The following is a 133,902-nucleotide window of genomic DNA, read 5'->3' as shown; positions in this document are numbered from 1 at the left end:
GAAAATCGAATCGGCGATGTTTAAAAACAAAGGAATACATCAAAATGTTGTTCGCGGTCGCGCGCATCTTCCTGACAAAGTCACAAAGACGAATGCATTGGAATGGAAGTCGCCAACATGCGCGATCGTTTGGAACATGTTTTAAAGCCAGGGGTTTTGAGGTGTTATTGCTTTAAAATAAACCGAGTGATTTTTATTAGAAAGATAAACGAAAGACGCATCTTCCGAGCAAAGGCGCAAAAGGAAAATAAAATGAAAATATTTCTCATAGATCACAGGTTAATGAACGATCGGCGGGACATCTTTAGAAGTATTTTTAGGTGCTAGCGATTTAGAATTATTGGAATGATCTCTTACGACGCATCATCTTAAAGTCGCAAGTGCAATTAAAATGAAGTAGACGACGCAAGCACGCACGATGATTTGAAATATGTTATTAAAATGTTTTGGGTAGCTAGCGTTTTCAAATCAATTTGAAGTTCACGGCGGGGTCCGCTATCACCACGAGGTTGAAGAGAAGATGTCTATCATCATAAAGGGGGTAAGAGAGTAGCGCAGTGAGCTCCGTCGGTAATACGACCTTTCAAAGTTCACGGCGGCATCCGCTATCACCACGAGGTTGAAAATAAAATGTATATCATCATAAACGATGTAAGAGAGTAACGCAATAAGCTCCGTCAATAGTACAGTCTTTAAAAGTTTATGGCGGGGTCCGCTATCACCACGAGGTTGAAGAGAAGATTTATATCATTATAAGGGAGGTAAGAGAGTAGCGCAGTGAGCTCCGTCGGTAATACGACCTTTCAAAGTTCACGGCGGCATCCGCTATCACCACGAGGTTGAAAATAAAATGTATATCATCATAAACGATGTAAGAGAGTAACGCAGTGAGCTCCGTCGGTAATACGACCTTTCAAAGTTCACGGCGGCATCCGCTATCACCACGAGATTGAAAATAAAATGTATATCATCATAAACGATGTAAGAGAGTGACGCAATAAGCTCCGTCAGTAGCACGATCTTTAAAAGTTCACGGCGGGGTCCGCTATCACCACGAGGTTGAAAATAAAATGTAAATCATCATAAACGATGTAAGAGAGTAACGCAATAAGCTCCGTCAATAGTACAGTCTTTAAAAGTTTATGGCGGGGTCCGCTATCACCACGAGGTTGAAGAGAAGATTTATATCATTATAAGGGAGGTAAGAGAGTAGCGCAGTGAGCTCCGTCGGTAATACGACCTTTCAAAGTTCACGGCGGCATCCGCTATCACCACGAGGTTGAAAATAAAATGTATATCATCATAAACGATGTAAGAGAGTAACGCAGTGAGCTCCGTCGGTAATACGACCTTTCAAAGTTCACGGCGGCATCCGCTATCACCACGAGATTGAAAATAAAATGTATATCATCATAAACGATGTAAGAGAGTGACGCAATAAGCTCCGTCAGTAGCACGATCTTTAAAAGTTCACGGCGGGGTCCGCTATCACCACGAGGTTGAAAATAAAATGTAAATCATCATAAACGATGTAAGAGAGTAACGCAATAAGCTCCGTCAATAGTACAGTCTTTAAAAGTTTCTGGCGGGGTCCGCTATCACCACGAGGTTGAAGAGAAGATTTATATCATTATAAACGATGTAAGAGAGTAGCGCAGTGAGCTCCGTCGGTAATACGACCTTTCAAAGTTCACGGCGGCTTCCGCTATCACCACGAGGTTGAAAATAAAATGAATATCATCATAAACGATGTAAGAGAGCAACGCAATAAGCTCCGTCAGTAGCACGATCTTTAAAAGTTCACGGCGGGGTCCGCTATCACCACGAGGTTGAAAATAAAATGTAAATCATCATAAACGATGTAAGAGAGTAACGCAATGAGCTCCGTCAATAGTACGACCTTTCAAAGTTCACGGCGGCATCCGCTATCACCACGAGGTTGAAAATAAAATGTATATCATCATAAACGATGTAAGAGAGCAACGCAATAAGCTCCGTCAGTAGCACGATCTTTAAAAGTTCACGGCGGGGTCCGCTATCACCACGAGGTTGAAAATAAAATGTAAATCATCATAAACGATGTAAGAGAGTAACGCAATGAGCTCCGTCAATAGTACGACCTTTCAAAGTTCACGGCGGCATCCGCTATCACCACGAGGTTGAAAATAAAATGTATATCATCATAAACGATGTAAGAGAGTAACGCAATAAGCTCCGTCAGTAGCACGATCTTTAAAAGTTCACGGCGGGGTCCGCTATCACCACGAGGTTGAAAATAAAATGTAAATCATCATAAACGATGTAAGAGAGTAACGCAATGAGCTCCGTCAATAGTACGACCTTTCAAAGTTCACGGCGGCATCCGCTATCACCACGAGGTTGAAAATAAAATGTATATCATCATAAACGATGTAAGAGAGTAACGCAATAAGCTCCGTCAGTAGCACGATCTTTAAAAGTTAATGGCGGGGTCCGCTATCACCACGAGGTTGAAGAGAAGATTTATATCATTATAAAGGGGGTAAGAGAGTAGCGCAGTGAGCTCCGTCGGTAATACGACCTTTCAAAGTTCACGGCGGCATCCGCTATCACCACGAGGTTGAAAATAAAATGTATATAATCATAAACGATGTGAGAGAGTAACGCAGTGAGCTCCGTCAGTAATACGACCTTTCAAAGTTCACGGCGGCATCCGCTATCACCATGAGTTGGAAGAGAAGATATCTATCCCCTTAAACCTTGCCATAGATAATACCGCGACTTTCTCCCTGAATAATGCGACCTCTAAATAGCTAGCACCTCAAAAACAATCTTGAAATATGTTCTGAGCGATCACGCACTGTAACCAGATCTACGCCGATTTTTTACTTTCGATTTTTTCCTTCAAGGGGCATGATCGAAGATCGGCAAGTGATTGCCGATTGTGGTGAAATCGAATGGAATCGGTTGCCGATTGCAAAATCGGTTACTACGCGATGCCAACGATGTGTATATTTTCGTAGTACGTGTAGGCCAACACAGTCCGCGATGCTAGCGGTGCGTTGGTGTCCGTAGTACAGGCCAACACTGCCCGCGATGCCAACTATCTATATATATATCTGTGTGCATCTGTAGTATGTAGGCCGACATTGCCCGCGATGCCAACGATGTGTATATTTTCGTAGTACGTGTAGGCCAACACAGTCCGCGATGGTAGCGGTGTGTTGGTGTCTGTAGTCGGTACAGGCCAACACTGCCCTCGATGCCAACGATCTATATCTGTGTTCTGTAGTATGTAGACCAACAGTGTCCGCGATGCCAACGATGTGTATATTTCCGTAGTATGTGTAGACCAACATTGCCCGCGATGCCAACGATGTGTTGGTGTCTGTAGTACAGGCCAACATTGCCCTCGATGCCAACGATGCGATCATATCTGTAGTTGCCTATGTAAACCAACATTGCCCGCCATGGCAACGATGTGTTGGTGTCTGTAGTACATGCCAACAGTGCCCGCGATGCCAACGATGCGATCATATCTGTAGTTTCCTATGTAGACCAACATTGCCCGCGATGCCAACGATGTGTTGGTGTCTGTACTGTAGAGTACAGGCTAACATTGCCCTCGATGCCAACGATGTGAATGTATCTTTAGTAGGTATAGGCCAACAGCGCCCGCGATGCCAACGATGTGTTGGTGCCTGTAGTAGATGCCAACAGTGCCAACGATGCCAACAATGTAAATGTATCTTTAGTACGTATAGGCCAACAGCGCCGGCCAGGATGCCAACGATGTGTTGGTGTCTGTAGTATAGGCCAACCTTGCCCGCGATGCCAACGATGTGAATGTATCTTTTGTATGTATAGGCCAACAGCGCCCGCGATGCCAACGATGTGTTGGTGCCTGTAGTAGATGCCAACAGTGCCAACGATGCCAACAATGTAAATGTATCTTTAGTACGTATAGGCCAACAGCGCCGGCCAGGATGCCAACGATGTGTTGGTGTCTGTAGTACAGGCCAACCTTGCCATCGATGCCAACGATGTGAATGTATCTTTAGTAAGTATAGGCCAACTTTGCCGGCGATGCCAACGATGTGAACGTATGTTTAGTATGTATATACCAACAGCGCCCGCGATGCCAACGATGTGTTGGTGCCTGTAGTAGATGCCAACAGTGCCAACGATGTGAATGTATCTTACATAGGCCAACATTGCCGGCGATGCCAACGATGTGAATATGCCTGTTGTAGAGGCCAACATTGCCGGCGATGCCAACGATGTGAATATAACCCTAACCCTAACCCTAACCCTAACCCTAACCCTAACCCTAACCCTAACCCTAACCCTAACCCTAACCCTAACCCTAACCCTAACCCTAACCCTAACCCTAACCCTAACCCTAACCCTAACCCTAAACCCTAACCCTAACCCTAAACCCTAACCCTAACCCTAACCCTAACCCTAACCCTAACCCTAACCCTAACCCTAAACCCTAACCCTAACCCTAACCCTAACCCTAACCCTAACCCTAACCCTAAACCCTAACCCTAACCCTAAACCCTAACCCTAACCCTAACCCTAACCCTAACCCTAACCCTAACCCTAACCCTAACCCTAAACCCTAACCCTAACCCTAACCCTAACCCTAATTGAATTCAATTCCCATTGAATTCCTTCAATGGGAATTAAAACTTTATTTCATATTTTAATGAAGAAAAAATGAAAATATTTCATGTATAAAAAATACAAAAGAAATAGAGAGTGAATGACATCGATCACCTCACTAACCAGGATATGCATATATTAAACTGTTTTGTGAAACCATACTTTGAAACGCTTGCCAACGATGTTTTGAATGTTGCATTGCACGGTCACATCGTTGGTCGTTGGCTAGCGGCGCACCGAACGATGTATAGCAATAGCTAGTAGTAGTAGGTAATTTAAAAGAGTGTATTAATCTTGTACTATTGCACCTTCACATCGTGGGTCGTTGGTTAGCCAACGATGTTTTAAATGTTACATGGCACCGTCACATCGTTGGTCGTTGGCTAGCGGCGCACCCAACGATGTATATAGCTCTAGTAGGTAATTTAAAAGAGTGTATTAATCTTATTTTATAATATAACAGTTTCACATCGTGGGTCGTTGGTTAGCCAACGATGTTTTGAATATTATATTGCACCGTCCGTACCGTCACAACGTGGGTCGTTGGCTAGCAGCGCACCCAACGATGTTTAATTATAGCTCTAGTAGTAGTCAAAGGGCAAAGGTCATTACGTATGGCCTGGATGCATTGCTCGTACGTACCGTCATACGTACGTACGTACGTAGTATAGTAGTAGTAGTAGTACCAGTAATGCATGTACGTATATAATAGTATGGATATATCTAGGCTATATACCATTGAATTAGTATATAGCTATAGGTCTTGACATCGTTGTGTTGGCTGACCAACGATTGGGTAGTGAGCAGTAAGCCTGAGTCGAATCGATTTTAAAATCGGTGTTCGATCGATGTCATCGAACGCCGATGCAGATTTTGCCAAATCGGTGCATCGAAAAAAAAAATAAAAATACGTCGGCCGGTCGATTCATTTGGTTCGCACAATCAAACATCAAAATAAACAGTAATATCCAACTCGACTACTACTTACTTCATTTATATTGCCCCCAAAATGAAACCGATTGTGTAATTATGATGCCTATTCACCATTAATTTGAAGTTCATTTCGATCATAGTTCGAGTCTTACTCGTCTGCCCGGCTCGTCTGCTCGTGCCGAGATAATTTATGCACGATGAATTTATGAATGGAAGTCGCCATTGATCGTGCATGCGCAGTACTGTGCTTTAATCAAATCAGAAAATGGCCGGAAAATTGACGCGATCTACGTATAAAAGTAAATCTTGCTTTCATGAACAATATTAATATCATGACCATAGAACATGATTTAATCGTAATATTTAACAATAATTTGCATATGATAATCATTAATATGAATTTAGAGCTTGATGTGAAACGTTTGTATTTCGTTTCAATTTTCAATGGCGGACATCACATGACGATCGACTTGAGTGAGTGGAATCTCACTTGTCTAAAAAAATCATTACACGTCAGGATTGATTATCGAACATTGTCAATATGTAGAAACTCTTTTGAATATCGTAATATCACCATATAATAATATTTTACATGACACAACAGAGAAAAATTACATTTGATATTTTTTCCCATCAATTTGAAGCTTGTTTGTGCCCAACTTTGGGCTCTGATTTCATGAATGGAAAATATGTCAGACGTCATCAAACGCGCATGCGCATTGTGCTTCTTTTCTCGGAGACGTCCAGAGATGGAATAAAAAATAAAAATAATGCCAGTATAATACTATTAATTCTTCCATATGAACATAACATACTTTGCTGACATCGTCAATATTTTTAGTATGGCCATAAAATCTTATTAAATCGTAATTATTTAACATCCAATAATAATTCATATGAATTTAGAGCTCGATCCGAGACATTCGTATTTATTTCGATCACAAGCTCTTGTGTCTAAAATAAATGGATTATCATTATCAGGATTAAGTCTCGAACGTTGTCAGAACTCATATTCCACAATCTTTCCTCACAATCGTTATATCAGCATTGAATACCAATTCAAATGACCATCCAGAGGAAATTAATTAATTATTTCCATCAATTTATTTGGAGCTAATTTTGGATCCAACTACCCCGCCAACTACACAATCTTACAGCGCTCTCCCCGCTGTTTGCACTTGTTAGATGGCACTGGCAAGCACGCCTGTCGTTTCGGGAGAGTGAGTGAACGGGGCTGCGGACGGGGCTGGTGTGTGCGAGGTTGGACTGCGAATGCTAGTTGACCAAAAATCATTCGGATTGACTCTGCGTGATTCATGTCTTTCATTGTTTCATTTTAAACTTATATGTTATCATCTGCAAATATCATTGTTGAAGATATTTTGGGAAGAATTCTACATTGCCCCCAGCCTTTTTTGTGTTTTGTGATCATGGAAAATACAAACGAACTTTGCTCTGTCATCTGCTTTTGCAACGCTCACCCGGCGCGGCCAGCGCAGACCGTCAGTGCATGTAGTGCATGCATAGCGCATGCATCGACGGCCGGCCGGAGCAAAAAAAATGACTCGATTTTCCCCGCCTTCAAATTTCGATGCATCGATGTTCGATCGAATTAAAGCTGTCGAACACCGGTTTTCAAAATAATCGATATGACTCAGGCTTAGCAGTGTCGGGGTATTCTGCAGTTAAGCCGAATTTAGAACCATGACCGAGTGTGTGATTTTTTTTTATGCTTTATAATTTATTTATTTGACTTTTGTTTTTGTATGCTTTTTATGAATATGAGACTATTTTATTGCATGCCCATATCGGACACTGATTGATTGGACCTACTCAAGTATTGCGAGGTAGCTATTGTTTAACTTTTAGTACCAGAGATATGCTCCACTGAGACTGAGAGTGAGAAAATTACGACTATACTCTGTAAAATATTTAAAGAGGACTGTACTCAACGGAAGAAGAAGAGACTTCGTGTGGCTCCACGGCGCAGGGCATCCCCTCTGCCGAAGTCAAAGCTCGGATCGGATAATCGGTGACGCATGCCAATACCTAATATTGACTAAAAATATAAGATTTTTAAGTTGTTGTTTATCTCAAAGTCTGAGGATTTTTTTTTTGTCGGGACATGTTTTAAGATTTTTGAAGTGCTAGCGATTTATATATATGTATTATAGGAAAAACTCTTGTTTTTCAAAAGAGAAATATACATGTTTCTGTAGAAGATGTATTTTCCGAAAAAGTCGGAAAGGTAAATAAATCAATGTCCCCAACGTCACATCAATAAACCGTCAAGGGGGACATGTTTCAAAACTACTTTTAGGTACTATCGTCTAAAATCAATTTATAAACTTGCTGTTATGAACCCTAGTCCTCCATAAAAAATATAAATGAAGCATTATTCAGACAACAGCGGAAAGGAAAAAAAAACAGAAAAGAAGAAATCTAAGACTACTAAACGGACCGGACGATCAGGAACATTTAAAAATTGTTTTGAGGTGCTAACAAGTAAAAATATGTTTTATACACCTTCTGTTGTGAACTCCTGTTCTCCAAAAGGAAATATAAATCAGGGCTCGAATTAAGGATTGAGAGGGGCAAGGCCATTTTTTAGCTTGGGGCAAAGTGGATTTATCAGTCAACTATTGTATAGTAATCTCGTACAGCCAACCGTGTTTGGGTGGGTATTTCTGAGAAGTCAGTAAAGATCACTTTATTACAGAACTTTAGAAGTAATGTTTGCAGAAACTTGCTCCATCTACCCACTGGGGCTCTTCCCAGTGAGTAGCTATAGACCTCTACAATTGTATAGATTTTTAAATTAAATTTTACACATTAAAATTCAAGAAAAATTGCTTACCTTGGACTGAAAAGTGGTTTCGCATGTCTCTTCCATGGAAATAAAAGGAAGCTCAATGGTGGTGCAAATAAACCTAAATTCACCTCGTAGGTAGTCTAAATTCATTGTACAAAGTTTAAACACAGTCAATGCAGAAATATAGAAATAAGAGCAAATTGAACAAAAACTTGAAAAAAGGATGGAAGCATTCCAGTTTGTCCTGCTTGTTTACAAATTCATTTAAAATTTAACATTGTTTATTTAATCCCTATTTCATTTATTTTTATTTAATATGTCACTTATTCAATTCGTTGTAAATTGCTCATTTAGCTTCATTTTATGTAATGTAAAAATAAGGTCTAACTTATTATTGTCCATCAAGTTGAAAAGCTTAAGGATGTTAAAGTTCATTAAATTTGAACAGAAGTTTACAGGAATTAGCCCTGAGTAAAAATGTTTAACCGATGTTTAAACTACCTTTAGCTCTAAAATCGTTTACAAATTTCGTTTAACATTTCTACTGCTGGGAAAAATTAACTAAAAATACCTTGATACTGACCAAATATTCCCTTAATCATTATCATACATGTACTGCTTCGAAATTAATTAAAGTGATTGGTTAACATTGGTTTGACTTTTTAAAAATATGAGCTAGAAGGTCACACTTGTCACCTGTGTCTGTGATATGTTACAAAAATGAAGCCCAGAAAAAATTGCGTTCGAAAATAATTATTTAGTGCTTCAAAAATTGAAATATAAAGTGACCGAAAACACCATCTTAATTTCATCCCATACACTTATGTGTACTATTCAGGCGTCTATAAGACGCCTATTTACAAAATCGGGGTTTGCCTTGTAGTTTTAGCTTTTCATTCTCAATAATGGTTGTTTTCAGGGTTTATTAGTTCTAATACATGCACTTGTACACATGTTTCATCTTGATTTGAGAATTTTTAAATCGGCTGTTCACAAAGTTAAACAATACCTTTAAGAATGTACCGGTACTTCACTAATAATTTAAAATAAGGAAACAAAAATTAAATGGGGAAAATTTCACTTGAATTTCATACGTTGAATTTAAATGATAACAGTTCGACATGTAGGCCCTGTATCAAATTAAGGCATATTGTGTCCTCGATCAAAATGTGAATGAACAAGCCAGGATGATTAAAGTACCGTAATACAAGTTTATATGCTTCAGTGATTGTAGGTATGAAAATCACAAGTTGCTTGACGGCCCTTATGATCTATCTACACATATTCTTACATCAATGAAAACAATCCATTTATTTTAATCAAATCAAAGGCTACTATCGTTGCTTGAATTCGTTGATATATACGATACGTATTTCTTTCAAATTTTCATAGAATTTAGAACCAAAACTTCTTGCAAAACCTCAACATCATGATACAACAGGGGTTGAATAACTCTACATGCAACATATAGGTCTCTGCACTCATCAATCTGGTTCCCTTGTAAATCCCAAAGTTTCAAAAACTTTGTGGGGAAAAATTATTCTTTGCTCATGCCCAAATTTGTGGAATACTGTACACATTCTTCCCGAAGACATCAGAAATTGTATCTCTGTTGAATCCTTCAAAAATCTTTTCAAAATACATATATTTTTTTCACTTCTTGATCATCTGTGTGCCTAGAGCACTATAGGGGTGGATTTTGCCCTTAATAAATCATATACTATTATTTTTATTGTTATTATTATGAAACCTGTAGGAAGCTATTTCAAAGATCACACTCTATACTTAAATGCATTTATGTGTGTTTATATTTCCATGTATTATAGGTGTTTCAAAGGTGGTTGACCTTTGTGCTGCCCCTGGGAGCTGGAGCCAGGTGCTTAGCCGTAAACTGAGGTACATGACCATGTAATATGTTCTTATTATTCATTGAGATTTTAGTGAAGAAACATTGCTCATCCCAAAAAATTGTTATTGTGAACACACATGAAGCTAAAAATAAAATACTAAAGGGCAATATGAATACCATCAAATATGTACGTCCGACCCCCTATATGTGAGACCTTCATGAAATTTTCTGTCTCTGATTTTTTCTTGTTTTGACAGTCTGTAATGTTCTCAAAGGATCATGACTTGGCCAGTTTATAAATTGAAGTGAAAAATGGGGGTTGAACGCACAAAAAGGTTGATAATTTTATGGAATTGCCCTTAAATAAAATATAATAAATGGCAGTTACCGCAAGTCTAAGTTATGAAACGGTTGCCAGGTAGGGGGAAGGGGGTCCCATTTCATAAAACTTGTTTAATATAAATATTACCTCAGTCACATTACCCATATGGCGGCCGTACGGCGAGTCAAAAACAGCCATTTTAGCATTTTTTTTTCCGGCTTCATATGTGTGGTTTGAATAAAAATGAATGAAATTGCTGTTTTCGACCGTACGGCCATATAGGAAATGTGACTGAGGTATAACAGTTGAAAATTTAGCTAGATTGGCTGGTACTAGATTTGTTATAGAAATTGTGCATTTGTTGTTATGACTCCTTAAGGTCTGTTGATCTTTAAATTTATGTTTCAGAAATGAAGATGGTTCTTACGACGGTACAAAGATCGTAGCAGTAGATCTGCAGGCTATGGCTCCACTTCCTGGTGTCATACAGATCCAGGGTGACATCACAAAGGTAATTCAAGATTCATGGTAATTTACTGTCATGTAAAACTATTATATATATATATATTTTGTAGGACGAGAGAAGGGTACGATTTCTTAGGTGCTTTTATATCCCCTCAATCATAGAAAACACCTTGAAAGTATTGCATCATTCAGAGCAAATTTATCCAGAATTCTTATATATTAGTGATATATATTTTTTTCAAACAGGTATCTGTGATGTGAGATTGATCACTCTATTTTGAACTATGGTTATATATGTACATTGATGAGTAGAGGTTTATAATCATCTGCATTTTGTTCATCTCCGTTGCCTACTGTCTTTTGTCAAGGCATCAATCCACACTTTGCCACTTTTCACCCAGGAGTTAGACCGGTATCCGATAGGATGCAATTATTAATGCAGTAGGTTTAGCAATTATGGAAACTTTTGTTGGAATGCTTATTAGGGAGTGGAGAATGTGCCCACATTTTTGTGTTCAAGCAAGCTACATGTAGGAACTAATGTCTTGTGTAATCAATTTTAAAGCATTTAGCGACATTGTTCTGATGTGCTAAGCATTATAAATCAGGATATTATCATTATTTCACTTTATGTCAGGAATCCACAGCAAATGAAATTGTGTCTCACTTCGAGGGAGAAAAGGCTGACTTGGTAGTATGTGATGGTGCCCCAGATGGTAAGTCTAAAATGAAATCAGTATAAAATAGGCCCCGTTTACACTGGAAATAAGGCCTGGGTCTGCCTTATTTTCGCTATAAACACCCAAAAGCCCAAAGCTGTTTTAAAATCAGCCAGGCATTTGGACCAGATCTGGAGGTTGTCTTTGCTGGGCTATTTTTAAACTGTAAACGGGCGCAGACCCAAGTGTGGTACCAAATGTGGCACCGCTTGGGGCTGCACTGTGGGTGACGTGGCAATTGCTCCAGACTTTATTTTGTCTAAGATATAGGGTTTAATGTTAGGTTTAGGATAGGGTATAGTGTTAAATCCAAGGTTAAAGTTTGTAATTCCATTAGTGTGTGGAATTCATAGCGGAGCAATTGTCATGGAACCGCACGCACTGTGAACCTGCCATGCCACCAAATCATTTAGTGTTTCCATGAAGAGCGCCACTACAAGAAAATATCAAAGGCTTGGTATTTAGGCTTGCCCTAGTCCACCAATATAAACACACAAGTATAGAGGCTGAGGACCCCAATATATCACGGCCTCGTATTTAATACCAAAATAGGCAAATATTTATTTAAATAATGTATGTCAAAGAGACTTTGGTGATCCTAATATTTTTGAATTAAGTAGGCTCACCTGTACATGAGCATGTCTATAAAGGAAACAGTGTCCCTTTTTATCGCCATCTAATCATTTAATTGTGTAAGAATTATTTTTCCTTTTCATTTCTAGTTACAGGCCTCCATGACATTGATGAATACATACAAGCACAGCTTCTATTAGCAGTGAGTATTCTTGAACATGTACAAATTCTTGTCGTGGCTATCCTGTACAGCTTACGCAGCAAATGCATTATAGTCAGAAGTATACCATAGTTTATCTTAATCTTTTCTTGAGTTCTTTACATTTTTGGGTTGTTGTAGCCTCTCTTATGGTATCTGGGAGTTTATTCCATTGGGGGACTGTTCTCGGATATATAGAGACTGTTGGTAGCATTTCTTATAGCATTCCTTATATTGTCATATAACAAACTTCTTCGACGAGTGCGTTGTGGTTGGTTTACTCTGAGCCACGTTTATGCTCAGGATATGTTTGATGTTACTGGGAATTACACTTTGAATTATACCTTGAGTGTAGAGATGATGGCAGGCTTTTCGGTGTTGAATGAAGAATGATTGAGTGTTAGTTTGATATCTCCGTAACTATTCAAGTGGTATAATTGACTTTGTCCTCGCACACTGACATGTGTGTGTGTGATTGAATCTTGGACTTTAGGATTGATATTGTTTATTTTCTCCTTTACACCATACACCATATTGTTTGTCTACTTTAATTCATTCATGTAAACATAAACCTCTCTTAAGTTTTTAATGGCAAGCTACTTTGACATCTTTCTTTAGCTGATTACAGCAAAAATTTCATACTAGTTACAAAGTAAAGAAAGTATGTGAATTTGTATTTTATAAGACAGAAATTATTATAACATTTAGTACATTGTGTAATTCTGAACATTTTAAGCTAATTTTCTGTTCGTCCCTGTTATGCAAGCTTGTAAACATGTTTTTGGGTGTAAAGTTAATACAATTGGATCCGACATTTTAGAATTGTAAAATTGGTGTAATGAGTAGAAAAGATTTTGATGTTATGCAGTTATTATCATAGAATATAATCTTTGATTTTTTTTTTTCAACCACAGGCTCTAAACATCACCACGCATGTATTAAAACCAGAAGGCACCTTCATTGCTAAGGTAGGGTCACATGTTTAGAAGGGACCTTGACAAAGTGTGAGCCACGTCTTTTGGCAAGATTCCAGTTCAGCTTCTTTTCACTTGTAATCCTCCCTTTTCTGCATACAAAAGCAACATGGGAATGGAGGAATGCTGCTGCAAAAGACACTGAGTGGGATTTGTGATTAAAAGATGCAGTACATGCTTCTGTTAAAGTGCTTAATGCTCAAACTCAGTCAATGTGGCACATTAGATTATTTTTAAATACTTGTAAGGAGATATCTTGTGTCTCCAAATTTGTCTACTGGCTAAAATTATTGAACAAATAATGATTGTTTGTTTTGAATTAACATTTTTTCTAATGGATGTTTCATTTTTGTTGTATTTCAGGGGTTTTACTTGAAAATGCTTAATATGAAGAATAATAATGCATGAGTTTTGGACTTGGGTTTCCTGACCAACCAAACTTTCAGAATAAATTGGCAAAATGTCATACATTTTTCAGGATTAAATGATTACAAATAACGTAAGTAACGGTCTATTAACTGCACCTTTTTCTCGGCGGGATAGAAGCAAAAGTCGGGGGTGCGGTTTATCCACGGTGACTGGTCTGAGCCAGCCCGTCGTAACCCCTCCCGAACACGTAAGACGTCTGCCAGTTCACAACACTTCGAGTGGCCGGGTGTAGCCGCCCAGGGCAATGTCGTTTAGAGGGGTATGAGCCGCGGGTAATGAGAAGCGATTATTACGATCTTAATCAAATATTGTCCATAACAAGCGCACCCACCTTCATGACACTAATTTCGACTTTATTCTCGATTTAAAGCAGCGAAGTTCCCTGGCTAAGAATGAGACGCTAAGCATACTTGGTAATATTTTGTCACAGCTGAGCGAGAGTTGAGTGAGCTGCGCTGAGCTAGCTAGCTTGCGTTGTATTGTGGTTATAGTGCGACTTAAGCTGGCGCTATTCATTTTAACCCCTCCCCTCCAAAGTCCCGTTTCGCGCCAGCGTATTTTTTCTTTCCCGTTTGCTTTTCATAAGATACCATGTACACCACGCACGAGAGAGACGGCACAAAGCCGTAAAAACAACTGGAAGAAATGCCAATTTCTTTGTTTCTTGAACCTTCCTGTAATCCTGTATCCAAAATTCATGCTAAGACATCGAATGCTAGACAAATTTTGAAAGTGTTTGTGAGGTTGTGATGCAAGAAATGTGAATGTTTCTTCCCCCTACGCCGGGAAAGACACATCATAATTTGATAAGATGTACTGGTACCGTATCGTAGTTTGCAATGTACAAGAACGGCAGTGCTGTGTGTGTGCACTGTGACTGTGAGGTGATGAGTGAGTGTGTAAGTGGCCAATATTGTCGGGACATTTCTTTCTTAACATTTGTTGATGAAATGATCAAGAACAGCAGATTTCCGCATACCGGTAATCTGTTTGGATACTTTGATTTTTTTTTTTTTTTAGTCCAAAGTTGGGGGTGCGGTTAATCCACGGGTGCGGTTTATAGTCCGTTACTTACGGTAGCAATTGTTGAATAGTAAATATTTTTCATTTCAAGTGATGAAGAAATAAACATTAATGAAAAAATTCAGATTTTTAACGCGATAATGATTTGATTAAGATAATCTATACTTCTGCATGTGCATATATTTAGGAACCAGTCTAGATTTTGTTATTACTTTTTTTAAATCTTTTTTTATGAAAAACATGATAATGCATTTTTTTTAATTATATAAATTTCATTAATGCCATATTACCTCTAGAGATCTATTTTAATACAGTTTGATGTCAAATAAATTGTATGGTTCTCATCCAATGAATAATAGATTTTCAGAGGAAAGGATGTAACCTTGCTATACTCCCAACTCAAGATCTTCTTTCCCCAAGTCACCATTGCCAAGCCAAGGAGTAGCAGAAACTCAAGTATAGGTAGGTTATAGTAAAAACATTTATAAATTTTTGAATTATATTCAAGTATCTTACGTTTCGTCTCTTTTATGATATATATATATATATATTTTTTTTTTTTTGGGGGGGGGTCATGCTAATTTTGTATTATCTAACTTTATGCATATTGTAACATGTAAACAAAACAAATTTCTAGTTAATAGAAGGGTTTGAGGTATATTGAAAAGGACTGTTTGTAGGACTAATCTTTTATGAGAAGGTGATACATGTAGGTCTTAAAAGAACTGTCGTTGACGTTTCGATTCTAAATTTTCAAGTGTTATAATGGACATTAAATAAGAGAAATATATTCATACATTATCATCAAACATTTCAATCTTAGAAAAGTGTAGTGACAATATTTGTTTTCATCAGATGATTGTGAAAATTAGAATTTCAGTGTTGAGATTATTCAGTGTCCTCTATCGTAATGTGTTCATTGTTTTTTTTTATATGTATACTTGAACACTTATCTTTCTAAAATTTCTAACCCATTCCATGCGTGAGAAATGAAGTTGTATCCAAAAGAAAAAAGTTGTTTTTATTTGGGTTGGGAAGCAGACAAAAATAAATGTTCATGTAAAAAGAATACGTCCACTCAAACATGTTTTAATTTCATATCATCCACACTAAAACAGTTTTAGGTCTTATACATTCAAAGATTGAAGTAATAAAGTAGAATAATGAAAAAACTTTGGGGATATACCAAAACTACAGAGGGGTTTGATTGTACTAATCGGAAAGTAATTAATTAAGGAATAACTTTTTATATGGCTGTTTTTTTGGCAATCTTATTCAATGTTTTTTCTGAAGATTAGGAGGTAGGGCCATAACCCTCTGATGAATGTTGTATTTTTTTTTTAAATGCAGAGGCTTTTGTTGTTTGTCAACGATATGCTCCTCCTGTTGGGTATACACCAAATATGTCCAACCCATTATTGGATCAAAAGTATGGTAAGTTTCCCCATATGGTCAGTATTATCGATCAGTGTTGGATATTTGAAGTCAATTGCAGGAAACCTACAGGTACCTGTTTAAATATGCATGCTTTTTAAATCAAAGGATCTTGACAACCTTAAAACTTAATAATAATTCCTATTATTATTTTTTAGTTTATTCATTTCTAATAGGTCACCAATTTTATTCTTTGAAGAACATATATTGTTTACCAGCTCCCTCCCCTGTGCATAGACCTATACATTCACAGCTTGGATGCCTGTATGCAGTGTTTCCTTATGTTGCGTATCATGAATATTTTCACTCAACGCTTTGGAAAGATGGAGGCTTACTATGGTGCAACCATTGATATCATTAGCATCTGCAGTTCTTGCTCACAAGTGCATTTGACAATTCCTGTTGCGAAGGCCTCTGATAGACGCTCAGTCGCAGGTGGACCACTATGGTGGGAATTCCACCTATGCTTTCATGAAAACTAGCTTGTGATATTATTGCCTATATCTTTTTGATAATATTCATCTCTCAGTTACATGTATATTTTAGCTGTAGGAGTAACCTCTCAAAACCAAAGTGCCATGTCATTGTAGCTTGTGGGGTCATCGTGTTCTAGTGGTTATGACTCTCATCTTTCGATCAGAAGAACGGGGGTTCAAATCCCAGCTATTGCTTGTGTTCCTTCGGAAAGAAATTTACCCACATTGTGCTGCATTCAACCCAGATGAGGCAAATGAGTTTAATTCATTGAATGCATGGAGCCCTAGAAGGCAACTCAAGCTAAAGCCTGGGTTATAATAATAATGATAATAATAACAATGCGCCTCAGAATAGATTTTTTTCTAGATAGATGGCGCTATATAAATGCCTATTATTACTATAATGACCCTGGCACTAGACAACATCTCTGAAGCCATTACGAAAATACCCCGTTTGAGGTTTCACCGCACTTGGGATCGCAAACTGCGGTATTAGACCCCATTTTTCGTTTGAAACTCTCATTTCTCATTTGAACATTTCCAAGCCCCGATAAACCCATCTTGGCCAGGTAATCCCCACCTCCACAGGCCAGTAAAGCCAAGGACGAAATGATAAACAACAGCTGTGCTATTACGTAAGACTTCTCTGCCTGTAGAAGGAACTTCGGAATGAAATTATTGTCTTTGATATTTAGTCACGTTTTCAAAGGCATATTGTATTCAGACATCCAATATTAGTCCTTTTTCAATTTCGAACGAAGAAAATCGACCTCGAAATAAGGAAAATAAGCGAATAAAAATTAGGGTATGGTTTGCATGCAGGGACTGCCCTCAGCGCTGCGATGCATCCCATAGTTTCTGTCCGTCCAGCAAGAAAATATGGGATGCATGCCGTTCACTCGCGCATTGATAAAACAGCCAGACAGAAAGAAAGAAAGAAAGAAAGAAAGAAAGAAAGAAAGAAAGAAAGAAAGAAAGAAAGAAAGGAAGGAAGGAAGGAAGGAAGGAAGGAAGGAAGGAAGGAAGGAAGGAAGGAAGAAAGAAAGGAAGAAAGAAGTTGCACTTCACCGCGTGTATACACGGAACTCCATAGCAGGCTCTTAGACACGTTGCAATCCATCGTGTGTGGCCCCCTGCTCTGTGTGCTGGACTGTCGTGTTATCTTTGGACCGAGGTCAAGAAACAGGTGTTTTGATACTTAGGGCTTATAGTACTTGGAGAAGAGAATTGGTGAAAAAGAAACGGGGGTATAGTCTTCTCAAAGGGAGGTTTTTCGTCATGCAAGGCACTTTATCCTCATTTGTCTATTATCCTTGAAATGAAGATGTATTTGATTATCTTTGCAGATACTGATTTCAACAATCTGGAAGGTCCTAACCGTGTGATCGTTCCATTTCTAGCTTGTGGTGACCTTAGTGCCTATGATTCTGATAGGAATTATCCCTTGGAGGTAAGCATTAACGTTTGCACCTGATGTGTTATGTGGTATTGTCTTTACCACAAAGGCAGCATCTTTTTTAGGAAAATACTGGTTTCTGCAGGCATCGTCAGACCAGTGCCGATTTGCCGTAGATGGGGGCAGCATGATTGTCCGAGAGACGATCCAAACTATCTCCTGTATACTTTCCCATTCTCGTCTGAACAAGCCTGCTGTAACCAGTAGCAGAGCTGCCAACCATTACGTTCTTGCCGCAATCATTACGTTTTTTCATTCAAATTACGGCATGATGGTTTTTCTTTTCAAATTACGTTTTTTGACAATTTTGATAATGTGTGTACATAATTGTATGTCTGAGATGAGCCTGGTACTTGCGCGTGCGTAGTCGCCCGCCGGCCGGTTTTCCAACGCACTTTAATAATTTGATAGCGTGCACGTACATATATATTAGTTGAATATGCGAGCGGCATGCATGGTACGAATCACGATGTATAGCGACTGGTAAATACGTCTGTAAGGATGATGACGTCATCCAAGATGGCATCTTACGATAACCAACGAAAGGATCGAGGATGATTATGTTTTGATCATCATTTGAAAGGAAATAACACTAACTGCGGTCTAAGGTACGATATTTCTGAATTTTATATATCTTATCTTAAATTTGCATGTAATTTCTTTCCTATAAAGTGATGTTTTATGTACAAAAAAATGATCCGAAAATCGGATTTCCGCCGAATGTTAGATCTAACGTTACTGCTCACGTTGTCTTTACGCACGGGCCTACACTCTTCAGGTGAGTGGAGCCAACGTTTGTTCTGCAGCGCAGAGCGAGGAGTACGATGAATTGGTAGGGTAATTCCCCAAATGTAGTAAGAGAAGAGTCCATTTATAATGGAGGGGGATTTGGAGGTTTCAGGGAAATTATTATTCCGTTTGCAAAATTTTACAAAAATACTCATCATATATATTAAAGATTGAATCATCAAAAGATATTTTTCATATACTTTAAAATTAATTGTGGTGATAAAGAAATGAAATTTTGAGGCTATTTTCTTGAATTGATTAATATAAATTCCCTTCGGATAATGGTACTGTCTGGTTAATTTTCATCAACTCGTATCAAACAAATACGATGAATTCGGCTTTGAAAAGACATGGAAAGCTCTTCATTGTCCCCTGAAGTAATAATTCTGGGTGATATTCAACATTTGTTGATAGTTTTCACATGATTTATACTAGAGAGATGTCCTGCTGCTTTTGGAATTCATTAAAAAAGTCGGCACTTTAGCATTCAGTTTAGCAGGAATGGGAAGATTTCTTCCCCGGTTCTGGCGGCCTAGATGTCTGCTCTATAGTGCTGTCACTGCAGGGGATGCTTGAGTGTGCGTGCAGTGTAATTGAGGCTGAGCTGTGCACATCGTGAAGTGATTGACGATGTGACTTTTGTGGAATGATTTCAACTTCTTATCTATAGATCTATTGGAATTTTAGATTAGATTGATTTATGAATAATTTTTTTATATTTGTGGAATGTTACATGTACACTTCCATTTTATGACACTTTAATTTTAAAGGGTACTGTTTGGCAAAACAATGTTACTTGGAAAGAGAAGTTGATGTGAACTTTTTTTTTTCTCTTATTCTACAATTTGGTAGTTTTGTCAGGAAACTCAACATAAAAGATGAATTATTTTAGAAGTGGAAAGGAAGCCCCAGAAAAATAGAGCCCTAAAAATGTTCACCAGAACTGATTTTGGTGCCCCTGAAATAATTTTTTCTCGACAGATCTTCACTTTGATAAGTGCCGGAGTAGGTTGCACTACAAAATGAAAGGCCTACTTGTCATTTTTAGAAAAATTTGCCTTGGTGCCCATTTGACTAGAATAAAAGTGGCCTTCATGCCCTTTAGAATGGCCTTGATACCCCTTGAAATTTTGGGGCATCCAAGGCCACTTTGCCGGTTGCCCCAAGCTGAAAGTGCCCTTTTAAAAATTGCCTTGCCCCTCTCAATTCTTAATTCAAACCCTGCTACTGACTTAATTAAAGTTGGTAGATTATATCAAACGGCCCAAGACTAAGTGTCCAATTTGTAACACTCCGTTACTTAGCCCAGACTAGGCCTAGAGATTAACTTTTTTTTAATAATTATTGTTCACTGCATACATACTTTTTGCATTGGATGTTTGTCGCGTGTGGTTTTAAGGTTCGTTTTAACACATTGTTTTTTTTTGTTGGAAATTCCTTTTTTTGGCCATAATGATTCCTTTTTTTGCTTGCACAAGGTTGGCAGCTCTGCAGTAGTAGAAAACCTGCAGGTAACAAGAAAATTATTGCAAAAAGATGAAAGTCTCTGTTTGTTCGTCCTGTTGAGTAACTTTGCTTTATTTTTATCATGTGCGCAGATCAAGCCTGGAGAAGGTTACACATACCGTCCCCCAACACAGCAACCAATCAACCCACCATATAAGACAGCATGTGATATGAAGAAGAAAGATCAGCTAGCCAAACCTGTCACAACAACGGCAAGATCTAGAGAACAGGTATTCAATTTTATTTTTCAATTTGTCGGTTTTTAGGTCTGTTGTTGGGCCATTTATGGTAGAACTTGTTACAAGAGAAACAGATTGCTTGATGTTTCTATTATTTTATGTTTATTTTTTATAGGTCTTCAGAAAGAGTGGATGAACTATGATAGATATAGGGCTCTACAAAGAAAACAATTCTTGTTTTGCTTGTGGAGCAAGTTTCTTTCAAAATAACTTGTCTGGAACTTGCCTGAAAATGCCTCACCTTTTTTATTTCCATAACTAAGAAATTTATAAAGATTTGAATTCAATTAATCTACATTGGAACATTTATCATTTAACTATTGCACTTTGATGATTTTTTTATATACTGGTATACTGATTGTTTATTATTTGTTCTCATGACAGCAGAACTAAATTCAATTCATTTGTTTGCCCCAAAGAGCCAGGGATTTAAAAATTCACTTGCTGTTAAATAATTTTTGCTTGCCCAGGGCAAATGGAATTATTTAACAGTAAATAAATGTTAAAGTCACTGGCTGTTTCGATCAGGCAAGTGGGCATCTACAATGTAGTACCCTGTAGGATGAACTTCATCACTTTCATTTTGTGCATTATTTCACTCTCTCAGTTACAAGTATTGGAGGTAATTTGACATATATGAACTCACTCAATCCATTCTGTTGCATACTTTGCTTTTTTTGCTGCCGAGAAGAATGTATGTAAAAGTATAAGAAAATATTATGTAATGATAATTTTTTGTGAACACTCACTCTTCTTGTTTTCCCTTGCATGGAATCGTCCAGTTACAGGGAGATGAAGCAGATGGCCAGGCAGAAGGGAGAGAAGACAGGCAGGGTGGTGGTGGAGGGAAGCAGTTCGAGAGGGGAGATGGATCTGGAGTCACAGAGCAACAGGGAATGGATCTCTTAGGTGCCTGCAGCTCCAGCCATGGAGCATCAGCACAAGGAGGGGACACGGCCCATGGAGGGAGGGCTCCTGATGTGCTGGATATCCGGAGAGGCGTTCCAACCAGGAATGTTGAGAGTGGAGAGGAGGAAGGGCAACATAGGGTCCTGGAGGTGAGGGGGATGTTTCCTCCTGATCTTATAGGTGGAGCAGCCCAGGATAGTGGGCTTGAAGATGTTGAGGGAGATGCCGATGGCTCCAGGAGAATGGATCCTGCAGGAGCACCACATGGAGGTGGAGATGAAGCTCCAGGTCTAAGAGCAGAAGGACCTGCTCCTGGGCTCTTAGAAGGAGCAGTTGGAGGATATGATATCGGAGCCGGAGGTGTATCATTAGGTGGTGCAATAGGAGCAGAAGGTGGGGCAACAGGGACAATACCTAGTTCTATAGAAGGAGCTATTGGTGGTGCAGAAATTGAACCACTCAACAGAACTTTACCAGGACCTTCTGGAAGGGCTCCAAGTACATCCGATGCTCCCACTCCTAATCAAATATTAGATGGATCTTTGATAGGTGCAGTCGGTGGACTGGACATCAGTCCACCCATCGACGTTGTTCAGCAGCGTTCACAACCCAGTAGGGGTGATGCTTATCCCTTGGACGTCATTGGGGATATCAGCACCCAAAACAGGATATCCAGCTCAGAAGTTGTGAGACCACGTGTTCCTAGGCACTCGAGCAGTGACCAAGGGCCATCCAGGAGACCTCATCAAGGTATTGGTCTAGACATTGTGGACTTTGCCAGCGGTCAGATTTCACCACATAGCCGAGCGCCTCCTGGAAACCCTGGGGATGTGCCTTCCAGCGGGAACATAGACCAAGATCAAAGGACTCTGCAAGCTGGTTGCCAGAGAGGACCTCCACCCGATGTGACAGGTGTGGAGCAGGGTATTCTTGGTAGGATAAATGATCTTCATGTTGATGATAATAGACAAGCTAGGAATGATTCTGATGACTGGGTATAGGGGACAAGGATAATCTAAAACAACCAACTTCTGCATTATGAGAGTGAAACTGTCGACATATTACTTTGAGGCAATTTGGAATGGTGGATTGTCTAAGATATATTATGGTATATATCATATATACAGTGATTGTACTTGTACATTAGGTTCTTCTGAATTCAGTTCTAACTATCACCAACTTTGCAATAGTTCTCCAGGGAGATGTTTCACAAAGATTTCAAAGTGTGACTTAGTGTTGCACTAAAATTTACAGTTGTGTGCGGTATAAAAGGCATCACCCAATTTGTCAAATCATGCTAAGAGGACGCGCACTTCTGCATATTAATCAGTAAGCTTGCACGTTTCATGTCATGTGCACATCGGTATTTAAGCATGACTGGAAGCCATACTTAACTGTTTGTGAAACAACTCCCAGATCATGTTAATTGTGGTAATGTCAGATATCATTTTGGTATTTAAATGATCGTTCATACTGAATAATCATTTTTTTCCAGATTATTTTACCTGTTTGCAATATATATATGTATATATCCTTCTTAATATTTGAAGTAGATGAAGGGCATTTTTATAGTGTTTACAAAGAGAAAAAAACTAATGCACAAACTCAAGTATTTATGTATTTTTGCAGTTTCCTTATATTTAATTGGATCTGTCATGCAATTCTAGAAACATGTTAATTGCCACATCATCTACGTGAAACATGTACAGTCCAACCTCTCTTATTCGGACATGTTGGGACCAATCCGGATAAGGGATTTATCTGGATCTTGGAGACCCAATATCAAATACATGTACATGCAGCTGCCTCCCCAATACTAGCTACAGTGTATCAAACAATTATTTGTACACCTTCATATTTTATACTTTTAAGCAAATTAAATAAAAACTACTGAAAATTAGTCACTCTAAAGTGACTGCATTGTAGGATATGCATGTGCCCTTTGAACCATAAAGGATTTTCCCCCAAGAAATTGCATAATTTTATTTTTTTTCATTATTTTGTTAATTTTTCACCCTCAAACAATCATTCGTACACTTTCCATTTTGATTTAATTTTCACTGTTTAGTGATCTCAAATACTCTTTTTTTGAAGGAGAATTTGTCTTTAAGTTTCTGTCATAATAAAAGATCCAAAACACCATTATTTCACTATTCAACCCTGGCTTAACCTTGTTGATACAGAAACATGCCGGAATCAGTAACGTCTCTTGAAGTCAATGTGTATAACTTGGTTTCCTTCACCAAAATATGTCATTTCATACACTCCTAATGACATATTAGAGTTTGTGACCATTCACTACACTAATTGAAAGGATTGGTTGTAGTTTTTCAACATGGCAAATAAGACTTTGGCTAAGTTCCCCAAAGAAGGAGTTTCTGTATGCAAGATTTGGCATGAAACATAGTAACGGTGCAGTATAGCATAAAAAAATTCAAGAATACGAGGTAGAGTTGAAAATCAGAAGGGAAGGGGAAGAAAGAGCTTCAACATCAAGGACAGACAGGTACAGAAAAGAGATAGTGATCAAAGACCAGAAGATGTCTGCACACCAACCTGTAAAGTAGGTTGAAGCCAGTACAGGCACTCAGGTTTCCACCCAAACCATCAGGAATCGACTGAGAGAACGTGGACTGCATGGTAGGATTTCCCGTAAGAACCATTCATCAGTGAAGAGAACAAACTGAAATGCTAAAACTTCGCCAGGGAACATACTGACAAGCCTGTTAGATTCTGGAAAATGGTACTTTGGTATGGCAAGTCCAAGTTCAATATTTTCTGATCTGATGGTTGTCAGCGATTCTGGCGAGGAATATAGCCGGAAGTGCTTGAAACCAACTATGGTGGTGGAAACATGATGGTGTGGGGTTGTATGGCTGCTGCTGGCGAAGGCAATATCTACTTCATTGATGGAATCATGAATGCCGCCCTGCATACGAGCATCCTGTCACTAAAGACGATACCATCTGCTGCCAAAGTGCTAGAAAGCCATTTGATATTGATCCAAAGCATGTATGACAAACCTTGTGACAGCATTCTTGGCCGAGAAAGTATCTGTGCTCAAATGACACCTCAAAAGTTCAGATTTGAACACCATAGAGCATATCTGGGATGAAATTGAGGGAAATTGCCCATCAAATCCCCCAAGCAACAAAGGAGCCCTGAAAGTTATGCTTCAGTAAGCATGGAGCACCTGGATCTTGCAATATGTGAAAAACTGGTCGACAGTATGCAAAGGAGACTTCGTGCCATTATTGATGCCAAAGGAGGACCCACCAAGTACTAGCAAGAGACTTAAATTAGAAAAAAAAACATCAAGTGTACAAATAATTGTTTTTCCCTAAAAAATCACATTTTGGGGGAAAATTCTTGAAGTGGAATGAATTATATGTTTTTACTCTGCTTTAAACAAAGAGGATACATCATTTGTTAAATGATATTAGTTAGTAAATTTATGCTTTAAGAAAAAACTATTTTCTCCATGTTTGATTCATTGTTTTATGGGTGTACAAATAATTTTTTGATACACTGTACATGTAATCTATTGTAGTGGGCTTTCACAGACAGTATTCACTGCAGTGTCAGTGCAAATTATAGGAAGTTTGTTACGGAAATGAAATCGATTGGTCGCCAAAAGTCTTGGATAATTAACCTGTTGAAATGATTGAGGAATACTATGAGCATACCTCAAAAGAAAGAGAATGACTCAATGAAATTAAGTCAGCAAATTGGATCATCGCAGTCAGCCATTGTTACACTGACTGTAGGCTCAAACATGATAGATGGTGCTGTCCATAATGCAAGACGAGCCTAGCTCGCGAGACATGTTGTTTTTTACCTGAAAAAAAAAGAATGTGATGAAATGGTTGCACTTCGGACTGATTTACTGGAAAATTATCCTGTTTAAGTTCTTTCTGTAATTTGGGTAAGATATTTTCATTAAAAATGATGTGGTTGTACATGTAGGTAGACTACATGTATATTGGAAAATGTATGCAATCAAAGTGAGAAAAAAGCGTAGGAATTTCGATTTTAGATTGAAATCTCATTTCCCCACGTACTAGATTGAAAAAAGAAATCTTGGCAAGTGTGTGTCCAGATAATAAGATCCGGATAAGGGGAGGCCGGAAAAGAGAGGTCGGACTGTAGTAAATAAACCTTTTTTTTTTTTTAGATACTTCGTCAAAAGTCAGTGCAGTGTCTTTAGCGTGGGAATTCTGCGATTGGCCTTCTGTGACCAGTCCTCACATTTCCTCATAGACAAATTAATGGAGAGTGCAGGAAAGCCACAGAGTGCCTGTATAGTGGGATTCCTGCTAAAAACACATGGCACAGGCTTCTGACAAATTCAAGATTTGTTATTAGATCGTAAAAGGAAGGTGGTATTATGATATTAAACCACATGAAAAATACACTCTTTCATTCTAGCCCAATTATGTTGCATTCCTTATTTGATGAAAATAAGTCACTCTGAACTTGAAAATGGTGTGTGGGCTTATCATATGTTATTTCAAGATATCAAAGATATAGAACAGTTGTTGGAAAGATTGAAATAATTATTGTTGCAAGCTATCAAATTCATTCTTTTTTTTCTTTGCGTGCAATTTTCAGTAAACCCATTTTATTAGTGCATTAAATTTATAAACATCCTTTTCCAATTAACAGCAAGTTTCTGACACCATTCATTAATAGGCCAGCAGGAGATAGCCAAAAAGTGACTTAAAAATGGCTCAACTTGCAACTATCATAATTATAACAAGCAAATGTTTACTTTTTTGAAAGTATATGCCCTGACAAAAAGTATATGCTCTGTTTTTTTTTCATATACTATGTAACTACAAGAATGTTTTATTAGGAGGCTGCACTCTACAAGCTCCGCTTTTTAGCAGCCTCCTCCATTTCCAACATGTTTATGTAATAATCTTGAGTATAATTTTGGTACATGGAGATTTGAAATATGTTTTTCTTGCTTATTTGTATGTCAAATGTACAAAACTTATTGTCATTATTTAGAGATTGAAATAAAAGAAATTATATGAAATGAAAATGAAATGAAACAATATTCCGTATGAAAATCACCCAGAAAAAAAATAATTGGAAACATTCTCAAATTACATGTACGTCATCAATATGGAGCCCCCAAATTAGCATTTTGCCAAGGTAATTGTCAATAACGCATGTCTGCTAACACTAAAAGTACAATTTTACAGCAATTAACTTATTTCCTCTACTATAATCAAGATTTTCGGGTAGCATACACATACCAGTAGATCATTGGCCATCAAATACGTTTTCCACTGAACCAATATTATTGAATCTGAAGCACCCACCCTATTTCCATGGTTACATAACATCCTATATTAGATTTCATTTGATAAAATAAAAAAAATTCCCCTTCTGATAGTTGAATTATGTGGAAAATGTGCAATTATGTGAATTATGATGTATTACTTTGGCTATATAGTGAATATTCAGTTTGAAAAAAAAATGTTGATCACATGAAATATGACAAAATATGATAGTTTCCATGGTAACTCATGAAGCAACCCATGATTTATATAAATAGCAGTTTTTAACACTTGTGATTATCAACGTTGAAATAGAGAGGAAGAGAAGGGGAAAAAGATGGAGAGGGGTAAAGAAGAAAAAAAAGAGGAATAGGGGGAAGGAAGAGAAGAAAAATAAAAGAGAGAGGAAGAGAAGAAAAAAGAGAGGGATGGGGAAAAGAGAAGGAGGAAGAGGGGGAGGAAAAAAATAAAAAAGGATGAAGGGGAGGGGGAAGAAAAGGAAAAAAAACAGAAGGAGAGGGGGAAAGAAAGAAGAAAATAGAGAGATAGGGTTCACAAGCATTTTGTGTGAATTTTGACTTATTTCATGGTATGTGTTTGTTTTTAAACTTTTGGCCTGGGATGCATTTTGATCTGCTTGAAGCCCTGGGTTGTGATATCTTTGTGCACCAGCGGGCTCTTGTTAGCTTTGCAATTGTTTTTTTTTTTCTCTTTTTGCTCTTGTTTTTTTTTTCAATCATGTCAACAGTTTTCTTTACCGCAATTTACAACCTTATGCTGTTTCAAATGTATTACACCCCAAAACTCTTTATTCGTATGTTGAGCCACCCTGTTTCAAACACTTCTGTTATCCCCATATTCCAGAAGATTTCAAAAATATATTAGTAATAATATTTCACTATTATGCCCCAATCTAAAATTATGGATCTGAAAGTACTTTTAATTGTCAAGGGCATTCAAGATTATGTGAAAAGATGTAAATCGTTTCATTATTTAAGCTCCATCCAAAGTGGCCGTTCTTCAAGAAACCCACTCGTTAAAAGTTGATGAAATATTTTGGAAAGACAGCAATGGGGTGAAAAAAACAGACAAACATTGTTGTCTAGCTATGGGTCAGATAGGCGAGGGGTAGCCTTTTTTTATCCATATCATGTACCCATCGAGATAGACTCTCTTTACTCTGATTCCAATGGGAGATAACTGATAATCTGAAAAAATAAACAAGGTACCCCTTATTTTAGTCAATTTATATATCCCGAATAATGATAGTGAGATAGAACAGCTAATTATACTTCTATTACCCTTTTTACACACGCTAAAATTTCCTTAACCCTGTACTATAGGTGGGGCTAAATTGCCATTTAGCCCCACCTATAGTACGGGGTTAAGCTTAGCCCACTTTCTTTTTACACAGCATTTTTGCAAAGTGGGCTAACCCCACCTTTAGTACGGGATTATTTGGCCCTGCAAAAAAGCAGGATTATCCCAGCAATTGTGGTGCTAAGAGCGATAGTACGGGGTTAAGATCGCTAGTGTAAAACGAAAGTGGGCTAAGCTTAACCCCGTACTATAGGTGGGGCTAAATGGCAATTTGGCCCCACCTATAGTACGGGGTTATGGAAATTGTAGCGTGTGTAAAAAGGTACGAGTGAAGTACTTGTACTACGAATGATCGACAAAAACCACTAGTCCGGGGTTAGCGAGTTTCGTGTGTGAAAAGCAAGCATTCCTTATCCGGGGTTAGCATTAACAATTTGGCATGTGTAAAAAGGGAAAAAAATAGTACGGGGTTAAGGATAGTACGGGGTTAGCGATAGTCCGGGGCTAAGAAAATCCTGTGTAAAAAGGGTATATGAATTGTGCTGGCGATTTAATGCTGTTTTAGGGCTTCTGGACTATATCAATGGAGGTAATATAGGTCACCCATTCAAACAACAAAGCAAGTGAAATGTGATTAACATTGATAGAAGAATTTAATTTTTTTGATAATTTTCCTAAATTGAATAATTAAATTTGACAATGGTAGATGATTTATATCATTTTCAACAGAATTAATAGCGCATAAATTATGTCAATGAGGAAAAATTTGACAAGCAAAAAAATAAAATAAAAAAGGGTCCTCACTTATTACACTAACAAGTATTTGTTGTGGCTCTCATAAAGGGAGGGGGACACGGGTCGGATGTGCCGGATCCGCCAGAGGCATATATATTAATAAGTATGATTAGGTATAGGCATTGCCCCATAAGTGATCCTTTAATTGAATGAAAAATATAACGGTTTAAAGCAATATGGCAATCGACTTGGAATACGCAACAGCAAACTTTTCATAACATGGCCAATTAATAATCGAAACTCTTCTTTCTTTCATTCATTCTTTCTTCCTTCCTAATTCCTTCCTCTCTTCCTTCCTTTCTTTTTTCTTTCTTTTAATTCTTTCTTTCTTACAAAAAAAAATGTTTAAAACTCCATTGAAGGATTGAGAATTCCACAAGTTTTACCTAGCTGACTTATACTGCCCGCATCCAAATATAAGAATAAAATGAAAGCAGTCTCCAATAATAATTTTACGATTATCATTCCTCCGGGTCATTCCTCCACAGAAAACTTTTCTCAAATTTGTGTCGGATTGGCCTTTTGACAGAAACAGTTTTTTTTCTTTTTGAGATTGGAGATTTCGGCGACATCATTCGTAGCCGACGAAGAAGAACTGCTGAAGAAAAGGTTAGATCTATTTTTGCTACGTATATTTTACTTAGTTAATAATCTCATTTCATTCAATAAGCCGTAAATTTCCAAGAACTAGTTGGTAGTGTCCCCTGGATGTATGTAATGACTAGAGTATGAGTAGATCGATGAGAGCAAATTCTAAGTAAACAGACTCTAACAGAAGTTCGTCTAAAAATAAATCCTTCGCATTCCCACACGGTAATTTTGGTGTTGGACTACCGCCGTACCTCAACTTCTCAAGTGATGTTCGAAACTTTAGGCTCCACTCACACGTATTGCGAGGTACGTATTAGCCTTCAGGACTCCATGATGATATTTATTAATATTTTGACATATAGGCCTACTTCTTCATCATGGAGCCTTGAACCGCCTGCCATATATGTATAACACAGTGGCAAATTGACCATACTCAGAGTCACTCCTAGTACCAATGAGGTCCAAACATTAACATGTATGGACCTCATAGGCGACAATGCGTTAAAAACAGGTTAGAAGTCCTGCACCCAAGTATTTTTATGATATTAGTGATTATTACTCGAAAAATGCAAGCTTTGTCCTCATTTGTTTAGCATTTATTAAAAAATTACCCATTAACTATAATCCTAGGCCTACTCATATTCTAAATGTTATAAAATAAAGGGAAACTTACATTTGAGTCCTTTTTCGATCTTTTCTTGGCAGTCAGTCAGGTCCCGTCGAGTGCGATCAAAGCGGTACGAAGCTGATTTTCAGATCACGTGATACGAGTAGTCATCACCTGATCGATCGACTATCCTTTTTTAAAGACCGCAACAATTATAAATTTTATTATAAAATATATATAGAATAAATAATTGCATGATATTATATATATTTCTACAATTAAAAATATTTTGTGATATGAATTTAATATTTGACGTAAAAATCGCTATTTAACAAAATATTTATTAAAAAATAAAAATCAAACAAAATAAAAACGCCTTGGACACAGTGCAAAAAACCTAACAATTTGGCCGCGTTCTTAACAACTATCGTAAGGGGCGCTCTATTTATAAATAAAGTTGCATATGTAGCTGTCTACCGCGACAGGAACAGCCGCAGAATTGAAGCCAGAAGCGTGGGAAATTGCCAGAAAATTCAAGAAAAGAACCGGTGAGTACCGATTTAACAGTACTAATTTATTAAGTAACATTTATTGAATCATTACAAGATTTATTTTTTAGTAAAACAAAGCTTAGTTCTAAGCTAGGGCGGCCCAAATGCGCGTGAGTGGAGTCCCAGTTTATTAGCACGGGTAAGTATTGGGGTGTCGCCTAGAGTGCTCAGAGTCAGACTGTACAACGGATACACCGTCTCGGCTCAGCGAATCGGAGACCGCTGATTGGCCAATCGTGCAGAACACGTCATGACTATGTGGTCACCAAAATAATTCCTTCGGACTGTGTGCGAGAGTATCGATAGCGATAACCGGTCACATTGTCGATGCGGGAAATGGTCTTGGTTCTTGATCGGATTGCTCCAGTATTGATCGAAAATTATCGAGACTCAGCAATTTCATGCATATTCACGCGACGCTCCGAAACCCGGAAATCAATTGACTTTGTACACGTTGCGATAGACTCTACAAACTCCAACGAACACGATGCCATATCGACGCTAATTCGTAAGATTTTGACCGAAAAGCAAGAAGTAATCGAAATTCGCTTACCAGTGCGGTATCGGTGAGAAAATAGATCCCCCGAGAATACCTTTCATAATTCATAAAAAATATAGGAAAGTGAAATTCTAGGTCAATTTTGGTACGAGAATTGCACACTTGTTTTGGTGGAATACTGTGTGGGGCAATGGAAGGCTTGCACTGCGCTAGATCAGCTGGCAGCCGTCTGTTTCAAGGAGTTTTTTTTAAACATTTTTAAATTTCTCCTCGTACACAGACGGCTCGCTATCGTGCAGCCACCATTAGATTAGGGGACTTACAATACAAAATCCCCCCGTCGGGGCTCTTCAATTTTTGTCTTTAATGAATCAAACTTATGAAAATTAACGCGACCGAAATGCAAATTAATATTCCCTCTTGGCATTAATTGCCAAAATACGGGGAAAATCAAGTTAAAAGTAACAAAAACAGTGACTTACCTCGGCTGTCGCGCAACTTCACTGCCCTGTTTTATCCGAACTTAATACACATAAACATATGGCCATTAGTCCCCTGTACAGATTGCGCTAGAACTTCGGTCTCTGTATTTGGTCAATACCATGGTAACAGGCAACAATTTGGCACAATGTGACAAAAGCGCGCATCAGCCAACAGTGAAGCCAACGGAGTTCAGCTGAACAACCAACATAACATAGACCGAAGCTTTTGGTCTAGCACTGCGCATGCTTACTATATTTTCATTCATAAATTGGCTCTTGGCAGTGGCTGGATGACGTCATGTAATAAGCAAAATGTACACGCCCGCTAGCGTTGAACGCACCGCTATCGGTTCTATACAATTTGCCACTGTGTATAAGAGACACTTGTAAACAAAGATGGATTTCCCTAGGAAATCCATCGTTTAAGATAAAAATCACGTAAATGATTTTGATTTTATTTATTTTTACACCTTCATATGCCTAATGCGTATGAAGGTTTCCAAAATTGGTTAATGAAAAGGCGAAAAATTGAAGGTTTGTTACCAGACCGATCTCGTGTAGATCCCTCGATCCGTTTGTCAATGAAGCAAATACAATAGGTCTGACCCTTGAACCGCTTCATTATGACGTACCTTCGATTAGCAATGTTGCAAAATGCCATTTTGAAGAACAATTTATAGATAAAATTATTATTTAACAAATAATAAAATTTTAATACGTGATCATAAATAATTAGAGAGTCAAAAAGGGGCCTAAGCTTTCGATCCTAGCAGAATCTTCGTCGGAGGCAAAATGATAAACATATAAAGTGGAACAACCATAATATAGACCACAGACAAGCTACAGCAACACTAGAAACAAGGAGACAAAAGGGGCATTAGTGAGTAGAGAAGACCAATCAGGTTAGTGAAGGGGATGAAAGAAAAGGAGTAGGCAGACACAAAGGGAAGTTAGTGTAAGTAAGGCCAGTAAAAGACCTCAAGCCAAGAGGGATTAAGATAATGAGGCAGGCAACATCAAACAGGATCTGGAACAAAACAGTGATAGAGGGTATGAGGAAGAGATGAATAACAAGAGAATTAGTGAGAGGTCAGGTGGGACAAACGGGTTACAAAGAAAGGCATAATAAACTGGGGCATAAGATTGGGGGAAAAAAAGGAAAAAAATGGGGAACAACTGATAATGTGCAAAAGACAAATAAGTATATATGATAAAGCATTAAACAAACTAAGAGAATATGGTAAGTGTAAATATGTACCGGTAACTATAATTGATATGTATATAAATATATCCAAAAAAGAAATGTATATGAAAAAATGTAAATACACATATGGTGTAACTGATATTGTAATACGCTAGGTGTGACGGGAAAAAACATAATACTATATACCGGTAGTAGGGAAAAAAAATTGCTGTCCCTGAAGTGGAACAGCACCAATGTCAACATCAAGAAAAATAATTCCTAGATTTTAATGGAAGAATAAAAAAGTGTTAAAGTGGATTCATATCGTTCGGTAAGTTTAACAAGTAAGAACCTAATAATTAATATGATATAAAAGTATAGGAATAATTATATCCTACATAAATCGAATTGTTTATGCTGATTGGTTTAAATAGCATCATGTGACCAAACATATTCTCACTATGATGTTGAAAATGAAACGCCCACTGAAGAAAAATTACTATTCTGTGACGTCAATGATGGAATAGTGCATTATTCCATCATTGACGTCACAGATCACGCACTCTTTCGGGCGCAGACACAAATGCGCATTCTGCTGAGCGCATAGCTTCAGGAAAAGAAGGTCAGTCAGCGCAGGGCGTTCTCTATATTTTGGTACAGATTTAAAAAAGATGAACTGCGTGTAGAAGAACTAGATAATCAAGATCTGTTGTTCTAAGTTATTAAATGTAGGATATTAAACAAATATACAAGGCCTTTATTTCGAAAGTATAGAGGGCATTATTCATCCTCGGTTGTACTGGAAAAATTACTATTTTAATAGTAATGCCAGTCAAACCTTGGAAAAATAATTCCTGCTGTATTTACTTAAAGCCTGGTATATTTGTATAAAGTACAATCACCCATATTGTAAAATGATAAGCATTGAAAAATGTAATACTTTTTTAACAACTTGCTTACACAAAACATGTCAAAGGCATAGCTCGCGTAAAGCTCCAGTAACCTAGCTGGCTGGAAGATTAATAGTAATATATTTGTGCTAGCCTAGTCTGGGTGGTTAGGGTGGATCCAGGATTTTCCAAAAAGGGGGGGGGGGATTTTTTACAGGAAAATTGTGACAACCCCCCCCCAAATGTCTTCAATACTCGAAAAAAGTTTTCGCTAGCGAATCAATGTAATTATGTTCCATGAACAATTTGACAAACATACACACACAAAAAAGGTCCTCACTGGTCTATGCATGACATATTCCACTATCAAATACTTTTTTCCCTCTCCAAAGGGGGGGGGGGGGGGGGACATGGGCTGGATGTCCCCCTGTAGCTGGTGATCTAGTATTGAATGAATAGTAATTATTCGACCCCCCCATTATGCACAGATTGAAATGTAATGTGTCGAGTACCTGTTTTAAAACTAATCCTAAGTCAATGGTAAGAATATATCTCCTATGGTGTAAAAAAACAACAACAGCAGTATAGGCCTAAACCAATCTGGTGGCCGTTTCATAAAGCTGTTCGTAAGTTAAGAGCGACTTTATGAATGACTGGTGAACCTTTCTTACGCGCTTAACTATCGCCAATGAATATACCAATTACCACAAAAAGGTCTATTAGTCGTTCTTTAAGTTGCTCTTAACTTACGGACAGCTTTATGAAACACCCACCTTGTCTTAGATATCTTTTGGGGGGAAATAATAACTTGAATATCTTTTTACTCCACCATTGACAGGGTCGTAAAAATGCTGTGCTCGAGGTTCCTGAGAAGTTCCTCTTCGTTGAGGCATGGGCTTGTGAGAGGTAAGGCCTCTGTAGCAACTCCAAAACCTTTCATCTACCAGGATGTGTTTAAGCCTGATCATGCCCATGATACACCATTCAAAAAGCTCACTGGTAAGAATATTGTCAAAGGCTGTCTTTAGCTTTGATAAAGGACCAATAATGGTTTTATACTCGCATATCATCCAACATTCCAAACTTCAAATCTTGAAGTAGCCGTTTAATCTTTTTTTCAATGATTATTGGTAGAATTTTAAATATTCAAATCAAACATACATGTATCTATCACTCTCTCCTGGCGATATTTTATTGTTCTTTTAAAAGAGCTCTCTGAGCATAAATCGTGCAAGTTTAAGGATTGGATATAAAGAAGTTGCAGGCAAAGATGATATCTTTGCATTTTCAGCCTACTCCATGCTTTTGAATAGGTTTTATATCAAAAGGAAGCACCATGCAGATATTTTATTTTGATCCCTCATCAGATGAAAATACATTTTCATTTAAAATCACAAAATTTATATTGTAAACATATTTTTAATTCATATCCTTCACATCATAAGGGCATGTTCATATACAGTAATCTAGTAAAGGACTGGAATATCGGTAGCCACATTTTTTTTAACCAAAGCTGAAGATATAATTCTAAATATTTAATGAAAGTATTTTCAGTAAACACAGATCACATGAGAGAGTCTGCAAAATCAGGTTAATTGTCACTTTATAATCTTAGATCTGCACAATTACATTATTAACTTAATTTTATGAAATTATGAACTCTAAGCAGAAAAAAACAATCACACTGGATAAATACAAGTTGGTCCAATTAATCTTCATCTGCATCTGCCAAGATTGCATCAACAAATTATATTGACTTATTCTAATTTATTTTATATAATTATTTATTATGATTTACAATAATTAATATTATAATTGTAAATTTGAATAAGTATTGTTATTGTAATTAAAATAATCTTTGTTCATGTGCCTTATGTTTTTATTGCGAATTCACTTGCAATCCAGCCTTCCTGGCTGCAATCTTGAATAAAACATCCCTTGAATCACTTGTGTGTCTCTCATCTGTGTTTGTCATTATGTGATGACTGTAACTCTACATTGTGATCTTTATATTTCCAGGTGATTTTGTTTCTACGGTTGAAGTGGAAGGAAGACAGATTCTGAGGGTTAAACCAGAAGCACTTACAATGCTCGCATCCCAAGCAATGATTGACATTGCCCACCTGCTGAGGCCAAAGCATTTACAAGTAAGAAGAAGCTTGGACCCCGTTCACATCTACTTTCTTAAACTAGTTTAGTGGAAACCAGTTTGACTGACGTCTAGTGGGGACGGTCAAAGCGGTCTCGGAAGCGATCTTAAGTTGTCTTCCAAAGCAGTTTGGAGAACCACTTCGCAATGTGGTTTTCAAGACCGCTTTGCCACGTGTAACTGGTTAAAGAGTAATTGAGGACACAACCATTTTTCGGGAAGCAATGATGATGTAATGTGTCTACTCTTTATCATTTACACACATTTTCAATTCTGCGTAATATCTTTCTTTCTGTAACATATTTTTTATGCATGGGTACGATCAAGGTTTTGCTGAAGAGCAGCACAACACTGAATAAGGTTTTTACTGAAAGTTTATTATTGATCATTTTTCAAGTGCATGTACCATGGCCGAGTGGTCAAGAGGCGCCTGACTACACTCTTGAAAGATTGGTTTGTCCTCGAGCAAGGCATGATACCTACATAACTGATTTCATCCTATATCAAATAAATGAAAATGATTGATGCATACATTTGCATGTGTGAAAAAAGGGTAATGATAAAAAATATTATTTCTCTTTGACGTTTAATAGATATTGTTCCTGTTCTGATTTTTGTCTCGCCCACCGGAGGTGAAGGCAAGACTTAGGGATCCAAATGTCGTCCGTCGTCCGTCCGTCACAATCCTAATGACACATAACTCCACAACCGTAAGTCGATTTCCAACCAAACTTGGATGGTAGATGGACTTGGGGGACCTGCATGTTATGCTGCAGTCGGAGGTCACATGGTAAGGTCAAAGGTCATTTTCAGGTCAACGTTAAAGTTTACATGCAAGACTCTCTTATGACACCTAACTCCGCAACCGTAAGTCGCTTTTCAACCAAACTTGGATGGTAGGTGGACTTGGGGGACCTGCATGTTATGCTGCAGTCAGAGGTCACATGGTAAGGTCAAAGGTCATTTTCAGGTCAACGTTAAAGTTTACATGCAAGACTCTCTTATGACACCTAACTCCGCAACCGTAAGTCGCATTTCAACCAAACTTGGATGGTAGATGGACTTGGGGGACCTGCATGTTATGCTGCAGTCAGAGGTCACATGGTAAGGTCAAAGGTCATTTTCAGGTCAACGTTAAAGTTTACATGCAAGACTCTTATGACACCTAACTCCGCAACCGTAAGTCGCATTTCATCCAAACTTGGATGGTAGATGGACTTAGGGTACCTGCATGTTATGCCGCAGTCGGAGGTCACATGGTTAGGTCAAAGGTCAGTTTGAGGTCAACGTTAAAGTTTACATGCAAGACTCTTATGACACCTAACTCCGCAACCGTAAGTTACTTTTCAACAAAACTTGGATGGTAGATGTACTTAGGCGACCTGCATGTTATGCTGCAGTCAGAGGTCACCTGGTAAGGTCAAAGGTCATTTTCAGGTCAACATTAAAGTCTACGTGCAAGGCTCTTATGACAAGTGTTATTCCATCCCAGTCATTTCACAATGAAGTTTTGATATAATTCTCTTGCGTGCCCTCGCAAATCCCGATATTTCTGGTCATTTTCATAAGTGGGCGAGACACAAAATTGCTTTTGCCTTGTGTTAATATTTGTCCCAGATCGATTAATTCTTTAACCATGACCTCATTGGTATGCTTATATTTTTTTTTATAACCTCTAGCAATTGAGAAACATCCTTGATGATCCAGAAGCATCAAGTAATGATCGCTTTGTTGCCTTGGAACTTCTGAAGAACGCTAACATTGCATCAGGAATGGTATTACCGGGCTGCCAAGATACAGGAACTGCCATTATTATTGGTAAGCTCGCATGTAAGATATTGTTTTAGTGAAGTCTTTTTTTTAGGGTGAATCATTCACCCCTAAAAGACTTGGCTATTTTGGTGCCTACAATGTAAGAGTCGATGGGGCGGGGGGGGGGGGGGGAGGTGGGGACATTAAACAAATCTTGTCTAATAAAAAAAATGATATATTGAGGGATGAAGATCTGATTACATTTGGGGTTCATGAGGTGCAAGGTCACATACATTAAAATATCTTGTATCTGAATTAGTGTTTGAGGGAGCATCTTCAGTTCTGATTCATGAATGCAGATTGAAGGGAAACTGATCTGATTGAATTTTGGAGGTCAAAGGTCATTGGTTACAGGTTTATGTGAAAGTATTCATTCTCCTTATTGGATCATCTTCAATTTCGCTTTATGTTTGCATATGTGATTGGGGATGATCGTAGTAGATTTAGTGGTGACATGGTCAAAGGTTAAGTTCATTATTTGATTTTTTTTATAGAAGTTTGGTGCATATTCCTGGTCTTATATTTGGACTGTGCATTCGAGAAGTCATCAAGTTTTTAACAATGTTTTTCATTGATGCATGGTCTTAGAAGCCTAGTTCAAGTATTTTCAGAATTCTAATGATCCTTTCTTTTGTAAGTGATATCAGTTTCATGATTATTAATTTGATAAATTCCCTTTTTATTGATACATCCTGTACAGGAAAAAGAGGTCAGAATGTATGGACTGATGAAAATGATGAAACACATTTATCTAAAGGCGTCTATGATACGTATACTCAAAAGAATCTCAGATATTCACAGGTGAGGTCCCCTGCTGCTTTACATAATTTATTTATTTGCTTAAATTGATTAATTTATGCATTTTAGTTAGCTTTAATGTAAAGATTATTTGTAATTTGGTTTAACATAGAACAGCCTGATTCATAAATCTTGCATTTTGTGCTAGATGAGATACTACAGTAGTACCCAAAGTTTCCCTTTTTTAGCACAATGGCAGAGCATTTCTTATGACCCTCAGAAAATTGTGAAAAATACTTTTTTTTTCAGGTATCACCTCTTGATATGTTCAAGGAAGCGAATACGGGCACCAACCTTCCCGCACAGATAGAACTTTATGCAGCCCCAGGAAATGAATATCACTTTCTCTTCATCGCTAAGGGCGGAGGTTCGGCCAATAAAACGTTTCTTTACCAGCAGACGAAGGCTCTTCTAAATCCAGAGAAACTCATGGCTTTCGTCAACGAGAAAATCAAGGTATGTTTTTGCAAGTGATGTCAGCAGCATCAAATTTCTGATTCCTTGTCTGATTGGAATGCTCCTCTGCCAGTTCTTGATATGGAAATACACACAGGGTATATAATAGCATATGGGACTAGGCATGGTAAAACCCACAAAAGATCGCACTGTAAATGATTGATTTTCAGTACCAGGATGGTGTTTCATAAAGCTGTTCGTAAAGTTATGCACAACTTTACGCACGACTGGAACCTGTTCTTAGGCGCTAAATCAATTACATAGGGATATATCATATAACACAAGAAAGGATCACCAGTTGTACGTAAAGTCATTTGTATCTTACGAACACCTTTATGAAACAGGCCCCAGGACATTCAAAGTTGTTTTGGTTAGAATAGTCAAATTTCAATTTTATTGACAGATTTATGTTTTTTCTATGGACTTCAAATGAATGGATGTATCAAACAATTTAATTGGGGTTTGTTTGGTTCACCCATTTTTTATAGTCCATAGAAAAAATAGGCATATTGGCAGTTATAATAAGACCTGTATTTTTTTTTTTTTATTAGTTTGCAATTTGTTCCTCCTGAAAACGAAAGTATTCCCCTTATTTTTAACTCTAATACAAGTAATTTTTTGGGGAATATTGTGAAAAATTGTAGTTAAACAGTTTAAGTTTCCAAATTTTATTTTATTTTATTATTATTTTTTTTTTTTTGGGGGGGTGGGGATTTATTGCACCCTGGCCATACTCGGGGGAATTGTGTTCAAACATCAATACATACAAATCAAAAGTGTGGAATAAATCTCCTTGAGAGATGGCAAAAACCTAGGGTAAATAGCTTTTCCTGATTAATGAATTCAAGTCCACATTTAGCTATGTACATTTATTTTGTCTAAGTGAAAATCAAAGTAAAATAACAGTTTTTTTCTGGCTTGGTGTTGAATCATATTGGCCCGAATTCACAAAGGTGGTTTTGAAAACATACGGTCGAATCCATTGTTACTGCAGATTTCATGTATGAATTATGCTTAATTTAGCTCGTATCGGGCGCTTGTATAAGAAATGTCCAATGCTGATGTGCGCTTTTGTCACATTGCGCCAAATTGTTGCCTGTTACCATGGTTAGATGAGTCCACTGTTTAAAGAGTGGACTCATGAATAAAAACAGTGAACTCATGAATAAAATAACGTGGATAACCACGGCAACAGGCGTCAATTTGGGGCACTGTGACAAAAGCGCGCATCAGCATAGGAATTTTATATACACGTGCCCGATGCGCGCTAAATTAAGCGTAATTTATATAAGAAATCTGCATAAACCATGGACTCAACCGTGGGTTTTCAAAACCACCTTTGTGAATTTGGGCCATAGTGGTGAAGGTATGCACTTTTTTGTAACACAGGTAGAGTACCTTCCAAACTCCCTGTCACTGAAGAGTCCAAACATTGCAATATTGGGGGTGTCTCAGTCTGATCATTCTGCTGTCATTGCAACAATTAAGACTGAAAGTTCTGGGAATCCAAGGAAGCGGATCACGTACAGGAAGTTACAGAGTATAGATATCTGCTCCTTCAGACAAGACATTTTGAATTCATTAGTCATGTCTTTGTTATCGTCTTGTCCTACAGCATCTGTAAACATGTATAATATGAAATTGTTGGATCTCCTCAATAAGCATGCTCCTGTAGAAAGTAAGGTCATCACAATCAAGCCCAAAGCTCCATGGTATAGTGAAGAAATCAAGGAAGCGAAGAGGTGCAGACGTCGTGCTGAGCGACTGATGCTGAAATCTGGACTTTGTATTCATAAACAGCTTTACAAGCAGGAATGTGACTCTTACTACAGTAAACTCTTTGAGGCTAAGTCAAGCTACTTCAAAGGTGAGATCGCGGGATCAGATTCAAAGCAGCTGTTCCAGATAGTGAAGAAATTGTCTTCACCTCTGCAGTCCACCACATTTCCTGATCATGACTCTGATGAGGACCTTGCCAACAGATTTGGGGAGTTCTTCGAGAATAAGGTCGCGTCTATCATTTCTTCATTCAACGTCCCTTTTTCTGATGATCTATTACTGCCTTCTCAGACTGGGATTTCACATGACTCCAACCTTTCAGAATTTGACCTTGTTTCTGAAATGCAGGTTAAGCGTGTCATCAAGTCACTTCCTTCGAAATCTTGTAGCTTGGATCCCCTCCCAACTTGGCTAGTGAAGGCATGCCTCGACGAACTCCTGCCTGTTATAACTCTCATCATGAACCTTTCCTTATCATCTGGTGTTGTTCCTGAGTCTTTTAAAACAGCCTGTGTTTTGCCACTTTTGAAAAAACCAAGCCTGGAAACTAATGATTTCAAGAACTACAGACCTATTGCTAATTTGCCATTTCTTAGTAAAGTTCTTGAAAGAATTGTTGCTGCTCAGCTCCGAACTCACCTTGATGAAAAAGGGCTGTTTCCACCAAATCAGTCAGCTTATCGCCACTTTCATTCTACTGAAACGGCCCTGTTAAAGGTTCAGAATGATCTTCTGCTTGCTGTGGATAAAGGACAAGAGGCTGTTCTTATCCTTTTGGATTACTCAGCTGCGTTTGACACGCTGGACCATGGTGTTCTTCTTCAACGTTTGGAACATGATTACGGCTTCAGTGGAACTGTTCTTCTTTGGTTGGAATCCTACCTTGCCGGACAAAGCCATAAGGTTGTCGTGAATGGTTCATTTTCTAAACCCTTTTCTCTGCCCTATGGTGTCCCGCAAGGCTCCGTTATCGGACCTCTCTTGTATATCCTATATACTGGTCCTTTAGGAAGGATTATCAACTCTCATACAGGTATCCAGTATACTACCTATGCTGATGATACTCAGATATATCTCACCATGAAGCCAGCGGATCGAGGAGTTGCTGTTCAAAGACTGTCTGCCTGTATTGCTGATATCAAGCGTTGGTCATTCGACAACAAGGTTCAGCTCAATGAACTAAAAACTGAGATGCTGCATGTTTTCTCTAGGTTTAGGAGTTCAGGTCATTTACCTTGTTTAGATTTTCTCGCTGGAAATATCAGTGGTTCAGATACTGTAAGGGATCTTGGAGTTATTATTGATAACAACTTGACCCTTAACCAGCATATCAGAAATGTTTGTCGTTGTGCATCATGGGGTATTTGTAAGATAGGGAAGTTAAGAAAGTATCTTGATAAACCATCTACTGAACGTATAGTACATGCCTTTGTATCATCCCATTTAGATTATTGTAATGCTTTACTTGCTGGTTTACCTCAATCTAGTATAGCCCCCCTTCAAAGAATTCAAAATACTGCAGCTAGATTGGTAACCCTCACTAAGAAATTTGAACATATCACCCCTATTCTCTACTCCCTCCATTGGCTTCAGGTTCATAATAGAATTATTTTCAAGCTCCTTCTCCTTGTCTATAAAATCATCCATGGTCTCGCCCCATCCTACCTACAAAATCTTATCTCTCTCTGTCACTCATCCTCTGCAACTCAACGTCTCCGATCTTCTTCTACTGCTCACCTTCGACTATCTCTAGGACCCCGCACTTTTACCCGTTATGGCGATCGTGCTTTTTCTGCTCTTGCCCCTAAACTCTGGAACAATCTCCCCATCTCCATCCGTAATGCATCCACTGTCGAATCTTTCAAAACACTCCTCAAATCTTACCTCATTAAGCAGTCCTCTTAATTCCATATCCTGTTCTCTTTCACTGTATTTTGCTACCTCTTTTTTCTCTTTCCAATGCGCTTAGAAACTGTTGTATTAAGCGCTATATAAATGTTAATTATTATTATTATTATTAGTGGTTCTGACTCTTGCCTTTCAAACAGAGGGTCGTGGGTTTGAATCCTAGCCATGATGTATTTTCCTTCAGCAATTTATGGACACTGTGCTGCACTCGACCTAGATGAGGTGAATGGGTACCTGGCAGGATTAATTCCTTGAATGCACTGATGAGCGCCGGTGATGGCAGCTCGAGCTAAAGCCGGGGTAATGATAGCAAGTGCTTTGTATCCTCAGGCAAAAAGCGCTATATAAATCCAGCTATTATTGTTATGATCATCTTGGTTTTACCGGTTGTCATTTTCCAGACCATAGGTACAGCTGCTTGTCCTCCATACCATCTATCTTTCGTCGTCGGGGGATTATCCGCAGAGATGACTCTTAAGACTGTTAAAATGGCTTCTACTAAGTACTATGACAACCTACCCACTACCGGTAAGAAGTATTGCTAAATGGTTTTATAGAATGGGTATTATGCATAAGTATACAAATGATGCATGGGTTAGAGTGGGTCAGTAGGAACTGTGTGCACAAGGTAACTTTGGCATGGTTTAACCCACGAGGCGCAGCCGAGTGGGTTTAGACCATAATGCCAAAGTTACCGCGTGCATCATGCATCCCATGCATCATCTGTTTTATAGAATGGAAAAATTGTATTGAATAAACCACAAAAATTAATGATTTACCGGATGCATGATAATTTCATGCGTCCAGTAAATTCAATTTACTGGACGCATGAAAATATTTACTGGACGCATGATTTTTTTTACCGGACGCATGATTTTTTACCGGATGCATGAAAATTCCAAAATGTAATGCAGACCCTTTGATAACCCTGGAAAACATAAATATGTATGCCTAACTTGATAATATGTTGGCACAAAGGCATCATTATACCCAAAATGCCAGATACAGCTTTGTATTGACTAGAATCTATGAGGCAGCCTCAGACCTCCAATAGCTGTGTGTGTATGCCCGGGCCGCGCCGGTGGCCAGTGCCTACGGCTGCCTGGGCCCGCATCCGCAGTGGAGATTTGGAGATTTGTGCACAGCCAGCCCAGGGCAGTAGATACTAGATCTACATGTATAAACGTTAGATCGTATGTCTGGACTTCTCAACTAACGAGTATGCAGGCAGTTTTAATCCCTATGACAATTACGGTAACGTATTTGTACTTACAGATCATTTTGCATCCTTTATTTGATTCATTCTGCCTTGATCGAAAATTCAAAATTTTGACGTAAACAAGCGTAACAGTACATGCGCGATGACATCACAATGACCTTTTCGGACGATAGCTTGTTTACAGTGGATATCGTTTTGATTATCGGGATATCGTTCATGCAGCCCAGTAAAAATTCTTGCATAGCTCTCAACCAATCAGATTGCAGGGATTTTCCCATCCATTCTATAATAATTACCGATGCATGGCCAGCCATGCATCTTTCAAGATAATGAAGATTTGTAGCACATGAAACACATGACCTGCAGCTTCAGAATCAACAATAAGCCACCCAAAACTAGTTTTGTGATATTTATTGAGATTGATAAAGTACATCCTAAACTACATATAACTTGTGAAAATTGATCACACTGTGTAATTTCAGTGATAATTCCGAGAAGTACGCAAAAAGGTTGTGTCAAAAACTTTGTATCTCGTCTCTTGTTTAACTTAACAACTTCAAATTTCACAGTATGATGAAGAAGAATTGTTCTCTTTGATAAGCTAATTTTTCAATTTTTCAATACTTTTTGATTACCAAATTACTATTCGAGTCGAGTTACATAGAATCTTCCTTGTTGTCCTATTGTTGTTTTTGGGGTGGATGGTCACAAAGTTGATAAATCCTGCCCAATCTGATCTCCATGCAGGTAATGCGCATGGCAGAGCGTTCAGAGATGTGGAGCTGGAGAAACAAATCCATGAGTTGTCTCAGCAGCTAGGTATAGGAGCTCAGTTTGGTGGGAAATACTTCTGTCATGATGTAAGAGTCATTCGTCTACCAAGGCATGGTGCATCGTGTCCTGTAGGTCTAGGAGTTTCCTGCTCTGCAGACAGACAGGTATGGTGTCTTTCAAGACTGTTAATATGTGAAAAAATATCCTTCATTTTCATTTATTTTTGTATTTCTCTTTTAAGTGGGTGTTTCATAAAGCTGTTCGTAAGTTATGAGCGACATTACTAACGGCTGGAGACCCTTTCTTAGGAACTAAGTCAACACTTATGAAAATCTGGAGTACATGTATATCATTTACCACGAGAAATGTCGCTCTTGATTTACAAACAGCTTTATGAAATAACCGCCTAAAATCTTCATATATCTTTAACACAGGCCATTGGTAAGATAACAGCGGAAGGTGTCTTCTTGGAGCAGCTTGAAACCAACCCTATCAAGTACTTACCTGAGGTCCAGGAAGATGACCTGAGCGGTGATGTCATCAAGGTCAATCTTAACCAACCAATGGATGATATCCTCGTAACGCTGACCAAGCACCCCATCAGGACAAGGGTTAGCCTGACCGGAACGTTGGTGGTGGCCAGGGACATCGCCCATGCCAAGCTCCAGGAGCGGTTGGATGCTGGTGAAGGGCTTCCTCAGTACATGAAGGATCATCCAGTCTACTATGCAGGACCTGCAAAGACTCCAGAGGTTAGAATGATGATAATAATAATAGTGACAGGCACAAGTCCAGATTCTGACTTTTATGGGGTGCGAATTCGTCCCCAAAAAGTAATCAGTCAAAAATGAAGGATGTTTTGTCTCCCAGAAAGCATGACAAGCCTCTCCCCCCCCCCAAAAAAAGGGTCATCACTCATTTTACGGCAATAAGGTATTCTATGGGGTACACCATTATATTTTCATAGTTAATAGGGCGTGCTCACACCTTTAGCAACCCCCTGGATCTGTGCTTGAGTGATAATATGCATTATTTATGCCTAGTGAGTCAGAAAAAGACTTTCCACCTCAAAAATCGTTGATTTAACGAAAAAAACAATCATCATGAACACACAACTGTTATATGTGTCCCGAAAATGTACTGACTTTCAGATAATTTGATATAATATTTTTATGTGGTATATGTTGACGGTTGGATGATCAGGAGGTAATCTTTGCTGTGATGTAAAATTTCATTTGTGTCAGAGTAAAGCATGACTGTATGTCCATGAAGTCATAATCCTACATGGGTAGCAATAAATCTCATTGAAAAAAATCTTCAATTAAGTTGACATGAGAATTAAAAAAGTCTTAATTCAGCAAACCTTGTAATTATTTTTTTAGTTTTGGAGATAACTCTTTAATGATGACTACAGCCTGATGCACACTACAGGATCTGTTGCAACCCAATTTTAAAGAAGTTGTAATTGCATGTGATATGATATTTCAACCTATGCAATCTTAACGATGATAGTTCTGAATCGTGATATGAATACTAAATAAAAATTCCAGTTTATTTCTAGCCTCCCTGTAAGGACGGAAGCAGATTCAAATCCTAATCATAATGACTTCCTCTTTGGCTGCAATTCGAAGACGATTTAGACTTTACTCGGACCAGAAGGCTTGCAGCAAAGCATAACTCTGATTTTAGTATTCCAAGCATTTTGCTGATGTTCAAATAAATTTTACTTTGGAACTTTGAAATTAAATGCAAAATGTGATTAGTTAAAAAATGTGTCATAGTTACTTTGACCATGTGTTATGGCGTGATAGGCTTAAATATCTTTTTCTAGTTAGAGTTTGTGAGAAAATACTGTGTCTGATGATTTGTTGTCTTTCACATGATTATAGGGTTATGCGTCTGGATCTTTTGGACCTACAACAGCAGGAAGAATGGACTCTTATGTCAACTCGTTCCAGGCAGCTGGAGGGTCAAAGGTCATGTTAGCCAAGGGGAACCGAAGTAAAGATGTAAGTTCTTGATTGTTTAATTTGGTTAAAAGCTTGTTGTATTGGGGTTACAAGACATCTTGGTCAAAGGGAACAGAAGAAAAGTTGTAAATTCTTGATTGAATTTTTAGTGAGGCTCAAAGCTTTGTGGATTTGGTCAAAGGCATCTTGGAAAATTTTAACCTTTAACCCTCAATCTCCCGGGGTATTCTGATTCTTGTCATTCCCGGGGGGGGGGGGGGGGCATTATGGCCCCCCCTTAAGATCTCAGCCGTGGATTGCGCGATCACAACGAAAATTTGCATGATGGTAGAGAATGACGTAATCTACGCAGTTGCATTGGTAAATTTCACTGAATTCATATATTTTTATTTTATATGAATTAATTATGCTAATTTATTCATGAAATCCTACTTTTTGCTCTGATTCACTAAATAAAGCTCCTAGAATGCTATTTTTTGGTGAAAATATTCTTTATAGCATTCCTAACAATTGTGAATGAAAAAAATTCTGGTACCAAGACCGATTTCTTATGTATTTAATTGTTTTTTAAATTTCTTATGTATTTCCCTGTTTTTTTACTTTTTGTTTTTTATTGTTTTTTCAATGGAAATCGTTCCAGACTTAATTCTAATCATAAACAAGGCAAAATTAATTAAGTTTGATCATTAAAAGTAGAAATATGATACATTTATGAATTTTGGCCAAATACACAATTTGCATTGGATTTGTACATGAAATCACGTTTATGAGCAATTTTGGGTCTGACATGCACTTACATAATGTTGCGTAATGTCGTAACCGCGTACCCGGGCGTCACAAATTTGGTCTCAAAATTTGCGCGAGACTTGAAAGTAAAAAGTCAGTGAGCGGCGAGGTCAAAAAAATTTGCGCAGCAGATATATCGCAAAAATTGTCGAGGGGGGGGTTAAGATGCGTTCCTTTAATCTTTAATGTTTACACTGTTCGTTTTAACTTGTCTATCATTTGTGTTCTTGTATTTGGGACTATGTTTATTATTATTATTTTTTTTTAAGTATATAGGGTGATATTAATCTTTTCCACAGTAATCATGCAGGCATACTGAGTATGATCCATTTATATTAGTTGTATACAGGGACAATGTGTACTTACCAGTATTTGGGTATATTTTAGAGTACACCCTCATAATTTACCCCGCTGACTTCTAGAACTGGCTGGTACCTGTAAAAAATATATGAGAATTACAGAATTCAACAGTCAACGGGTTAATCCTCTTGTAAATCTGGGCCTTGTAGTAGTTCCTTTCATTTAATTTCCCTACATTTGCACTTACGAGCACCTAAGAAGGAAATAGTTATGACTAAATTTTTGTTGGTATTAACCAACTGCTGGTCTGAACCTGAAACCTTCCATGTGCGGGGCAGATGATCTAACCTCGAGGTCAGCTTAATCAGGTGCTTCTCTGACATGCCATTATAATCTATTAACCCATTGTCTACTGGATCTGGGTGGTCCATGTACAATGCCTGAGGGTATTCCAGAGTTCAGAAGTCTGATTAACCGATTTTCTACCCTTCCCTACTCTTGTTTCACAGGTCACCAAGGCATGTAAGACTCATGGTGGTTTCTACCTCGGCTCTATCGGTGGTCCGGCAGCCATCTTAGCTCAGAACTGTATCAAGAAAGTTGAGGTATTGGAGTATGAGGAACTAGGCATGGAGGCTATCTGGAGAGTCGAGGTGGAGGACTTCCCGGCTTTTATCGTGGTCGATGACAAGGGGAATGATTTCTTTAAGCAGTGGCAGGTGGAATGATTGATACCATTGAGGGTTCAAGAACTCAAGAACTGTAGACTGATTTTTCCATCATGGCTGGGTTTGTCCTTGAACATAACAAACGTTGATTCAGTGTCCATTGCTCTGCAATCATCCCGACTTGAGTACAGCTGGCATGAATATGGTGCTTTATTATTTTTAGAAACTAGATTAAAGCATGGTTGTTCCTACATATATGATGAAACAAAAACTTGTCGTTGTCAAAATTCTCCCCACTTTTAAGTCCTAGATTTTTAGCATGTATTGTGATTGTTAAATCCGAATAAATACCCTATATTATGCTTATTTGTTTCATAATGAAAAATGCAGTTCACTTTTAGTTTGGTCAGTTAGATACTTATTGCCCTCCCTTCGTGCAGACAGTCAAAGACATGGTAGTGATTACCTCACATGTTCCAGGCTTGGTCAGTTAGCATTCAATCGCTTGTAATGCTTTTCATTAACTGTCCGACACTTATATGACACGCATGTGTTGATAGTGTCGTTAATTTTTTAATTAATCAATTCATATGATCAGCTGTTTGATTGATTCTCAAAATTCGAAACATTGGGCAAGAAAACATGGCATTTATCATAAGACTGTCCTTGTTTCAAACTCAAGTCGATCGTTCCAAAATAGTCCTCCTTTCTTTCTTGACTTCTCAATCAACCCATCGCCTTCTGGAACTGGGTGATCCCTCTACAAATCTTATGGGATTTGCAGAATTCAGTAGTCAACAAGTTAAGTGCCTCTTTAATTCTAATAAACTTTGGTAGACTGATAGGTACAAAATAACAGGTGATGACCCTGGTCTAGAAATGGTCAAACATTCAAATTATATATTTTGCCTTCAGTGTATTGTATTTAATCATCCAGTTATACTGTTGTAAGATGTTTTGATGTAAGTTTGATATTTTACCATACACTGTATCTGCCAGTTATGCTAGATGGGAGTTGTCAAAGCTGTTCTGCAGCTCTGGGAAGCTTTTTTTAAACCTACATGTATCAAACATGATATCATTTGAGGTTAAGTATGACACACATTTTCCACTCACCCCATCCCTAGCTCAAGCATAGGGGTCAATGGGTTAAAAACCCACACTTACCATTCCGTGTGTGGAGGTTCATAGAGCAAGGGCATTGTATCACAAATTGATCTTAGGGGCATTTTAAGCAAACTCCCATCATTTGTTGTTGTAGAGATGAATCATACACACAATGAAAAGTGTGTAAAATTGTGCCGTGTAATGTCAGTTACCGTGAAAATGCCCTTAGGCAAATTTTATTGATTGATTGCATTGACCATTGTTTACTGTCAATTGTGAAAGTCGACTGTATGATCAACCTCTGACCATTGTGTCACAGGATCCAGAAGTTCGCTTAACCAGTTGGCTACTGAATTCAGAGATTCTCATAGACTTTGTAGGGGGACTGCTTGGTTCCAGTAGGTAATGGGTGAACCTGTTGATTACTGAGATTCCCATATTGCACAAGTATCACTCGGTTCTAGTCAGCAATGGGTTAACCTGTTGACTACTGAATTGTTTGATTCAGATAGGCTTTGTACAGGGATCATCCTCTTCCAGTAGGCAATGGGTTAACCTGTTGACTTCTGAATTCTGAGACTCCCATAGACTTTGAACACATATCACCCAGTTCCAGTAAGCAATGGGTTAACCGGTTGACAACTGATTTCTGTGATTCCAATAGACTTTGCACATGTATCACCCGGTTCCAGTAAGCATTTGGTTAACCTGTTGACAATTGAATTCAGAGATTCCAATAGACTTTGCACAAGGATCATTTGGTTCCAGTATACAATGGCACATATTCATTACTCAGGTTTAATTTGAACTCTGATCTAAAGTTGTGGTTCAACTATAGAAAGCCAATTGTGACATAAATCTCTAACAGTAAAGGTTCAACTTATCAGCTCGTTTGACACCCAAATCATTCATAGCAGTGTGGAAAGGATAGATAAGATAGTTTTTTCAGTATTACAGAATGAGGAAAGAGCTTAGTAAACATAAGAAACATACAATGTAAACAAAATTTTGACATTTATGGCTTCCCATAATTTTAGCACAGAGTTAGACCATGGTTTAAGGGTTAAACCAGGTTTCAGAATAGGAGCCAATGGGTTTAATGGAACAACCAATGAATAGAGAGGCTGAAGTTTCCAGTCTCTGCTTATACTGTATCTATTCAAGCCAAGGTCATATATCTTTTTGTATATCCTTATTTCTTCATTCATTCTATTATACACAGTTAAGTCTGCTTCCAAATTCAATATTCCATACATAAAATGATTGTCTTTTGTCAATTATAAAAACAAACAAACAAAAAACAGACCAGACCGGAGTATGCAAAATGCATCTCTGTAATTCACCTAATTTGTATTTCACTGAAGTAAACTTATTTCTGTACTCATAAGCAATTGGACTTGGGCAAAGTCAATAATCTGACACACAAAAGTAACCATTACGATGACAACTTCTTGCCTTAATTTTGATTGGCTGTTGAACATTGTAACCATGGTAGTTACCAATAGATGGCAAAGTTCTATCAAAGTAACTTTTTTGCAGAAGGGCCCTTTACTGAGGTTCCACTGATCAGCATTGCTCTCAAATGATCTTGTGAAATGAACAACCATGTACTCTGCTCATCAGCTAGTATATCAAGGGGAGAGTAAGTTTTTGCAGCCATGGTCACACTCTGCTGGCCTTTGCCTTGGTCAAAGTCTGAGTCACGTGACCTGGGGGCCGTTTCATAAAACTTGTTATATAAACAAATTTGCAATAACTTTTAAAAACTATCAAAATCCTTCAATCCGATCGGCTGATGGTACATTTGTTATAGAAATTGTGCATTTGTTATTATAACAAGTGTTTATGAAACGGTTCAAATATTGATGGAAGATATTTTTACTGAGTAGCCCTTCAGCTCTGTGCTGTCAGGTTTGATTTTATACCTGGGGAGCCTTTCATGAAACAAATAGTCATTGATTTTGCTATTGTTATAAGCTACTGCAAATCCTTTCATCTGATTGGTAGAGAGCAATGGTCATTGAAAATCTCTGACTGAACTTTTCATGAAATGCTCCGTGATATCATTACATGAATTTAATTTATGTAAATTTGTATAGAGAGATATTCTAAAGAATACATTACAAATTATTTGACATTTTATTCTTGTCGTTATTTTTAAGTCATTACTTGAGTTACTTGTTTTATTGTCAGTTTATTTGTTAATGATCTACATGTATATATATGGCAATTAATCTTTTTAAATTGTTGGTACTTGTTATTCAAGCATCTAAACAGCTGTTACATTAGAAGAATACTGAAGTTATTATTTAGAAGAAAAAAATATGTCCTTTTTTTTTTTTTTTTTTTGGGGGGGGGGGGGGTGTGCAAAATACAATAAGCTTGGTACTACCACTGCTTATCATAATTGACTCTCTCCCCCCCCCCCGACAGGTGTCTCAAGCTTTTGCTTGCTTTGCCAAATGAAAATTTGGTTTATAAACTGTTCATCTAACCATGTTATTATAGACTTATACCTCAGTCACATTTACTCTAAGGCGGCCGTACGGTGAGTAAAAAACAGCCGTTTTATTCATTTTTATTCAAACCATGTGTAACTTAAGTAATTGGTGCAAAAATGTTTAAACTTCAGTTTTTGAATCGCCGTACGGCCGCCTTAGAGCAAATGTGACTGAGGTAAAGTGATGTTACACTGAGTGGATATTAGATCAAATTCATGTAGCTTTACAGAAAAAAAGTGGGCTATAGAAATTAGTTCAAATGATTAGCAGATGAACTGGTTGTAGACAAAGTAGATGAAGTCCAATTGACAATTGACTGAAGATCATACTATTTTCTGTACTTGAAAGCACATCCCATCACAGTTTAGCTTAGAAAAAATGCTTTGTATAAATTGTCTATTAAAGGGGATGTTGATCACTCTGACAACAAAGTTTATAGTAAAAATGGCAGGAAAAATAATACAAAAATATCAGTGAATGTTTGAGGAAAATCCCTCAGAGATTTAAGAAGTAATTAGAATTCTATTTTGTTTTGATTTGCAACATCATATGCAAGCAGCTTCCCATGTATTGTGAATATTAAAAAATCTAATGAAATTCATTTTCTCAAGGAAATTGAAAATGGGTTTTATTGTACCTTCAGTATATCAACAAAACACAAATTATTTTAAATAAGCTCATCATGAACCATTAAAACATTACAATTTTTTTTCATTTTATGTTATACAAAACATATGAAGCAGCTGCTTGTATATGATGTCACAAATCAAAAATTGAAATTCTAATAACGTTCTTATTCTTTAATGGATTTTCCTCAAACCTTCACCAATATTTTGTACTATTTTTTCGGGTATGTTAACAAGCTTTTCGAACATCTGAGTGAGCTTCCCCGTTAAGGGATAAAGCTGCTTTCGATCTCGGCATCAAGTCGCCCAATTAAAGCTGACAAACTAAAGGAGCATATTATTGAAGGTTTGGTGGAAATGTATATCAGTTAATTATTTTGATGTCACATTGCAAGCAGCTGCTCTCCTGTAATATCAATTCCATCATCGTACTATATTTTCACAGAAAATTGAAATTAAATTTACCAGTGCACTTAATGATTTTTATACAGAAATTATTTTGCGTAACATATGGCAAAACTGCATACACCTTACTACATGACTGAGTTACTAAGGGCGAATGACTGAGGCCCTTTATGTACTCATGTCACATGATGTTTCCATTATATACAATCCACTTTGGTTCCAGCACAAACATGGAACGTGCGCCCTTCAGAAAGTTAATATGGTGGATACCATGCTCACATCATGAACTGTTAAAATGGACCCTAAACGAAGACAATAACATAAACAAATCATTCTCTGATCATGACCATCTGTCTCATCTTCCACATACCCTATAAATGCACCAGAATATATAAGCGTTTACAATGTCACAGTGGAGGACAGTTCAAACTAGCTGTGATAAATCATTGTATGTAAACACAGGTTTCCATTAAGCCAGTTCGTGGTTCCACTCGGTATGATCAGAAGATTCTGCGCATGATCAGAAGAAGGTCATTGGTACTATAAGTGACATGGTGGTTTAAAATTTATTAGCCAAAATGGCCTGTAATACTGGGTATGGGTTAGGAACCTTCAGCCTCACACCCCCGTCCAAACCGAATCCAAGTACCCCCCCCCCCCCTGGGCATGAAGTAACTATGAACTGGTCTATTGTTTGTCCTCTATCGTGCACTGTGACATCATCTGAAAGCCCCGGCTCCGGGCCTCGGCTAAAGTAAACACTATTTGTATTCAATTTTGGCAACTTTGATACACTTTCAACTGTACATGTGCACATCACCTGCCTGTGAAAAACAGCTCTGAATTCTTTTAATTTTCCTTGGTTTTGTGGCATTGCATGTCCCCGCCCCCCCCCCCCCCCCATCGGCCCCCTATCACCCCTATATGGCATTCCAGCTCTGCTCAGCCAAGGCCCCCTAATTTCTTTTCACAGCGATGATTTTCCATGCAGTTGCGATTTGAAGACACCACCAATCCACCATACACTATAATTACACACGTGTGCGTGCCGTGGAAGATCGCGTTTGTTTTTAACTCCGGTAAGTTGTTTTATTTTAAATTTAAAGTACTCTATTCTCCATTAGATTTCCATTTACTAGTAATGATTGTCTCCTTAAGGATGACTTGGATATTTAATTTGAAAGAATGTAGAAGTAGCGTTGCTGGTTTAGGATTTTTTTCTTAAATAGAATTGCATTCCTCATGTTCCTCGGTTTTCATTCTCGCAAAAACAGTGTGACGAGACCAACCATGCCAACGCCACGGTTCCGCACCATACTCTCGCCAGCAATTCCCGCGGACTGCCGATTCGACTTTCGCTGGAATTGTGCGGAACTCGTTAAAAAGTCACCTCGCCTAGTTCACTGCATCTTCTCTTTCTGACTTGCAATGCATGCTTGCACCTTCCCAACCTCCCACACAGAAGTTGTATTTAAGTAAATTTTGGCACACTCAATACTGTTACTCTAACTTAAGTTAGCACTTGACGTCGGGGTGACCAGATTTCACAAAAATAATACGGGACAATCGACAAACTTCAACAAAGAAGGCCACACAGTGTTAGACTTGTGAAAAAATATAAAGAATTGGAAGCAAGGGTGAACAAAAGAATGAAGGAGAGAAAGAAAGACGAAAGAAAGAAAAAATAGAGGGGAAAATAGGAAAAAAATAAAGGTAAGTTAGAATTAATTTAAAGAAGGAAAGAAAGAATAAAAGAGAAAAAAGGTTTCCGTCATTCTTTGAATTGAATATATTAGAAAGAAGGAAAAAGAAACGATGGGAAGATCAATAAATGTGTGAAAGACAAAATAAAGGAGAGAAAAAAAAAGAAAGTAAGAATAAAGGAGGAGGAAAGAAAGAACGAATGAAGGAACGAAAAATGTTTCCTTCGCTCATTCTTTGAAAGGAAGAAAAAAAGAAAGAAGAAAAAACAGGAAGGAGGGAAGGAAGGGAGGGAAAGAAAGAAATAATAAGGGAAAGGAATTAGAAGGAAAAATAAAATAAAGAATGAAAGAAAGGAGAAAATAGAGGGAGGAAAGAATGAAGGGGAGGAGAGAATAAAAAAAGAAAATAATGGAAAGAGAGCATGAACAAAAAGAAAAAGGAGAGGTAGGGAGAAGGAAGCCAAAAAAAGTTCAAGGAAAGAAAGAATGAAGGAAAAAAAAATTAATAAATAAGGCAGGTATAAGAGAAAGGAGGAAAGAAAGAAAAATGAACACAGAGAGAGATAGAAAGGATCAGGAATAAAAGATAGGAAATAATGATAAAATTTCAAATGAAAGATTGTCAACTTGAAAATTAGATGAAACATCGCGGCATCATACACAACAAGACTCAAAACGAAATCTGAAACAACTAGATCTAGTTCTGAATAACTTCTTCCTCCGATTACATCTCCAAATCAGTAAACTGAGAATCCATAATATAATTATACAAATTTCCTGCTGCTTTTGTGATTATTTTGGTGGAAAAACCATTTATCATGTCATTGTTTGCATTGAGAATCTGCTCCGATCCTACGCTACATGCCTAGCTAGCCTGCCTCACACAGGCAGGAGGCCAGTTCATTTGCAATGTATTGGGTTAGCAAGAAAATCACCTCAGAACTTGCAAAAGATTAGTTATCGATTTTATTGTCTCTGCTTTGTCATCTGCGTTATTTGATGAAAATTCGTCACTTTTAAATGTGTTGACTTCGTTTTGTTCAGTATTCTGAAATACGGGATAAATAGGCGTCCCGGGAAGGGTTTGTCGGGACGCCGGGACAAAGGAGCAAAATACGAGACGATCCCGGGAAATACGGGACGTCTGGTCACCCTGCTTGACGTCCAGGTGAATTAACTTTCCACCTTGTTCATGTTTGGAGAATATGTTGTGAGGAAAGACTATCCTTGGTTTCTGACTGGCATGATTGGTGCCTATACTATCAAAGATATAAAAAGAGCACTTTTTGTCCCAAAATTAAATGGGTGATCTTGGTCATTTCTGGACCGTCCTTCGGATGAAAATGTAGAAAAACTTATCTGTAAAGAGTTTAATGTTAACAACTTTAATTTTTTTGTTTCCCATTGGGGCCATGCTCATCTAGTTATGTCTGTAATGTTTTGCATAGAGCGCCCCCATCGGAGATAACAAAAAGCCGAGATACGTTGATTAAAGCCGATGGTTACTAACTACAAACCATCGTCTAGATTTATCATTTCTTGATTCACTAACCTTAATGACAGAACCCATGAACTACTGGTACTCAAACATACCAACCATATTTCACTGTCGACATGATCAATGAAATCAATTATAGTGATAAGAATAGGTTGTATTTCATATTTTCTTCTCATAATTTATCAGAGTTGTTAATTGCCTCTTGTAAACCAGGGGCCTGTTGCATGAAAGGGTCTTTCGTAGAACCATTCTACGTAAGAACGAGATATCGCTCAACTGTTTCACAAAGCCGATTTGGGCGATACGAAGAATGGTCCTTGGAAAGACACCTCCAGACATGTCCTACGTAGGCATGATCTTCTTTGCACACCGCCCGCCACCGTCGGCATTGAGAGAAAATGCATTTACGGCAAGCCACACTGACATATCACCTCTAAACATTTTTTGGTTGCACTCTGATGCATTTTATCTGGGATGGCGCCAAGTTATTTTTTATATGGGGGCTAGTTGTCATCAATTTCAGGTCGTCTTTTTGCACGGCAGGACGACCAAAAACGCGGGATGTCATTTTAACTTCTCCGGGGTACATGTAATATTCCCGGGGGTAATGTATAAAGGGCCAAATATTTTTTTAAATATGTTTTCTTCTATTCTCCCTCCGTCTTATCCCCACCCCTTTTCTATTAAAAAAATAAACTTGAAATACTTGAAATGGGCGGCACTAGGCCTATATCTCTTTAGCTGACCCCTCATGCTTTCTCATTATAGATAAACAACAAATTTCTTTAAAAGAAATTATGTAAGGTAAAAAATGTGTTCAATAACATTCAGCAAAAAAAAAAGACAAACAAAACTAAGATGTTAAACATGCTAAATCATTTATTTATTTTTATTTTATTTTCATTATAATTATTTTTTTTTGCTGAGATTTATTTTAATCAATGAAAATTAATTGTTGGATTTGAAACAGTGAAACAAAACAAAAAACCTGCAGCTAATATTGAATTTAAGATACAGATTAAGCCTATAGCTTACGAATCCATCACAATCATTACAAATGAAGATAAGTTCATTAAATAAAAGATTATGGAAAGTCCATACGAAGAGGCGCATTTTAAATCTTAGGGTAGGCCCCTTTCGGCCCTTATGTCATAGCGTATATAGTCTCTATACTCCTTAACTTTGAAATGTTGAACATATATATTTTTTATGTTATTTCTTAAACCTTATATTCTTATATAAACTTCCATAAATTAAGTGATCATCTTTAAATATGACCAGCGTTTATGATCGTTGTCATATTTAGCATTATTTCTGTAAAAGTATTTTTTCCATTGTGGATTAATTCACACCTTTTTCTATGTTTTAATTATTATTGCAAAGTACTACTTTATCCACTTGGACATGTTTGCAGCAATTTTCATATTTTCATTTTCTTCTGTTACTCACCATGCAACTGAGGTATGTTTATACTCTAAACACTCACATTTTTCTTGCGTTATATCTGACAAATAAAATAAATAAATTAGATTTTTCACACGCAGCCTCTCATATTTTCCTTTTTAGTCTCATACAATCAGACACTGTTGATTTTATTTACTCCATTCAAACCCTATATTTACCTTAACAAATAACATATTAACGCATAATTTGCAAAATTATCATTATATACAAGTATTCTATAAAAATACAGGATATTTAACTAATAAATGTCGAAATTACTTAGTTAAATCAATTTTTATGTCGGACAAGGGTCTCTTTCGTTGAAATATCAATAAAAGGTGTCTCTAAAAAGACACCGTGTTCTAATTAAGGGAAATAATGAAAATTTCGATTTTATTTAGTTATGTTTGTGAATCTTTAAAGTTTTTTCTCTTTTTACCTCATAAAGTAAGCTCCATACATCAATTCTACTATCAGTAATAAATAAAACATTATTTGATCTCCTTTTATTGAAATATCGGATTTTATGTAAAGTCGTCATTCAGAAATAAAAGGTTCAGGTGACGATGAAGACTAAATATTTTTCCAATACTATCGATATCAAACGATGTCGCGGACTTGGAAGACAAAATTGCCTTCGTGAAACGGAAAGCGCTGATTTGTCGCCAATCTTCCTATCTCGGAAGAATGGTCCTAGGACGTTCCTACGTATCGCTCATCTCGTCATGCAACAGGCCCCAGAGGCTTCCAATTGATGCATGTTTAACTAGGCTGCGATTTAACTCTGCTAAAATTATGACAAGCTGTGAAAATGTCAAATATTTGTTTAAATTGTTCCTTATTTTTACTTTCTTCTTTCACTATGTTTTAATGGTGGATACAACTGTGTTAGTCTTCATTCTCATACAGTTCTAAATTATTTGAGTCATATGATCTGATATTTTCAATCTGTGTTATTATTGATATGTGTCACAATTGGCTTTCCATAGTCATACAACAATTTCGACCAGAGTTAGATTCAGACCGGAGTTCAGAATATGGGCCATTGTGTTTGGGTTCTTACCACACTTTGACTTTTTAATTATCCAGTGCCCCATTGCATAAAAGTTACTATTGTGGTAACTTTGCCATCCTATGGTAACGCTGATCAACAGCCAATCAAAATCAATGATTCAATGCAAGTTACTATTGGATGGCGAAGTTACCATAATAGTATTTTTATGCAACAGGTTCTGGTCATAAATCTTACTCTGTTCCCTTTGTGTTTTCGGTTTTTTTTGTAGACCAGTGTGCCTTTATTGATCACATCTTGGAGAATTCAACCAACCAAAAATCAAAATGGCGGACGAGCAGAGACCTCAGAAGAGTCATAGAGAGCAGAAAGCTGGGAGGAAGTTTGAGAAGAAGAAAGCAAGGACCAAACCAGTTGATGAAAACATGACCGCCCGTCAACGCAATCCTAAGGCTTTTGCCATCCAGTCTGTGAATAAGACAGCCCGCAAAGTTCGCAGGTATGTTTCCTTATGCTACAGCCACGCAAGTGAAACTGACTCCAGATTGACAAAAGCTATTATGTTACCGGTAGACAAACAGTTCGGAGTTGGTTGCATTGGAGCGCCTGTAGCAATATTACGATGTTGAGGCCTAAAGCCTGTCTTAAATTCTGATGATATTATATAAGGATCAATAATATGAATTAGGTTGAACTACAGTATGATTCATGTGACCATTATATCATTTCTCAGACTGATTCTGTATGATTTTTATTTTTCAGTTGTATCAATTCTTTCTTCTTTTTTTTTTTTGGGGGGGGAGGCTGTGATCAGAATGAGAGCCCGTTCTGGAAATGTTTAATTGTGTTTTTTATAACTTCAAACATTTTTGTTGAAGATTTAATGTTTACATTAACAGAATTCTGTTTATGAACAAAGCTATTTTTTCCTAAAAATTCTGCCCCATGCCATGTCTTACAGCTGGTTGTGTGCCAAAAAGAAAATGCATTTAAAAGAAAGATATGGATCATCTTACAATTTTTGAACAAAAAATTTAATTGTGATTCTAACCTATGAATATTAGATTTTAGATTTCAAATTACACTTTTCCATTTAACTCTTTTTTTTTTTCAGGACACTTGATATAAAGGAGAAGAAGCATCATATTCCAGTCGTTGATCGCACGCCACTCGAGCCGCCTCCTGTCGTCGTGGCTGTCGTTGGTCCTCCAAAGGTCGGGAAGACAACATTAATCCGCTGCCTCGTAAAGAACTTCACTCATCAGAACCTAGCCACAATCCAAGGACCTGTCACAATTGTATCGGGTAAAATCATTAGGAATTAATTTTAGTCACTTTTTCTCTCCCCCACGGAACATTCTCAGTTGATTTGTGATACTGGGTCCTCTCCCGTACTCTACGGTTTTTGTCTCACCTGCAAAGCAGAGTGAGACTATGGCGCTGCTTTTCCGACGGCGGCGGCGGCGGGGTCAACACCAAATCTTAACCTAAGGTTAAGTTTATGAAATGACAGCATTACTTAGAAAGTATATGGACCTATTTCATGAAACTTGGGCATAAGGTTAATCAAGTATTACTGAACATTCTGCCTGAGTTTCAGGTCACATGACCAAGGTCAAAGGTCATTTAGGGTCAATGAACTTAGACCATGTTGGGGGAATCAACATCAAAATCTTAACCTAAGGTTAAGTTTTTGAAATGTCATCATAACTTACAAAATATATGGACCTACTTCATGAAACTTGGACATAAGGTTAATCAAGTATTACTGAACATCCTGCCTGCGTTTCAGGTCACATGACCAAGGTCAAAGGTCATTTAGGGTTAGTGAACTTGGGGAATCAACATCAAAATCTTAACCTAAGGTTAAGTTTTTGAAATGTCATCATAACTTAGAAAATATATGGACCTAATCGCTAGAGGGTATTCATTTGTCTCGCAATCTACTATGGTCAACAAGGAAATTCGTGATCACTCTCGCAAAAAGTGTTCACTAGCTTTCTAGGAAATTTGTGATCACTCTCGCAAAAAGTGTTCACTAGCTTACAAGTTCACGAGCTTTCGAGTGCCGCTGCAACTCTTTATCAAGTGACGAAAATTATCTGATAACGAAGTCTATTTATACCAATCCCAAGGACTGTAAGCACGAACGCGGGAACAATGGGTGGGCACTGATCCGTTATGTGATTGGTCGGGCGTATATGCAAATAAGCCGGAGGTACATGCAAATACGCCGTAAGTCGGCAATATGCAAATAAGACAAAATTGGCGGGCTCGCTAGTTTCCCGTGGGTGGGGGTTGACTAGCTGAGCGGTCCCTGGATCGGGGTCGGGAACAATCGGGTCGGCGTGACTGCCAGGTAAGGGGGTATTGTGCTGTCAGATGGTTCGCATCCAGAAATCGGGGATGTCGATCCCGCTGTCTCTGTTGAAGTTGTTAGGACAAAGATGTATACTAATAGCCTCCTTAATCCTGCGTGTATACCAATGTCTTTCTTTGGCAACGCAATGTACACCCTCCCAATCTGGGTGGTGTTGCTTCTCCCAAGCATGTTCTGCCACCGTGGATGTGTCGGTTCGCTGTAACCGAACATCGCTCTTGTGTTCAGAAATGCGTTCAACTATCGGTCGGGCTGTTTCACCGATGTAAGACCCGTCACATCCCTGGCAAGGAATGTTGTATACTACGCCATCACGTCTGTGATCAGGGATGGGGTCTTTGGGGTGTACAAGCTGTTTGTGTAGGGTGGTGTCCGAGCGGAAAACCGTTCGGATACCGTGACCTTCTAATCGGCGTTTGAGTTGTGGTGAAAGACGGATCAGTGCCCACCCATTGTTCCCGCGTTCGAGCGTACGGTCCTGGGGATTGGTATAAATAGACTTCGTTATCTGATAATTTTCGTCACTTGATAAAGAGTTGCAGCGGCACTCGAAAGCTCGTGAACTTGTAAGCTAGTGAACACTTTTTGCGAGAGTAATCACGAATTTCTTTGTTGACCATAGTAGATTGCGAGACAAATGAATACCCTCTAGCGATTATTTCAGTCCGCAATAATGAACCTATTTAGTATTATATAGACCTAGTTCATGAAACTTGGACATAAGGTTAATCAAGTATTACTGAACATCCTGCTTGAGTTTCACGTCACATGACCAAGGTCAAAGGTCATTTAGGGTCAATGAACTTTGGCCAAATTGGGGGTATTTGTTGAATTGCCATCATAACTTTGAAAGTTTATTGGTCTAGTTCATAAAACTTGGACATAAGAGTAATAAGTATCACTGATCATCTTTTGCGAATTTCAGGTCACATGACCAAGGTCAAAAGTCAATGAACTTTGGCCATAATGAGGTATCTGTTGAATTACCATCATAACTTCGAAAGCTTGTGGATCTTATTCATGAAACGTGGACATAAGAGTAATCAAGTATCACCGAACATTTTGTGCGAGTTTCAGGTCACATGATCAAGGTCAAAGGTCATGTAAGGTCAATGAACTTTGGCCAAGTTGGGGGTATTTGTTGAATTACCATCATAACTTTGAAAGTTTATTGGTCTAGTTTATAGAACTTGGACATAAGAGAAATCAAGTATCACTGAACATCCTGTGCAAATTTCAGGTCACATGACCAACATCAAAGGTCAATGAACTTTGGCCATGTGGGGGGTATCTTTTGAATTACCATCATAACTTTGATTGTTTATGGATCTGATTCATGAAACTTGGCCATAAGAGTAATCAAGTATCTTTGAACATCCCGTCCGAGTTTCATGTCACATGACCAAGGTCAAAGGTCATTAAGGTCAATGAACTTTGGCCATGTTAGGGGTATTTGTTGAATTACCATCATATCTCTGTAAGTGTATTGGTCTAGTTCATAAAACGTGGACATAAGAGTAACCAAGTATCACTGAACATCTTGTGCGAGTTTCAGGTCACATGACCAAGGTCAAAGGTCAATGGACTTTGGCCATGTTGGGGGTATTTGTTGAATTACCATTATAACTCTGTACGTATATTGGTCTAGTTCATAAAACTTGGACATAAGAGTCATCAAGTATCACTGAACATCTTTTGCGAGTTTCAGGTCACATGACCAAAGTCAAAGGTCATTGAACTTTGACCATTTTAGAGGTAATTATTAGACTGCTGTCATAACTTTCAAAGTTTATAGATATAGTGTATAAAATGTGGATATAGGGGTAATCAAGTATCACTGACAAGTTTTAGGTCACATGATCAAGGTCAAATGTCAATGAACGTAGTATTGTATCATTATATGAATGGTGTTTTTTGTGAATAATTATTTTATCGTAGTTTTCAAAGTCAGCACTGCTGCTATATTGAATCTCGTGATGCAGGTGAGACAGCCAGAGGCATTCCACTTGTATTGTTAATATAACATTTGCTTTAAGAATGCAATTATTTCTGTTCGTATAATTTCTCTAAAGATTTATTGTAGAGATTGTGATAGAGTTTTTGGTTCAGAATGATATAAGGATTAGGATAAAGGATCAGGATTAGGTTTTGAGGTTAGGGTTTATGTATCCCATGGCTTCTTTTGTGGACTTTCTGGAGGAGTGATTGTCATTGGAGCAAATATCATAGAACCGTGTTCTCTTGACTCGAAAGTTTCTGACTATGTAGCAGAGACAATTGCTCCCATGCGCTTAATATATTTTTTTTACCAATAAGAGGACAATATCAAGGTACATGTACAAGTCAAGCTCCAAAATATGAACCAACATTGGACTGTTGCAGTAAGAATTGAAATTTGAGACAAATACAAAAACATACACCAGTTTATCCTCTCCCGATCCGAAGTTTTCATCGAAGACATTGAACCATTGCTATAATTGACCACATTTCATCTAATACTTCAGAATGAACAAGCACAAACATTTAGTTACCAACATTTCTTTAATTAGTACATGTAGCCAACATGACCCCTCCCCTCTTTACCTTAATATCCCACTCTTTCCCCCCTTGCTCTCCATCTATACTTCAATAAATATGTAAACTTAAATATCTTCTGAAGTCAAGTTGCATTTTTTTTAATTTCAGGAAAGAAAAGGAGACTGACTTTCCTCGAGTGCAATAATGACATAAGCAGTATGATTGATATAGCTAAAATTGCTGATTTGGTAAGTATTATCAGGGAAAGGGGGGGGGGGTGGCATTTTATGAAAAAGTAGTCACTAACTATAATTGTTATTGACTACCAAAATCTTTGCATCTGATTGACTCAGAGCAAATTTTTCTGTGAAAATTTCATTCTGCAGTGTCCAGTATTAATACTCAAATGCAAGGTTTTATCAGAATGCTAAAATTGATGATTGCTGCTGAGGTTACAGCATTAATTTGTCCTCTGTTTTGGTTTATTATCGTTATTCTTCCCTGCTTTGTAGGTGTTACTTCTGGTTGATGCTAGCTTTGGTTTTGAGATGGAGACGTTTGAGTTCCTGAACATTGCTCAAGTGCATGGATTCCCTCGTATCATGGGTGTCCTCACTCACCTTGACATGATGAAGGACAATAAAGCGTTGAAGAAGACAAAGAAAAGACTCAAACATCGATTCTGGACAGAAGTATATCAGGTGAGCTCTGGCCTCAAATGTATTTGTGGTGACCCGCTTGATCGATATTATCGCCAAATTTTACTTGTAAAATATCATATTCCTTGACTGCATCATTTTCTGTACGGGTTTCTCAGTCCTGGTGATGAGAAACTGGCCATAATTTAGAACTGAACCCTATCTAGGCCCTCCCCCTCACAATATTTTTGCCGTGCAAAATTTTTTGACTGCAAATTTTTTACTTTCATGTCTTGCCCATCTTTTGAGACAAAATTTATGATGCCGGGTAAGTGGTTCCGAAATTATGCAACATTTTGTAAGTGCATGTCATGTTAAAAATGTCTAAAAACATGATTTTGTGTACATCATTGAACATTTAAAAAAATCATACTCTTGATAATAATAATAGAAAACATAAATTCATATAGTGCAGCTTTTATAAATATACTAAGCTGCGCTATATATTCTTCTTATAAAGAGTATTGTGAAACACAGTTGAAAGCTCACTATTGGCGTGCTTTCTGAACTACAGTTCTATAATGCTAATTCTTTAATCTTCTATTTTGTGTGTACAGGGTGCCAAGTTGTTTTACCTGTCTGGCATGGTTTACGGTGATTATCAGAAGAGAGAGGTCCTGAACCTGGGACGGTTCATCTCTGTGATGAAATTCAGACCTCTTGTCTGGCGGAGTATGCATTCCTATGTCATAGCTGACAGGTAAAAACCAAGATTGTACACTGCTTCTGTTGGAACTCACAGTGTCTGAAATAAATATGGCTGATGTTTTTATACATGTACAGTGCGTATAAAAAAGTTTACACTTTGAAAAATCCTGAAGATATTTCCACATTTTAACATGTAAAGATCCATTTAAGCAAATGACGATATAACTGTCAAAAAATATTTCCACTTGAGTGAGCTCCACTTACTTTTGAAAAGTTAGTGAAAAATGATTTGCGCAGAACTTTGAAATAGTTATGCGAATAAAAGTAGACCATCATCATGAAGAACACATGGAATTTAGCTAGTAAAATTGATTTGAAGATATCTTTTACCTTTTTTTACCTTGTCTCCTTGCCCAAAACACTTTGTGTGCCTCGTGAAAACCTATCATCCACTCTCATCTAAAGACACCACAATGAGTGCGTATGTTTATTTGACATCAAAAATTTGTTCTGCCCCTGGTTTATAGACATCCCCACAAAATAACAGACATAGATTTGTGCAGTGTTAACCTTTCACTCAAGGAAAGTGGTCGGAATATGATGCCTGACAATGACTTACATGTACTGAAGGCCCCATATTAAAACAACAAGTTGTATAATGCTAGTCTTGTGCAAAGACCCACTTATTGATCATAGATGCAATCAGGGTCTGTGACTGGAGACTAGACAGAGCCAGCCATTTCATCTTTAAATCGAATTCATGGGTGTATAACATGAAAATTGTTAGATGGAGACAGATGGGGTTGTCAGACAGCAGTTTATGAAAAGAATTTTGATTAAGAAATGTTAAATGTCTTTTTTTTTTATAGAATGGAAGACCTAACTAGTCTAGAGCTGGTTAGACAGAACTCAAAGTGTGACAGAACGGTTTCACTATACGGCTATGTCAGAGGTGTACCACTCAAGCAGAAGAGTTCCATTCATATACCAGGTCAGTATGAATTTAGGTTCATTCACCATTTCTGATTGGTTTAGATTTAATTGATTTTATTTTGATTTGATTTGATTTTATCTGATTTTTTCCGATCTGATCTGATCTACTCTGATTCGGATTCTGATGATCTGATTTTGTTATTGATTTTGATTTGATTTCGATTTAGTTTTTATTGTAAATAAGTGTCTCAAATCATGTTATAGCATCTCATTCTTTTAGTGTTGATGTAGCCAATTTCGAAGAATGATAGCGGGTCAAATAAGGGCATTATATAAATGCACGTCATTGTCACAGATACATGTAAGTTTAATAATACTCAACCTCATATTTTTCTCCTAATCAGGTTGCGGAGACTTCCCCATCAGGGATGTATCCTTTCTCTCGGATCCCTGTCCGTTACCGGACAAAGAGAAGAAACGATCGCTGAATGAAAAGGAACGTCTCATCTACGCCCCCATGTCTGGGGTAGGAGGTATCGTGTATGACAAGGATGTCGTCTATATTGAGCTGGGCAGCCACAAAGCCCATAGTCAGACCGTCCAGGTAGGTTAACTTAATTGGTTTAGTTGGTCTAGTTTTCAGATAGTCTTATACCACATAGGTGAAATCCAGTTGGTCTACTATCAATTTGGTCCAACTATCACTTTGTGTAATACTCACTTGACCTAACTGTGTTTTGGTCAAACTTTTTTTTGGCCTAATTGTGTTGAGGCTTAACCCTAAAATGGCTGGGGGGGGGTTGAATCAACCCCCCCCCTCAACATTTTCTGCGATCATTCCGCCGTGCGAAATTTGTTGACCGCGCCACTCGCAGAGTTTATACTTTCAAGTCTCGCGCATCTTTTGAGACCAAATTTACGATGCCTGGGTACGCGGTTCCGAAATTACGCAACATTATGTAAGTGCATGTCAGACCAAAAATTGTTCCAAAACGTGATTTTGTGTACAAAGTCAATGCAAATTGAGTTTTCTCATCTTATTCATAAAGATATGATTATTTTTACTTTAAACAGCTGAAAGCAATTGATTTTAGCATAATTATGCTTCAAAAAGGTTGTGCAATAAATCTGGTGAAAAAAACAAAGAAAAACAAAAGGTTGAAAAACAAAGAAATACATAAGAAATTCATAAAACAATAAAATACATAAGAAATTGATTTCCAAACCGAAGTTTTTTTCAATTGCCATTGTTAAGAATGCTACAAAGAATATTTTTACCAAAAATTAGCATTCTAGGAGCTTTATTTAGTGAATTAGAGCAAAAAGTATGATTTATGCATAAATTAGCATAATTAATTCATATAAAATAAAATCTCACTAATTTGGAAAATTTTACCATACAGCCTTGTAGATTACATCGCACACTACCAGCGTGCAAATTTTTGCGGCGCTCGCGAGATCGGCGGCCGAGATCTCAGGGGGGGGTTGAATCAACCCCCCCCCCCGGCCACAGAACAGCCAAAAAAGCCCGGCCTAGTTAGGGTTAAATGTGTTTTGGTCTGTCTGTGTTTTTGTCTGTGTTTTGGTCTAACTGAGTTTTGTTCTATCTGATTTGGCCTAACTGTGTCTTGGTCTAACTGTGCCTTGGTTTATATGAGTGTTTTGGTGTAACTGTGTTTTGATCTAACTGTGTCTTGGTCTAAATGTATTTTGGTCTAACTGTGCTTTGGTGTGTGTTTTGACCTAACTGTATTTTTTGGTCTAACTGTGTTTTGGCCTAACTGTGTTTTGGTCTTACTGTGCTCAGACGATCTAATTTCCTCTTTTTTTCATTGTTTTATTTACATTTTCTTTTTGTTTCACATGAAAATTTGGTTCATAAACAGTTTATTTAATCATGTAGAATAAGTGATGTTTGACCAAGTGGATATTAGATGAAATGGGTCAAACCTGGCTTTAAATGGTAAATGGACTAAATGTTAAAAGTAGACCAAATGTTTAGTAGATGAACTGGTTGTAGAAGAACTATGATTAGTCAAAGTAGGATTAGACCAAGTGGGATAAGACAGTATGAAAAGTAGACTTATGCTGCAGTCACATTTCCCCTAATGAATCCACATGGTGAGTCTAAAACAGTAATTTTGCGGATTTCTGTACGAAATGCATACAGGAAGCTAGTACAAAAATGATAAAAACAGATGATTTTTGACTCGCTGTACAGCCATCGTAGGCAAAATGTGACTGCGCCTTATCGCGTACACTAATTCGAAAGGTATGCCTTAGAATTGCCATTTTTTTATGGTTTGTGATGAATCAATAGACCTGTATTGACCGCACAAAAACATTGTTAGCGCTAACAATGCGCCAACAGAGGCCCTGTTACAACTGGTAATGTGGCAGCAATGTTACAACAATGCATTACTTACACGTTGAGATAAATTTTTTGACTTCACAATCCGAAAAATATGACTGGGCTTACTGTTAGCTCTCTGTTAGGCTAATGAGGTTTCTGTGTGGCCGGCACAGTTTGATGACTGCCTGAAAATATATTCATTGCCCTTGTGAAAAACTGAATATTAGATTTGTTGACAAATCCTTTCTTTGCTTTATTTCATGAGAAATATTTTAATCTTTTTTTTCTTATGTTATGCATCAGGAAGAGGATGGTCCAACTAAGGAACTAGTGAACAACCTGATTGGTTCTCAGAAGACCCTTGACAACAAGATGGCCGCCAGTAAGCTCACGCTCTTCGCCGACTCCAATCCAGTAACGTCACAAGATGTTGCCATGGATACAAGCATTACATCGCAAGACGCAGACATTTCCAGTGATGGGAAGTCGAGAGTGAGGAGGAGAGCTGTTCATCTTGGAGAAATGGATGATGATGATGAGGACGAAGATGATGACGATGATGACGATGAAGAGGAGGATGACGATGATGATGAGGAGGAGGCACTTGAGGATGAAGAATGGAATTTAGCTGATGATAAAGTAAGTTTTGTTTGTTCATGACTTGTCGCACCTTCAAAAATTTCTGTTTTGTTTATGTGAGTTACCCAAATTATTTTCTACTATTTCCCCATGTACTCACAACATATCATGCTGGATATGTTCAACTACTCTGGATGAAATGACTATATTTGGTTATTTCAAGTTGGGTGTTGGTGTTGAAAGTGTATATCAGACTGCCTACACTGTCTACAACACCTAATGTCGGTGTGTGAAGATGACACATATCACGTCAATGCTGTACTGCATCATTAACAGTTTAACACTTGGTAGTGTCAGGCAGAGCACCTCAGATTTGGTGCTGTGCTGGTGCAAGAATCAAGCCCAACACCAACCCAGTTGTCAGCACCAAACTTTAAGTCATTAATTTTTTACTTTTGCTTTATAACTTTTCATAACAGGCATACAAAAATACAGGAGAAAATTACAAGGATTCTACATATGTTGTAACCAATTCGATTGATCACTATTTTATTGATGTGAAATTTTTAAAAGAATCTAATTGTAAATTTTTTTGAATTGGCAACGCAATGGACTCTCTCTCTCTCTCTTTCTCTTCTCATGCTCTATTTGAAAATTTATCAAGGGTAAAATACATTCTTTTCGAAATACAATTAATTCCTCTTATTTCATCTATTCCAGGTACAGACATGTACAGGTGTGTATGTAATCATTGAAAAAATAGCGGCAATTAAAATTAAATACCGTTTTTGCCAATTTAAAGATTGACTAACAGCTGATCAAACAATCAATATCATAAGAAATTTTCCTGAATGTGTAAAGGCCACCGCACACCTTACGACCCGACCAGTCGCCGACTGGGTGAGGGGAGATGTGACGTCATAGCTCTTGCCAGCTTGAGCGTCGCAGACCGGTCAGAGACAAGTCGCAAGGAAAATCGGAAGGATTTGACATGTCGAATCCTTATGACTGGATCGCAAGCTCAATCCAACCTCCAGCCAATCAGACAGCAGAGTTGCATATAACGCGTATTATGATAAACAACGCGCATACACAGTATTGAGCGCAATTTCTCAGATGCTATGCCAAAAAGCAAAAAGCGCATGCGTGAGTCGCAGATCGGATCGCAAGGTGTGCGGTGTCGAGGCTTATGACTGCCTTGCGATTCATCTCCCCTCACTGAGTCGCAAGCCAGTCGGCGACCGGTCGGGTCGTAAGGTGTGCGGTGGCCTTAATATGATATTAACCAGCTGTAAATATTCTACTATGATTTCTGGCTCTAGGGTACATCCCAAGGAGACATTGCGTTTGCAGACAGTGAGGACGAGCTAGAACTCGAAGAAGAATCAAGACCTGAAGGTGACCCTGAGGATGATGAAATGGAAGACAGTGAAGAGGATACCAACAAGGAGGATGATGGGATAAGAAGAAATGATGATGATGAGGAGGAGGAGGATGAAGATGCCCAACAATCAGGTAAGAATGGTTTAGCTTAAGATATCCAACTTTTATATTAGCTTTTAAAAGGCATGCAAATTAGCAGCCTTAATAGCCCCACATGGGCCCCGTCTTAGAAAGAGTTGCGATTGACCAGGTCAACCTCAGCAATATGGAAATCCATCAATGACAAAAAAATTTACAGGAAATTTGCTTAATGTCCTTTGTAAGCAAAAAGAAGCGCACTGAATTTTCAAGGAATTTCAAATGTATGAATATACATTGTATCTAGGTTTTTTTTTAACAAACATGTATTTTAGATGTTGTCATTGCTGTCTTTCCATAGTTTTGTTTGTTCGGATCAATCGTAACTCTTTTGTTAGACGGGGCCCTGAAGTCCTCAACTGCTCATCACTGGCCAGTTTCATTACCCATAATGCAACAGTCTGTGCAGTGTAGTCTGGTAATAGAGACCCACGTGAATGATGATACACTAAATTCACAATTAGATACATTCATATTGCAATATTTATGTTACCAAATAGCAAAACAGGTCTCTTTTCTCTATAAAAACCCCCAAAACATTTTAGTTTCTCTACACATATAAAGTTAACTAGGCTTATTAATCCTCTGTATTATTAGTATTTGTCTCAAACAGTATAGTTTAAGACCAGCTGTTTATAACATTCTGTCAATAAGAGACAACACACAGTATTGGTCAGTTCTCTCTCTCTTTAAGCATGTCTAGGAGCCTGTTGCAGAAAGAATGGAATTAAAGGCCTAGTCCCAGTGCACCAACGGATGTAAAGAGGATACAAAATGTAAAAAAAAAATTGCCATCTGTTGGAAAACGCTATGCACCCGTTGTGTACTTATTGCATTCTTGTTTCATATATCCGTTCTTTTCTGTTCTGTTTTAACAAATTTTCACCAATTATGTCCATTTCTGGAGCGGATAAAAACGGATTTAGCTACCTCCGAAATTTTGCTCGTCCTTGTGTCCATTATGCCTGCGTTTTGTGTCCATTGGCCACTGGAACCGGGTCTTTACATGCAACTAGCAAAAAATCAGTTGCAAATCCCAAGTCATGTTTCTTGATTGGTTAACCATTCAAGTTGCGATTAATTTTTGGAATGCTTGGATTACAAGTCTTTATGTAACAGGCACTAGAGATTTATAAAGGATTCACAATGTGAAGAATATTGGAGTATCATCAAACGATCCAATCTTACAAACAATTAGGATCTGTTATATCTTTCATCATCCCTTGATTCTTTTGAAAAGTGTTATAATTTTAGATTTTTAGCACTTTTTCATTAAGAATTATACTTTTGTTTTGTTTAAAAAGGAACCTTTAAACACTAATCTTGGAAATTTAGTGACTGCACATAAGAAAGATACAAAGATTATGCCCTTTTGTTTTCAGACCACTCCATGCTAGATAAGTGGTTTTATACATGTAGTTTATACAATTACCCATAAAGATCAGAATTTATATTTCACACAGTATGTGTTTTATGGTAAGCTCTTTCATTTTTTCTTGCAATGAATCCAGCATGGCAATTACAATTTTCAGATTTACCCATATCTTCCTGAATAAAAGCCGCCCAACTTGAACTAATTATTACACACTTCAATTGGCAACACAAAGCAAAATCACTGTTGAAAAATGCAAATTGGCAACTCAAGAATATCAATGCCAATATTATGAAAGTAAGAAATCAATAGAAAGTTAGTGATTGTTGCCAATTTGAGGAACAAAACAAGATTAATTTTGACCTTAGGAAAGCTGTGTACCTGTATGTTTTCAGCTAATTAAAAATAAAATACACAAGATTCACCATCAATCTTTTATAGCTAAACTGAGGTTCTTATAATGATTGTAGGTCAGTTGAAATGGAAGGAGAACCTCAAGCAAAGAGCGGCAGAGAGCTTCTTGAGACAGCAAACAGAGACACCAAACCTAAGGAGACTGGTTTACGGTACCGGTAAGTTCTGCATGCATTCATCCACACACGAGCATTCTTCTTCTTCTCTGGTCACTACACAAGACCTGTCCAGTGGAGGGTACAATATCTGGCTTTGGGGTTAAAGGACTCCAGATCTTCGGCAGTGCACGGCTCTGGTAGGAGGGGGCAGAGCAGAGCATACATGCACATGTACATCTAAGTGTTGCCAAATAGGGATGGTATGAAAAGAAACAACCCAAACACTCTGAATAACTGCATGTAAGTGGGGATATATACATGTATTCCTGTATGCGTCATGCATATTGGTTACTGTTGAGTTCTGGGTGTTTCATCAACATTTTTGTCCGACAAGTTGTCAGATCTGGCAACTTTGCTTAATTATGATTGGCTTAGAGGCACTGTTACCATAGTAACTGTCAGATAAAACAGTACTTGTCGGATAAAACGTCTGACAAGTCCTTCATGAAATGCTCCCCAGGCAGGTGTGCATAACAATTTTGAGCTATTTCGTAAAGTACCGGTCTTATTGCCATGTAGACAGTATCGAGTTGGGTAAAGTCTTATAGTCACGGCTATGCAGTATCAAAAGAATGTGACAGGTTTTCTGTTGTACTTCCGTTTAATGGCCTTTGACCCTAAAATATATTTTTAGCATGAGCTGCGACTTTTATTACAAATCTGATGACCTTTGATTTTCATATTAGCTGTTAATGATGTTTCTTGAGATGACAAAGACTGTACCGAGTTGGTTGTACCTGTGTAAAGCCATGGCTATGATGTAACAAAGAATGTGACATCATCAGTTTGATACTTTATACTCTGTAGTCATGTAATGACCTTTGACCTTTCACTTCGATATTAGCTGTGGAGGCTGGTTCCTCTGATGAGGAAGACAGTACTGAGTTGGGTGGACTCTTCACCCTCACCAAGACCAAGGAATCCAAGAAGAAAATGAGGAAAGCGATGAACGATACTGACTGTTCTTCGTTTCCTGTGCAGACGGTTAGGGATTGGACATTGGATGAGGTGGGTTTCAAAAGCGTTTAAGACAAAATGAAGACGTTTCCTGCATGAGCTAAAAATCGGATGAAACAGGTGTTGAGGAAGATTCAATTAAAATAATGTGACACCATTGTGTTGACCGTTCATATCAATGTCGGTGAATGATGACTGTTCTTCTCTTCCTATGCAGATGGTTAGGGAATCGACATTGAATTAGGTGGGTTTCATTCTCATAAAACACAAGATGGAGATGTTTCCTGCATAAGCTAAAAATCTTATTGAAATATTGAGTGCAGTTTTGAGGAAAGAGTCACGAATTTTGAAATCATGTAATTTCATTATTAGCAAAGAAAATTCTTGCATTATATTTTGAGCTGCAATTATAACCTGGATATCATAACAATTTACCTCACTTGATAACAGGTCTTAGCAACACATTTTTGGGTCGGAAATTAATCGTGTTTTGTTTTGCATAGCTTGCCCGTTGGAGCTGAATTTAAATTTTTTATTTGTTTTCAGATGAAGAGCCTAATAGCTGACTGTATGGTGACAGGAAAGTGGGGTGAAGAAGAAGATGCAAAGACTCTCTTAGATCAAGATGGTGAGTAGAGACTGGCGATCCTTTCTTACGCGCTAAACCATCGCCAATTTATTATACCATTTACCACAGGAAAGGATCACCAGTCGCCCTTACCTTACGGACAGCTTTATGAAACGGCGCCCAGGAATGTTATCACCAATAATACCTGCATTGCAGCAAAGTTTTATTTAATGAGCAAGTCTTTCAAACAGAGATCTAATTTGTTGTTCTCAAGTCCGTAAATGCGGCTCATTTAGCACCTTTGAAAGGAACATGCTGGTGAAACGTCCTTGTTGTGGTCACTGCAAACCTATGGAATCACCTAACTGCTGCAGTGAAGACAGTCTCTGGAAGGGTTGTCATTATCACGAGCCAGTATGGAACTTTCCTTCCAGTTGATGAAATGGTTTGGCAACATGATTGCATGTATACATTTTCAGCTGAGAAAAGGCTAGAAGATGGCACTTTTCAAAATAATGAGAACTTTCACAGGAATCTCTGCAAGTTTGTTGTAAATATTGCAATGTGAAAGCAAAGTGTGCAAACTTTTAAGACGGGAGGCAAGAAAAATGCATATTCTCTATAAAGGAATGCAGGTGTCTTGTCAGTGGCTCATACATGTATCAGTATGGGAACTCTTTCTGGTTCAGGTGAATGTGAACACACAAAATGATTTACCAGCTGTTTTGAAGCACAAATAAGTTTGTTGTAATTTACAGGTATTTTTAAAGCACCTAGAAATTAGGTTCCTTCATGGAAAAAATGTCCCCTCTGGATATTTACTACTTTTTCAGCTGGAATGAACATTACTTAAATTGATATTGAGTTATATATGCTATGTTTTGCTTATGTAAGAGAAAATGGTATGGAAATGGTTGAAATATCACATTTATTCTTCTATTTGTTATTGTTCTGGTGAAAATCTGATTTCTTTCTATGTTTTGTGGAATAAAGATGAACTGTATGGGGACTTTGAAGATTTGGAAACGGGCGAGGTCCATAAAGCGGAGCCGTCTAAAACCCATGCTGATGACAGTGACGATGAGGATGATGATGAGGAAGATGATGACGACAAGGAAGAAAAGAAGAGCAAAAGAGATATGACGCTGGCTGAGAAGAGAGCAGAGAAAAAGAGGAAAATGAAGGAGTTCTTTAATGCAGACTACGATAATAAAGGAGGAGAATCATACTTTGATGAGCTGAAAGAGGAAATGAACCAACAAGCACAGGTATGTAAACTGATAATGATAATAATGGTAAATAATTGCGATTATGCTGATGATCTTAATGTGATAATTATGATGATGATCATGATGATCATGATGACGATGAACTCATGATGATGAAGATGATCTAATGATGATGAAGATGAATTAATGATGATGATGATGATAAAAATGAACTAATGATGATGGTGATTGCGATGATGACGATAATAATTACATGGACGATGATGATCAGTAGGAGTATGGTGATGATAACGACTATGACAGAAGCAATGAAAATGGTGATAATACATGACTGTAAAATACAACTATTGCTATTATTATGATAATTATGATTATGTTAGATCTTATGAATCGAATAGTAATAATCACTGATAGTGATGATGATGATGTTAATGATGATGATGATGATGATGGTGATGATGATGATAATGATGGAAATGATTATAGCAATAGCAATGATAATTATAATGATATCAATGATAGTGGTGGTAATAATTCATTAGATTTTTTAGTGAATTGTCACTACTAATTGGTTTGCCACACCGCTGTACAAATAAACCCTAATGCACAACAGAGCAGAGAAATAAAAACATAGCCATAATGGTTTTTCCTTTTCAGTTGAACAGGAGTGAGTTTGCGGACATGGAGGACGATGTAAGAACGCAATACGAGGGCTTCCGCTCAGGAATGTATGTCAGAGTAGAGGTTAGTGCCACCCCATGCACAACGTATGCACTTTCTCTGCTCCCTGGGGAGTATTAAAAAAATATATTCCAAACTCAATTGCGAAACATGCTAATAAAATTGTGATCATAACAACCACATTTTTAATGGGCATATATCCACTCCAAGGAATGCTCAAGGCGCCTGACAATTCAATATAAATTCAACATAATGAACAGTGAATGAGAAAAAAAATATCTTAAAATATGTATTACTTAATAGGCTTTCACACCCTACCAGGGTGGAGAGTGGAAAAGTGTCCCTTGTGTCTCACCATTCTTGCAGGCACTTCGAGCAGACGAAGTGATGATGCTATAGATAGACAATGGATTCATTAGAAGAATGTAAGTCATTGAATATAATATATGACGAGCCTTTTTATGAAACGCTGCCCTGGTATCATATCCCAATTTGCTATGCTTTTTTTTTAAATTCTATACAAAATGTGTGCACTGTAACATCTTTTAGGCTTTCCATAAATTTAAGCACAGTTAGACCATGGCCTGAATGAAACAAGACTTAAGAATACGGACTAGTGAGCCTTGACGTACATGAATTATCATGCAATCTCATGGTTTTTTTTCTTCTCTTATTTGGCAGATTGCAGATGTACCTTGTGAATTTGTGACACATTTTGACCCGATGTATCCCATAATTCTCGGAGGTCTGCTCAACAGCGAAGAGGCAGTAGGGTATGTGCAGGTAAATATGCCACTTGAAATTATCATAACTTTGAGAACCATTCTGATTTATGGGATGGGTTATTTGTATCATTGGTGAAAGTAATCCTGGGGGCCGTTTCATAAAGCTGTTCGTAAGTTAAGAGCGACTTTAAGAACGACTGGTGATCCTTTCTTGCACGCAAAACCATCGCTAATGAATACACCATTTGCCACAAGAAAGAATCACCAGCCGTTCTTAAAGTCGCTCTTAACTTACGAACAGCTTTATGAAACACCCACTTGGTCTACACTCTAACGGACTGCCAGGTGCCAATGTTTTTGGCAAGTTCAAATCATGGTAATCCTGCAATGAAAAGTTTTCAAAAAATATTCTTTATATGATACGAGAAGAAAAAAAATTATATTACCGTGTTTTGAATCTCCATTATATCTTTGATAAATTATCAGAAAGGGCGCAATAATTACATGTCTTCATTTAGTCACTCTAACTTTCCAAATACATGTGGCATAGTCGGCTAGACATTAAATCCATTATGCCATAGCCACTTCCAAAAGCACCGTCTTTTCCCAGATGCATGATTTCAATCTGTAGTCTTATTGAATATACTCCCTACAATCATGCAGGGTATTAATTTTTGTGGTATTGCATTGCAATTTGCTACACATTTTTGAAAGACTGCTATTCATAAAGTCTCTAGTGTAGCATATTTTTACATATGACTGTACATTACTTACATGTAGTTGAGAGCTTTTCTCTTATGACCAAAAATGCTATTCAAATTTGTAAAGCAAATTTATTCCCTGGTCATGAATAATTTCCTTCTAATCTTTCCAATATTTATGGACAAGAAATAAATATTTTTTTTTAAATTCTCTAGCACTCAAGGAATTCTTTTTCATAGAAATCAAACGTCCATCATATAAAAAAAAACGAAATTCACAATATTTCCAATTGTATGATGAAGGGTATATGTATCAAGACTATCCTAACGCACATAATTTACATAGGCATGTGGAAGGAGATTTGCTGTATTCTGAGTTTTGTGCCCCTTAAATGTATTTCTTGAATGACTTCTTATTCAGATGAGACTGAAGAAGCACAGATGGTACCCTAAGATCCTGAAGACCAGAGATCCTATCATCTTCTCAGTGGGTTGGAGACGTTTTCAGACCATACCACTCTACTCCATCCAAGATCATAATGGACGCAACAGACTCCTCAAGTACACCCCAGAACATATGCACTGCCAGTCCATTATCTGGGGTAGGAAATGATATTTTGTTTTATAGGGGCCGGGGGTATGGGGACTTACACAGATGTCATTTAATTTAAACTTCTAAACATGCACTGCCAGTCCATCACCTAGGGTAGGAGATTATGTTTTGTTTGATAGGGGATGAAGGGGGATGAGGGTTTATAGTGTAGTCGATCCTAGTACACCCCAAAACATGCACTGCCAGTCCATACCTAAGGTAGGAAATTATGTTTTGTTTTATAGTGACTGATTGGTTGGGGTGGAGGGATAGGGGCCCATAGTGAAGCCGATCCAAGGCCCTTTCAGAAAATATGTACTTCTAGTCCATCACCTGGGGTAGGAAACAAAGTTTGGTTTTATAGTTACTGGTCGGTTGGGGTGGAGGGAGGGGGGCTCATAGTGAAGCCGACCCAAGGACACCCCAGAAAACATGCACTGCCAGTCCATCACCTAAGGTAGGAAATGATGTTTTGTTTTGTGACTGGTCGGTTGGGGTGGAGGGATAGGGGCCCATAGAGTAGTCAATCCAAGTTCACCCCAGAAAACATACACTGCCAGTCCATCACCTAGGGTTAGGTTTTACAAGGGAGGGAAGGGGACCGATGATAACCTTTGGTAGGCTAATAAAAGATAGGTAGCCAGTGTAAGTTTTTGAGACTTGGGAAATTGGTACTTGTTTCTTTGTTTGTGTTACGAGTTGTGATGCTGAATTTTGAACTAGCAGTAATCTTTGAATTTGATGAGATAGAAGACCATAAAGCAAAAAACTCTTACAAAAGTCAAAATGGCACATAACATCTTTGTATTGCTTGCAGGTCCCATTACACGTCAGGGCACTGGAGTTTTGGCTGTACAGTCTGTTGCAGGTAGAATGGTGAGTTTTACCAACTAAAATCCCAAGTCCTCCCAAGCTTTGATTAAATATGGTATTGCAATATAGATAATTGTGGCTTATAATTCTGAAGACAAATTTGTCATTGCTGATAAATGAGCAAAATAAGTTTCCAAAATGTTTCCAAGCAACATTAATGCACTGTCCCACTTTTTCTGTGTTTGTGATCTTCATTCTATACAGCTGAAATTTCATAAATTCACAAAGTATGGCTTACATAAATGTACCAGGGGCCCGTTTCATAAAGCTGTTCTTAAGTTAAGAACGACTTTAAGAACGACTGGTGAACCCTTTATACGCGCTAAGCAATCGCCAATTCAATACCATTTACCACAAGAAAGGATCACCAGTCGTTCTTAAAGTCGCTCTTAACTTACGAACAGCTTTATGAAACACCCACCAGATCAAGATCTAAATGATATGGTGGCAATTGACCCTGATTAAAAAAAAGATTTCTAATGGAATTATTATTCGCTGCAGCTACTTGAAATTGGAAAGTCGAGTGGATTAGATTCAAATTGTTTGGGATTTTGTCTTTAAATTTACAGGCTGGCTTCAGGATAGCTGCAACTGGAGTGATCCTAGATCTAGACAAGTCTGTCAACATCGTTAAGAAACTCAAGCTGACCGGAACGCCAATGAAGATTCACAAGAATACAGCATTTATACAGGTGAGGCTAGATGTTAAGAGCATATGGACGTCTGCTTTCCTTGAAGGGGGGAGGGGTGGGGGGATGGATTTTATTCTGCTTATTCCAGATTTTGTGAAAAGCATTGGAAATGTCGAAAACAGAGACCTATTTGGGGCAAAGCAGACTCGGTGTAGCACAGAGATATCCTTTGGCCAAGCCTGATTAGCCTCAGGGAACTGTTAGGCCAGGGAACGACTATACTACAAGGCAATTTCCAGTGGCATGACATAATGTCTGTTAGTCAAAAATCTTGTTCTAATCTGGGTGATTTGATTCATTTCTGAATGGTGTCGACTTACCATGAAAACATATGATAATACCACTTAGCACTTAGCAGTTACTATGTGCATATACTCTACTGTGCTTGGTAATGGTATCGTGTTATTACCCCGGCTGTAACTGAGCCGCCATTGGGCTCTAAAGCATTCAAGGATTAAATTCTACCAGTACCCATTCAATGCACCTGGATCGAGTGCAGCACGTTGTGGATTCATTTCTTGCTGGAGGAAAATATCCCTTGGCTCGGATTCGAATCCACACCCTGTGTTTCAAAGTCTGGAAACTATTCCACTGGGCCACAACTACTGCAAATGTAGCAGCTTACAAATCACAGGCACTCTTCAGTCTCATTGCAGAGACCCATTTGTTAAAAAAGTTATTTATAGATACAAACTTATTATTCATTATTGATTTTTTTTAATGCATGTAGGGTATGTTCAATACAGCCTTGGAAGTGGTCAAGTTTGAAGGTGCATCCATTAGAACGGTCAGTGGTATCCGTGGTCAGATCAAGAAACCTTTGAAGTCACCGGCAGGAGCGTTTAGAGCCACCTTTGAAGATAAGATCCTCAGGAGCGGTAGGTATCTCTTAGGGATTCAAATTAAATGACTGTTATCGTCAATAAAAGCGAAAATAATCATTTTGTGATTTTTATCTACAAACACATTTTGTATCGACTTTGTGCATGAAATCTTGTTTTTGAGCAATTTTTGGTCTGACTTGCACTTAAATAATGCTGCGTAAATTTTATATGTCTTTCACTCATGTATTTTAGTTTGCATCATGTAATGTATGTTTTCAATAATTATGTAAATCCCAAAACAAATTTCCTTTATGAATTGAATTGAATTGTAACTGCATCATGAAACGACGCAGAGCGATCCTTAAATGTTACAGATTTATATTTAAAAAAATGCATGCTTACAAGCATTTCTGCTTTATTCGCAATTAGATCTTTTAAAAAATCACCACCACCATGTGCATGTACAGTAACTTTAGATTTTGTAGATATATAGTTCTGTATGCATGCTAGAGGATGTCAATATGTTACATTTTATTTTGAAGAGAAAAGAGTACATTTATAATTTCACATCGATGTTTTACTGAAGTTGCAAGTAAATGAAAATTCTAATGAAAGGTTGGAGTGTCTATTGTGTTTTATGGTTGTTTTATCTTAGATATTGTGTTTGTGAGTACGTGGTTCCAAGTCGCTATTCCCAAGCTGTATAATCCTGTGACTACTCTACTGCTTGCCGCAGAAAACAGAGGGAACTGGACAGGAATGAGGACAGTTGGACAACTCAGACACGATGCTAACATCCCTGTTCCTAATGATAAAGATTCTAATTATAAGGTAGGTTTAACTATAAAACACATTCAGTTATTTTCTTCATTTTGCCAATGTTGTGTGTGGGGGTCTGCATCATCAAGTGGTAAGACAGTGTCTTACCTCCAGGAGCCCCTCGGCTCATGTGGTCTAGTGGTTAGAGCATTGGACTCATAACTGCAAAGTTGTGAGATCAAATCCCCACTCTGCCATTGTCTCCACTTTGATAAAAAGACCTGAGAGTAATATCTGTCATCTATATGGTCAGCTACAATGACTGATTAACCTAGACGTAAAATGTTTCCTATGTAGTTGGTTATATACCAGCTTGGCGTTTACCAGCAAAATGCTGTCCTTCCAAGTTCCTACGGGAGGTACCATAAACAAGAAACAGGAAAGCAGTAATCATTAGTAAAACCATGGGGGTGGGGCTCAATCATTGTAAGACAAATGTTTTGAGGGAAATTTACCATCTATAAATGATCTGAAGGAGTTTCCTGGAAGAATTTAAGTCTGAGGAGGAATGCAGAAACCTTTAGGATTTTTTTTTTTTTTGGGGGGGGGGGGAGGAGAGAGGGTTTGCTTATTGTACGTCAAAAAGTTGAGAGGAAATTTGATGATTTTACCCTATATTGGTCCAAAGGAGTTTCCCAGAAGAATTTAAAGTCTATGAAAGCAGAAACCATTAGAATAATCTTTTTTTTTTTGGGGGGGGGGGGGGGAAGGGCTCGTTTGTTGTAAGCCCAAAGTATCGAAGAAAACGATTGAGAATTTAGCCCTCTATTGGTCAGAAGTAGTCCCCAGGAAGGACTTAAAATCAAGGAAGAAAGCAGAGACCTTTGGTTAAACCACTGAAAAACTTCCTTCTATCGGTTGGACGAAGGTCGGATGGATCTTGCTGCTTCGCAAGCCAAGCATAAAACAGGTTGAATTTCATGATTTTGCAAGAGAACGATATCTTAGATTTGTTAAACCATGCTTCCTACTTGCTCATCTTAAAACAGAAAGTTGAGAGGAAGCCTCGAAGGTTCAACCCTCTGGTTGTTCCAAGAAGTCTGCAGAAGGAACTTCCGTTCAGGGAGAAGAGCAGAAACAAGGGACAGAAGACACAGACAATAGGAAAGAAGGGACCAACCTTGGGTGCTCTTAGAGCCGTCGTCAGAGAACCACAGGAGAGGAAGGTATGTCACAAACATTTAAAAACAGAAATGTGAGCTTTAGACTTCAGAAAAATTATGTTACCTTTTAGTGCATTTAAAGAATTTTCATGACCATATTTCGGTAGAGCATGATGAGAAACCTCCATGCAGCAAGTTTCACATGAGTCTTTCATGATGGCCCAAAGTTTGGTCAAATGAATACCTAAAAATATGCCCCATTGAAATCAGCATAAATTTTAGGTAACTTATTGAAACCAGGCCAATTCAAACTGATATTAATATGATAAAAGTAGGTATTCATATGGTCACACCAAATTTGGGTGGCCGATAATTTTCATCTTGCTCTGCCGAGATATGGTATAAAAACCGCTGAAATGCATAAAAAGTGTTTTGGGATGTCCTCTTGGTGATTAGAGATAAGGAACCTGTAAACGTTCTCTATGTTCATATTCTCCGCTTTTATTAATTGATCAAATCTTATGTTATGAGGGAGCTAGCTGTCTTGACAAGACCTTAATGGTTTTTTTACAGCTATACCTGATTTCAATACTTTTTCTATGACAATATGCACTATTGAATTGCTTTATTTCATCATGAATTGCATGTATTTATCCAATGTGCTGTAAAATGTTTTTAATATTGGAATTGAATAAAGTTGAACTGAACTGAACTGATATTAGCCGAAATGTGACAACCTTGATGGAGAAGCCATGTAACTTGAGGCCTAGGATTGGTGGACATGAATTGTGAACTTTCTCAATTTTGTCAGGTTATTTACAAATAATTTGTGGATATAGTGTCGTTTTGGTTGTAATTGCAGCAGTAGTAGTAATAGTAGTAGTAGTTGTAGTCATAGAAGTCATAGTAATACATGTAGTCATTGTAATATTAGTAGATGTAGCAGTAGTAGAAGTAGTAGCAGAAGCAATATAAGCAGTAGCAGTAGTGGCAGTAGCAGAAGCAGTAGCAGCAACAGTAGTAGTAGTAATAGTAGCAGCAGAAGCAGTATTAATAGTAGTAGTAGTAGTAGTAGTAGTAGTAGTAGTAGTAGTAGTAGTAGTAGTAGTAGTAGTAGTAGTAGTAGTAGCAGCAGCAGCAGCAGTTACTGTAGTAGCAGCAGCAGCACCAGGAGAATAATGTGCATTATTAATTGTTTTGATGATCATGTCTATGTTTCTTTGATAAAGGTTGCTGCATTGATGCATGAACTGAGCACACTCTACAAAGAAAGAGAGCGGAAAGAACGAAAAGTCATGTCAACAAGAGTCAAATCACACAAGAAAAAGGTATGCTGTTTCTTGTTCAGACATATTGTCTCATTGCCCTCTAGACCATGATAGCATTTTGCATAATTTCCAGTAAGGCCATACCCATTTGTTCTAACATGTACTCAGGGGCGTATCCAGGATTTTCCAAATGGGAAGGCACATTTTCATTTTCCCAAGGAAAATCTGACAAGCAAAGAAAAAAAAGGTTTTCATCCAAAATTTGAGATCATTTCGTTCACGAAAAAAAATTGACGAGCAAAAAAATGGGGGGGGGGTACACTTATGTTAGAACGGCATATTTACATTACAAATTTTGACAATCCCTCTCAAAGGGGGAGGGGGGGCACCGGCCGGATGAGCTGTGGTGAATCAAATTGTCATTTGACAAAGGGCAAAAATGTAAGTAGACAAAGCGAAAAGTAGACCATTTGGTTATTAGACTAAATGACACTTAGACCAAGAAAATATTGACCAATTGATGGTTAGACCAAATGGCAGTTAGACCAACTTTATAGTAGACCAAGTAGTTTATTAGTAAATGTGTGTTAGAATGAGACCATCTTTAACCAGATCAATTGGATTTAAAATGTCAATAATATGTTGCATAAAGTTAAGTCCTTACCTTTGCATTTTGACTTTGTGTTTAGCTGCCTGTGCAACAAAGCACTCTGAAATGAGCTAGTACAATGTTTATGCGGGCTAATGAAGAGGCCATGTTTCTAGATCTGGGCCCCATCTTACAAAGAGATACGATTGATCCAATCAATCTTAACTCTATGGAAAAATCCATACATACCATAATTTTTCTACAGGAAATTTGCATAATCTCCTTAGTAAACATAGAGAATCACACTGAATGAGCAAGAGAATGATGAATGCATAAATATACATCATATCTGGAAAATATTTTGAACAGATTTGCAATTAGATGTTGACGTTACTGGCTGTCCATAGTTGTGGTTGATTGGATCAATCGCAACTCTTTGTAAGATGGGGCCCTGATGTTTGAAAGATTTTCATACATCCGCAGCTGGATGTTACCAAAGTCCATTCGGGCAATGAGGAGTGGCAGTGAGAAAATGTGAGGAAGGACAAGCAACAATGAACAAGAGCAAGCAGCTTAAGGCCACCGCACACCTTACGACTGTTCGCGATCCGATTTTGGAACAAATCGCATTTTGCTCATTTTCTGAAAAAGTGAATGGAACATATCATTTTATTTGAGGTTAAAATTAATTGAAAGAATACTAATATAACCATTTTGAAAGATTACAAGCCTTTATTTTAGTAGTTTCAAATTGTAGGCAATCGTACGACTGCTATGACGTCATTACGACTAGATATTAAATTCGCTTTTATTCTAAGAAGGATGATAGCACAGTCACAGATTTGAACACAGGTATTCGTACAATGATTTAGAACATTACACAGTAAGATATTCCAAGTCTCAATATTAGCATCAAATTCTACTACATTTTATTCTGAAATCGGGTCGCAGACCAATTATAGGTTGTGTGGTCGCCTTTGCGCAGATCTTTATTTCTGTGTTACTTCTTGATTTACCTACCTTGCTTTAGCTCTCATCACCTCATATCCAGTGTGCAATTTTATATGAGCTTGTGCATAGCAGTATCATCGCTACTGAATGTTTTTATGCATATCTACATTAACCTATGAAATGCTGCATTCGGGTAACGCAGCATGACAGCTAAAAACGCAGAGATGTCTGCCAGGCTCAAAAGAGCGAAAATTGCATTCTTCTTTCCTCATAAATGATTATCAATTTTATTGCAGATGGCAGTCCTGGAAGCGCAGAGAGAAGAAAGACAAAAGAAGGCTAAGCAGGAGGTCTATAGGCTACTAGGGCAGATGAAGAAAAAGACTAAAAGGTGATGATGAATGGCATATCAGAAGAATTCTATAGACTGCTGGTGAATGGAAAGGATGAAGTGGATGGAACTTTCATGTGGATTCAGAAGAACAATTGAATTTTATGAAATGGGAATGGGATGGCTTCAATTGTGGATATTGAACATATATGGACCAAGGACAGAAGATAGCTGGTCTATAGGCTCCTGGGACAGATTAAAAAAAAACGGAATGAAGGGGTGATGAATGGTTCACAGATATCAAGAGAATTCTATAGACCGCTGGTGAATGGAAACGATTGAGTGGAAAGAACTTTCACATGGATTCAGAAGAACAATCAAATTTTATGAGGTGTTGTGGCCCAGTGGATAAGTCTTCGGACTTTGAACCACAAGGTCTGGGGTTCAAATCCCACCATGGCACTAGCGTCCTTTGGCAAGGCGTTTATCTACATTTTCCACTCTCGACCCAGGTGTAGTAAATGGTACCCGGTAGGAAGGGTTTCCTTGAATGCTCGTGCGCCCGATCAGGGTAGCTGTGCTTAAGCCGGGGTAATAGTATGCAGCGCTTAGAAACATTTGTATTCAGAGCTATATAAATGTTGCATATTATTATTATTCTTATGAAATGGGAATTGGACACCTTCAATTGTGGATATTGAACATATATGAAAGAAGGACGGAAGATAGCCAAAGAAGGGGTCTAAAGGCTACTAGAAGAGATGAATGGAAAGAGCCTGAAGTCATCAGGGGCTTAGAACTGAGGAGCTCTAACTGGAATTCCATAAGATGCTTGGAGTTTTTTTTTTAATCAATTAACATCTGGCCTGCATATGAGGACCAAGTTTTCTGACTGAGATGGTTCATATTCATATTTTGTGCTGTTTTGCCAATCAAGTTGGCATAAAGAAAGATATGCATGATGAGCTTGAATACTTCACATTGGACCTGGTAATGCTTACTAAATGTATTTATAGAGTTTTGGAAAGTGTATTTTAATATTTCAGGTGCCTGTGCTATTTTTATAATGTAGTTGCAGTTCCCAGTGCAGAAACTGAAAATGACTTTTTAAACCTGGTTTTCCCTGGGGACCATGAAAGTTTTTTGATGGTTTTACAAAAACATCAATGGCAAAAAAATGCCAAAGTCCAACATTTGCATGAAGTACAGTATGTAGCCAAGTGCTCCAAACTTTCGCTTTACTTTAGCTATTGCGAAAACCGGGAAAAGGTCAGAGGCCAATTTCATAAAGACTTGTTATAATAATAAATGGGAATCTTCGTCGGAGGCAAAATGCCTCTTTGCCATTTGCCATTTTGCCTCCGACAAAGATTCTGCTAGGATCGAAAGCTTAGGCCCCTTTTGACTCTCTAATTTACTCCATTGGCTCTCTTTTATTAGATAAGCAGTTTTCAGCAGCTTTTTTCTGCCATAATAACAAATGCATAGTTTCTATAACAGTTTTACTATTAGCCAATCAAATTGAATGTTTTCAGTAGCTTAAAACAGAAACGAACCAGCAGCCTTAATAGTACCACCATGTCCTTTCTCACATTTGACCTGCATTATGCAGCATTCTGAGCTGTATAGTCTTGTAATATAGGCCCATTGAATGATAACATACTCATTCACCACTCAATACATTCATACCACACTAGTTATGTTACCAAGTAGCAACACAAGTTTTTCCTGTATAAAACATTTAAGTTTCTCTATATGAATGAAATTATAGGCTAATTATAGTCTCCGTATTGTTGATGGTTATCTCAAAATGTACATTTTGAAGACTAGTTGTTTATAACACACAGTCAATGAGATACCACACAGAGTTTTTATCAGTTTGCTCCCCCTTTAAATCTCTTTTTGCAAATTTGTTAACAGGATTATGAAAGGGGCTCTTGGGCCTTTTAAAACAAAGGTTAGTGATTAATCGCTAAATGAAATTTTCTATCAAGATCATTGTTTTATGTGCATATGCTCAGTAGACTGACTCGGAACCAATCATAATTATTCTTTCAAATTAGTGATTAATTGCGAACCTTTGTGTTACAGGGCCCGGGCATGGCAAGGACAAATGATATCATATTGTCCAACAAACATTCAAATATGCATTTGAATTCAATCCGAGGTCTTTTTAGTTTTATCATTCTTAGTTCTGCTTTACTCATCATTCTGATTTGTTACCATTCATCCAGGGAAAGAGTCTGATATTGTCAGGACAACCAAATTTGCTTTTAAAGTTGAATCTGAATTCTTTTATGTTTTTAATACTCAAGTTCTTTTAAGTAATAAAAGATCACTAGACATTACTATATAACCATTCTCTAGCCTATGTTTTGTGGTTTCACAAAATGTTACAATTTAAGATTCCATAAATTGACAAAGTAATTTATATGAACGAAAAGGAAAAATCTTGATTCTGCAATAAAAAGCCTGACCAGTCCGGCTGTAACATGTATATTCAACTTTCTGTTGTAATTATTGTGGAAAGTGTGCTAGAATATTTGAGATAGGCATGTACTGTACATGTAGTTGTGATTTCCACTGGAGATATGCTACAGTGATGTTTTTTTGTTCTTGTGGAAATAGCATGATATAGAGCACCAAAGAGTCCAAATTCACAATTTAGAATCCACCTATGTCAATTTAGGCCATAGTGTAAGGCACCCCCCCCCCCAATTTTTTATTCATTTATTTTTTTTAGGGGGGAGGGGGGGCTACTTTTCCCAACCTACTGTACTGGCTGAATCTACTTCATTAGAGGAGCTTTAGCATTGAAGTGAAGCTTATTTATTTCCATGTGATTTTCCCCTTGGGGCTTGTTGCATAAAAAAAAATTCGGCATTTTTTGCCACAGTTTTTTAATGGTGTAATTTTGTTTGTCACAGCTTTTGTTTATTTGCCAGAGTTTTTATTTTTATGGCAAAAGTTTTATGCAACAGGCCCAAAGTGTCAGGACATTAGAGCGCCCCCCCCCCCCAAGAAAAGAAGAAATTGATAAAATATAAAAGTAAGAATTATGAAATTTAAAAATGAAAGATGAAAGAGATTATTTTTTCTTCTCATTATTTAATTTGGCATTTCTAATACATAGAGAATACAGAGTTACAAAAAGTCAATAAGAAGAATTACAATGTTTGAAGTTTTTCATGGTGGTATGAACAATTGCGGAAGTGTGAATGTCTCGGAAAGGCCGAGATACAAGTGGATAGAGGTAGAAATGAAATGGAGAGGAGAGAAAGAGGAAGTTGGAAAGTGGAGCATTCTTTCAGAGTGAGTGTAGTCCTTAAAAGGACTGTGGACCAGGAGTGGAAAGCCTTGATTTGGAGGCTGGTTAGGTTGGAGAGGTGAGAGAGGCTTGAATAGATGAGAGAATGAGTCGGCGAATGGAGATGTAGAGTTGGAGCAGAGGAGAAGGTTTTCCGTCTTCAGGAGTGAAGGAATTACTGAACATATTTGCTATAGGGGTCCTACAGGCTGAAAGAACATTTGACAGATGTCTCTATTCTGTGGGTGTTGCCTGTCTCGATCTTATTGTGCTACCTTTGTTCATTTGGCAATTGCTCATTTGCCTGAAGAGGGAGGGTCCTACTGTCAAAGTTCTTTGGGATCATATCAAAATTTTGCTAAATAGCCCCGCGCGCCTACGCAGTGCCTGTGCTCCTACGGGATCGTTTACAAATTATAGCAAACAAGATGGCAACAGCAGTTTCAACTTTCAACCAGTCAGATGATAGGAATTAGGGAAAGTTTCTTTCTTTCTCTTTCTCTCTCTCTTTCTTTCTTTCTTTCTTCCCCTCTCTTAAACTTAATTTTTACTTATACTGGGCTCTCATTCCGCATGCCAGAGGACGTGACAGAAAGGAAAAGGTTATCCGTCTTGCAAATTTTCTTATCAGTCTAAAAAGTACCATTTATTCTATGTATCGCACCTCAACTTTCACTGATCCACTAATTGTTTGGCTACATCGTCTAAAAACAGAATTCTGTATGAATTATCTGATTACAAATTATGTTCCAATATCGATGCCTTCTTACGGAAATGGTGCATGAATGAATAACTTTTTACCATTAACGAGGGCAGTATTACATGGCTCATATAGCATTTAGTTTTACTTCTTTGTAATCAACAGTTGAAAAACTGTGCTACCTGGTTTAATTTGAATGTTCATGTCAAACTATTCTTTTATTGTATACTTCATGACTTTTGTGATTATAATTTGTAAATAAAGTTTTCATTTGAAAAGTAAAAAAACAGTCTTTCTTTCTCTTTCCTCCCCATCTTTTTTTTCTTTCTTTCTTTAGGCTTCCTATAATTCCTTCGATATATCCTTTATTTATTTTCTTTCTTTAATTTTCTTTTATTTTAATTATTCAATCTTATTTCTTTCCTTATTTTTTTTGGGGGGAGGGCGGGGGCTATGGTATGGGGGGGGGGGAGGGGACAACTCCTGTGGCTCTGCTTGGGAAGGGGTGTGCGTGCACCTCACTGAACTAGAAATATTTCTAGTTGATCAGTGGTGCACCTCCAGCCTCTGCCAAATAATGTCCACTGACCGCCGCAAACAGTGACTAGTCAGCAGGCACAGACTTTTCAAATGATTGAAGCTTTGATCAGCAAGTGTGTCTCCTCGTAAAGACTAGCACATACAAAACTTGCTGTTTCAATTCAGGAGGGCCTTCAGTACACAAGGCATGAGTATGCGTGTGTGTGTGTGGCGTGCGCCTGGGCGTTGTGGCGTGCGCCTGTAATCCAAGCTATGCGGGGAAGTTACAAATTGATGTAGAGGTTCGAGGTTCGAGCCCTGGTCACGTCTTTCGGATGGTGACGTTAAAGGTCGGTCCCAGACGTAAATAATCATATCTGATTGATACACGTCTGACAAAACTCAAATACACACACACGCATGAGTATGCTGCACATTCAGACCCTTTTAACTCGAGTGAAGGGTTCGCACAGCAGGCAAAACAGTGACCTCCTCGAATCAAGGCTAGAAATGCACGTGACGTCACGCTGCAAATTAGAGCGGGCGAAGCACGCCCTCACTCAGAGGACAAGCGACGATGCAAGAGCTGAGCTGATCGAGAGGGTTCTGTTCGACGACTTCTAGAAATCTTTTTAAATTAAAATGGTGAATTTTTGCTGTGTTACGGGGTGTTCGAATCGCAGTAACCGGGAAAGGGATTTGTCCTTCTACTGTATACCGACGATTTTGCATCATCAAGGCGAACACTCGCATAAGCTCTCAAAACAGCGACGGGAAAAGTGGCTTTCCAACATCAAACGCAGTGGATGGGAACCGGCAAAGCATTCGCGTGTATGCTCTGTACATTTCATCAGTGGTACGTATATAGTTACATGTAGATGAAAATGTAGTCCTATTAATGTAACTCTTTAAAATTCAAGTTCGAAAATGATGTTCATTGGCTGATGCTGAACACTGATTCAGTCATTGGTCAGGTTGGTAAGAAGATCAGCTCTGAGAGTGAGAGTGAGAGTCTGGTCATGCTGATTGGTGTAGGCCTACTGGGTATAATTTAAGTTCAGCAAACCCACTCACACTAGTAGTACGAGGTTAGTATATATATACTAAACAAAGTCCAAAGTAAAGTTAACTCTGTCTAATGACATGTGATTATCGTACGATGTGCAATAAAACTTCCTGTGATACATTTCAGCTCGAGGAATGTTTGAAAAATGAGGTCAAGACTGCGCTGTCTGCATGTACACCTAATTCCTAAATGAAGAAACTTAGTCAAAACTCAAATGAATAAACAACGAAAGGAACTGGCGAATCTGCTGACTTATTGATGCAGTTCAAAGCAAAATATAAACACAGTCTTGTTTTGAAAAAAAAATCTAAATTAAAATATGGCAGGGGCCCATTTGCAGCATGCAGAGGGCGCGTCATCTAGATTTTAAGCGACTCATTTCAGATTTTGGGGTCACACTCACACATCCCTACCTGTTCCTGAAAGTGAGCCAGCCATCTTAAGGTGGACAATTTAACTTAGAACTGGATGCACAGGCATTTAACATGCCTGCATTCAGAATCTTGCCTAGGTATTCCTACATGTAACTAAGTACTGAAGTGTTATGTCATATTTCTTAAATAAAAGAAGGCAAAACTGAAGTGATTACAAACTTGATAGGGATGGGGTTTATAATTTGTCATGAAGTGCAAGTCACAACCTTGAAATTTGATTATTATGAATATTATTTTTTTTAGCAACCTTGAATTTTTATTTTACTTTCTGTTCAGGACTCTTACAAACTAGTACCCAGTTCATTTACCGATAGCTGTTTGTAGTTCTTTCAACTTACAATTATTTAACTTTTTTTCTCGTATTGTACAGGCAAGCCATCATTTCTGCATTGTGTGGACCATCCAGACTGGGCCCCTACACAAAGAATGGGGTATACCACCTCCAACGCTTCCTCATCTTTGCAACAAGATAAAAAAAAACAGCATAAGCGCAAAGCAGATGATATCTCTGCCGCATCGGCATTGATTGAATTGAGGCAGAATTTCCAACCAGCAGCAGATGATAAGCAACGGCATGAGGAACAAGACACCAACAAAGCCAACAGAGGATGCCAAACAGACATGTCTTCACAGGATGTATCTATGATGCAAGAACGGTACAAGCAGATTGAACAGGACAACATTGCACTCAGAACTGAAGTTCTTGATCTACGCGAAAAAGTCAAATCACTTCAACACTCGAGAAAACTTGGCAGGGCTAAGCTGCGTGTAGTCTTCAGACATAAAAATAAAATGTCAACTGCTAGGCGGTCAAACCTTTGCATGAGTGATCCTGGTGTCAGCTGATGTCAATCAAGGAAAAAATTTAGCAACTCTTGAAGTTGAATTTAAAGCAGTAAATCCTTAATTAAAATCCTTAATCCTGTGTGGAGCGTTGTGGCCCAGTGGATTAGTCTTCGGACTTTGAAACAGAGGGTCGGAGGTTCGAATCCCAGCCATGGCGTAATTCCCTTCGGCAAGAAATTTATCCACATTGTGCTGCACTCGACCCAGGTTAGGTGAATGGGTACCCGGTAGGATTTATTCCTTGAATGCTTTAGCGCCTATATGGCCGCTCAGCTACAGCCGGGGTTATAATATACCAAGTATATTTTCAGCGCCTTGAGCACATAATCAATGTGGATTTGGCGCTTTAGAAATACTCTATATTATTATTATTAATTGATTGTAAGGATTGCCTTTCTGTAGTCAGGTTAAACCTATTTTATTTGATTTTGTTACTTTAAAAGTTCAGAGAATTGGATTTGGGACCAAGAACCAGTGGGGTTTTTTTCTTTACAATCACAAACAAGTGGGGCAAAAAGGTGTCTGATTGAAAATGATTGAGGCATGCCCTGCTGTTGACCTGCACGAAAGAGAGCTCTGCCCTAGCATTGTTCAGTATGCTCACCGTATGGTCTACATGTTGAAGTACAGGCAAGTGCTCTTGTACATAGCTAAGAAATGAAAATACATACATGTGTCTAAACTTGTTTGATGATGACTTGGCCTACGGATAAGGTGTGCATCAGTCCACAGTGTTTGAAAGTTTTCAGCAGGTTCTGGACATAATGAACAAGACAGCTTGACTGATATAAACTGGCCAAGTCATGATGACTTTGTGTGAGTATGCCAAATTCTCTGTTTCATAAAGTTTTAAAGGAATGCGCAATCATCAACAGCACTGAAATATGTATTGGCAGTTGGCTATAAGTCCTCCAAGAATGAAAAAAAAAAGTATATTGGCTACTGATTTAATGTGATCACCACTGAAACTTATTTTGTTAGAAGAGGCCCAGTGGATTAGTCTTCTGACTTTGAAACAGAGGGTCGTGGGTTCGAATCCCAGCCATGGCGTAATTTCCTTCAGCAAGAAATTTATCCACACTGTGCTGCACTCATCCCAGGTGCGGTGAATGGGTATCCAGTAGGAAGAACTTTGTTGAATGCTTGAGCGTCTAGGCAGCTCAGCTAAAGCTGGGGTAATAATAATAGCAGGGCCCGCTGGGAGAACAGTTTTCAGAACTGAAGTGGCTTCCCTGGGTAAATATACCTATATTATTATTATTATACACACTTTATGGAACTTGGGAAGTATAACATAATTATTCATGTAATGACATAAGAAAAAGGAAAGTTGGGACATCATCAGCCAACCCACTGCATTCCATGACGGCATACATATTGCATATTTCAAGATTGTTCTCACAAAATAATGCTAAACTTTAATAAAACTGTTGATTGTTGTCAAATTTTGAAGAAGTTTTTAGTACTTTGATTTGTGAATTTTAATCTATTATTTTCAGCCCAATTCAACAAAATGGGAAATATCTGATGCAAGTTTTGGCTTGCATGTTGACGAAATTACAAAAATAAAATGTGTTCAAAGTAAATTGACTTTTTTGTCAACTTATTTATAGATTTTGCAGGACATTTTTCTCTGCTTTATTTTGGGTATGTCTATGTGTTGTGCATGCATGCTTTTTTGTAGGTGTGTGTGTGCACATGTAGGGGAGGGTGATGGTGTTTGTGTGTCACAGAGATGGAACCACAAGCATACAAAGGGTGTTTTATTGCGCCCATTTTTAGGGAATGCCTTGAAAAATAGAGAAGAATGGTTAATGATAATGATAAACTTTTTTATATTACATTATTTTATTGCTTGCAGCATCAGTTTGCATAATATAACAGCCCCAATTCCTTGGAACATCTAGGAATGAACCAAAGTTTGTTTGACAAAGATGATAATATAACTCAAGGAATATTCAGTAATTTCATTTGTTTAAATGTTTGCTTTATTACATCTCTACATGTATGTTAACATTTAATAATTACCGAACGGTTACATAGTACAATAAATGTAGGAAGTATGATTGTTTTAGCATAAATTTTGCAGAGGTAAGGTCATGTACGTTTGGAACTGTTTGGAACTGCAGTTTCTGTAAAATTTCTTTATTTCTGTCAATTTCCAATAGGTAATTACACAGTATGAAACAAATGAAGTAATCAGAAAATGATACATTTTAATTCATGTTTCATGGATTTTTCCTAAAAAGCAAACACATAAAAAAGTATTACGTTGTCATGGGTACGTAGGCAAAATTTCTAAGATAGAAGGCTGCGATAGCAAATAATATTCAGATTCAGATAGATGGATGACTTCATTAAGGCTGCAAATAGTGTGATTAGTAATTATCAAGGGTTTCCAATATAGGTTATTATTATTCATATTACAGCTGTTTTGTTATGTGATCAAGCAGCAACTGTAAGCCTTGCATATACTTTCAGATGTACATTAGGTAAATACGAGTATAGTAAGGTGGGAAGCAACTATCTTGTCAGAATGCCACAAAGCAAAACTTATTACTTGGCATACACATAGTAGTAGCTTCCATTCCAGGTGTATCTGTTGCGATGCCATTGGTCATTGATGGTAGATGACCCTGCACCCCGGGGTGAGAAGGAGAGCGTTTGGAAGAAGAAGCGCCCTGATATTCCATTAGCTGGTGGTAGCCCCCCTCCCTGTCCGCACTTGCTGGAAGAGCCCGGGATGCATGTCACTTGATCAACTGTAGGATATGAGAGGGAAAGAAAGAAAAAAAGTTCAAATACATATTCATTGCGTCCCTGGAAAATAACAAGAAGTGAAACACCCCGGAGGGGGGGGGGGTCAAATGTATTGCTGTACACATGCATGGCCAAATTATTTCCAAACATGCACCTCCTAAACAAGTTTTTTCTCTGTGTGCAAAATAATCCCTAAAGAAGTTTTTCGCGGGCTTGACACATTTGGGCTCCTAAAAACACCCTTTAAACACGATTTTTTTTTTCGTCACGCATGTGTACAGCAATATATCTGACTGCCCCCCCCCCCCCCAGATGAAACACCGCGTAGCGATACAAAACAAAATCAATATTAACAAAGACGGGGGGGGCAAAAATTATCTGTGTTATCCATGGAACATGTCTGTGAGAATGCACATCAAAAACGAGGTATTTACCACTGCCGGACGGGAATTCGATACGAGTATGGTCGTTGCCGTAATCAGGAATGAAGAGAAGTGTATCCTCAAGCCAAGGAATAGATCGGGTGGTGAGGCGAGAAGGATTGACGCTGTCATCGGCCACCATTTGGAAAGCAACATCAGTCTGGACCAGGAATTGATTGTATTTAAGATCCATCATCTCTTTGACTTCTGAAGGAGTAATGATGTCGAGCGTGACCTCGACGGTGTCTTCATCGACGTAGTTCCATTCGGTTCCCTGGTTTGACTGGCCGTAGCGGGCCCAACCACCTCCCTCGACGTCCATCTCGCAGAACACCTGCAGGATAAAATAACAAGAGAAGATGAAAAAGATTGGATGGTGGATGAACCGCGTTTTTTTTTTTCCACTTGGACTAAGTCTCAGATACTGTAATATACCACATAGGCTAAAACCCATTTTGTCTGTTTTCAGTTTGGTCCACACTTGACTTGGTCTAATGCCCACTTAGTCTAATTGCCATTTAGTCTAATGCTCAGATGGTAACCTGGCCACTCCGATGACACGACACTTGCTCAGGCGACAATTGCTCCGGGCTTTAATTTGTTCAAGATATAGGGTTAGGGTTGCAATAGGGTTTTATGTAAGGTTTAGGATAGGGTATTGTGTTAGATCCAGTGTTGAAGTTGGTCAATCCATTATTATGTGGAATTTGCTGCGGAGTAATTGTCGTCGGAGCAAATGTCGAGGAACCGTTTTAGGCACCCCAATAGATGTACAAATTATTGATCGCAAGTTTCTTGTAACACCCCAGTAGTAGTAGGGTAACCAGTACCTTTCGGTAAAGACCAGCTGATTCGATATGGTAGAAACCACTGGAAGCATCGGGGCACGCATCCTTCACATGTTGGCATGACAACGCTGGGTTGTTTGGAGTTCCAAATGTACTACAGTCTCCTGTTAAGTAAAGAAAGGAATTTTGCATGTTTATATTGCTAACGAATCAGAAGGAGCGACGTCTGTCTTATCAATTCATACAGTCTTGTTTGGCTCTTCTGTTAGTAAGTTTTCATTCCTACTGCAAATGTTATTTTCTGATCTTAATTCCATTTTGATTCCAGTTCTGATTACTATTTGTTTGATATACGTTTGTAACCTTCATATTCTAATCCTCCTTTTTTCATTTTCTTACTGCTATTATTTCCTTTCTCTTTCTTTATCTTACTCCTATCCATTAGAGTGAATGAGAACAGAAATTAGAATTAAGTAAGTACATGTACAAGAGGAAGAACAAAGCAAATGAATATAACAGGAACTTCTAGGTTAATCCATGGAGTTATTGACATTTTTAACCTGGGGAGAGCTTCATCAAAATTTTTGTCTGATAAATTGTCAGATCTGACAACTTTCCTTTATTCTTATTGGCTGAGAGGCATTGTTACTATGGTAACTGTCGGATAAAACAGGACTTGTCTGATAAAAAACTTCCGACAAGTCCTTTCATGAAATGCTTCCCACGGGATGTTCCGTCAGTACCAGTGGCGTACCCTGGGTCACGGCATGGGGGCGGGGAGGGTACCGGCAAAGAAAAAAATTGACTCACTTAATAGTGGGCGCGCGATGCGCGCTCAATTAATTACCAGATACAGACATAATAAAATATTTTAAGAACTGTGCCATTAAACGGATATGCATCTTACTAATCAAATATTGCGAGAGCGGAGCATGAGCTGAAAATTTTTGATATTTAGACGTGAAAAAGGGGACATTATAAGCAAATTTTTGTAATCATGATTATTATATACATGTCTCACTAAACAAACAATGCGAGCGCGAAGTACTAGCTGAAATTTGTTTTGTATATATTTACCCCAAACAGGGACATTTTGATAACTGTTAGTAATTTTAGTAATTCATGAAGAGTATATATAATTATCTCACTATAGTCATCTATAATGCCAGCGCCAAGCGCTTGCTGATTTTGTTAGAATTATACTTCCTTCTGTCATTGTGATAATGAACATTATATGTATCCCAATGCGAGCGCGAAGTACTAGCTGAAATTTGTTTTGTATATATTTACCCCAAACAGGGACATTTTGATAACTGTTAGTAATTTTAGTAATTCATGAAGAGTATATATAATTATCTCACTATAGTCATCTATAATGCCAGCGCCAAGCGCTTGCTGATTTTGTTAGAATTATACTTCCTTCTGTCATTGTGATAATGAACATTATATGTATCCCAACGCGAGACCTGAAGAGGGTCATTCTAAGGCTTATTTGGAGGAATTCACTAAGACCATACGTATTTCACTAACCGAATGATGCGAAGCGCGAGCTGAAAATTTTTGATATTTGGCAGACTAGGAAAAGGGACATTTTTAAGGACTGTTTTTAGAAATTAATGAAGAGCAGACATATTTCACTAATCCACTAAGCACGGACTGGAAATGTTTTATATTCAGACATTAAAAGGGGGTAATCCCTTTAATAAGTCATGAAAAATAAGCATATTATAAAATCAAAATAAGTCGAAGTGCGAGGAAATATATTTGGTGTATATTGACTTGAAAACGGCATGTTTCAGTACAACAGGATTATATATTTCATTCAAGAGACATTGCGAGCACCAGGAATGATGAACGCAATAAAAAATTATAAGAAAATTATGTTTCATAGAGTTATGAAAAAAAAAGTTATCATGTAATATAATATACTGTATATAATCTAACATTCTCCCTCTTTTTCTCCTTTTCTCGGGGTTGTTTTTTTCTTCAGCCACCCCCCCCCCCCCCGTAGTTACGCCACTGGTCAATACCGACTAAATTGTCAGCTCCGACAGTTACCATCGTATTAGTCAGAACCAGTGAATTTTATTCAGTGTTGACAAATTTCATGAAGCTCAAAGTCCAGTTGATTCCAGTTGAAACCTGTTAAAAAAACTGGTGCAAAGACGAGATTTAACAAATGGATTCAACTGGACGATTCGGTTAATTCCAGTTCTCTCCCAGTTGAATTCCAACTGGTTTCAACTGGTTATTATATCTGCATGTGTATACGATACCTGCAGTTGATTGGCAACCAATTTCGCCATTAACGTAGAGTGCCGGACCATGGGCCGTTGTGCTGTCAATCAAAAGAATAACCAAGATCAGAGCAATGCACAGATTCGATGCCATTTTTTGTCCTATCAAAAAAACAAATGCAGTGAGAACTTTACAGATGTTCCTTTCGGCAGTGGACTTCAGATGTGGGTTTCTTGTATACATTCTCACAAGACTTTAAAAAAAACTGTTTGAAAAATATAAGCGTTCGGGGTGAGGGCTTAGTGAATTGTCTATAGGTCTATACAAATAAACAAGTTTTTTTTAATATAAGCTATGTCGAAATTTTTGCTTGCTCGCTTCGCTTATTCTCAACTTTTTATAGATTTGCCAGATACGCCATATCTAGCCCCCACACTTTTTTGGCTCCTTACGCTACTGTTTGCCACCACTTTGGTTCGGTGTTGTTGCTTCATCGGTTGAGATCGAGCGCTTGCAGTGGATGTTGGATTTGTACGATTTGTAACCCCCAACCCCAAGAGAGAGAAAAAAGGTTTTATTCCCGATTTGTTTTAGATAGGCTTTCAAACACCAGTGAATGAATAGATACATAAATGAATAAATATGTACTAAACGAATGAATAATCTTGAATGATTGATTAATCTATTAATTTGTTTATAAAATATTTATTCATTTATTTTGTTCATGAATAATATATTTACATATTTATTTATTCAAATGAATGTTCACTTATTTTTTCGATTGGTGAATAAATGAATACATGAATGAGAAACAAATAAATTCATCAATCAATAAGATGAATATTAAATGAATGAATAGACAATTGTATGAAGAATGAAAACAAAGATAAAGGAATAACGATTGAATGAACGAAGGAGGACTGCAATCACTATCGGATTCCTCGGCAGAAACAGTTGTGGTGTCATAGCTCAGATGGGCAGGACGACTTCCAATATAATTGTGTCATTCTTTCATTTCTTACTTTGTTTAATTGTGTATCGTTTATATAGTGGTAAATAACATAGAATAGAATAAAATCAAATCGATAAAGGGTTTGCTACAGAATAAACACAAAATATCGCAATGAACAGCGCATTATAAAACGTATATTACGGATTTATTCTATGACTTACCCCCTGCGAAGAAAAATCTTTGTTGATATTATTATACACAAATGCGTGGTTTCTCGAGCAGTTTATTATAATGTTTTGCCTGTCTGAAGCTTACAAAGAATGAATATGGAGTCGCTGTGATAGGCGTTTTTACGATTGAAAACAACAAGAGTATATATAAAGGGTTTGTCCACGCCCACTTTCACTCTGAAGCCGTTGCGGATCCCGGGTAAAGAAAATAGATATATGCTTTGATATTACAGGCATATTCGCGAAATTCATTGATTTGATTAGTGGCCACTCCCACTCATCAGTGGACGTGAGCTGGTTGGTCTGTTAAAAAGAAAAGTCTCGTGTGCAAAACATTTACCCATAAACCACGCCCACTTTCCATTATGCATTTATGACCGAACAGAATGTATTCAGCATTTTGTTTGTGTGGGGGTAAGGGTGTGTGTGTATCATTAATTACCTGACATAGAAAAGGCATACATAAACCTTTCGAGGCATTTTTGTATAAAAGTTGGGAACTGGTCTATTTCACACAATTACAATGTGTTGAATCTGATTTTAGACCGGTTCCAAAGATGATTTTTCATGTTTAGACCACCTCACTTGGTATAAACAAAAAGTCCGTCAAATCAACAATTTGCCGCGATTTTATTTCTATTAGATTCTCTCTATTATTTGCTTTCATTAATATGGATCATGTAGATAATGCAGAATCCTGCTTACATAATGTGCAACATTCGTGTCAATTTGTTAATTTGATTTCTGATTAATTAATTATGCGCATTTTTGCATTTTCGCAATATTTATACTATATGATTAATAAAGTGAGCACAAAAGTTGATTATATCTGGTACAAATACCCTTCTCATTGAAGTTATTAATTTCTGTATTTGATAATCAATATTTGAACAGACATGGACCTGTCCACGGAGGATTATTCTATTGCTACTGGGGGTGCGGAGCATTGTCACATCACCCCCAGTAACAATATATAATCCTCTGTGGACAGGTCCATGTGAACAGATCTCGTAACGAACATGTACAAAGCAAATGGGGAAATACACAAGAAAAAAAGAATACATTTAAGCAATGACTGTGATACTATTTCTAGTGCCGTATAATTATTCATAATGACGCGAATGCTACATGTACAAAAAATATAACCTTTTTCATAGCCGAATTCATAAAATAATATGTTGGACACTCGAATTCACTAATCACAAATAGAAATAACCTTATTTCACGAATGGTACACATATACAAGATTTTGTATTATCCGTGTCTGTAAAAGCGAATATTATAGAAATAAAAAGTAAATGGTCAATTTGTTTTTGCAATTAGGTGGTCAAAACATGAGAAATCTGTTAGGAAACCGGTCTTATCGGATTTAGCACATTATTGTGTGAAATAGACCGGTTGCCAACTTTTAACCTAAAATGCGCCTACATGTAGAGCTCATATTTCCCCCAATAGGCCAATAGGTCTTGTCTAAGGTCATGCAGGTGGTTCTGGAACCCAAATAACAAAGATTAGAACATTGTTGTTATATTATCAACCATGAATCTACTGTTGTAGTAGGTCCATGTGCTTTATCCATGTTTATTCAGCCTTTCAATTTTTAGCTCATCCGGCCCGAAGGGCCAGATGAGCTTATGCCGTGGCGTCCGTCGTCCATCCACAACTTCAGAATGCTTCTTCGTCATTTCAAGTCCGATTTCAATACTGTTTGCTTTATATTATGATAGCAATAGGTGCGGGATTCAAACTTCTACACAGAATTCTGAAACTCATTAAATATGTTAATTTATGCGCATTTTTCAAAATTAACAAAAAAATGCTTCCTCTTTACTTGTTGACCGATTTTGATTTTTTGCTTCCATCTTGTAGAGCTTAATGAGGTTAACCAAACTTCTACACAGAATTTTGAAATTTTGACTAAAAAAATATGCTAATTTATGCGCATTTTTCAAAATTCGCATAAAATGCTTCTTTATTTGTTGACCGATTTTGATATTTCTTCAATCTGGTAAAGCTTCATGAGGTTCACCAGGGTTCTACACAGAATTTAAAAATTTTGACTAGAAAATTATTTATACAAAATTTATTCATAAATCACAAAAAACTTATTCTCTGTCTTTCTTCCTCAATTTAAATTCTGTTTCCTCAATTTATGTCACCAATATAATTCACTACAGTGTAAACTGGGCATTTCTTTGCGAGATGCCGGATGAGCTCCACATCATTGATGTGCTAGTATATACATTTACCCTTTTTTATTGTAATATCAGATGAATATGGAAAGTAAATTCCAATAACAATTGGCGGGGAACCGGGCATCCTCACTCTAAATGAACATTTAAAAGTTTGGAAGAGTGACAATCTTTTTCTACATGTTTGCCATTTTAAATGGTTCGACCCCACACTTAGAACGTTGGATTCAGCTTTTTGCAAGGTTTGATATGACACTTGGAAAAGCTAGGTCACTCCTCCAACCTTTCAAATGTTGATTCAGCGTTTAATATTTATTAGAGTGATGTAAGGGGCTGGGCCGAGGGGACTAGGAGGGGAGGGGCGTAGGGATACTGAAAGTTGATTAATACGGGCTACTGAAAATTATTAATAACGGGGCTTGCAAATTAATATATAATTTATCTTTAAATCATTAAAGATATGTGGATTTCAGTTACGTAATTGATTAATCAAATGCGTGTTTTATATTTAATCGTATACTTTTGATATTTGGAAATCACCGGGGAAATTTGAAATATACAGGAGAAAGGTTTTGTTTGTCTGATTGAGCATTCACCTATCAATAGCAGTCTGCAGGCAAAGACCCCTTGGTTTTCGCAATTTTGCTTAGTGCATAATGCAGGGTCTGAAGTAGTGAGACTGCATTCATTATGTATTGTGAATAGCTCTACACAGATAGAGACTTTGGAGTCTAGTCTTCACTCTAGACGTGATTTTAATTCAAGTGTCAAATATGAGTCTGTAATTGCAGACTATATCAATAAGCCTTCATATAATTATGTCAACATTGAAGAGGTCACAGGGGAGGGTTCATAACATATTCGTAATGTTGAGGGTCTGGCATTTTTATGGACGACAGAATTATAACTTATGTTACTACTGTTATCATCATCATTATCATCATCACCACCACCACCATCATCATCACCATCTTCATCATTGCTGTTGTATAACTATTATTGTTGTTGTTGTTATTTTCATTATCCTTATTATTATTGTCATCATTATTACCACTATTATTTACCTTGGAAGTAGGCATAAAGTTATACACAACTTATTTGCCCCTCTGTATCCAAACGTTGGTACCTAAAACTTATTTGGCGTTGAGTAGCATTATTATCATGATCAGAATCAGTAGTAGTATTAGTAGTAGTATAGTAGTCGTAGTTGTAGTAGTAGTAGTAGTAGTAGTAGTAGTAGTAGTAGTAGAAGTAGTAGTAGTAGAAGTAGTATTAGTATTATTATTATTAGTAGTAGTGGTAGCAGAAGTAGTAGTAGTAGGAGTAGTAGTAGTAGTAGTAGTATTAGCTGTAGTAGTATTAGTAGTAGTAGTAGCAGCAGTAGTAGTAGTAGTAGTAGTATTAGTAGTAGTAGTAGTAGTAGTAGTAGTAGTAGTAGTAGTAGTAGTAGTAGTAGTAGTAGTAGTAGTGGAAGTAGTAGTATAGTATAGTAGTAGTAGTTATTATCAAAGTAATATGATAGTAATATCATTATCATTAGCAGCATTACATCCTATCTACAAAACATCATATGTAAAGTTTTTCATCAAATGTCCATTAACATCTGGCATTTTTTCAATTCTTAACCAGGGGAGTGTTTCATCAACATTTTCATCCAACAAGTTGTCAGATCTGACATCTTTCTCTGATGTTGATTGGCTGAGAGGTACTGTTACTATGGTAACTGTCGGATAAAATGGGACTTGTCGGATAAAACGTCCGACAAGTCCTTTCATGAAACGCTCCCCAGGTTATTATTAAACAGTGTCTTATTGGGTTGAATAATATTAACCGCCCATTCGCTTCGCTCTCCTACAATAAATTTAGGGCACTATGATCAACAAAATCCAGCCCCTCCAATGTTTTGCATCACACTTTGTCGTCTTAATTGATAATCACTTGGGGTCAACATGTTTTACAATATTCCTTGAGCCGCTTTTAAGTAGTTTTAGGTATCAATTTAGGATGTAATGTAAGAATTAAATCGGCGGTTGTACCCGGATATCTTCTTGAAAAACATATCCGATTACCTTTTTGTGGTAAACACTTGTCTTTCCCCCCTTAGAAAATATGCCATCAAAACTTATAGGGAGGTTGTCGTCATGATATGCGTATCTTCTTACGATACGCCAAACTTCTATGAAGTCTTCATATTGATAATCAAAGGAAGACGATGTCAATAGGAGGTCGGGTATAACTCCGAGTAGCTGAGTCACATTTCGTTAAAATTTTAGATATTTTATTTTTATCTTTTATTCAGATCCTCTTTTGGGAACAAAACTTTGTGAAAAAACTCATTTTAATCAATCTTAGTCACTGGCGTACATATGGGAGGGGGGGGGGGGGCTTGAGGGTAATAGTCCACAAAAGTTTCACAACTAAGAAAGAAAAAAGGAAGAACATGTAGAAAAGGAAAGGGAAAGAGTAATATTTTGCATATATTTTCTGGATATATATCATGTCAAAATAAATTAAATGTAACCGAATATTTGATTTTTGTATTCAGAAGGGAAATTCTTTTCTCGCTCGCAACTCTTTAGAAGTTTTGCTCAATCCACAATAATTATCTGCCCCATCAAGATTTTTGGGTCGTAACGCCACTGGTTTTAATCGTTAGGATCATTCAGGTTTCGCAAACTTAAAGGGATGGTACAGGCTGGAGATATTTATATCTCAATAAATAGAGTAAAATTCACAAAGCAAAGTGCTGAAAATTTTATCAAAATCGGATAACAAATAACGAAGTTATTGAATTTTAAAATTTGCATTATTCCGGTGAAATAGCTCTTTGCATATCTTTATGAATATTCATTAGGTGGGCTGATGATGTTATATCCCCACTTGTTCTTTTGTATTTTATTATATGAAATTAGGTTTATTCAATTTTTTTCTACCAAGAACTAAAACAATTGGATTGACAACTGATTAAGTGCATTAGTTATTTATTGCTGCAACTTATTTCATCATAATGGGGACACATCATTTACGCATGTATGGAAAAATGAAACAATTGTGATTTCATGTAATAACATAATAAAAAGGAAAGTGGGAAGTGACATCATCAGCCCACCTAATGAATATTCATGACGATGTGCATCTATAAACGACCTTTCCCCTCATCCCCTCTCTCACGCTCTCTTATTCTTCACTCTTGCTTTCTCTTGCTCTTTTTCTACTTTTTTTTTCTCCTTTCTTCATGGGATAAGTCGCCCACGCGGCGGCCACGCCCCCCGTATCGCCCCTCCTACTTCTCTGACATGGAACGTCAAGTTTCATTTTCATTTTATAACATCCATGTAAAATATAATCAACCGAAGAATCCATTGAAATTCAGTATTAATCGTATTATCTTTTTTTTCGTTTTATTTCATAGCAAAATTTTTAAAACATTTTTTTTTCACGACAGGATTGAGTTGGCAACTGGTTCTCCATATGAAACCGTGGTCGCAGTTAATACTCGATATTATGCAAGCAGTTGCTATAGGGCGCATCGACATTTAAAGTTGACCCCCCCCCTCCCTTCCTCTATGTGTTAAACGGTTACACTTCGTAATTCCGAAGGTTCTTTATTCCGAAGGTTCGTAATTCCGAAACACGTAAATTGCCTATACCTCGATGTTCGTTAATCCGAAAACGTAAAAGGGTTCGTTAATCCGAACATTTGTGGCGTTATTCCGAAGGTTCGTTTTTCCGAAGGTTCGATAATCCGAAAACGAAATAAGGTTTGATGTTCCGAAGGTTCGTTAATCCGAAAACGAAATAAGGTTCGTTGTTCCGAAGGTTCGTTAATCCGAAAACGAAATAAGGTTCGTTGTTCCGAAGGTTCGTTAGTCCGAAAACGAAATAATGAATCATGAATATTCATGATGACGTGCATATCACTGTTTTCACAAAATATTGCTAAACTTTAAAATTCAATAACTTTGTTATTTGTTTTCCGATTTTGATGAAGTTTTCGGCATTTTGCTTTGAGAATTTTACTCTATTTATTTAGATACAATTATTTTGAGCCCGGAGCATCCCTTTAAAAATAAACAAAAGCGAACATGCTTGCTCACAACTTTGTAGTGTATTTAGTTCCGGTTACACCAGCGAAACCGACGGTCTCTTTAAGCATGTTCTGTATTGCTCCCAGGGGCACCAAATTGATGTTCCAACCAGGGGGCGCCGAATTGATGTTCAAATTATCAAACAAGGGGGGCGCCGAATCGATAAAACTACGGAGGGGTCGCCAAATTAATGTTCGAACGGGGGGGGGGGGGGGGCGCCAAATTGATGATCGAACTAGGGGGCGCTGAATTGATGTTCGGAAGAGGAGGGGGGGGGGGCAAATTGATGTTCGAACCAGAGGGGCGCCGAATTGATGTTTGAATTAGGGTGTGCTTAATTGATGAAAATTGTGAATTTTAACACCATAAGCACTGATGGCTTGCATAAAATGAATATTTAGTGTGATTTCCTGCCCCTAAAAGTTAGCACTGAACACCTGCCACACTCTATTTTGTTTGTAAATCAAACAAAAATTGAAAGTTCGATTTCCAAGCTGAAATATGTTTTGTATATTGACTTCAAAATTTGATATTTTAAGCTCCCTATTAAGCAAGATATGTAAATCACCTAAAAGGCAATGCAAGAGCGAAGCGCGAGCAAAAATTTTATATAGTGACATGAACGATTTTTTTTAATCATTATTTTCCAAGTCTTCCCCTCGACCTATTTCATTCACTCGTCTTCGTCCTTTTATGTTTCCCCTTCTTTTTCTTCTTCTCACTTTTTTCCCCTTCTTTCTCATTTTTTATTTTTTTTGCTCCGCCTATAAGGGGGGGGGGGGGGCGGGCCCCTCGCCCCCTGGATCCGCCTATGTTGTATGTAGACTTCTGGCCTCAACTGAATATTCCCGCAAAAGCGTGCAAATCTGTGATTGTGTTTATTTCTAAGAATTGTTTTAATTCCGCGTAAACGTATGATTCTGCGGTTGTCTTTATTTCTGTGGTTGTTTTTATTTCTGTAGTAATCTTTATTTTCTAGAGTTGTCTTTTTTTATTGTTTTATTTGCGAGATTTTCTATTTCTGAACAATGACATTTATTTGTAAAATATACTGCTAATTCAACTGCGATATTTTTTCTGAATGAGTGTTATATCTCTAAAATCTTTTATCTATGATTCAAAGATTTATTTCTGAATTATCAATTTCTGGTTAAAAACTTTTATTTCTGACTTATGAACTATTCGTCCAAAGTAATGTATTCATTTCTCAATTTTATATTTCTGAGATACTACTTTTATTTCTGAGGAAGTTTATTTATTTCTAAGAAACGGCATTTTTTTCTGAGAGACTCCCCCCTGTTTTCACGTTAGAACGCGATGATCCCATGGCACGGGCGAAGCAGGCATAGTTTAGTCAGGCAAACATTGTTCGATGGGGGAGGGGCGTATTTTTGGCTTGCTAACGCTCTTTAATAGGGCCTAGGTTTAGGTCAAATGTCAAGCCATAAGTTAAAACTTGGACTTGGCCAGGATTTAATTATAACTACTTGGTCCAAGCGTTTACGATCGTGATGAAAAAGGGAGAGGTTATCTTCAAAATTCAAGCCCGGGTCTAACCTGGGCCAGGTTGTCTTTATTTTAGCGTCGGAACCAGGCGTGTCACGGAGATTCTGTGAATTTATTCAACATTTAAATTCAAGCCCGGACCAAGCACGGGCCTAGCCTGGCCTAGGCCTGGTCCTGATCATTTTAGCGTCAGAACTAGGCATGTCACGGCGATTCTGAGAATGAGTTAAACATTTTAACGTTGGGTCCGGTGGCGTAAGTTAGGAGTTGAGTCTAGTGCCTGTCTAAGGTTAATACAGATGTTATTAAATTTCCTACAACTCGATGTCCCAAATGCGATACTGATTACTATAAATGCTAATTCATTATCTCCTAATATCAATGTTTAATTCCTTGCCCTTTCATTTTAAAAACCTATCCACCCTCTCTAGTTTTAAAACAGAACTCAAATCATATATAATTTCCAGCAAATGTTAAAATGTCAATGGTTCCTGTGTTACAAATATTTTAATGGCTCCGTTTTTGCATGCCTTTCTGTATTCTAATAATGATTTATATAATGTTTTACTTTGTATATTTCTATCACTTGTTTATGCGTGTTTTGTTCTTATGCTTTTAGGCCGGCGTTCTGGCAAAATTGTGAAATAAATAAAGGGTCTAGATAAAGTGATTGGCGAAAAGTTCAAATTTTTTCGCAGTCGATAAATATTGGAGTGAGAAATGTCACTTCAAGGCGCGGATCCATGCGGGCCGAGGGGGGTAAGGCCCCCTCCCCCCAATAAAAAAGAGGAATAGGGGAAGGAAGAAAAAAAGGAGAGAGACAGAGGAGGGAAGGATTCTTAATACAGATGTTATCAAATTTCCTACAACTCGATGTCCCAAAATGCGATACTGAATACTTTAAATGCTCATTCATTATCTCTTAATATCAAAGTTTAATTCCTTGCCCTTTCATTTGAAAAACTTATCCACCATCTCTAGTTTTAAAGAACTCAAATCATATATAATGTCCAGCAAGTGTTAAAAATGTCAATGGTTCTAGTGTTACAAATATTTCAATGACTCCGACTTTGCATGCCTTTCTGTATTCTTATATGTATGATTTATATAATGTTTTTACTTTGGATATATTTATCACTTGTATATACGTGTTTTTTTCTTGTTGTTGTTGTTTTTATTTCCGTTAGATTAAAAATATAAATTTTACAAATAAAAATGTACAGTATATACAAGCAGGATAGAATTACGACTGGTAGCCCGTATTTGGCTGCAACTATAATTGTTACTGGTGGTCTTCCATGGGGCCAGTGCAATGTAAGACAATTAATATGACAAATAATAACATGAAATAAAATCCATTGATAATGATAAAACGAATTACAGAACAAAACTTAAATAAAACAAAGTCAAACATATATGAAAAGAAAATATATATACATAAACAAGAGGTACAACTTAATAAAAACTGATTTCTAAAGTTAGTTAGAGAGGGAAGTTGACGCAGATTAGTGGGTAATTTATTAAATTCTGAGGAAGCTCTGTACACGAATGTTCTTTTACAATAATTTTAATTCGGTTTAGGTAATGTAAGCATGTTAAAATTTCGGATGGAATATGGAAGAGATTTAAAACCGAAACTGTCTTTCAAATATTCTGGGGTCAAGTTATTTAATACTAGTGAAGAGTAGATGTATTTTTTGCCTGTCAAATAGAGTTTGCCAGTCAAGGCGGCTGTGAATTTGGTTCGTAGAAGTATGATAGTATGGGTTAACATTAGTTATTGGTTAATAAACATAGAAATTCCATCTAAACCAGCTGACTTTTTAGTTTTCATTGACATTACATGCTACAAGACACTAGATGGCGATACATATAAATATTATTCAAATTTCCTGTTAATCGAGTCTATTCTTAGCTTTGTTGTGAGTACCACCAATATTAGAAGATATAGGCCTATATATATGCAAAATAATTATTAAACTCATTAGCAATATCATTTGAATTTTGTTTAGGGAAAGTGCTCTATAGAAGAATTACAATCATTGCCCATAATACTTTTAAGTGTTTTCCAAGACTCATTTCTATTGGTAACATATAACTTTTCACAGATATGTTTCCGTTTAGATTTCCTTATCTCAGTGGTGACTTTATTTTTTAAACTTTTATATACATGTAGTTTCCATAATTCATCACTATTTCTCTTTTTGGCTTTAACTTTTGCTTTATTTTTCTGTTTCATTAATGACAGTATTTCATTGTCCATCCAAGGGGATTGCTTTCTCCTTACTTTTCTTGTCTTTATTGGTATGTTTGTTCACTACCTCTAGAAGCAATCTTTCCCATTCATCAGTTGCATCATTGATGTTACTACATTCTTTGACTTTCTCCCAGTTTTGATTACGTAAATCCGTCCTGAAAGTCTCTAAGTCAACATTTTTCGACTTTCTGAACGATATCAAACCTTTTCTTCTGAACAAGTATGTCTGCCTTTCCATATAAGATAACTGGCATAATGATCACTCATACCATTCTGAATGACACCATACGAGTTTAATTTATCAAGACAATCAGCATATGATCAACAAGAGTGCTAGATCTGTCAGTTACTCTGGTATACAGCTTTTTATTTACCTGTTTCAAACAATATATATAATTAATTTGATTATAGGCCACTGTATATCCTTCAAAAGGTTCTTTCATTATATCACAGTTTATATCGCACATGATAATGAGCTGACAATTGAAAATATTAACAAATACTAATAGGTCCTCATAGGAACTAAACAGTTAAATATTCGAATTTGGTGGCCTATACAAATTTACAAATAAAACTGGCTTTGTGTTCTTTAAACAAACTTTTATACATAAGGCTTCTAGATGTTCTAACGAGGAGTGACTAAGCGCATTAAATTCGATAGACTCATGAACTTAAATAGCCACTCCACCTCCAATTATATCCCTGTCTTCTCTTATACCTTGGTCACATTTGCTCTACGGCGGCCGTACGGCGAGTCGAAAACAACCGTTTTATTAATTTTAATTCAAACCACCTATATGAAGTTGGTACAAAAAATGTTGAAACGGCTGTTTTCGACTCGCCGTACGGCCGCCGTAGAGCAAATGTGACCATGGTATTAGCAATGTATAATACAGGAATAAGGAACACAAATTTCTGTATCTGTAATCGAACTGTCTAATCTCGTCTCATTTAGGTCGAGAATATGAATATCATTTAACAAAAGAATTTGCTTTATTTCCTCGTAATTTTTTAAAAGGCTTACAATATTCATATGAACAAATTTTATTCCTTTACTAATAAGATCTTCATATTTCGAAGAAATGTTATTTTGAGTGTCATATTTTGGAGAAATTTTGGTAGAGTAATCAACATCAGGGTTTGAATTATTTTCAAAATAATTGGAAGGTGTTTCAGTAGACATTTAGAGTACTCCCAATTTATAAAATTCTCATTTAGGACTTAGTATGTCATTATCGAGACACCATAGTACAGTATATGTGTACCCAGACTTGACAAGAAGTATATAGAGCAACGCTTTTTGATTTGCTTTAACTCATTTATACCTTGGTCACATTTGCTCTACGGCGGCCGTACGGTGAGTCGAAAACAGCCGTTTTATTCAAACCACCTTTGTATAGCTGGTACAAAAAATGTTAAAACGGCTGTTTTCGACTCGCCGTACGGCCGCCGCACAGTGGGCCGGGGCGAAACAAAAGTGCGCCAAAAGTCACTTTGGGAAATTTCAGATTTTTAATTTTTGTCATGCCCAGCTGAAAGACTACACTTTGAAGAATATTTCAGCAAAATATTTCATTCGGGAATTTGCATAAAGGTTGTTAATTTCCTACCTTGAATCGTAAAATGTGACATTTTGCGAAATGCCGCGTATATGACAACTTAATAGTTGAAAAACAAGCCATTTCACAGGAATTTTTTTATGTAGGAATCTGAAATGGCACCCACACAATCCTGATATATTCTTTTTTCGTGGGAAAGGGTTCAATAAAAGACACATTTCAGGAGGTTTATAGGATAATTATTCCTCGAAATAGGCTGATAGGCCATGTTATTCCTAGATTTCCTAGATTTCCGTTTAAATTCTTTCATTATCATTTAGCCAAATGTCTAAGCTTTAAGTCGATACCAAATTTAGCTGCCCGTTTTTGCCTGTTTTCATGTTAGAGCCGATTTTACTTGACACAACACCCTCAAAAACTGTTAAAAATCGGTCATTTTTGCTCGGCGAGGACAATTCCCCTTCCATTCCATGAAAATGACATGAATTCCAGGCATAATGCAAACAAAATAAAGGTTGAAAACGCAAATAAGGGCTACCCGCCCCTCTTCCAGAGATAAACGTTACTTGTAGAATAATTTCAGCCAAAAACCCTCCTCATAGTAAAACATTCGTGGTGTAATATGCTCTGCGTTTTACCCAAGTCTACACCGCTTGATCAAGTACGGTTAATATTTTTCAGATTTTTAAGTATTCTTTTAATTAAATGATCATTTTGATGCCATAAAATTATTTCCAGGATCTCGTACACACTTTTTAGGAATGTGAGAAGCATAAACCAACATCACTCTGGTCAATCTTAAAGTAACACATAACACAAAGTTTACTGCACATTGTTGAGCGTAATTTGTCTTTTCACAGATAGGTTTTTAAGTAGCCAATCAAAATTTGGTATCAAAGTGACGTCATATCGGCTTTAAATTATGTTCAGTCGATTCTACGCCGAAAATTACCCTTAATCAACATGTTAAAGTAAAAATATAACACGGAATATAATTTTGGCACACTTTCAACTCATTCTGGCCCACTGTGCGCCGTAGAGTAAATGTGACCAAGGTATTACTACATATAACACAAGGAAATTGTTGTACTATTTGGAAAAAAAAGGGGGAAAAATCAATCAATCAAAACGAAAAGAAGTTTAAGAATTAAGTAAAAAGTCTTCTTCGATTATGTAAATAAAATCAATCTCTAAAAGACCAGAAGTACAGTATACATACTCATACAGCTATATTGACCTATTATGTTATCTGTTCACTCAACTTGAAATTCTAAAGTAGTCCATGTCATATATGTCAAATTGATTGATTGATTCTTTATTTCCATGCAAAATAAATCATACAACAGAGAATATATTGACAATATCTCATGGTAAAATAACAATAAACAATCATTGCATGGGAGGGAACAGTCATAAGCACAAAGGCTTGAAAAGGACGCCCCTCAAGAAAGACTACGGCCCTGAATAAAATCAATATAAGTCATATTTAAAAATTACAGTAAAAGCAGGGCCAAAAGGAAAACACATCAAGCATGTCAAGAATAAATCAAATGATAATAACACACCAGCCGTGTATCGATTAATATTACTATGTTTAACATAGATACGTCGTATAAAATAATCCAAAAAATAAAGTATGCAATATGATGAAAGTCATGAAACTGATGATAGAACAATATCTTAACTCAAATAAGTGCTAATAATGGAATGCTTAAACTCAAACTTAAATTTGTTCAATGTAGGAGCACCACGTATTGTTAAAGCTATATCATTCCAGGTATCTGGACCAGAATGTCTTATTGACCTTTGGGCTAAGGCAGTTAGCGGATTTGATAAATGTAAATTTGTTGAGGTTCTCGTAGGATAATTATGAATAAACGAATTCAAAAGGAACATATGATCAAATGTTAATGGTAATTGGCGACAGTGAAACTTAAACATAAACAAAGCAATTTGAAATTTATGTATATCATCAATTTTTAAAGTCTTGAAACGGTTAAAGAGGGGACCAGTATTTTCATAAAAACCAGCGTCGGCACACAAACGAATAGCTTTCTTTTGAAGTAAAAGGATATGGTGATTTTTTTATTTGAATGAGCCCCATACAATATTGCAATAAGTGATATGTGGAAGTAAAAGAGAATTATAAATTGAGAGTAATGCTTGAGGAGGTAAATAGTGTTTAACTTTAAACACTATACCTATACATCTTGATACAGACGTCAATATTTTAAATACATGGTCATCCCATGTTAAAAACTCATCTAGAATGACACCTAAAAATCTCACATTATTTTTTTGTCCGATAGAAATCCCACTTATCTTTATTTCTTCTGTATAATGATCAGCTATTGTTTTGGAGTTCTTGAAATCAATATAATATGTTTTTTGCAAATTTAAAGACAATTTATTACTTTGGAACCATGTGGATATTTTGGGCAATTCATTATTCAACATTTCAAAAAGCATTCTTTTATTCGAGTTTGAAGAAATAACTGTTGTGTCATCAGCATAAAGAATATATTGTAATAAGGGTGAACAATATACTATGTCATTTATATACAGAAGAAATAAAAGCGGGCCCTGAATTGAGCCTTGAGGCACACCACAATTAATATACTGTGAATTAGAACTAACTGAATTTATACATGTAAATTGTTGCCTATTTGAAATATAACTATTAAACCAATTAAGAGTAGTACCTCTAACACCAAAATATTTTAATTTGTAAAGCAATATAGTATGATCCAGGGTATCGAACGCTTTACTTAAGTCCATGAAAACACAAATTACATGTTCCATTTTTGCTAAAAGAGAATAAATTTTATCATGAAGATCAACAAGAGCTAGATCAGCAGAATGAAATTTGCGAAAACCATATTGGGATGGATATAATAAATTATGTAATGACAAAAATGAAACTAATCTATTGTAAACAAGACGTTCAAGTATTTTTGAAAATGACGAAAGAATAGAGATAGGGCGATAATTCTCAATGAGTGTCCGATCGTCCTTTTTATAAATTGGAATGATTTTCGCAATTTTCATATGAAGTGGACAAATTCCGGTTGACATTGAAATATAACATATATGAACAAAAGGAGTTATAATGCTTAATATAATCTTTTGAAGGAGAAAATTACTAATCTCGTCATGTCCAAAAGAACGACTGTTTTTAAGATTGTTTACGATTTTCAATATTTCCTCAGAATTTGTTGGATTAAAAAACAATGTATGTTGACATGAATTGCGAAAATAATCTGCAAAATTAGTTATGGTATGTGGTATTTTTAATGCTTGTTCCTGCCCAACATTAACAATATAATCATTAAAACCGTTAACAATATCATCTAATGATTCATATACAAAATCACCATGTGAATATTTATGATTTAAATTAGCATCCTTTGCTTTCCCCAATAATTCGTTAATACTTTTCCAAGTAGCTGACATATCTCCTTTAGCATTTTCAAATTTTTGTGAATAATATGTTTTCTTTGCATTTTTGATGATACATGTTAAAAAATTTCTATATCTTTTATATTTACTAATATTTTCAGAGGAAGGATTCTTCAAACTAGTTTTATAAAGTTTGTTCCTTTTTCGAATTGACTTTACAATCCCAAAAGTAATCCATGGTTTTCTAGGAGTTTTTGATGACCTTTTTCGTCTAACTTTTGGAATTGTATGGTTTAAACAGCAATGCAATTTATCAATAAATAATTTATATGCTATATCAACGTCATCACAGGATAAAACATCAACCCAAGATTCGGCTTCAAGTTCGGTTATAAAATTTTGCATATTCTCAGGAGACATCTTTCGAATATAAGTAATATTTGTAGCAGGCTTTTTACTTTGTCCAAGTGTAGTGATAATAAATATAGGAAGATGGTCAGAAACATCAGAATATAATATACCAGATGAAATATGTCGCTTGTCAGTGTTGGAAAAAATATTATCGATTAAAGTAGAACTTACAGCAGAAACACGTGTTGGTTTATCTATAAAAGGATATAATGCATACGAATTCAATACATTGACAAATGTTTGGCTTTGTTTATTAATATTTAGAATATCAATATTGTAATCACCAGATAAATATATATCTTTATTTTCGGTTGTAAGTTTATGAAGAATAATATCTATATCAGAGAAGAAGGATTCAGTATTTAAGTGGGGTGGTCGATAAACAACACCTATAACAGGATTTTTGGAATTACAATTTTCAACTTCAACAAATAATGATTCAGCGCTATTACTCACAAATTGTAAGTCTTTCCTGATAAAAAATTGATAAGATTCTTTTATATATATAGCAACACCACCACCTTTCATATTATTTTTATCAACATGAAGAAGTAAATAACCACTGATATTAAATAAATCTGGAGATTTGTCATTTAGCCATGTTTCAGTTACACATATAATACTATATTCATATTCAACAGAAGAAAGCAATTCTTGAAAAGTATCAAAATTCTTACATAAACTCCTTGAATTTACATGAAGAATACTGAAATGATTTTCTTGGTAAGTAATCTTATTTTTGAATTCATGGGGTAAATAATATTGGCAAGATGACGTTGCAATGACCTCATTTAGTTCCAAATCTATATTACTATCCATCATATAATAAACGTGTGAACAAAAAATACTTGTATATCATAATGATAGTAGGTTTTACGATAATAACGACTTTACTTGCATCTCTTGATAAATAAATATAGCGATGATATAATCTAAAAATCGATACACGACTGGTACGAAGGTTTTGTGAACTTTCTTGCTGATTCACATTCATATAAATAAAGTAGAAATTATGGAAAATAGATTCAAGACTGACAATCAAATCAAGTGTAAAAAGAGCATGACATGCTAAAAATATGGCACAGCGATGTGCAAGAAGACAATTACCAAAATATAAGTACAATACAAAACAAATCGTTTTGGTTGAATATATTTTGATAGACTTGCTCGACCTCAGAAAAACGGAAGAGTAAAGAAACACTCCATTTAAAAGTATTTGTTTTCAAAGTGTACATGTACTAGGAGAAGACGATCCTAAAATAGTTACTTGTATATATATTTTTAACATATGTGCAACAATGCTACATTGTAACCGTTATGTAATCGGCGTAACCAAAATAGAACTCATCTCCAAAAGCAGTATGTACATGTAGTATCAAGATTTTTAAAAATCTGATATATTCATACAAAGTCAGTGAAGTGCTGAACGCTTGACGTATATTTATGGCACGCCAATAGGGAAACAATTAAATATATATTTTACTTGAAAAAAATATGTTTCTCTTCCACTAAACCATTTCACTCAAAAAAATTTATATTTCACTTTTTAAAAATGTATTCCACTTTATCAAAAAAAATATATTTCACTTTTCAAAAAAATATATTTCACTTTAAAAAAAAAAATATATTTCACTTTCTCCAAAAAATATATTTCACTTTAAAAAAAATATATTTCACTTTGAAAAAAAATATATTTCACTTTAAAAAAAAAATACATTCCACTTTTCAAAAAAATATATTTCACTTTTCAAAAAAATATATTTTCACTTTTCCCGAAAAATTCTGTTTCACTTTTGAAAAAAATATATTTCACTTTTCAAAAAAAAATAAAAAATTTTCGACGAAGAATCATTTCACTTGTTACATTTTAATTTTGAGAGAAAAAAAAATCCTTTCACTTTTGTTGGATAACACATGTGGCTGCCGTATTAGTCTGTGCATAAAATTCATCTATCTATCTGTCTATCTACCTACATTATATATCTATCTATCTATTTACCTATCTCTCTGCCTAATATATATCTATCTGTTTAAACATGTCTGTCTTTCTATCTATCTATCCATCTATCTGTCTGTCTATTTATCTATCTATCTCTCGAACTATTTATTTTTCTATCTGTCTAATAATTATCTGTTTAAATATGTCTATCTTTCTATCTATCTATCTATCCATCTATCTGTCTGTCTCTGTATCTATCTATCTATCTATCTATCTATCTATCTATCTAATATATATTTATTTCTTTTAATACGTCTGTATATCTGTTTATTCATCAATCGATCTATATATCTATATATCTATCTAACGATTTATCCGGCTGTTTAACTTTCTGTATATCTGTCTTTCTATCTATCTGCCTATTTATCTTTATCTATCTATCTTTATATCTATCTGTTCAAAATATGTATGTCTATTTGTATGTCTACCTTTCATCTTTTAATCTAATATCTATTGATCTATTTAAATAATCATGTCTGTTTATTTGACTCATTCTGTTTAATATGTTATTCCATCTGTCTATCTATCAATAAATATATCGATCTATTTTCTCTCTATCTATATATCTATCAATCTATTTATCTATCGGCGTATGTACCTATGTATCTATCTGTCTCTGAATCTATGTGTATATCAAATATAATATCATAATCACCGTTATCATTATCATCATTATTTGCCATCAATCATTATCAGCATCATCCTCCTCATCATCGTATTTTTATCGTCAATCAATATCTATCTAATGTCTATCTGTCTATCTAATACCTATTTATCTGTTTATATCTATCTATCTTTTAATATATATCTATCTATCTTCTATTAATCTATCCACCTATCATTTATCTCTCCATCCATCTATCAATCTATTTATCTATCTTTCTTATATGTATCTGTTTAAATATGTATGTCTATTTATCTTTCATACTTATATCCACTCATACATGTATGTTTAAATAATTATGTCTGTTTATCTATTTATCTACGACAGACCACCTAATTCGTCCGCACGACGAATTAAAATCTAGTTTCACTTGTTACAATCTGAGAGAAAACAAATCCTTTCACTTTTGTTGGATAACACATACGACGGCTGCCGTATTAGACCGTACGTAAAATTCATACCTCACGTAAAAATCCATTCCTCTCACTACGAAAAACATTTCACTCTTGTTGCAAAATTCATTTCACTCAATTGCAAAAAAAAAAAAAATTCTCGGCCTGTAGGCGGCGCGCACCAATGTTGATAGATAGATAGATGGATAGATATATAGATAGAGAGAAAATAGATCGATATATTTATTCACAGATAGACATATTTATTAACATATTAAACAGATTTAATAGATAAATATTAAATAGATAAACAGACAAATAAACAGACATAATCATTTAAACAGATCAATAGATATTATATTAAAAAACAGATAGACATACATATTTTGAACAGATAGACATAAGATAGATAGATAACGATAAATATGCAGATAGATAGAAAGACAGATATACAGACATTTAAACAGCCGGATAAATCATTAGATAGATAGGTAGATAAAGATACAGACAGACAGGTAGATAGATTTGTAGATAGATAGATAGACAGACATATTTAAACAGATAATTGTTAGACAGATAGATAGAAAAATAAGTAGTTCGAGAGATAGATAAATAAATAGACAGATAGATGGATAGATAGAAAGATAGACATATTTAAACAGATAGATATATATTAGGCAGAGAGATAGATAAATAGACAGAAAGATGGATAGATAGATAGATAGAAAGATAGACATATTTAAACAGATAGATATATATTAGGCAGAGAGATAGATAGATAGATATATCATGTAGGTAGATAGATAGATGAATTTTACGTTTTTATTTTTTTGAAAAGTGAAATATATTTTTTTGAAAAGTGAAATATATTTTTTTGGAAAAGTGAAATATATTTTTTTGAAAAGTGAAATATATTTTTTTGAAAAAGTAAAATATATATATTTTTTGAAAAGTGAAATATATTTTTTTAGAAAAGTGAAATATATTTTTTTTGATAAAGTGGAATACATTTTTAAAAAGTGAAATATAAATTTCTTTGAGTGAAATGGTTTAGTGGAAGAGAAACATATTTTTTTCAAGTGAAATATATATTTAATTGTTTCCCTATGGGCGTGCCATACATATCGACCACCTCTTTCGAAACCGACCACCTTGCGCGCATTAAGAATACATACCGTGTTTATACTTGATCGGCTTTTGGTTCAGAACCAAAAGCCGATGCAGAATCGGCTTTTGGTTCAGAACCGCGCGCCGATGCAAAAGCCGATTAAGTGTAAACACGGTAATTATTGGGTATTACAATCGATACGCATGGGAGAGTAGGCGCAGTGTCTACAGGAACGATATAAGATCAGCGGATAAAAAGGTAAAAATTTCGTAGAATTTGTCAAAATATTATTGACCAAACCCGAACCCTGCTGCAAAACACTTGTTCATAGCAAAAAATCCGATAGGAAACGGCTTTAGAACAAATATCCGTTGTCAATCGTCGAATCATGTGCCGAAGTTCGCAGTGGAAGTAGTGAGACCATCATTAAGCATGGTGACATCATAGAACTGGTTTGAAAGAGTTGAAATATTTCGTCATCGCGACAGAATCGTGAAATTAGTGTATAGCGGGTGGTCGGTTTCAAAAGAAGGGTGCAAGTGAGCCCCGGGGGAGGGGGGCCACTTCTTTTGACGAGTGGATACCATGCGCGACCATGGGGTCCCGAAAAGCACTATGCAGAGCTACTCGGCCGTTGATGGCGTGCAGGAAACCCATGTGCAGGAGAATGTCTTTGATGGGCGCGCAGGTGCTGTAGCGTGGTTTGCGTACATGTGAACCAACAGAAAGCGGTTCCACTGCGAGTAGGCCTACGGATGTCGGGCCTGTATTTACGAGGCCGTAAATTAAACATGGGTATAATACCTCCTTTGTACTTTTCTTTCTGTTTTTTAGCGTTTCTTTCACGTTAAAAAGGATACCTTTTCTGCAGGTTGCCTTAAAATAGGGGGGGGGGGGCGGGCTGGCTCTTCTCTCCCCCCCCCCCCCTTGAATCCACCCCTGCTTTCACTTCTTGAAGGGGAAGTTCAGCCTAACTAAAATTTTATTGTAAAAATAGCCCCCCCCCCAAAAAAAAAAAATTGGCGAAGGTTTGAGGAAAATCCATCAAATAATAAAAACGTTATTAGAATTCTAATTTGATTTGATTTATTTATTTCCGTTTCACAATATTGTACATAATATGATAAATACAACATAACAAGGTCGAAAATACTACAAGACAAAACATGATATATATAACATAATCATAGATTTAAGGAACACAATTCAGTAAATAAAGATATCTCAAATGACATTTGTATTTAAAAGTAAAACGGAGGGACTTGCCGAAAAAAGCAAAGCTTGAACAAAAGGCAAGCCCCTTTCTTAGTTACATTACAAAATTACAAAAAATAAATATTGGGCCTTAATAATAATTTTGTTTAAAAATAAATACAAACAATTTTTGCGCACTTGACAAAAACGTAACTGATGGATCGTGTGAGAAAATATTACGTTTTACAATATTATAAGAGAGGGGGAGGTGAGGGGGGGGGAGACAGGAAGGACAGAGGAGTGCAGTACACTAAGTAAAAAGAAAGAAAAAAGAAGACGGGCAGCAGGAGCAGGTACTTTGGCTAATTGCAATTTTAAGAATAAAAAAATAAAACAAATAATATACATGACTATGTATATAATATGAGCGCATATGATACGCATATACACAAAAGTCGAGTACAATTAAATTAGTTATTCAGCTTGACCTGTTTGCAACGAGTATTGCAGAATTAACATTTTTTTCAGTTTGCGTTTAAAAATATTTACATCGGGGGATTCTTTGAAATCTTGAGGCAGAGAGTTCCAGTAGGCAGGCCCGGAGAAGACAAATGAATTCTTTGCAAATAGAGTTCTTGTTATTCTTTGATTTGTGACGTCATATGCGAGCAGATTCCTTACATATCGTATGGCAAAAAAAAATCATTGAAATTTCATTTTCTTAGAAAAAATGAAAATTGTTTTTATTGTACCTACAGCACATCAGTTCAAAAATCATTTCACACGCTCTCCTGAAAAGAAAATGGAAAAAAAAAGTCATTACGAACCATTAAAACAATGAAATTTATGTATTTTATATCACATAACATATGGGGCTGCTGCTCGTTTACGACGTCACAATTCCAAAACTTCAAATTCTAATAACTTTCTTAGAATTTAAAGGATTTTCCTCAAACCTTCACCAATAATTTTTTTTCTGCAATTTTTCCAACAAACTTTTTGTCAGGGTGAACTTCCCCTTCAAGTAGAGAAAGCAGGGGCGACCCCCTTTAATTAGCAATTGGCGCCAACGTGTGTTGCAATACTCACTGAGCCGGTTTTAAGTATTTCAAGAATTAATTTAGGATGTTATGAAATCCACGGTTGTGCCCGGATATCTTCTTGAAAAAACATATCCGTTTACCCTTTTTTGTAAACACTTGTCTCCCCCCTTAGAAATTATGCCATTAAATCTTAGGGGGTTGTAGCCATGGCATGCGTATTGTCTTACACCAGATTTCTATGAAGTCTTAATATTAATTATACAGTGCGTATTAATACAATTTTACACTTTGAAAAAGTCCTGGAAAATGAAATATATACAGCATGGGGATAATTTTTCACATATATTTTTGCGTTTGGGTCTCATCTACTAATGATAGTAAAAATGTTGACAGAATGATACACTTTAGTGAGCACTGTCCATTTTTGTAAAGCTCGCAAAAATGCTCATTTTCACGTTGTGTCAAGGAAATAGGCGAAAACAAACTGACCGTGCGGTTCATTTCTCATACAATTCTTTTACATTTTTAGAAAATTGAAATAAAACAGATTTAAACATTTTGTAACAACTTTTCCACCCGAATTAACATTTTAACCCTAGGTAAGCTCAATCTTTCATTTTCATTTAATACTTGCTTCTCTACTTTTTTTCCGAGCTTGAAAATCATTAACGAAACGAAAATAAAGCCTAAGCCATTTCATGTAAGTCACAGCCCCGTGTAAAGCAGATAGCATCATGGCCTCGGCGTGGGGGGGGGGGGGGGGGGCACAATGGCGCTCTATTCAGTGTTTTGGCACGGAAAAAAGTCTCAAAGTTAAAATATATCTTCAAATTTATTTATCTTTTTTTATATTTATACAGGGTGGCACATATTACCAAGTTGGTGGTCTTTCATGTGGCCTTGTTATTAAAGAGATCAACAAATGATATCAATAATGACAATAATAGGCAAGTAATGAACAATATATAATACAGTAATGAACAATATATAATACAGTAATAAACAATATATATGTAAACATGTTATTATTAATACTTTTGGTATCCTTGGGAATCATATTCATTTGATAATCAACTTAAATAATTTGAATCAAATTTGTGAATTTAGATTTTGAAGTTAGAGCATAAAATAACTTAACAATAAATTAAAACGAAAAAGAAATTACCAAATATCAAAAGCGAGAGACTGATTACCAGTCACCACTATTACCAAAGATTTCTATATACATATTTACATTTTCACTACATTTTGATTGCTCTAAAGACCGCTGAAAATTGATACATTGACAAGGACCATGCCTGAAAATAAGGTATGCATAGTATATAATTTCTTTACAACATAATTATGCTTTTATATCTTTGGAATTAATTTACACCTCATCTGCAGAAAACATAGATTTCAGATTGTATGTAAAACTTTGCAAAGTAGGTGACATTTTTAAAGAACTTTTAAGTTGGTTCCATACTGTACTTTCTGAAATTTATAAAGGACTATGTTTTTACGTATCTGTCCTAAATATAGGTTTTCGCATTGCATCCTTTACAGTATGTCTTGTACAGTGATCATGAAGCGAGCTGACATGTTGTAAACTATTTTTAAAGTATGTTGGTGCCATGTCATGCATTGATTTATACATCATCACAGCAGGTCCAAACTGGAAACGTGTCTGAATAGGCCTCCAACCTATCAATCTTCAAATCTTCAACAAATCAATCTTCCTAGCTAAAGTCGTCTATGTGTTTTTCATGATTGACGTCTATTTCCAAGATCTGCGCAAATCATTTTTCACGAACTTTTCAAATGTAAATGGTGCTCATTCAAGCGGAAAGATTTTTCGACAGTTATATTTTCATTTGCTTAAAGAGATCTTCAGGATATTACAAACATATTATTTTACAGGATTATTTCTAAGTGTAAACTTTTTTTGATACGCACTGTACACACTAAGAAAAATAGGTTCAACTTTCCACCTTTAAAGGTGCAGATCAGATGTCACACTGGCGAACCTTTAAGGTATAACTTTGTAAATTTTTGGAAAGGGGCAACTTTGCACCTCTCTGAAAGGTGCAAATTAGGGAAAGAGTTCCATAATTATGAACCCCCTCCAAATTAAAAAAAGATTGTCGAGTCTTCTGGTTTTGTTTACTTCAGATTATTTTATGGATTTTTGAGTGTTGCTTACGTTGCTTGGGACTCGAACTCACCTCGTTGTAATTGCAGTCAAAACCTTTTCCCACTATGCTAGCCAGAAGCCTTGATACCGTAAGGGATTTTTAGCGAATATGTGCCGAGAGTTCGACGAGTCTAGACTTTACAGACTAAATAAATCGTTGTCTATGGACAATTAAATGCACTACAGTGCACCCCCCCAAAGAAACTATACACTTTTGAAATGGCTGCCAAATAAAAAAAGATATTACTTTTGGGAAAAGCACCTACAAACATGAAAGCCAATAAAAGTCAACTTTCAAATGACACAAACAAATTGGAAAACTATTCATGCTTGAGCGAGCACTGCCCACTGAAACAAAGGGTATGAAAATTAGGCTGGGCTAAATTAGCCTTCCAACTTCTGTCAGTTTTTGAGAGGCAAATCCTTTGGAACTTGCAAAGCTTAAGGGTGTTGTGATAAATAAAATAAATGATCAACCGTGACCAGTTTTGGTTGTTTAAGCAAATTTTATAAATTATCAAATTGAATTTTAATGCATGAGTGAACACAAATTACACTTTTTTGGGCAGCATTTCAACTTTATCATGTGGATCTCAGCAATGTGGTCATGGGACTCGGGAGAATAGGGGGTGAGATAGGACTTAAGTGGGAGAAGTAGGTTGGTGGAATAAGGGTCAGCAGAACATGTAGCCCCCCTCCCTCACTCCCGCCCTCCCCTCCTGTTGAGAGACTGATTGCTATTGCCATGTACACGTGAAGTCCAAAGCAGAATGTTGATTTAATGATAAATTCTAAAATTGGGGCATTAACTTATTCCTCTCAATCACTTAATCAACAATTTATCAATAAATAAACTCATTCAATGTACAATGTGATCATTCAAACATTCATTTTTTTCAATTAATTTCATTTCATAAATCATCATAATCAGTCAATTTCTTGGTAATCATTCAAGGAAAAAAAATGACCATCAGCCACAGGTCACTTGGCAGTTAAGTTTTGAATAGGCTACAATCCAGGAAGTGAGAGAATGAGAGAGAGAGAGAGAGAGAGAGAAGGAGCCGGCGAAATGGAGGTGGGGGGGGGGTTACATATGACTTTTAATTTGTAAAAGGACACAAAGAAGAGGAATGCCCTTTTAACCAAGTCTTACCATACCTCTTGCTTGTAACAGGTACCATTACATTACTCTCACGAACATACTGGTGAGGTCCACAAGATGAATAAGCTACACTAAAATAACAATTCCTGTTCACTCATGCTTTAAATTTCAATTTAGTAACTCATGAACTTTGCCTAAGAAACCATAACTTATCTCACTCATTAATTTAGCATAACACCCTTAGCTCTGCAAGTTCTTAAGGACTAACCTCTCAAAAAACTGTAAGGCTAATTCCTGCCCAGCCTTGCCAAGCTTAGTCTCTCAGGAGGAGAGAATGGGGGGGGGGGGTTGCTAAATGTTCTGTTGACCTTTATCCCATCAACGTACTTCACCTCCTTAAATCCTATATCTGATCCCCTATTCTTCCGACACATGAACACATTGCTGAGATCCACATGATAAAGTCAAAATGCTGCACTAAAAATTGCAATTCGTGATCACTCATGCATTAAATTTCAATTTAATAACTCATGAATTTTTCTCAAACAACAAACTGATCACAATTGATCATTAATTCATCACAAAACCCTCAACATGCTCAACTTTGCAAGTTCCAAACATAAAAAAACCTGAAAGAAATTGGAAGGCTAATTCCGGCCCAGCCTAATTTTCATACCCTTTGTTTCAGTGGACAGTGCTCGCTAAAGCATGAATAGTTTTCCAGCTTTTTGGTGTCATTTGAAAGTTGACTTTATTGGCTTTCCATATATATAAGTCTTTCCCCCAAAAGTGATATATTTTTTTATTTGGCAGCCATTTCAAAAGTGTATAGTTTTTTTTGGGACGCACAGTAGATCCTGCGAGAAAATTTGACGGTATAAAGCCATATTTTGGTATTTATTTCCACTCTCCCATCATATAGTTCTAGACATATTATTTTGAACCTTCTCCATATTTTTATTTTCAATTTTAGTGGGGGTACATATGGAACTCTTCCCCTAATTAGCACCTACAAGGTGCAGAATCACCCCATATCAGGATGCCACCGTGCCTGGCCATCCACTTCGTCTGTTTGACCAAATTTTCAAGTGGTTACGGAATTCTTCTGCGATGCACATAATCAGAGTCAGTGATTTCTTGTTGTACCTTTAATTCTACAACAATTAATTGGCACAAACGGGAAAAAAAAGTTGGATCGGGTGTATGGGGTACTGAAAGCCTCAAAACACACACCGATAATTGCAACATTTCGTTCCTGTATACAACGATTTACAAAAAAGCTTACTGAAACTGTAAATAAAATGACTAGCTTTGACAAACGACCTGATTCCCCAAATAATATTAAACAAACTTGCTTAATAAACCACTTTTCTTACAAGTACTCTTCCCAAAACAATCAGACAATCGTAACACGTTCATAAAAATATGCGAATTGTTTTGTTGATTCACAGACCCCTCAACACGTACGATTTAATTCTACGTTGTTTGTTCCCAGACCCTATACAATCTATAGAACATTATTTAGGAGCAATTTGGCAAGTAAAATATTGTTTTACTGTCATTACACGTATACAAGACGCACACTCTTACACACACACCCTCACCCACACACACACACCATTACACCCTCACGCACACACACAAGAAAAAATATTTTTTCATTGCCGGGCAGGTTGAATTGTGTGAGCATTTTCGATAAGGATGAAGAATGACAGGATCCTAGACTACAGCGCGTCCCAAAAAAATGTCCCTCTGACATAGGCCTGAATTAATTCTAAAATGTGGTAGTATTCTAAAATAAATGTAAATGAGTAGAAAGCTCATGTCATGATCTAACTTCTATGAAAATTTCATTGGTCGCACTTCAGCGGGTTTGAATACACACTCTGTTACATAACGGTGGTGCATTTTAGCCCATTCCAAGTTTGCAGCTTTGATGCATTTCTGCATTGTCTTTGGCATGTTAACCCCCATTTCTACATCCAGGATCTGAGCAGGGACATTTACCTAATCATATCCAGGCTCATCAACTTGAGCATGTTCAGAAGGACAAGAAACAAAGAAGAATTAAGTTTGTTTGAGTGACAAGGGTAATCAGTGCACCAACTTGAAAGAAAATGCGAATGATGGATGAGTAAAATCGGCTGAAAAATAAAGGGGAATCCACAAGTTAATCACATTTTGCAAAAAAGAACTTTACCAGAGAAAAAAAATTGACTTTTTTCCTTTTAAAAAGTTACATTGAATTAATTTGACCTCTTATTAGCTTATTATCTAAAAAAAAAAGTAATGAAAACAAAAATGCAGTTTTATTCGAATTAGGAATGAAAAAGACACGACCCGTTGTCTCAATCATTGTGTATCTCCCGTTATCAAACATGGAATGAACTGTCAAATACTGTTTTATGCCTTTCTGAACATGCTCAAGGTTGTGATTTGATGAGCCTGGTTAGATCACGGTATTTCCATCGTTAGGTCATGGATATTTCCCTGGTTAGATCAGGGAAGTTCTTGGTCAAAATGGTCAAAGGGAGTTTATAAGCTAGGAAGTGCAGAACACACAGCAATGCTTCATGCATGCAAACTTTGAATGGGCTGAAAAGCACCTTTTTTACATAATAGACTGTGTATTCAAAACCACTAAAGCGAGACCAATTAATTTTTTACAGAAGTTAGAACATGAGGTGAGCTTCCTAAATTCCTACATTTCATTGAAAATACGTGGGTTTTTTTTGAAGTAATTTAGCCGGATATCAGAGGGACAGTTTTTTGGGACGCGCTGTATACGCGAGGTTCAAACTTGCATCCCACCCACCCACTGCGGGCCTACGTTGGCGAGTGAAAGGTACAACTATGCTCGAATATTCGCTCTGCACCCTTTACCACAAAGTTGAACCTTTCTTGCACCCCTATCGTTTTTAATGTGTAGAGGGATGACGATGACAATAGAGGGATAGGTAAAACTCCGAGTAATAATAATAATAATAATAATAATAATAACAATAACAATAATAATAATAACAATAATAATAATGATAATAATAATAATACTTCTCTTGTATAGCGCATAATAAACTGAAAGTTTCTCTACGCTCTTTACAATAAAGGAAACAAAACACACATAATACAAACAAAGAAAATAGACTTGTGAATTACAGAATTACATAATATTCAAACTTACAATTGTTACCAAAAAAATATTAACCTATACTACACCTAGTTATATGAGTTTCGGAAAAGATGGGTTTTGATTAAGGACTTGAAAGTTGAATAAGCGGATGCCTGTCTGATATGTAGGGTAATTTGTTCCAAAGGGTTGGTCCAGCTACAGCAAATGATCTACTACCATAAAAGCTTGTGTGGGTTTTGGGAATTTAAAGAAGTACTTGTTTGCTTGATCGAAGGTTACGGGGTGGGTTATAATCATTTAGTATATTGGACAAGTATGATGGAAATAAGCCATGCTGAGCTTTAAAAAACTAAACAAAGAATCTTAAATGTGATGCGCTTTTCAACAGAAAGCCAATGTAATTTCTTCAGGGTACTGGTAATGATGTGTTGTCTAGGAGTACGAGTTACTAGCCTAGCTGCAATATTCTTCAGCATCTGTATACGGTGTATGTCTTTTTGGGGGAAGATCAATTAACAAGCTATTACATGAGTTGGTGACAAATGCATGGACCAGGCTTTTTGTTGCCTCTTTATTCAGAAACCCTCTTATTCGACTGATACATCTGATTGCTATCATGGCAGATTTGCAGATAGAACTAATCTGCTCTTTCATATTGATATGTCTATCAAATATAACCCCTAAGTTTCTAGCATTGGCAGCAGGAGTAACATGATTGTTGCCAACCCTAACATCAATCATACTTATTTCTGTACGAAACTTCGAAGTGAAATGTATAAGTTCAGTCTTTTCATCATTAAGAGACATTTTATTTTTTGGTTGCCCAACTCCTAATATCAACAATGCAGGCATTCGGTTTTTCAACTGAAACCTGGCGATCACATTGATTAAAGACAATATACATTTGTGTGTCATTTGCATATAGCATTACATCAACACCATGAGATATTATAATGTCATTGATAGGGGCAGTGTACATTGTAAAGGTAAGTGGTCCGATGACGGACCCTTGAGGAACTCCTTGTTCATCATGAGATAATCCTGAAGTACCGTTATCAATCTTGACAGCATGCAATCTGTTTTCCAGGTAGGAAAAAACACCTGAGAACACTTCATCGGATTCCAAAATAAGTACTCATTCTTTGTAGCAGCAGTTGATGATCAATCGTATCGAATGCTGCACTAAAATCTAACAGCACCAATACCACTTCCTTCCTAGAAGAGTCACATTTAGTTCGAATTTTAGATATTTTAATAAAAATGTTTATTTCAGACCCTCTTTCGGGAACAGAATTTCGTAAAAACATATTACTCAGTCTGAATCACTGGCATGACGTGCCTATGGGAGGGGGTGAGGGGGGGGGGTAGGGTGGGGCTTGAGGACGATCGATGTCCTCAATCGTTTAACGGCCAAGGAAAAGAAATATTATGTAGAACAGGAAGGGGAGTAATAAAATATGTATAATTTTCTGGATATCATGTCAAAATACAATCAAATATTTGAGTTTTTTTTAATTCGAAAGAGCTATACAAAGCAGGGGACGTTGAACGGTTTTGAAAGAGCTTCAAATGTCGCATTAAAAATGGTATTCTTACAAGGACTTGTTAAGTAGTCCATAAAGGTTGTTTAGTGGAACCAACTTATCAAAATTTGGTCCAACCTGCGTAAAATATGAATTAAAAGCATTGGAAATTACACATGAGTCAGTAGTTAATTCACCATTACAATTCATTTCAGTATCAGAATATCCGCTGCCCCTCTTTATTGAGGAGCAAGTTTTATAAGATTCCTAATTGCTTTAATGTCACTTTTTAATGCTGTAAACCTCTTCTCAAAATATTGTATCTTTACATTCCGTATTGTAGTATTTTGAATATTTCTGCCAGTGAATTTTGTATGTTTAGATCCATTAGAAGTGCTTGGTTTATGCAAAAAACAACATTGTATACCTTTTTGTATTTAACTGAACTTCAGATACTGTCAGTCATCCAAGGATTAAGTTTTCTCTCACCTTGCTGTTTCTTTTTTTAGGAGATTTTTTTTAAAACCTGATATAACCGATTCAAAATAGTTGCAAGCTTCATTTACATCCGTCATATCATATATATTGTCCCAGCAGAAGATATCGAGATCGTTATTCAGGGCATGGATATTCTCATTAGGCCTATCTATACTTCTCACAAAAATATCAGAGTTAACTCTGAATTTGGCTTGGTGATGTAATTCAGTTAGCTGGAAACAGGTAGATGATCAGTTATATCACAATAAAATAGACCACTTTGAACTGGACCTGGTCCAACAGACTAGGTGTCAAACTGGTAATACGAGTAGGCCTAGTTATAATGGGGTCCACCCGCTAGTCATAAGGACCACTGGTCATACTACCCGCTAGTCATAATAGTCATTAGGGTCGCTATTCATAAGGGTCTATGTTCATAGAGGTTGCTAGTCATAATCAATGATGAGGGTCGCCATTCATAATCAAGCAAGAGGGTCGCTAGTCATAAGGACGAAAGTGATTTGCTAATCATAAGATTCGCCAGTCGTAATAGTAGATGAGGGTCGTCAGTCATGATAGCAGAAGAGGATCAACAGTCATTATAATAAATGAGATTCGCCAGTCATACAAGTAGAAGAGGGTCGCCAGTCATAATAGTAGATGAGGGCCGCCAGTCATAATGGTAGAAGGTTGTCGCCAGTCATACTAGTAGATGAGGGTCGCTATTCACATAAGTAGAAGAGGGCCGCCAGTCATAATAGTAGATGAGGGTCGCCAGTCGTAATAGTCTGATAGTAGATGAGGCAAAGCTAAAACCCTAGCTGTGTTAGTTTGTCGGATGTCGAGATGTAGTAACATAATCACCGCCGGCAAATCATACTACAAGCTTCTTTTCTAAATCGGCGGCTGACGAACAAGTACACAAACCCGTTAACGACAAGATTGATACTTTGTACTTGGTACAGTAGGAATACAAACTCCATCCCGAGGTTTGTTTCCCGCAAGGTTATCATTTTATTTGGTGTAAGATTCTCAAAGACTGCCACGGGGAAGGAGGTGATGAAGAAGATGATGGTATTGATAAGAAGCATCTTGGTCATGGCATCCCCTCGTAAACGACGTCGTTGAGCTTTTTGGTTCGTGCTTCCTTTTCTCGACGGACGTCCTTTCGTTGGAATCCTTTGAAGAGACAATGATTGTTTAGCGTCTACCCAAAGGCGAGGTTGTCTGTGTTTATCATCTGGAATCAAAGATGATACACTTGGCCCCTCTTCTTCAGCTTTCAAGTTGGTTAGAACGCTACAAACACTCTGTTTAACAACCTGCTTTGCACAAGTGCTCGGTAACAACTTAGATATTCCAGGATATCCTCTGTCACCTCCTAGTTCACTGCCTCTTCTGGTAAGGACAACGGCTGCTGAAACAGAGTTTATTCCACTTTTGCGTTTTGAAAGAGCTGGCTTGGGTAGATAATCGGATGCATTTGCCATGTGGTCATCGTTTCCACAATCGCATTTGGTATCACCCACAGTGATTCGAGGAATTGTCAGGTCGCGTTTCTTTTCATCTCTGTTGGACATGAAAGCTGTAGACGGACTCGACTTGCTGGATTCTTTTATTTCAGAGTCAGAACACCAAACGTGTCTTGATACAGTTTCTAGTGCAGGGTCAGATTTACTCGAAGATCGTTTGGTCATCCTTTTCCTCAGTATCTCTCGTTGCATCTTTATCCTCCAATAGATACTTCCATATGCGATAGATGAACACACTATGGATCCTATAAAAATGACATCTACGGAGACACCAGATAGCCTAGCTAACCATTGAGGTCCATTGTAAATGCAAAAAGACGATTCATTGATTGACATGTCCCCATAAATTAGAAACGGAATTTGTGACAGGAGTCCACATGTTAGTCCTATTACAACCAGCAGTTTACATTTCTTAGTATTTAGCTTCACATTTTTGAATTTCAAGGGGTTACAAACATGGATGTATCTGTCACACGCGATTACCGTTGTCAGTATTACAGATGCAAAAGCCAAACTACGTCTGCAGAAATAGAGTACGTTACAAAACTGGGAGAACTGCAATTTGGCATGTGCGGTCCACACCATAAGACCTATCAATACAAAGCAATGAACAAGGTCTGTCACAGCCAGAGCAATGATGAATACATCAGTTGAGTTCTTTTTTGGTTTTCTTGCAAAGACTTTGATTACTATCGCGTTGCCGATGATACCAAATGTAGAAATCATACCTAATAAAACCAAATCGAAGACAATAAAGAAATTCATTTTAAGTTCAATGGTTATTTATCACTGTCTGTTAAAAATGCACTCTGGATTGTGAAATATTTCTTTTATTAAAAAAGTAATCTTTTGGAATCTGAGTTCACTTGCTTGAACTGGGTACTGAGATATGTGAGAAATCGGTAAATGCGTTTCTGGTGGTGCAGGAAATTCGTTTGACTGTTGAGAAACAAGAACGATTTCTCCAGGACTAAGGCTTCGTCACACCGATAAGAGTACGAATTCGGCGAGATTTTCTACAGCTGTCAGTTTCCTGAAGCCCAGAATTCTGGATGATTTTTTTTATCCATCCGTTTGTATGCCCAATGAAACTGGTTAAAGAATGAAAGGCAAGACATCGGACATGACTGGAGAACAGTCCCACAGTAAAGTCTAAGTTGTTTGATCCATTTCTGCAAATATTCACATCGATATAAAGAGGATGTCCTAAAGACGTGGCATGACGTATTCAGTCTACTCTACTTGACAAACTGATTAATCCTTGATGTTATATTTCGGCTTAAAAACGGTTTAATCATAATGGAGACTGTTGTGAAATAATGATGCTTTCAAGGAGGGGCGAGCTCTTGAGGGTTACGAACAAACTTTGCAGAATTGAGGCTTGCAAATGTGTGCTCTTTTATTCAAGTAAGAGCAGAATCTGCAGAAAACTGTAAGCTCACTTAGATCGCTTAGAAACCAAACGCAATTACTGGGTCTGATAGCAAATGAACGACCTCTCATCCACCTGCGGTTGTATGCTGACAATCTTCGTGATCATGGTGATGATTGTTTTACGTGCTTCCCGTACTGTATTTTTCCTCCCATTGAATTTTACTCGTTTATAATTTCCGGTCTTTCTTTTGGGGTGTGTAATAAAGCAGCACTCAAGTTTTATGTGTATTAAACTTGGCAGAGTCAACATTGTCAAATGTTATTGGGTAGAGGGATGGCAATGAAGACATCATAAATTGCAATGTATCCAACATCCCATGGGAGTATATACCAAAGCTCCATCATATATCATGTCTTAATTATAACCCTGGACAAGATCCATGGTTTTATTAGTGTGGTGGTAATTAAACCAACCCGTCATGAAAATCGACTCGAATATATTGCATTTTACCATCCATACATAAAAATTCATTTCTATAGAAAAGGAGTTATGCTTTCAGCTACTGTATTTTACCGAGACCCCGTCCAGTGTAATCATGTTTAGCAATTAATACCTAAATCTATAACATTTCATCAACATTACCAAATTAAGAGCGGAAGAACTGCGATTATTATAATTTTATTGATTATGCCAGACGATCTTAAAAAGCGAAGTACCAAGTTTATTATGCAGAAGGGATATTTTATGACCCTCGTGAAAACCTTTGGAAAAATTAAATACGCTCGAGGCATATGCGAGGGCAATTGGACTGTTTCAAAGGTAATGAGCATAACTTTGATGTGATTTGATTTGATTTATTGTTTCACATTCCAATAAACACATCTTTAGCAAATGAGAAAATAGTGTCAATTACATGAACTTTTTACAAAGAAATATAGAATCACGTGAAATGTGATGAACCTATTAAATAGCATAGCTTGTAAACATAGGTTCCCAGGAAAAAACAATTAGGCCTAATGATAAAAAAATTCCTAACGCAATGAAGAAAGATGAATTATATGAAGAAAAAAAGTACAATATATAGAGGTCTACTTGATAGTCACTCGAGCAATGAGTTTACATACATACAAGCATACGATTGTAAAATAAACTTTTTTAGTCTACAT

The 133,902-nt window shown here is 37.0% G+C and overlaps 4 protein-coding genes across 5 annotated transcripts; 3 read left to right on the top strand and 1 right to left on the bottom strand.

Annotated features, from left to right (window-relative positions):
• Positions 1-9,974: 9,974 nt before the first annotated feature.
• On the top strand, positions 9,975-27,163 carry LOC129276794 (uncharacterized). Its single transcript, XM_064109380.1, has 10 exons — positions 9,975-10,288; positions 10,972-11,074; positions 11,666-11,744; positions 12,470-12,522; positions 13,434-13,487; positions 15,305-15,407; positions 16,296-16,379; positions 18,202-18,305; positions 20,699-20,836; positions 21,628-27,163. The coding sequence occupies exons 1-10, from the start codon at positions 10,182-10,184 to the stop codon at positions 22,753-22,755; spliced, it is 1,953 nt and encodes a 650-aa protein (XP_063965450.1). The 5' UTR covers positions 9,975-10,181; the 3' UTR covers positions 22,756-27,163.
• A 2,563-nt stretch (positions 27,164-29,726) lies between these two features.
• On the top strand, positions 29,727-51,828 carry LOC129276791 (fumarate hydratase class I, aerobic-like). 2 transcript variants are annotated; one of them, XM_064109394.1, is made up of 11 exons: positions 29,727-29,766; positions 34,799-34,959; positions 35,980-36,107; positions 37,789-37,927; positions 38,622-38,722; positions 38,969-39,175; positions 43,264-43,390; positions 44,829-45,019; positions 45,290-45,607; positions 46,745-46,864; positions 48,421-51,828. In XM_064109394.1, exons 2-11 carry the CDS (start codon positions 34,809-34,811, stop codon positions 48,637-48,639), a joined length of 1,701 nt encoding a protein of 566 aa, XP_063965464.1. In that variant the 5' UTR covers positions 29,727-29,766; positions 34,799-34,808; the 3' UTR covers positions 48,640-51,828. The 2 variants fall into 2 exon arrangements, with proteins under 2 accessions (XP_063965464.1, XP_063965466.1); XM_064109396.1 differs by having other exon boundaries at positions 29,737-30,054.
• Positions 51,829-54,210: 2,382 nt separating this feature from the next.
• LOC129276792 (ribosome biogenesis protein BMS1 homolog) lies at positions 54,211-87,847 on the top strand. Its single transcript, XM_064109193.1, has 24 exons — positions 54,211-54,297; positions 59,146-59,373; positions 59,989-60,179; positions 63,940-64,019; positions 64,284-64,472; positions 65,027-65,169; positions 65,987-66,108; positions 66,455-66,654; positions 68,707-69,042; positions 70,305-70,497; positions 72,346-72,447; positions 73,292-73,455; positions 73,951-74,032; positions 74,966-75,240; positions 75,859-75,945; positions 76,564-76,665; positions 77,730-77,910; positions 78,718-78,776; positions 79,343-79,465; positions 80,196-80,343; positions 80,945-81,120; positions 82,098-82,274; positions 83,441-83,539; positions 85,316-87,847. Exons 2-24 carry the CDS (start codon positions 59,201-59,203, stop codon positions 85,412-85,414), a joined length of 3,501 nt encoding a protein of 1,166 aa, XP_063965263.1. The 5' UTR covers positions 54,211-54,297; positions 59,146-59,200; the 3' UTR covers positions 85,415-87,847.
• Positions 87,848-94,187: 6,340 nt separating this feature from the next.
• On the bottom strand, positions 94,188-99,852 carry LOC129276361 (echinolectin 1-like). The gene is made up of 5 exons (XM_054912742.2): positions 99,604-99,852; positions 98,469-98,591; positions 96,235-96,356; positions 95,417-95,738; positions 94,188-94,984 (listed from the first exon to the last, which is right to left on the bottom strand). Exons 2-5 carry the CDS (start codon positions 98,581-98,583, stop codon positions 94,779-94,781), a joined length of 765 nt encoding a protein of 254 aa, XP_054768717.2. The 5' UTR covers positions 98,584-98,591; positions 99,604-99,852; the 3' UTR covers positions 94,188-94,778.
• Positions 99,853-133,902: the final 34,050 nt, after the last annotated feature.

This window comes from Lytechinus pictus, chromosome 14, assembly GCF_037042905.1.
Source record: "Lytechinus pictus isolate F3 Inbred chromosome 14, Lp3.0, whole genome shotgun sequence".
Classification (NCBI taxonomy): domain Eukaryota; kingdom Metazoa; phylum Echinodermata; class Echinoidea; order Temnopleuroida; family Toxopneustidae; genus Lytechinus; species Lytechinus pictus.
This window is presented reverse-complemented; position numbering and strand designations above follow the sequence as displayed.

What these genes read in the sequence shown, in the direction of transcription:
- LOC129276794 (XM_064109380.1), top strand. Translation starts at nt 10,182, where the DNA reads ATGCATTTATGTGTGTTTATATTTCCATGTATTATAGGTGTTTCAAAG. An exon ending in TAGCAGAAACTCAAGTATAG is followed by an intron (nt 15,408 to 16,295) that starts GTAGGTTATAGT and finishes TTTTAAATGCAG; the next exon opens with AGGCTTTTGTTGTTTGTCAA. An exon ending in ATTATTGGATCAAAAGTATG is followed by an intron (nt 16,380 to 18,201) that starts GTAAGTTTCCCC and finishes TTATCTTTGCAG; the next exon opens with ATACTGATTTCAACAATCTG.
- LOC129276791 (XM_064109394.1), top strand. Translation starts at nt 34,809, where the DNA reads ATGCTGTGCTCGAGGTTCCTGAGAAGTTCCTCTTCGTTGAGGCATGGG. An exon ending in AGGAACTGCCATTATTATTG is followed by an intron (nt 37,928 to 38,621) that starts GTAAGCTCGCAT and finishes CATCCTGTACAG; the next exon opens with GAAAAAGAGGTCAGAATGTA. An exon ending in TGACAACCTACCCACTACCG is followed by an intron (nt 43,391 to 44,828) that starts GTAAGAAGTATT and finishes ATCTCCATGCAG; the next exon opens with GTAATGCGCATGGCAGAGCG.
- LOC129276792 (XM_064109193.1), top strand. Translation starts at nt 59,201, where the DNA reads ATGGCGGACGAGCAGAGACCTCAGAAGAGTCATAGAGAGCAGAAAGCT. An exon ending in ACCTGTCACAATTGTATCGG is followed by an intron (nt 60,180 to 63,939) that starts GTAAAATCATTA and finishes TTTTAATTTCAG; the next exon opens with GAAAGAAAAGGAGACTGACT. An exon ending in GAGACTGGTTTACGGTACCG is followed by an intron (nt 72,448 to 73,291) that starts GTAAGTTCTGCA and finishes CTTCGATATTAG; the next exon opens with CTGTGGAGGCTGGTTCCTCT.
- LOC129276361 (XM_054912742.2), bottom strand. Translation starts at nt 98,583, where the DNA reads ATGGCATCGAATCTGTGCATTGCTCTGATCTTGGTTATTCTTTTGATT. An exon ending in TGGTTGCCAATCAACTGCAG is followed by an intron (nt 96,357 to 98,468) that starts GTATCGTATACA and finishes TTTACTTAACAG; the next exon opens with GAGACTGTAGTACATTTGGA. An exon ending in CGAATTCCCGTCCGGCAGTG is followed by an intron (nt 94,985 to 95,416) that starts GTAAATACCTCG and finishes CATATCCTACAG; the next exon opens with TTGATCAAGTGACATGCATC.